The 121,896-nt window shown below is 40.2% G+C and overlaps 1 protein-coding gene across 1 annotated transcript; it reads left to right on the forward strand.

Moving 5' to 3' along the window:
• The first annotated feature begins 30,286 nt into the window (after positions 1–30,286).
• On the forward strand, positions 30,287–105,296 carry EP300 (E1A binding protein p300). The gene is made up of 31 exons (XM_001502341.7): positions 30,287–31,582; positions 50,182–50,819; positions 58,924–59,100; positions 60,213–60,474; positions 61,121–61,234; positions 63,138–63,383; positions 69,319–69,412; positions 69,983–70,120; positions 72,077–72,194; positions 72,875–73,049; positions 76,490–76,567; positions 77,047–77,156; positions 78,749–78,886; positions 79,483–79,920; positions 80,911–81,090; positions 81,321–81,465; positions 84,597–84,715; positions 85,913–86,152; positions 86,580–86,668; positions 88,620–88,700; positions 90,669–90,725; positions 91,385–91,462; positions 93,486–93,553; positions 94,317–94,467; positions 94,617–94,763; positions 95,391–95,504; positions 96,302–96,467; positions 97,420–97,584; positions 98,638–98,799; positions 101,462–101,743; positions 102,011–105,296. Exons 1-31 carry the CDS (start codon positions 31,489–31,491, stop codon positions 104,207–104,209), a joined length of 7,263 nt encoding a protein of 2,420 aa, XP_001502391.1. The 5' UTR covers positions 30,287–31,488; the 3' UTR covers positions 104,210–105,296.
• The last annotated feature ends 16,600 nt before the right edge of the window (positions 105,297–121,896 follow it).

Consider the following 121,896-nt stretch of genomic DNA (forward strand, 5'->3'; position numbering starts at 1 on the left):
ATTCCTTTGCATGTGCATATCCAGTTGTCCCAGCACCATTTCTTAAAAGATTATTCTTTCCCACATTGAATTGTCTCGGCACCCTTGCCAACATCAATTAACTATAAATGGTTCTGTTTATTTTTTTCTTTTTCTTCTTTTTTTTTTTTCTTTCGTGAGTAAGGTTGGGCTTGAGCTAACATCTGTTACTAATCTTCCTCTTTTTTTTTTCCTCCCCGAAGCCCCAGTGCATAGTTGTATATCCTAGTTGTAAGTCCTTCTAGTTCTTCTATGTGGGATGCCGTCCCAGCATGGCCTGATGAGCAGTGCTAGGGCCATGCCCAGGATCGAAACCAGTGAACCCTGGGCCATGAAGCGGAGGGTGTGAACTTAATCACTACGCCACTGGGCCAGGCCTGGTTCTGTTTATTTCTGAACCGTCACTTCTATTCCAGTGATCTATAGGCCTATCCTCATTCCAGTACCCTGCAAGTTTTGAAATCAGGAAGTTTGATTCCTCCAACTGTTCTCTTCTTTTTCAAGATTGTTTTGGCTGTTCTGGGTCCCTTGCATTTTCATTTAAATATTAAGATCAGCTTGCCAATTCCTTTTTAAAAAGTCGGCTGGATTTTGATAGAGATTGCATTGAATGTGTAGCTCATTGGGGTGTATTGCAATCTTAAAATATTAAGTCTGCCAATCCATGAACATACAATGTCTTTTCATTTATTTACATCTTATTTAATTTCTTTCAACAACGTTTTGTAGTTTCCACTGTACAAATCTTACACCTCTTTGTTAAATCTGTAACTGAGTATTTTATTCTTCTTGTTGCTAGTGTAACTTGAATTGTTTTCTTAATTTCATTTTGGGAATGTCATTAGTAACATTTGGAAATACAATTGATTTTCATATATTGATCTTGCATCCTGCAACCCTGTGGAACTCGCTTATTAGTTCTAATAGTTTCTTAGAGGGGTCCTTAGGATTTTCTATATACAAGATCACGTCATCTGTAAATAGAGATAGTTTTACTTATTCTGTTCTAATCTGGATGCCTTTGTTTCTTTTTCTTGTCTGATCACCCTAGCTAGAACCTCCAAAACAATGTTAACAAAAGTCGTGACAGTGGACGTCCTTGTCTTGTTCTTGATCTTAGAGGAGCATCATTCAGTCTTTCACCATTAAGTTTGGTGTCAGTTATGAGTTTTTCACAGCTTACTTTTATGAGGTGGTAGCTGTTCCCTTCTATTCTTAGTTTGTTGAGTATTTTTATCATGAAAGGGTGTTAGATTTTCCCAAATGCTTTTTTCTACATCTATTGAGATGACTATATGATTTTTGTCTGTTATTCTATTAAGGTGATATACTACATTAATTGATTTTTGAATGTGTGTTGGGGATTGATGGTTCACAAGGAGGACTCACAGGACTCAGCATGTGGTCATACTCACAGCTAAGTTTTATTAGAATGAAAGCATGCAGAGCAAAATCAGCAAAGGGAAACAGCACATGGGGCAAAGTCCAGAAGAAACCAGACATAAGCTTCCAGAGTGCTCTCCTAGTGGAGTCAACATAGGACACGCCTGATTCCTTCAACAACAAGTCACGACAACATATGTGAAATGCCGTCTACCAGAGAAGCTCATTTGAGACTCAGTGCCCAAGGTTTTTAATAGGGGCTGGTCATGTTGGCACCCTCTGCCTAGCAGGTACCAAAATTCCAGACTCCCAGAAGGAAAGCAGGTATTTAGTATAAACCACATTATTTGTACAAACAGTGTAAGCACACTGAACCACTCTGGCCAGTCCTGAAATCCATGTTCCCAGATGCCAGCCAAGTGCCAACCTTGAAAGCAGGCATTTCTAAGGACAGCAGTCTAAGCTTGACATGTTAACTCTTTTCTACATAAGATGTTAAACCAACCTTATATTCCTAGGATAAATCCATCTGATCATGGTGTATAATCCTTTTTGTATATTGTTGGATTCAGTTTCCTAGTATTTTGTTCATGATTTTTATATCTAAATTCATAAGGGATATTGGTCTGTAGTTTTCTTTTCTTGTGATGTCTTTGGTTTGGGTATCAGAGTAATATTGTCCTCACACAGTGATTGGGAAGTGTTCTTCCTCTTCTGTTTTTTTGGAAGCGTTTGTAGAAGATTGGTATATTAGTTTCTGATTGTTGCTGTAACAAATTACCACAAACTTAGTGGCTTAAAATAACGCAAATTTATTCTTTTATAATTCTGGAGATTGAGAATCCAAAATGAATCTGAAGGGCTAAAATCAAGGTATAACAGGGCTGGTTCCTTCTGGAGGCTCCAGGAAAGAATCTATTCCTTGCCTCTTCCAGCTTCTAGGAGCTGCTCATGGCTCTTTCCTCCATCCTCAAAGCCAGCTAAATAGCAGTTTCTCTCTTGGACTCTGCTTCCCTCTGCTTCCTTCTTCACATGGCATTCCAACTCTGACTCTTCCATCAGCCTCTTATAAGGACCTTTGTAATTACATCAGGCCCACTCAGATAATCCAGGATGATCTCCCCATGTGGAGATTCTTAACTTAATCACATCTGCAAAATCCCTTTTACCATTTAAATTAACATTCATAGGTTCTGTGAATTAGCACATGGATGTCTCTGGGAAACCATTATTCAGTCTACCAAAATTGATATATTAATTCTTTGAACGTTTGGTAGAATTCACCAGTAAAGCAATCTGGGACCACACTTTTCTTGTGGGAAGTTTTTAACTTTTAACTCAATGTCTTCATTTGTTATAGGCCTATTCATATTTTCCGTTTCTTTCTGAGTCAGTTTTGACAATTTGTGTTTTTCTAGAATTTGTCCATTTCATCAAAGTTATCTAATTTGTTGGAGTACAATTATTCATAGCATTCCCTTTTTCCCCATCTATGTTGCGGTATAATTGACAAATCAAGTTGCATATATTTAAAGTGTACAATGTGATGATTTGACGTACTTTGTGAAATGATTACCACAATCAGGTTAATTAACACATCCATCACCTCACATGGTCCCCTTTGTGTGTGTCTGTGTGGTAAGAACAGTTAAGATCAACTCTCTTAGCAAATTTCCAGTATACAACACAGTGTTACTAGCTGTCATCACCATGCTGCACGCTAGATCCCCAGAGCTTACTCATTGTACAACTGAAGGCTTGGGCCCTTTGACCAGCACCTCCCCATCATATCCTCTTATAATCTTTTTTTTCTGTAAGTTTGGTCATTATGTCCCCTCTGCCATTTCTGATTTTAATAACTTGAATCTTCTCTCTTTTTTCTTGGTCAGTCTAACTAAATGTTTATCACTTTTGTCTATCTTTTCAAAGAATCAACTTTTGGTTTGGTTGAGTTTCTCTATTTTTTTACTCTTTAGTTCATTTATTTCTTCTCCAGTCTTTATTATTTCCTTCTGTCTTCTTGCTTTGCTTTTCATTTGCTCTTTTTTTCTAGTTCCTTAAAGAGGAAGTTTAGGTTCTTCATTTGAAACCTTTCTCCTTTTTTAACAGGCACTTGCGGTTATAAATTTTGGTCTGAGTACTGCTTTAGGTGCATTCTCTACGTTTTGGCCCTTGACATTTAAGAGAAGAGTTGTGTAGGGGTTAAGGTTACTCAGACTCCTGGGTTGAAATGAAGCTCTGCTACTTGTTAGCTGCTTGGCCTTAGGGAAATGACAGTTTCTATACCTCATCTGTAAAATGATATGATAATAATAATAAATACCTCATAGAAGTGTTGTAAGTGTTCTCTGTATATCAAGATACATAAAGGATATAGAACAAGCCCCAGAAAATAGAAAACACTCAATTAGTGTAGCTAACCTTATTTATTCAACAAATATTTCGTGAATCCTCACTATGTAGCAGGCTCAGTTTTCATCAGCGGGGACAAAATGGTAAACAAGAGAAGGGTACTACTCTCTTGGAATTTATGTTCCAGTTAGGAGAGACAGATGGACAGACAGACAGAGAGGTAATAAATAAGGGAAAAGTGCTATATTGAGAAATAAAACAGAATGATATACTAGAGATTGGCTGGGGGTTCCTTTAGGGAGCGGGGTTAGAGAAGGCCACATCTAACTGAAATCTGTCAGTGATGGAACATACCAAGCTGAGGGAAGAGCTCATGCAGAGGTCCCCTGGTAGGAACAAGAGGGCAATGTTTGAGACCCCTTGGGAAGGCTGGAGACTGAGACAAAGGGAGAGTGGTATAACAGGAAGTCAGTCTGGATCTTTGAAATAGGATTCTAGAGTCTGTCTGTTCCTTAATTTTTAAATATTCTCTTATTGATGGTTGTTTTCAAATTTGTTACTATTACAAACAATGCCAGGCCACCAGGTGCATCTTTGTGCGCTCATGGGAGTCTCTCTTTAAGATAGATTCCTAGAGGTGGAATTGTTGGGTTACATTATTTTTAATTGGAAAATAGTGTATTAAAAAATACATTAAAAAATACATAAACAAGGGGGCTGGCCCCGTGGCCAAGTGGTTAAGATCACACTCTCCGCTGCAGGCGGCCCAGTGTTTCGTTGGTTCAGATCCTGGGCGCAGACACGGCACTGCTCATTAAACCATGCTGAGGCAGCATCCCACATGCCACAACTAGAAGGACCCACAACGAAGAATATACAACTGTGTACGGGGGGGCTTTGGGGAGAAAAAGGAAAAAAATAAAAAATCTTTAAAAAAAATACATAAACAAGAATCGAGAATGGGGCTGACTCGGGGCGCCACAGACACATTCTAGAAGACTCTCATGTGCTGAGAAATTACCCTTTGGGCATCAAGGACCTACTGAATAATCAAGTAGAATTATCATTTATTAAGATCTTATCATGTGCCTGGCACTCTACTTCCTTACGAGCAAATTCATGTCTCATCCTCATAAAAATACCCGGCTGTAGGCACCATTGGTATCTGTCATTCTACAGCCAAGGAAAGTGAGACTAAGTTAAAATAACTTACCAACAAAAGTCATACAGCTCATAAGTGATGTGGTCTGGATTTGAACCTGGGAATCTTGACTACACTTTTAAGGTCAATCAATATATCTGGTGGTTGAAGAGGTGGGAGTCTGGAGAGACTACAGATGGGAATGGGTCAAACGCAGACCAAGAACCCAGTGTCTACTTCTTCCTAGGTGAGAATAGCTTGGAGAGTACAGAAAGACGTGTTTGGTTACCACCCATGATGCTTTGAATTTAAGATTTTTTTTTTAATCTAGACACACACAAACACATCCTGTTAGTTGCCTTATAATTAACATCCTCTCTCCATTTTTCCCATTGTAATGTAACTTTTAGATGGGCACATGGCTACTCAGAATAAAAATAACATCTCTTACTCTCCTTGCACTAGATGTGGCCATGTGTCTAAGCTCTTGCTGGTGGGATATAAGCAGAAGTGTTATATGGCAGCTTCTGGGAACAGAAAATAAGAGACTGTTGGTGTACCCTTTGCCTACTTCTTCATCTTTCCCCAAACTTCTGTCTGGACAAAAGGATGAAAGCCACCCATTAGCAGTAAAGGGTGGACCAGGGAGCTGGAAGCAGCCTGAGCAGGGAATTTAGTGGCACGGAGCTTCTATTCCTGCCCTGCACTGCATACATCCAATATTGTCTACTCTATTCTACCTCAATTTAAAAAAAAGTTGGCTGTGACCCACTTGACTTCACAACCCACTAATAGGTCACAAGTGCCAACTGCCCTTGGAAGCCAAGTATCAAACAAGGCAGGAATACTAGAGAAGTGGTAGGGAAAATTCAGTCTTCATGTGTGTTGCGTGCTGTCTGCTGCTTTCAAGAGTCCTAGGAGAGGATGGTACAGGCCGAAGCACTCCAGTCTTCAGCAGAGATGGAAAGGAATATACTCTGCTGGTGGTCCGCAATCCAAATTGTCCATGAGTTCCACCACATGGAGAGTCTCAGGGCTGAAAGAAGCCAAGTGCTTCAGTATTTCAAACCTAAGGAATTATAAGGGGTAGCTTGGGAGCAGTAGCAAGAGATAAAACTAATATTCCCTGCAGAGGCCTGAGCCTGAAGGCAAAGATGGGATTAAGGGTGTTGCTTTCCCGCCTGTGTTTCAGGGGGACTGAAGATGGCTGCCACTGGGCTCAGCAAAGAGGCTGATTTGTAGAAGACCAAAGTGTCCAGGATTAAAAGTCATATCTAGGTGAGACCTTTGGCTGTGGTCATTTGCACGTGAAGCCAGTCATCCGGGAGCCTGCCAAGCGTTTGAAAGAATTATATTACCAAAGAAACTACCAGCTTGGCCTGCAAAAATCTGTGAGGACTCAATCCTTGAAGCCACTCCCAGCCTCCAAAACCTGCACCAGTAGGAAGCAGGCTCTGAAAATTGTGCAGCCCCGATAGGCCGTCTCCCCCTCAAGGCCCACCTCTCCTTGTCTGTGAAGGATAATGAAAAAGGAAGCACCTCCCAGAGGGCAGAGCTCGGGGCTATCAGACAGGTGCACTCGAGAACTAATTCTACTGCCAGAGAGAGAACTCTTCCCTGTGCCTGCCCAGAGGACGTTATTGATTGCACTGGACCAGCATCTGCTGTGTGTTTCATGTCCTCTAATTTTCAGAATGGTCGTCTTTATTGTAATTATACTATTTCTACTCTACTACTATATTTAAAGATAGTTTGTCTTTTAGTTTACAGCTTGTACCTACATCTGGACCTGATGGATAGTTGTAAACTTTGAGGGTATCGTCTTTGAGCTGGGCACAGTGGGGTTTGGGGGTTTCTGTATAGGTGAGCGTGGGATGGTTTATACGTGGGAAGAAGGGTATAGATATAGGGTGACTGTTTACTTTATCATCCAAACTAGGACATTTTTAAAAAATCTTTATTTTTAATACTACTTACTCGTATGTTAACGTAAGTATGCATGCGTGTTTATTTTAATAGCATTATTTAGGTATAATTGACATAGAAAAATACACATATTTGAAGTATACAAATTGAGAAGTTCTGACATATGTGTATAACCATGAAACTGTCACCACAATCAAGATAATGAACATATCTGTCACCGCTTCCAAAGCTTCCTACGTCTCTTGTCTCTCTCTCCTATCCCTCCTTGTACTCCCCTCACCAGGCAACCACTGATCTACTTCTGTCATTATACATTAGTTTGCACTTTCTAGAATGTTATACAAATTCTATATAAATTTATACATAAATTATATAATTTTAAAATATAATAAATTTATAAAATATATAAAGATAAATTTATATGTAAATACATTATATACTCTTTTGTCTGGCTTCTTTCACTCAACATAAGCATTTCGAGGTTCATCTATGTTGTTGTGTATATTAACAGGGTATTCCTTTTACTGCTGACTGGTATTTCATTGTATGGATACACCCACAGTTTGTTTATCTCTTCGTGTTGATGTTGAGTTGTTTTGAGTTTTTGGCTGTTACAAATAAAGCTGCTTTGAACCGTCAGTATTTATAGAGATATATATGCTTTCTTTTCTCGTGGGTAAAGACCTCAAACTTTTTTTTTTTCACTTTTTTTATTGTGGTAAAATATTCATAAAATTTACCACTTTAATCATTTTTAAGTGCTCAGCGGCATTAAGTTCATTCATGTTGGTGTGCTACCATCACCACCATCCCTTTCCAGAACTGTTTCATCATTCTAAATAGAAATTCTGTACCTATTAAACAATGACTCCCCCTTCCTCCTTCCCCTCAGCCCCTGGCAACCACCATTCTACTTTCTGTCTCTATGAATGTGACTCCTCTAGGTACTTCATATAAGTGGGACCATACAGTATTTGTTCTTCTGTGACTGGCTTATGTCACTTAGCATGATAGCTTTAAGGCTCATCTATGTTGTGGCACGTGTCAGTACTTCACGCCTTTTTATGGCTGAATAATATTCCATCATATGTATATTCTACATTTCGTTTACCCATTCATCTATTGATGGACACTTGGTTGTTTCCGTCTTTTGGCTTTTATGAATAATGCTGCTACAAATATGAGTGTACAAGCATCTGTTCAAGTCTCTACTTTCAATTCTCTTGGCTATGCACCAAGGAGTAGAATTGCTGGATCATATGGTAATTCTGTGTTTAACTTTTTGAGAAATTTTTTCCTTTTTTTCACTTTTGAGTAAAAAAGAATGCTGTTACTAGTTATATGGAATAATATGGTACACCAGGAGTATCCCATGCAAACTGGGATGCATGGTCATCTTTTGTATATACATAGATGTATGGATGTAATGTGGCAGAGAAAATTGTTTCCAATATATGTTCTCCACTTGGTCTGTAAAATGTAGGTGTCCACATGGCCCCTCAGAATGAAATCTATATTTCCAAGGCTGCCTTGCAGGAAAGTGTAGCCATGTAACTAAGTTCTGACCAATGAGATACGTAAAGGCAAGTGCAGCTTTGGGGGAGAGTTGTTACACGGAGGGGCATACCTCCGTCTCCCATATCTCCCTTCTCCTGGCTGGAATGGAAATGTGATGGATGTTAGATCTTGGAGCAGAGATAACTTGGGAAAGGAGGATGCACAAGGTAGCGCTAGGGGGTCGAAGGAGGCTGGGTCCCTGATACAAGGGCTGGACCACCTACCTCTGGACTTTTATTGGAGAAAGAAAGAAATACTTGTTTGTTTGTCTTGAGGTTTTCTAACCCTAATTCTTACAGGTACTCTTAGTAGCTAGTCATTGATTATTTTCATGTTCTAAACGGAGTAGTTGCATGTTAGTGATCTTGGAGTAAGTTTGTGGAAATCCAATCCAGTCTCTGGCTTTCTTTGCTTTGTTCAGCCCTAGACTATTTTGAGTTCCCTCACCCTTCACACCTCCTCCTTGCCTTCTCCCCTTGGCCTTTTGGTCCCTGTTCCGTAGCAAACAAAGCCCCTCAGCATCCACACTCAGCCCACTCCCTCCAGCAGCTCATTGTCATTGGCACCTGGCGAACTTGCCTGTGTCCCCACAACCGCAGAGGCAGAGGCTCCTGGTTCCCTCACCTATGCCTTGGGCTCTAACTCTGCAGCCTTTCCCTGATAGTCTTCACCATTATTCCTCAGTCTCCTCATGCCCTCTCCTGTCACTCTGTCACACTCATTGAGAACTCAGCATCTAGCCCTTAGGCAGTGGCAGGCAGTGGAAGGAAAAGGGGACAGCCAGCTGATGGTGCCAGTGATTGACTGTGGGTCCAGTCTAAACTCTCACCACCAGCATGAGGACCTCAGCCCCTTGGAAATCTTGGTGTCTGATATCCCCTCTAAGTTGTCCCACTCCGTCCCTCTGCTTTCAGAAGCATGCAGCTTCCCATTCCTTCTCCCTGCATCTTTCTCCTTTCTCTCTCTCGGCCTCACCTTAATCATGCTGCTTTTCCTTCTGGGCTTGGGTCCACAGTCACTCTCTTGAACTATTTATTGTCTCTCCAGCTTTACCAGCATATTGGACTCCTTCTAGGCTCCCAATCCCCTCCTCCTGTAGGGCAGGAGTCAGCAAACTTTCTGTAAAGGACAACATAGCAAATATTTTAGGGTCTGCTGGCCTTTCTTCCCCTATAGCAAGAAAGCAGCCTTTGACAACAGGTAAATGAATGGGTGGGGCTGTGTTCCAATAAAATTTTATTTACAAAAACAGGCAGCTTTGTAGTTTGCTGACCCCGCTCTGGGCATTTTCCCCCAGTCGTTTCTGACTCCCCTCTGGATTTTCAATTTCTTCTTCTATGCCAGTTTCTTCTCCATGTTCTAGAAATATGTTCAAGTCTCTGCCTCAAGGGGAAAATAGCTGAAAAGGGAGAGGATGAGAGAACACAGAACAGTTTGGGGCTGAATTTAAAGGAGAGGGCGGGAGACTGGAAGAGATTTCAGTGAACATACATCAAGAGCCAACCCTTGTAATTATCATATCTAAGGCGCTAAAATAATAAGAAATTGCCCCTTTATTAATTGGAGTATTTTCCAGGCCCACACTAAGAGAACCTGTATTAATTAGGATTAGGTTTGCCTGGCAGAAATGGAAAATCCAAAACAATAATGGCTTTAACAAGATAAGAGTTTTCCTTTCTTTAAATAAAAGCCAAGAAACACATAGACCATGGAGGGAATGGCTCTCCACATTGTCAGGGACCCTGGCTCCTTCTATCCTTTTGCTGTGCCTTTTACACCCTCTACTTCCAAGATCACCTCATGGTGCGAAATGGCTGCCTGAATTTCAGCCACCATGTCCATTCTCTAGTCAGGAGGCATAAGGAAAGGTAAAGAGGCGAGTACATTCCCCCTGTGGTGGGCGCCTCTAATGGCACCAAGTTATCCCTGCCTCTCAGTATTCACATCTTTATGTAAATCCCTCTCCCTGAGCGTGGGCCCGACTTATTTATTCACTTCTAAAGAATGGAATACAGGAGAAGTAGTACGATGTCATTTCCAAGATTAGTTCATAAAAAGATGGTGTGCTTCTCTTTTGGGTGCTTTCTTTCACTTTTTCTTGGATGGTCCACTCTGGAGGACTCCAGCTGCCATGTTGTGAGGCTGTCGTGCGCAGAGCCCCATGTGAGTGAATTTGGAAATGGCCAATAGCCACATGAGTGAGCTCAGATGCAAATCCTCCCTGGTCCCCAGAGCCTTGAGATGACTGCAACCCCAAGCGACACCTTGATTGCAGCCTCACAAGAAAGAACTACCTGGCTAAGTCAGCTAAGTTCCTCCTGGATTCCTAACCTACAGAAACTTCAAGAAACAAATGTTTGTTGTTTCCAACCACTTAGCTTTGGGGTAATTTTTTTTCTTCTCCCCAAAGCCCACCCAGTACATAGTTGTATATTCTAGTTGTGAGTGCCTCTGGTTGTGCTATGTGGGACGCCGCCTCATTGTGGTCTGATGAGTGGTGCCATGTCCGCACCCCGGATCCAAAGGGGTGAAACCCCGAGATGCTGAAGCAGAGTACAGGAACTTAACCACTAGGCCACGGGGGCCAGCCCCAGGGTAATCTTTTATGCAGTAATAGATAATGAAAACATCCTCTTTAAGAATACTTCCCAGAATTTGCCTTCACCAATTATATCTACGACTGATTGGTCAAAACTTACTCCATGACCATACCTCAATGTAAGTGGTACTGAAAAATACCTTTATGGAGAGGGTTGCAAATGCCTAGCTAAAAATAGAGAGTTCTAAGGAAGGAAGGGATATTGAGGGCCACCTACAATTTCTGCCAACCCCTAGAACAATGACAGTGACCAGAGACATGGCTTGAGATGATTAGCTTAAGCCTAAATTCTGGAACCAATCACTGGCAAGAGGAATGAGTTTGCCAAGTAGGCTCAAACTAAACAGGATCAAAAGCTGGAGCTGGGGATGGGATCAGATTTCAAAGATTCTCATGGGCTGCATGGGGAAGGGGCAAACACCTGAACAAAACCAAGGTTCTGGTAGGAAGGAAGAAGGGGGACATGAACACTAGGAAGTCAACCAACAGTAACCTCCCAGACTGAATACACGAGGGTGATGATTGATTTTCTTTCTTCTCACTTGCCACAGTCTCCATAGGAGACAGAGACAACAGACTATGATACACTCTACCCAACAACTCCAGAATCTTTTTATCCAGCCCAGAACTCACCCTTCTAGCCAACTGTCCGCTGCCATCACTGCATGGTCCTTCGACAAGTCTCTCTGTCCCAAGGGCTTTGTCATCTGTGTTAATTTGCTAGAGCCGCCATAACAAAATACCACAGGCTAGGTGGCTTAGAAACACAAATTTATTTTCTCAGTTCTGGAGTCTAGAAGTTCGAGACCAAGGTGTCAGCATGTTTGGTTTCTGCTGAGCCTGCTCTCCTTGGCTAGCAGATGGCCTCTCTGAACTGTCTACAACACCACATGTGTGAGTTTTTCCACACCAACAACCAATTCTCCAACGCTCTGGACACCAGCTGGGTGCCCAATAATTCAATTCAATTCTGACGCTAACCACCCAGAGTTAGTGGCAGTCCCTGCAAGACCGCCCCCTCCTCTATACACCAATTGCAATTCCCAGGCCTCCTGTACTTCTGACAGAGGCTATAAATTGGGGTTTCCTACAACCCCCTCCTCAGGTTCAAGAATTTGTTAGAATGGCTCACTCAGGAAGGCACTTTACTTACTATTATCTCCTTATTGTAAAGGCTAAAGCTCAGGAACAGGCAAATGGAAGAGGTGCATAGGGCAGGATGTGGAGGGAGGGGTTCAAAGCTTCCATGCCCTCTTCAGGTATGCTACCCCCCCAGCACACTGATGCTCTCCAGAAGCTCTCCAAACACCATCATTTAGGGTTTTTATGGAGGTTCCATCACCAGGCATGATTGATTAAATAATTGGCCATTGGTGATTAACTCAATCTCCAGCCCCTTTCTTCTCCCTGAGGTGAGGAGGTGGGGTTGAATGTTCCAACTCTCTAATCACATGGTTGGCTCCTCTGGCAAGGAGCCCTCATCCTGAAGCTATCTAGAGGGGCCTACCAAGAATCACCTCATTTCCATAAATTCAGGTATGCTTGAAAGGGGCTAATTAGGAATGACAAAAGATGCTCCTCTCACCCCTATGCCTCAGGAAATTACAAGGATTTTAGGAGCTCTGTGCCATCAACTGGGGATAAAGACTAAACACGTATTTTCTTATATCACAATATCACAGTCGCCTTCTCCCTGTATCATCATGTGGTCTTTCTCTGTGTGCTCAAATCCCTGGCATCGCTTCCTTTTCTTATTAGGCCACCAGTCATTTTGGATTAGTGCCCCATCCTAATGGCCTCAGTTTAACTTAATCACCTCTTTAGAGATCTTATTCCATGTATAGCTACATCCTGAGATACTGGGCATTGGGACTTTATGAATGTGAAGGGGACACAACTGAGCCTATAACATCATCTTGCTCCAGAAAGCTTCACCTTCATTTATTCACAACTCATTCAATGCACATTTACTGAACATATGTGGAGATGGCGCTGAAAGCCTGCCCAGGGATAGCATGTGGTATTAGAGGGCCAAGGACTGGGCTTGGGGGGCTCAACAGTTTAAAGGCAGAGGAGGAGGGCCCAGGAAATGAGACTGAGGAGGAGTGAAGGCCTCCCCTTTCTGGCATGTGGGTCCTCCCTTATCCCCCTGGCTCCCTTCTCCTCTGGGTCTTCTGCCAGCCTCCTCCCTAAGCCCGTCCACACTGGGAGCCCCGCCTCTGCTCTTTGAGACTCCCCATCTCTCCTGGTGTGACAGCAGGCCCAGCCCATCTCCCTTCTGGCATTACATTCCAGATAGATGTCAGTGGAGCCTTCCTCTGCTTGGATGTCTCCTGCTTTCCAAGAAGATTGGGGCTGGAAGGGAGCTCTGGACTCTTCCAGAGGTGTAAAATCTTAGGCATTTCCTCTTCAGTTTGATCTCTCCCTGTCAGTAGTAGCTGTGGCTGTTTCGCTCCTCAGTTCCTGAAGGGAAACTCACCATATCACCATAGAATTCGTTTTCTTCCAGCTCCACAGTGGAAAACACAATTTCAGATGAAAAACACAATTTCTTCCTATTGATATGATTTTGCCTTGTTCCCTGTGAAATGATAAAGATTCCCTGGCCTTTTTTCCCCAAAAATGAATTTGCTTTCCTCCTGGGGATTTTTTCACAAAAAGAATTATACGAAAATGCCCCCATCTGAGCTACCAGGGAAGGATGGCACCACTCTGAACCAGATCTCCTCTGATCTCCAGATTCTCCTCTAATCTGGGGAGGGTTGGGTTCATTCTACCACACCACTGAAACCGGGAGAAGGGACAGGCACCAGAGGCATAGGGGTGCATGGATTTGGTAGCAGGGATGTGCTGAGTTGTGTTCTGATGCCTTATCTTTGTTCTGTGAGGTAGAAAGTGAGGCCATCTACTGAGAGTGAAAGAGAAAGGTAAGAGAGTGCATAGTTCAGCAGAAAGATTAGCAATAGTCTTGTGGAGAGCAGGAGAGAGAGCTGACCAGAGCTGCGTTGAAGTCCCAGGGAGGTGGGTGACCTTGAATTTTAAGCCATAGCAGTTTGCCTCTGCAGTGAACAGCTGTCTGGATGCATCACTGCCTCCTCTCCCTGTCTCCTTTTGCTGGTTAATAGTGCTATTGTCCCCTCATTGGAAACCTCAGCCCCACAGGGAGCCAGCCAGTCAACCACCAACCTGACAGATTCAACTGCCTAAATATTCCTCAAATCCATCCCCTCTCATTTTCTTTTACTTTTTAACACTGTAATCTCTGCTCCTCTTCTCTATATCCTCCACCCAGCTTTCAGAGTAACTTTCCAAAATGCTTTCCAAATTCTCAAAAATTTGATTGTGTCACTCCCCTACTTAAAGTCCTCCAATGGTTCCCTGTTATCTGCAGCCTTCGTTCTAAGTGCAGTGGGAAGCCATTGGAGGGCTTGGAGCAGTGGAGTGACGTGATTCAATTTACATTTTTAAAAGATCACTCTGACATTTGTGTAGAGAATGGATTTGAAAGGGGGCAAGAGTAGAAGGCCAGTGAAGAAGTCTTGTAATGAAGGTGAAATGGTGGCTTAGACCACAGGCTGGGAGTGAGGATGGAGAAAAGTAGATGGATTTGAGATGTATCTTTAAAATAGAATTGGTCACATCTGTCAATGGATTGAATATAGAGTCTAGGGGAGTGGAGGGATTAAAAAAGACCCTCTACTTCTGGAGACTCCCTAATTCCTTGACTTCTGTGGCACTTCACGCTTCCCTTCTCCATGACCATGCCTCTCAGCCTTTTCATTGCTCCGTGTTCATTGCCAGCTCCTTAAATGATGTGGTTCTCCAAGGTCCATGACCCTCTTGCATTCCAACTTTATCAGCTTTCTCTGGGAAAGCTCATTTACCCCTTAGCTTTGACTCAACTCTATGCTGACATTTTCCAAGTCTGTATCTCCATTCTTGACCTATTAATCATGTTCCGCATCAGTATCTCGATGTGAAATAGGCACCTCAGATTTAACATATTCCAAGTGGAACCTATTCTTTGGCCCTCAAGTATGCCCCACTTTCTGTACTCTTGATCTCAATACTTTCATTAATATTCCTAGCTACACACTGACATGTCACCATCTTTACCTTTCTCTCCACCTTCCTCCATATACTATGAGCCAACAAATTCTATGGTCTTCAAATATATTTCTCATTCAGGGTTTCTATCCATTTCCAAAGCCACTGATTTATTTCAACCTCTCATTATCTCATTTTTTTTGTTAAGATTTTATTTTTCCTTTTTCTCCCCAAAGCCCCCCAGTACACAGTTGTGTATTTTTAGTTGCAGGTCCTTCTAGTTGTGGCATGTGGGATGTCACCTCAGCATGGCCTGACAAGCGGTGCCATGTCCACGCCCAGGATTCGAACTGGCAAAACCCTGGGCTGTCAAAGCAGAGCACATGAACTTAACCACTCGGCCATGGGGCCAGCCCTCATTATCTCTTGCTTAGTCTATTCTTACCTCAGTGAACCACTCTTTCTCTAGCTTTTTCCTCTGAGTTTCGGATGCTTAGAATTAATATTTCCCTGAGATTGCTCCACATATGGCTTGGTCAAAGTCCAGGTGATGTCACCAGGAACCAGTCTCATGGCTCCTCCCTGCTCTGCTTTCTCTGTGCTGACTCCATTCCTAGATTCCTTAGGTTCTGTTCCCCTCATGTTGCCATAGCTCTGACCTTTCTCATTCAAGTCAGAAAATTAAAGACCTAAAGTGGAGCCTTGCTGGCTCTGATTGGTCAGATATGTGTCTTGAACCAATTATTGTGGTCAAGAGTACAGAATGTTCTTACTGGCTTAGGTCACGTGCCCTACCTTGGTAAGGGTTGGAAGAAGTTTCACCCAAAGCATAATGGCTGAAAGTGGGGAAAGAATGGTTCCCTAAAAGCAAAACCAGGGTACCATTATCGCAAGAAGGCAGATCTGATGCTGGGCATCACCTACTACAAGCTTACTCTTCCTGTATGCCTTTTCTTGTTGAGTGGTACCCCGTCCAATTTAATCACCTGAGGTAATTCCAAGATTCTAATCTATTTTTCCTTTCTGTCCTTAATGACAGGTTGCTATAAACTATCTTGTATGTTCACAATCATTCATTCCCTCCAATATTTAACATGTTTCCCTGGCCTATTGACTTTGGATTTTGCCACATGATATGCTTTGGCCAATGAGATGTAAGTATATGTGACCTTTGTGACATTCAAGCAGGGCTTTATTTTATTTTATTTTATTTTGAGGAAGATTAGCCCTGAGATAACTACTGCCAATCCTCCTCTTTTTTGCTGAGGAAGCCTGGCCCTGAGCTAACATCTGTGCTCATCTTCCTCTACTTTATATGTGGGATGCCTACCACAGCATGGCTTGTCAAGTAGTGCCATGTCTGCACCCGGGATCCAAACCAACGAAACCAGGCTGCCGAGAGGCGGAACGTGCGCACTTAACCACTGCGCCACCCGGCCAGCCCCTTAAACAGGGCTTCAAACGCAATTGTGTAGCTTGGCTGTGGTACCTTCACTCCAGCCCTCTGCTAGGAGAACATGTCCCAGATAGTGGCTATTCCTTCAACCTGGGTTCCAGAATGAAAAGATATGTGCAGCTGAATCTCGTGGAGGGATAGCCAACCTGCAACCTTCATATTATATGAGCAAAAATCAGGTATATGTTTCCATATGCCATGAGATTTTAAAGCTGTTACACTTCAGTTCAGGTCCTTATCATTTGTACCAGGATCGCTGCCACCATTCTTTCCCCACTCTCACGGCAACATCCTCCTAGCTCCCCTCCTTGCTTGTCATCCAGCCTGCTCCTGCCCATTCTCCACCTTGCAGCCACAGGGATGTTTCTAAAGGGCAAATCTAACCACATTTCCTCCCTGCTTACCTCCAAAGTCTCACCACCATTCTCAGGATAAAATTCAAACTCCTTGTTTAAGCACATCCAGCTTTTCAGGAGCTTAGTCAGATCTCCAGCCTTATCTACTTCCCTTCCTCACACATGCACCCACGGCCCCAGGCTCACTGAACCCCTTGCAGTTCCTGAATGCATCATTTTAAGTTAGCAGTACCTTCACCCGCACTGCTGGCTCTGCCTGCAAGGCTCTGCCCGCAGTGCTCTGCTGCAATGCTCTGCCCGTTATTCATCTAGGTGTCACTTGTTCATCAAGGCTTACTACCAGCCACATCTTCTACCAAGGAACCCCCTGCCCAAGGTGGGTTTATTTATTTATTTGTTTGTTTGTTTATTTTTATATTTTAAAGAGCGACACCTGAGCTAACATCTGTGGCCAGTCTTCTTTTTTTTTTTTTCCTTCTTCTCCCCAAAGCCCCCCAGTACATAGTTGTATATTCTAGTAGTTAGTACCTCGGGTTGTGCTATGTGGGATGCCGCCTCAGCACAGCCTGATGAGCGGTGCCATGTCTGTGCCCGGGATCTGAACCAACAGAAGCCCGGGCCCCCAAAATGGAGCACGTGAACTTAACCACGGAGCCAGCCCCACCAAGGTGGATTTAGATCTCCTCACCTTCCTCTGCGGTCCCACAGCACCCTGTGCCCGCCTGCCCCTCTCGTAGCGCAAGGCTCACTAATCTCATTCCTTCCTGGCCCCAAAGTTCCATGAGGTCAAGGACAGGGTCTGGTTTGTTTCTGTGTTTCCTGGGCTTGGTGGTCCCTGGCACAAATAGTTTGGTGATGCTTGGAAGATGACCAAATGAAAACATGAATGCATGTGTTGGGTTTCCTTTTACCTATCTCTCCGAATCAGCCAAGCTTCCACATGGCTGCCACAGTCATTCTCCCAGAAACAAGATTTGATCACATGACTTCCCTGCTTAAAAAACTGTGCTAGCTCCTCTTTGCTCACTTAATTTGTCACAGTCTAGTTTCATCCATTCCTTGGACCTCAGGCACTATCTGTATGCTGATGAGGCCCAAATTTCCAGGCCAGAACTTTCTCTAGTTTTATATATAAAATGCCCAGCTGTTCTTACTTACTTGGGTGTCTTGCAGGGACCTTAAACTCGAGGAGTCAAATGTCCATTTGCCTTCTGAAACCTTTTTCCTGTCTTGTATTTTCTTTCAATAAATAGCGTCATCAACCACTCAGTTGCCCAAACCTGACATCTGGGAGTCACCCTTAAAGATGGGTTAAGAGCATGAACTCGGCAGCCAGACAAATGACTTCCAATGCTGGCTCTGCCACACAGTACCTATGTGATCTCAAGCAAGTTCCTTAACCTCCTTAGACTTTAAATCTGTAGACTCCTCATGGCAATACTTACCTCCCTGGATCACTGAGAGGATTGAATGATAGAATCAACCAAGTGCTGGACAGGTGCTAACACACCGTATGTCCTCACCACATATTAGCCTTTATTATTATAAGATCCTCTCTCTCCTTCGCCCCACAGTCTAACCACTAAGTCTGTAGATTCTACATTCTCAATTTCTCTTGAATCTGTCCCATCCTTTTTGTCCCCACTGCCACCCTCTCAATCCAGCCTCCTGTCCTCTATTGTCTGATGACTACAGAAGCTTCTTAACTAGACTTCTTCACTCCATTCTTTCCGCTTTACCATCTTTTCTCCTTATTTCTGGTGTGGCTTTTTCTGAAAACCAACTCAGCTCATGTCAGCTTCCGGCTGAGCTAAACTTCTTTCAGTTCCTCAAATGGACAGAACTCTGCTCTCCCTCCACAAACCCTGCTTCCTCTGCTGGGGCCCCTGGTCTCTGTAAGCCACCTCCACAGGCTGGCTCCCTCTTCTTTCTGTTCCCCACGTAAATGTCAGGAAGCATGCCCACCCCCAAGTCTCTGTTGCTGTCCCTGCTATGTGTCACTTTCCTCCAAAGTGCTTCAACGTTCCCTATTATAACACTCATCACATGTCACCACAATGATGGTTTCAGTGACTGTCTCCCGTCACTAGACTGCGAGCTCCATGAGGCAAACTGTTTTGTTCACCACCATGGCTCTGGGATTTAGCACAAGTCTGGTCCATACTAGGAGCTCAAAACATTTTTAAATTATTTAATTTATTCTAATACTGGGTATTTAGTTGTTTTCAATCTTTTGCTATTATAAACAATGTTCCCCTGAATATTGTTGAACATGTCATTTCACACGTAATTGAATATAGCCATATGATAAATTCCTACAAATGAAATGGCTGAGTCAAACTGTGCACGCATTTCATAGTGTGTAAGATATGCCAAACTGACCTCTGTAGAAGTTCACCAATTTACACACCTATCTCTAATGTTCTTCTTCACATGCTTCAACATGCTTCACATGCTTGCCAACACAGTATTATCAAACTCTTTGATCTTTGGCCAATCTGACGGTGACAAAGAATGCCATCGTAGTTTTGTCATCTCTTTTTATAATCAAGGGTGAACATCTTATCATATACTTAAGATCCATTCACAAAGTTAAAGGACAAATGACGAAGTGGGAAATTACAAATCATATCAATCAGACAAAAACAAACAAATCAATGAAAAATTGAACAAAAGCTTGAACTGGCACTTCGCAAAAGAAGAAATCCAAGTGGACATTAAGGGAGATGCAAATTCAAATCACCCCCAGACAGCAGTGCATACCCACCAGCATGGTTAAAATGAAGAAGTCTAACACCACCAAATGTTGTCAATGACGTGGAGCAATACGAACTCTCAGACACTGCTGGCAGGAGTGTAAACTGGTAAACTGCTCAGAAAAACTGAGGCTATGAGTGCGTTATATCCCAGATATTCTACTCCTAGTATCTATACTCCTTGAAAAAGCCTTGCCCATGTGCACCAGGCGTTATGTAGATGAATGTTCAGATCCGAACTGTTTCTAATAAAACAAAAATGGAAAACCTTAAATGTCTACTCCTAGTAGAGTGGAAAAATAAACTGTGGTTTATTAATACAGTGGAAAACCATACAGCAATAAAATGAACAAATCACAGCTTCACGCATCAACATGGCTGGGTTGCATAAAAATAATGTTGAGATAAATAAGTCAGTCACAAAAGAAGAGTATGATTCCATTTATATAAAGGTCAAAAACAGGTGAAACTAAACTAGTGTATAGTGTCTGAGAATGCATACCTAGGAGGAAAACCTTTATTAAGAAGGCAAGGTAATGATAATGGCTGAAGTCAGCGTACCGGTTCTGTCTTCAGAAAAGCAAAGGGTATGTGATAGGAGAGGCCACACAGCCAGAGGCAGGACTGCTAGGACATGGGCTATATTTTATATCGTGGGCTGGATGACAGTTACACAAGTGTTGGCTTTGTTTTTAAACTGCACATATATGTTTCATATACTCCTCTGCGTGTGATGTATTTCACAGTTTAAAAAAAAATTTAAAAAGTTCACAACGGCATATACAATACCATTTAAATAAAAAGAAGAAAATTTAAAGAAATATAAATTTGTTTGCTCATATATACACTGATGAGCTCTGGAAGCATATCCAAGAAACTGGCAACAAAGATTGTCACTGGGGTAGGGCATTAGGCTACTGAGAGACAAGAGTAGGAGAAAAAATATGCCTTTCAAATTGTTAAACTATCTTAATATATTACCTACTTAAAAATACATTTGCGGGGCTGGCCCCGTGGCCGAGTGGTTAGGTTCGTGTGCTCTGCTGCGGGCAGCCCAGTGTTTCGTTGGTTCGAATCCTGTGAGTAGACATGGCACTGCTCATTGGGCCACGCTGAGGCAGCGTCCCACATGCCACAACTGGAAGGACCCACAACGAAAAATATACAACTGTGTACCGGGGGGCTTTGGGGAGAAAAAGGAAAAAATAAATAAAATAAAATCTTAAAAAAAAAAAATTGCATTTTTTAAGAAGAAGTCCCAGGGCCAGTCCCATGGCGTAGTGTTTAAGTTCAATGCACTCTGCTTTGGCAGCCCAGTTTCACAGGTTCAGATCCAGGGCACAGATCTACATCACTCCTCAGCCATGCTCTGGTGGTGACCCACATACAAAATAGAGGAAGACTGGCACAGACGTTAGCTTAGGGCCAATCTCCCTCAAGTAAAAACAAAACAGAAACAAAAACAGGATTGGCAACAAATTTTAGCTCAGGGCAATTCTTCCTCAGCAAAAGAAAAAAAAGTCCAGTTTGTATTTCCTTTCCTGACCTGTTGTATTAGTTTTCTATTGCTACATAACAAGTTACCACAAATTTAATGGCTTAAAACAATACATACATTTATTATCTCATAGTTTATGTGTGTCAGGATTCCATGCATAGCTTAGCCAGGTCCTCTGCTCAGGGTCTCCCAGAGCTGCAATCAAGGTGTTGACTGGGCTTCATTTTCATCTGTAGACTCGAATGGGGAAGTATCTGCTTCCAAGCTCATTCAGATAGTTGGCAGAATTCATTTCCTTGTAGCTGCATGAATGGAGGCTCTGGCTTTTTGTTACTGTGGCTGTTAGACTCCTACAGTTGCTAGAGACCACCCACAGTTCCTTGCCATGTGGGCTTCCTCAATGTGGCTGCTTACTTCATCAAGCCACAAAGGAGACTCTCTTGATACAATCTGCTAAGATGGAGTCTTACATAGCACAATATGATCTGAGAGTGACATTGCCATCACCTTTGCCATATTCATGGTTAGAAGCAAGTCACAGATTCTGCCCACACTCAGGGAGAGGAGATTACACAGTGGCATAGACATCAGGAGGTGGGAATTTGGGGGTGGTCACCTTAGGGTGTGTCAGTCACAACTGTTTATTGTTTTGGGAGGCTTTTCACTCTTTTTTTTTTTTTCTCCAATTTTTTCCTTATCCATTTGCAAGAACTCTGTGAATTAAATAAATTAACCCTCTGTTTACCATGTGAGGTGCCAATTCAATACCTTTTTGATAAATTAATAAATGACTTTATGAATCTCCTAACAGTTGTACTATGCCCTTTTAGCTGCAGCAACAGTAGCTTCACCAGGCCTTTGTAGAGTCTGTTTCCCTTACCTGGAAAGCTGAGCTTGGTCAAGGCACAGAATTTAATTGAGGTTTAAGGATGGGTGAGAATATTGATTTGGACTTGACTTGCAATTGCGCTTTGGTTTATGCCAAGATGAGTCAAAGGAGTAGCGCAAAGGATAAACCTGCAAGGAGGCTGCAGGTGGGAGGACAAGGCAGGTATTCTGCCTGTGTCTCATGGAGACCCACCTAAAGTCCTGTGCAAGGAGATGTTGTCAGGCTGGCAGAGTGTGGAATAGGGGGTTTGCTGCCCTGTGTGCCTCTAATGACCTCAACACCCCAGAACATCTTATGTTACCAGGAGATGCCATACATTCAGCTCCCCATTAAGCCACATCACTGGTGCCCATCGTCCAGGTTCTGGGCTTTACGGTGTTGGCTGTGCCAGTTCTGGGCAGTCTCCCCTAAACCGTGCCTGGACTGCAGAGCCAAAGACTTGTTCAATTATTTCATGTAGGCCTCTCTTTTTTTGACCCAGATAATCACTCTGAATCATTCAAGATGTAGCTCCTTGGCTATCTCTTAGAGGGACATCAAAACTTCCAGGCCAAGGTAGTTGTCCCACCATCTTTGTGTGAACCTCTGTGTTAGCATTCCTACAGATTATTGTGATTCCTCTGTTGTATTTACATTGCTTTCTTTTCTTGTCTTTTCTTTTCTTTGTTTTGAGGAAGATTAGCCCTCAGCTAACATCCACCACCAATCTTTCTCTTTTTGCTGAGGTAGACTGGCCCTGAACTAGAATCTGTGCCCATCTTCCTCTATTTTATATGTGGGATCCCTGCCACAGCATGGCTTGATAAGCTGGGCATACGACCGTGCCTGGGATCCAAACCTACAAACCCTGGGCCTCTGAAGCAGAGTGCCCAAACTTAACTGCTACACCACTGGGCTGGCCCCTGTGTTTATATTTCTATCTCTTTCACTCAACAGCAAGACCCTCCAGGGCAAGGGCTGAGTCTGATTTCCCTATAGACCTATATGTCTAGCTGTGCATGGGAGATCTTCATTTGCGTGTCACACAAGCACATCGCCATGTCCTGAGCTGAACTCACCTGAAGCACCCCCTCTGAGTGTCCATATAGAACCCAAACCTCTATCATTGCATTTTCTATATTAGATTACAGTTTCCTTTTTATGATTTTCTCTCCCACTAGATAGTAAGGAACCCAGGGCAGAAACCACCTGAATTTTATTTATCTTTGTATCCCCAGAGCCAAGCACAGTGCCTCCCATATAGCAGCTAGTCAATAAATGTTCATTGAACTGAACTGGATATCTGTATCTTCAGGGCCAGGTAGAGTGGGGGTATCTAAGAAACGCTCAGGATGTGTTTGTTACATCCGATTCTAGGAAAGATGCTTCTCCCAAAGCCCTCTGCCCGCCCTCCTTCTCTGGCAGGCTTGGATGAACACTGAGAGCCAATAGTTTGTCACATAGCAACAATAGTAAAGAAGGAGCTACTGCCGAATAGAGCAGACGCTTGCCTGCCGCAGAGAGCAGAGCAGAGCTATTTTGAGATCCGTTAGGTAGAGTCACAGTCTGATAGGCCCACACATCGTGGAGATGCTTCCCATCAGCTTGGGGGTACAGGGCATTGAAAACACCTTATTTGGATATCTGTCTCTTTTGCCATCCTTTGGAGCACTCTTTTAGAATATAAAGGACCAAATTTTAGGTCGTGGTTTTTCTTATTTTTAGGTCAATCAGATTTTTCTCTAGAATACTACTAACATATTTTAATATTCCACTGAATTACTGTACAGATGTGCTAATTTATAGATCAAATGATCACAAATTCCAAACAAAAAGCGGGACCTAGGTCTCAGCCCAAACTTCCCAGCATGGCACATATGGTCCTTTGTGCCCTCACTGGGTCCCCTTTCCAGTATCTTCTGCTGCCTGGGAGCTCTCATCAGCAGATGCTCCAGCCTTGGTGAGTAGCATCCGGGTGCCAATGTGATAAGTGCTTTCACTCACGAATTATCCATCCTTGTTTGCCTTGAGGGAGCCTCTATCACTCTGTCTGGTAACCGTCCCTGTGAGTTTCTCTCCAGCTAGATGGGGTGCCCAGAGGACAGGAATAGTGTCTTTTTCATCTTGAAATCCACAGTATGCAGCAAAGTGCTGGGCACAGAGAAGATGCTCAGGAAAGCTTGGGTCAGTGTATAAAGAGTATAAGTTTCTTGGTTACCTTAGGCTCTGCCAGTCCACTTCAGTGCTGATGGTGGGAACCATGCCTAACAACATGGAAAGTTACAAGTTCTGTGACTGCTTCTGTGGCTTTGGCACTGTATGTTCTAATTTTACCCAAAAGATATTGTGAATGTGTATTTATGTATAGAACTTCCTCCTTCCTTCCTTCCTTCATTCATTCAACAAACAGTCATTGGCTATAAATTCTGTGGCAGTTCTTATACTAGGTGCCAGAGACGTGAGGAAGCATAAGACCTGCTTCCTGCCCTAAGGGTTCAGTGGTAAGAGGCCTATATGTGATATTGGAAGACCCAAGTTCAAGTCTTCCCTTTGCCTCAGTCTGGGGTCTCATGAAGAACATTTTACTTGCTTTAGAGCCCCAGTTTTCCAGGTCATTAATGAATACAACACTTATTCTCCTTGTGTTGTAATTTAAAGAAGCTGGGTCAAGATATACAAGATTCCAGGAGAGAGGGAGATCGGCTGGCACCTTGATGGACAGGTAAGATAGACCATGTCCTTTTCAGGGCCAGAACGTCCTCATTGCTGCAGCAGAGGATGTGCAGGTAGACCCATCCACCCAGAGCAGATTCACCGATCAATGGTATCCATCCATTTGTCCAAAAAGTTTGAATTGAGTTCCTGCTATGCATCATGTCCTCAGCTGGGAACTAGGGGGCAGACATGGACAACATGGCCACTCTTCCTGCTATCATAGGGAAAGACCAACAAGGACTATAACACAGTGTGTACTGTGGGCGATTCAGAAGTTCGGGATTCTTGCCATGGGAGGGAATGGGAGTCTGTAACCAGGACTCAGGTGGATCCAGGAGGGCTTTCCAGCAAAAGGGGTGTGTGAGCTGAGACCTGAAGGGTGATGGGGAATTAGGTGGGTAGAGGGGTGGGAGTGGTGAGTGTTTCAGAGGGAAGGAATCCATGTGTGAACGTTTCAAGGACAGAGAAAGCATGGCACAAGCAGAACAGAAATAATTCCACTTGGCTGCAACGAGGGAAGTTGAGAGAAATGAGATAGGTAGGCAAGGGCTATTTCTTGCACATGAAGCTTTATCCTAACAGCAAAGAGGAAGATTGAAGGTTTTTTAAAAAATGCTTTTTGGTTCTGATTTCACACACCACAAAAATTTATAATGTAGAATGAAAGCCACCCATAACACTTCTCTTACCCAACACTGTTAGTTTGGAATATATTCTCTCAGTTTCTAATCCATTATTATTATTAATTATATTTATAAAAATAGAGCCATTCTATGGGGCTGGCCTGGTTGTGCAGCGGTTAAGTTCGCATGTTCTGCTTCGGCAGCCTGGGGTTCACTGGTTCGGATCCCGGGTGCAGACATGGCACCGCTTGGCAAGCCATGCTGTGGCAGGCATCCCACATATAAAGTAGAGGAAGACGGGCACAGATGTTAGCTCAGGGCCAGTCTTCCTCAGCAAAAAGAGGAAGATTGGCGGCAGATGTTAGCTCAGGGCTAATCTTCCTCAAAAAAAAAAAAAAAATAGAGCCATTCTAAATGGCCATAATCACCAAGACAAAAAATCACAGATGCTGGAGAGGCTGCAGAGAAAAGGGAAACCTCGTCCACTGCTGGTGGAAATACAAACTGATGCAGCCACTGTGGAAAACAGTAGGGAGATTTCTAAAAAAAATTAAACATAGAAATACCATATGACCTAGCTATCTCACTACTGGGTATTTATCCAAAGGACTTGAAATCAACAATACAAAGAAACTTATGCACCCCTATGTTCGTTGCAGCATTAGTCACAATAGCCAAGACGTGGAAGCAACCCAACTACCCACCAACTGATGATTGGATAAAGAAGATGTGGTATATATATGCATATATAATGGAATACTACTCAGCCATAAAAAAGACAAAATTGTCCCATTCGCAACCACATGGATGGACCTTGAGGGCATTGTGTTAAGTGAAATAAGTCAGACAGAGAAAGACAAACACCATATGATTTCATTCATATGTGGAAGATAAACTTACAAACAAAGAGAACAATTTAGTGGTTACCAGGGGGAATGGGGGTGGTGGGTGGGCACAAGGGGTGAAGGGGCACACTTATATGGTGTATGACAAATATTAATGTACAACTAAAATTTCACAATGTTATAAACTATTACGACCACAATAAAAAAAAATAGAGAGCTGTCTATACCTCCTGCTCTACAACGTCCTTTTTGTCTTGAGCAATATATGTGTATCTTTCCAGGCAGTACACACCTTCCTACTCATTTTTGAAAGACTGTATAATAGCCCATCATTGTAAGCCCGCTTCATTGTTTTGTTTTTTATTGTGGCAAAATAGATATAACATAAAATTTACCATCGTAACCATTTTTAAGTGCACAGTTCAGTGGCACTAAGTCCATCTCCAGATGTTTTTCATCTTACCAAACTGAAACTCTGTACCAATGAAACAATAACTCCCTATTCTTCTCAGCCCCTAGCAACTACCATGCTACTTTCTGTCTCTGTGAGTTTGACTACTCTAGGGACCTTATGTTAGTGGAATCATATCCATAGTTTTTTTTTTAACCCTTCAGCTAGCGATGGGCTTTTGGTTTGTTTCCCCTTTTTTGGAGTGGGGAAGAGAATATTACAATGCCACAGGGAACATTCTCAAACACATCTCTGTGCACTTGTAGAAAATGCCCTAGACATACTGGGATTTTCAAAGTCTGCAAACATTTAGGATGAACCTAAAAGTTTGTACCAGGCTCTGTTCCCACTAACAGTGTATGAAAGCACCAATTCTCCATATCCTTGCCAATATTGGCTATTCACATTTTTTTAAAGAACAGATTTTATTAAGTGTGTGATATAAATAAAAACGTGCTCTTGAAAATGCCGACAACATTTTAGAAGTGTATATAAATCAATAATTCCTTGTAATGGATGTGCAGCCACTTTCATAAACCCATCCATGTTCACATTTGCAGGAGCAACTTAAGTTCGTGAACCCTTCTTCCCTGATGACAAGTGCTTTGGAAAAACTTTGTTGAGGCCACACCTATAAGAGCACTTTTTAATTTTTGTGAATAGGTACTACTTGCACCTGGTTCAACATCCTTTTGATTTGGAAGATTATTCAGGAAGTAGAATCCATAGGACTGGGTGATTGGGTGTGAGGAAGAAGGAACAGGGAGGCCTACGTGGATTCATGCATGGTGCCTAAGTTTCCAGCTGGACGAGTCAGCGGACATTGATCCCTCTTATTCATAGGAATAAGAGACACAAAACAAAAGGCATAGACCCTGAGGAAAGGGGGTAGGGATGAACTAAGGTTCTGGTGCCTGCGGATCATACCATAGCATCTTGATCAGTTGCAACTAATGGATTCATCCTGGGGTAATTAATATCTTTTTCCTCCTAGTCTTGTGCCCTCTATCTAGGGGTCTCTTCTTTGGCAACCAGGGCACCTGGGAAGCTGGATTAGTCATCATAAGGTTTCAAGGTGAACAGAGAATGTCTTAAAGGGAGTTGGATGACCCTGTGAGACATTTCCTTCTGACTGTGGGAAGGCAGCATGGTAGCCCAGGAGCATGTGCCAGGCTCTGGGCACTGCTAAACATCTTGCATGTGGTAATCTCATTTGCATTCTCCTAGCAACTCTTTGAGTTAGGAAAGATCCTTTCCCTTTCAGAACGAATGACTAGAAACAGGTGTACTGAGTGCTTACTATGTGCCATGCACTGTGATAAGCATTATTCATAAATTATCGTGTTTAATCTTCACAATAAAGTAGGTCTAATCAAGACATCCATTTTACAGATGAGGAGCCTGCCCAAGTCACACAGCTGCTAAGTGGCAGAGCCAGAATTTAAACCCAGTCTTGGCTGACTTCAGTGTCTCTGCTCTTACCTACCAGCCTCTGCTGTCTCCTGTGTTGCCCTCTCCCACCCTCCCCCACCCCCCAGCTGCTGGCAGACAATTCCTTCTTCATGAACACATTTAATCTACACATAGCACTCCACAACTGATTAAATTTTCATTTGATTAGGGTAGATATAATCCAGACTAATGATTCAAGTCTGCTTTTTTGAAACCATCTGAAGTCTCATCTTGATTGCATTTGTGTGATCCTTATTTCTCCAGCCACTTCCAATATGGATGACTTTAGGGTCCTGGGTAAAGACCCAGAGGAGTGAATGCCAGCAAGGAGCGCCATGCAGCGGAATTCCTCGATTACAGCAGAGCCAGAAAGGGTAGGTCCATGGCCCCTGACTCCTCTTTGCAGAATTTTCTCATGAGATGTTCCTCAGATTTTCTTCAACAGGCTTCCTGATGTAGTCCCACAGTATTTTTGGCCAGGCCCGCTGAGTATGTTTGAATACTGCTTAAACTCAAGCTGGATCTTCTGCAAAACTAGGCAAATCTTGTCCCAAAGTTCAAAAACTCTTCACACAATCAGGTGAGCAACCTTCCACACAGAAGTTACAGGCTAAGTTTCCAGGTGTTCACATTTCTTTCCTCTGTCTTCTTTTCTGTGAATATGGGTATAAACTTCAAAATAACTGAATCATTCCTGAAATCCGGTTTTGACCTTAGCCTTACATGTTGAACCCATCCTCTAACAGCTTTAAGATAAGGAGGTGCTGTCATTTTCAATTTGCCTGCCTTTCTACTGCAGTTTGGATGAATTAGGCCTGAACATCACATGACAGAATTCATCCTTATAGGCAACCTGAGTTACTTCATTAAGATTCTCACTCTTAGGTTCTTATTTATTCTCCTCATTCATTGAAAAAGCAACAACAACAACAAAAACCAAAGTAAACTCAGTAATAAGCAAACACCAACTAAGGAGCGTGAGATTTGAAATATATTAAAAAGTTTTTAACTACCTCCATAGATACTGGTTTGGGGGGTTTCCTTAGGGAACACCAACAACCTTGCCACCTCCTCAAGTACCAGTTTACCCAAGGCCAAACACAGGGAATCCTGTAATGTGTAGGAATGTGAAAGCACACCGCGAGGCCCTCCTCTGCAAAGCTGTGTTGTCACACACACTGCACTTTATTTATATTCAAGTGTTTTTCTCCATCATTATATTTTTGCTTTTTTCTATCCTTACATTACCCTTAGCACATTACGTTTTCGCTTTTTTCCAGAATTACATTATCTTTAAGGCGCTGCCTAAACGTGGTCTTTTATTAAGCTTGTCTGTTGGGGGTGGGTGAAAAGAAATACCCTAAAATATCCTCAGGTCCCAGACGTGTTCAGAAAAATAACTCAAGGTTTCTTCGGTCAGACTGCTACCTGATAGGGGCATGTGGATCCGTGGTGGGCAAGAAATGAATTTAGGTCTGGTCCTAAAACATCTTCCCACTGCTGTGATTTTCTTTTTCTGATTATCAAAATAATACAGACTTATTGTCAAAATATTGTAAAATTCAGCGAAACAACTCGTAATCAGTCTGATTTTCGGACGTGAACAGTTCCCTTTGGGAAAGCGATGGAGGAAAGAGGACGCACTGGGTCTCTGGCCCGGAACACCGGGCGGCGGGGTCCCCTCCGCCTGCTGAATTTAACCGGGGTTCACAAGAGCGGCCGACCAAGGGCCCCGGGACGCAGGGCCATCCCCATCGCGCTCCCATTCGGCCACCTGCGCGGTAATTTGGCGCCTTCCCGGGCGTAGCTCCCGAGCTCCGTCACCCCTCGGTTCCCACCGGTCCCCTACGCAGAGACCCAACCCAGGCACCTTCCCCCGTAAGTGTCCACCGACTGAAAATAGATCCCGAGTCCTCCCCCGGCACCCCCCCCCCGCCCCGCTTCCAATCCTCCCCTTTAAAGGGAGCCACCGGGTGACGCCGGGGGAGTTTGCGGAAGCGCCAACCGCGTCGGGGCCTTGGGCGGATCCCGTGATTGGAACTGGCCCCGCCCCCGGGTCCTCTTCCCCCATTGTGTGAGCGGCTCGGCCCCAGGCCCCGCCCCCTCGCCACCTCCCTCCGGAGGCCCAACCCCTCCCCTCTTTTTCACCCCCCCTTGGCTCATTTCCGGCCGCCGCTGCTACCGCTAGCCTGTAAGGAGGACTCGGCAGAGGGAAGAAACAACAGCCGCCATCTTGTTTGTGTGCTAGGCTGGGGGGGAGAGAGGGCGAGAGGGAGCGGGCCAGAGTGGGCAAGCGGGACGCCGGGCTGAGTGCGAACTGCGAGAGCGAGCGTGCGGAGGGGAGCCGGGCCGGAGAGAGGCGCCGGGGGCCGAGACAGTGGCAGGGGGCCCGGGGCGCACGGGCTGAGGCGACCCCCAGCCCCCTCCCGTCCGCACACACCCCCACCGCGGCCCGGGAGCCGGGCCGGCGTCGACGCCTAGGGGGGACCATTACATAACCCCGCGCCCCGCGGCGCCTTCGCCCGCCGCCGAGGGCGGCCCCGAGCGGAGCCCGGGGGGCGGGCGCTCCCGGCACCTGGCCGCCGGGGGTGGGGGCTGTAGCGGAGGCCGTATTTATTTATTTTCCGCGGGAGAGGAGGGCGAAGGAGGAGAGCGCGGCGCGAGGAGAGGCCGCCTGCGCCGCCCGCCAGAGCGGGCCTCCGCGGTGGGCTCGGCGTCGGCGCGGGCGGGCGGGCGGCGCTGCTCGGCCCGGCCCCCTCGGCCCTCGGCCGGCGAGCTCCGCGCCCGGCGTCCTCGCCGCGCCTCCGCCGCCTGCCGCGCGATGTGAGGCGGCGGCGCCAGCCTGGCTCTCGGCTCGGGCGAGCTCGGCGCGGCCATTAGGGGCCGGTGCGGCGGCGGCGCGGAGCGCGGCGGCAGGAGGAGGGCTCGGAGGGTGGGGGCGCAGGTCCGGGAGGGGGCACCGGGAGGAGGTGAGTGTCTCTCGTCGCCTCCTCCTTTCCCCCCTTTTCGCCCCCGCCTCCTTGTGGCGATGAGAAGGAGGAGGACAGCGCCGAGGAGGAAGAGGCTGATGGCGGCGGCGGAGCTCCGAGAGACCTCGGCTGGGCAGGGGCCGGCCGTGGCGGACCGGGGACTGCGCCTCTAGAGCCGCGAGTTCTCGGGAATTCGCCGCAGCGGCCGCGCTCGGCGGATTTGTCTTCCTGTGCCCTCCTCCGGGCCTGGGCCCAGGCCCGGCCCCTCGCACTTGCCCCTACCTTTTCTATCGAGTCCGCATCCCTCTTCGGCCACCGCGACCCGGCGAAGAGAAAAAGGAACTTCCCCCACCCCCCTCGGGGGCCGGCGGAGCCCCCCAAGCCCACCCCGGGGAGCGGGGCGGGGACCCCGGGCTGAAGAAGAGATTTCCCCAGGATTCTCGTTTTCCTCGCCTGTATCTCCGAAAGAATTAAAAATGGCCGAGAATGTGGTGGAACCGGGGCCGCCTTCAGCCAAGCGGCCTAAACTCTCATCTCCGGCCCTCTCGGCGTCGGCCAGCGATGGCACAGGTTAGTCTCGGGAGCCCTGGCCTTTCACATCCCCCTTAATCTTTGCTGCTCCCTGCACCCTTTTTCTTCCATATTTTCTTCCTTTCTCGTTCTTCCTAGTTCTCTGCTTCTTGATTAATTTTAAAGGTGTTTGAATGAGCTGCTCGAAGACCTCCAGTAGCCCAACCATTTTCTTAGCTTCCTAATACATTCGTTGCAACACTATGTCATATCGATGTGTGTTCTGGAATTAGAGCTCTTGAGTGGTGCTATAGAAATGGCCTTTATTGTTGCTCCCATGTAGTTTAATTTTGGAAATGCCAATGCATTTGTGTGTAAGGGCTTTTAATGCAGTTTGACTTTTAATTTTTTGTTGTTGATAAATGAGGAATTGCCAGTCCTTTCTCTTTGATGGCACTTATTCTATTTGCTGTACTTTCCACTCTTCTTTTTCAAGATTCTCTCTTCTTGGCACAAGATTTTCTGCTGAGAATAAGAGTGTAAAAAATCTTGGTTTTATTTATTTGTGTGTGAGAGATCCAGGATTTCTGGTTTGACATGAGGTTTAACGTCAAAACTGAAATTCGATTTGAATTATTTTGCCTACCATTCGTATCTTTTTTTTTTTTTATTTGTTTTAAGAATCAATATGGAGCGCAGTTCATTTTACATCTCCCATTTCTTTGGTGCGAGATCAAAATGTCTGAAACTCTGGGTTTTTAGGTTGGGAGCGAGCAGAGGCATTTTCTTTGCAGTTTGCTGTCACTTTCTCTTTGAGGGGGGGGAGGCAGAAAAAAGATAACTGATTTTGTGGAGTTATGTACTTGGAAATCAAGATTAGAAATTGAGAGAGTCCCAGTCATGAACTGCAAACATGAACCGATCATACAAAAGTTTAAAATACGCATTCGGTTTGCATTTGTGTGTTTTTGTGTTTTTATGCTTGAAATGTATTTGGAGATCCAGATTTCAGTTTTGAAAAACTCTGCGAATTCTTTACTTCACTCGGTTGTGGACTAGCTCTTTTGTCAAGAGAAAGTCAGGGAGACTTCCTTCCATCATCCCCTTCTTACACTTAGTTTGGTGCTATCGTGATGGCCCCCGACCTTCTCTTGCTGTCCCAGTTGTTGGAGGTGCCAGGATAATGAAGAGGAAGAATGGCTGGCCATCTGACAGTCCACAAGATGTTCCCCCTTACTACGGAGCATCTCTTTAACTCCCGAGGACAGGCTCAACGTCATCCCTCCATCTGCCAGTGAGAATGCATAATGGAGTGAAGTGTACCCTTTGAGTTTGTAGAGAACTTCTTAAGCATGTTTCTAAGTAGGCTGCACTTCAAAGGGTGAAAATGTAAGGCTATGGCAAGTGCTTTGGATTCTTTGCTTTTATAAAGAAAGATGTATGATGAGTTTAAGATAACCTGCAACAATTCAGGATTTTTGCAGAGTAGCTCTGCTTCGGGCTTGTCACATTGGCAGTGCATGAACTTCTTCCTTGAAGTTTCTGTAGTTTACAGGGGTTTTTTCCCCTCAACCTGTCTTTTTTTCTCAGAATCCATACATTTATCCGGTGTTGTATTTCTTTGCACTTCCTAAAATGTCATTCAGAAGGATTTTTAGATTACCTTTAGACACGTTTTCTCCTGTAGATTTTTGCGTTGTTTCTTTAGTTTTTGTGTAATTTTTGCTCTTTAGTTTCTGTGTAATGTGGTGATGGATTTTACATTTGAGTTAGCCAGTGACTTGGGATGTCATAGAGAAAACTTTTTTTATGTGCATTGTTTTCATGACTCCTGATTTGAGTAGCTTAGTCTTGGAGTAATGCGAGGCCTGAAATGGTCAGACACCTCTGTTCAGGTGCACTCCTGCGTCCTCCATGTTTGATCTGTGTACTTGGTAACTTTACCTAACTCATTTTGGTAGTCTCTCACCTGTCTAGTAGACAAAAACTGTTTTGCTACTTGAAATATCTCTGAATAGTTATAACAGCCCTAAATGTGTCAAGTGGGTTTTTACAATAAAAAGCCCTCAACATTGAGATTAACTCAATCTTAGTACTAAGAGTTTATCTTACTATTAGTTACCTTTTTCTCAATTTTGTTGTGAGGGTTGATTCCCCACAACCCCCATTATGATTCTCCTCCAGAAATTGTTTGGTGTCCAGTTTTTAATCCTAACCAGTCTGGATTTTTTTGTAGGGGAGGGTGGATATAAAGAAAATACTGTCCCCCTGTGAACTTATTTCAAGTTGGACACCATTACTTGTTTGTTTTTTTTTTTTTTTTTTGCATCCAACAGTATATTGTGTAAGTTTGCAGGCAACTTTTAACGGAGATACTCCACTTTTTAAAACTAAATTTCAAGCCTGTAACTTCTACATTTTGACTTTTGGATATGTGAAATGTGAAAGTAAGTTGTTCCTTGGTACTTGATTGTGAGTTTTATCTAGATCTGGTCAAAATGATCCCCAAATTCTGGACTACAGAAACTTTTTTGTTCAATAATGGAGGCTTGCAATTTTAGTAGTGTTTAAGTGTACCCACCAACAACGTTTGCATGTGCCAGCTTTATAGGAAAGAAAACTGGAATCTGATTGGGTTGACATGCCAAAGCATTACAAAACAAATTAGTGTTTAAATCCCAACTGCTGATTTCTAAGGTTACTCACTGATGGCAGAATGAAAATGACTTATGTAGTACCCAAAGATTCCTCCAAAAAAATTTCCAGGTTGACTCAAATGACTTGAATTAAGTTCAAGTTCTATGTGTTGGAATGGAGAGAAGGAGACTTATTTTTTAGCTTTTGCATCTTTATGTTCCTGTCTCACTATTTGCACTTGATCCATTGAAAATTTTATTTCACCTGTACGGTTAGGTCAAAACTATTCGATAAATCAAATGACTTTCTTTTTTACCCCCTACTCCCAAAAAAAGATCATGAAAGCCATTTGTAAAAATTTTTTGGTAAAATTATTGACCAGAAAAGTTAACAGGTAAGTCCTGGAAATAGTTCTTGAACCTATTTCTAGTAATAACCTGAGTGATGGAAATGATGAGGATGACATGTTGCTTTCGTTGCTCACTGGATGTGTTCTGTCACTGCTTTGTAAACGCAATACTGTATACACTTAAGGAGCAGACTCTGGAGAGATGGGTGACAGCTTTACAATCTGGCATATTAGATAGGGGAAAGATCCTTCTGGTCTTGGTACAGTTTTGTAGCCCTCCTCTGTATTTTTGTGTCAGAATTAGCTTGGATTTTACGCTTATTTTCATTTCAAAGGCACAGGATAGATAGTATATAAAATATAACTGCGTTTTGCCTACTAGATTAACGGACACAGTAGAAAAGTGGCAAGGAATTTTTTAAATGTCAGTTTTACTTTCTCAAAACCATTGTGTATTAGTGGCTTATCATCAGTAACCAGAATGTTTTTGGTGGAGGCCATTTCTTTTTCAGCTCTTAAACTTATGATGTTTTAATTTTCTTTTTTGGGCATGAGTGTTTGCATTATAGAGTACTGCTTCTGGAGTTTTTCAGTTATGGCTTATTGGTCCGGTGAGGTATCACAGACCTCAGTGTTAAATTGCAAAACATTTTACCAAGTGCCTTGAACTCTGGCAGTTGTTATTCTCGAGGCTTTGTAAGTTCATTTATAGGGCTTCAAGAAGGCTCTCTGTGATTGATAGTGAGATAAAGTGACTTTTGTTAAGTCATAAATTTTGTATGTGTTACAATGTGGATGCCTTTTTCTAGAAGGAGTTCATGTTCTGTTGCAGAGGTAAGAAATGTATTGGCATGTCCAGTGAATGGATGATGGGAAGGAGGAAGGGATTTCTGCCTTGGTTGCCTTTTGGCATTATTTTCTGTTTTATTCTTTGCTTTTCTACGTTCTCCTTAGTCTTTTCTATAAAAAGGATGGAAAAATTGAAAGAAGAAGTTGAAAATTAGTGTGTAGTGGTGTTCGTTAGGGACATTAAGTGGTAAATAGGAAAGGAAAAAAAAGAGTAGGAAGAGTGTTGCAGACACAAGTGGGAGTGTAAAATACTTTTTCCTGGTATATTTACAGAAACAATTCAGGAGTTATTCTGCCAATTCATACACCCAACAGTTAATGGGAAAATAAGACATGCTTCTTTTGTGTGTTTTTTGAGATTTCAGGGTTTCCTCCTCTGAGAATTTCTGAAGTTGAATTTTTTTAGTGTGGCAAATATCAGTGAAATCAATGGGCAAATTGAAACGTAAATTATGCCAAGTGTAAAATTTTAAAACATTGAATTTTGCAGATGCTTTTTTTTCATGTAGTGGATGGTAGTTTTCTTCTAAAATTTTAATGGGAAATTTTTATCCCCCAATTCTCCAAAAAAGATTTAAGAGAATAAATATTAATTGAGGTGTTAAGCCTCTTCTGAACAATTTCAGTATCATTTGTTTTTAGCTATAGATCTTTTTTTTTTTTTAAGAAATGCCCAAAAAGGTAATTGGGTAATCTAGTTGAGAGAGAAAAATTTAAACTACTGAAAAAAAGTGAGTGGTTAAGAGAATTGGTTTTGGAGTCACACTAGTAAAGTTCAGATCCCAGACTTGGCTTTATTATCTGTGAACCTTGGGCCTCTTACTTGACCTCTCTGTCTCAGCTTCCTCACCTGTAGTACTACCCACCTTATAGGATTGTGGTGAGGAATAAATGAGAATTCTCTTTATCAGATGCCTAGAGTAGTGCTTGCTGCAGTCTGTGCTCATTGTGTTAACTGTTTTTAACCTTACTGCTAAATACACAAAAGAAAACAAAAGCAGTGATAGGTTTTTCTTTATGGCTATATAGACAGACCAGATAGAGGGAAAGCCAAGTGCATGAGTTTCAGAGAGTAGTCTTAGAAGTAGGGCTTATGGTGCAGTTAGCCTGTACATCATCTACTGAAAGATTGGTTTGTTGAGAATATAAGGATATGGCAGGAGAGATTAAAAAAAGAATGAAAGTACTATGTATGCTGTCACATAGGGTGTCTTGTATATGTAAATAATTGAAATGAAAATCAACAAATAAACTTAAGGCATAATGAGAAATCAGAAAGCAGATTGTTCTTATTGGAAATGCTCAAGTTAAGAATGGCTTTTTGCTACAGAATTTTGTAGTTGAGCACTATTTTTTCTATTTTTTATTTGCTTATCTGTGTCTTAGAAGAAGACTTTCCTATGAAGGAGAAGGAAGAAAGGTAGAAGGAGCAGTGCAGTGGTTTTCGAGTTTTTTTGACCACACCCAAGTAAGAACTGCATTTTATGTGGAGAAGCAGAAACCCTGTCTCAGCCAGTGAACAAACAGTACTTACTCTTACTACTTGTAATGTTTTCTGTTGCATTTCTTTTTTTTTTTTTTTAAGTGCTGGTTGGGACCTGCTGTATTAATTTCATGACCCACTATTGGCTTGTGACCCACAATTTGAAAAATACTGGCTTTGGAAGAGCTGACAAGCTGGCAGTTGTCCTGTATTGGACCAACATTTTTTGTATACTAGGCATTTATCCTCAGTACAGGGAATACTCTGTTAATCCGGACAGACATAGACCCTTCCTTCCTGGAGTTTATAGATAAGGAGAGGAGAGCAACATTTAAGTGTGATGTGACCGGCATTGTATTTGGGAAGTACTGTGTACAGTGGGAGAAACAGGGGGACCTAACCTGTAACAACTGTTACTTTGGTGGCTGTCTTTGAGGAATTGGTGTCTGATCTTGGGATCTGAAGGATTAGTTAGGGTTAGTAAGAGTGAACTCAGGCTGGGAACAAGAGAGTAGGGCCTGTTCAGGGAACCTCTCAGTTGCATCTGGCTGTGGGAATAGCAAGACATAGGACCATAGAGGTGAGCAACGGGCCAGTCTTGCAGGGTTTATAATGCTTATTGGCGTTTAGACTTCATTTTAGCTTTTAAATGGATGGGGCAGAATTGTATCTTAGATGATTGACTAAAGTGAGGAGTGGTTTGGAAAGGAACAGGAAAAATAGAAGCCGGGAGCCCAGTGAGATTGCTGTTTTAGGATAGCAGCTGTGATGAGGGTGGCCTGGATTAGTAGATGGAAAGAAGTGAAAAGATTTGAGGGAAAGTGGGTGGTCAGCAGGACTTGGTGGGTAATTAGATATTGGGATAATGCGATAGACGAATCAGTGATAATTCCCAAGCTTCAAGTTTGGACAGCTGGATTGGTGAGGATGCCATTTATTAAGATAGCAAACATAGGAAGACAAGTATTTGTGTATAGATGTAGTGGGGAGGGTTATGATGAGTTAAATTTTGGACATTTTGAAGTGGTGTGATTCTCTCAAATTGAGTACTCACTGTTTTCATTTGGTGTGCCTTTCTCTCATTTCAGCCAACAAACATTGACTATCCACCAAGTTTTAGGCACTTGGAAGGTAAAAATGAATCAAGATGCAGTTTCTGTTCTCAAAGCCTTTAGGATCTGGTGGGATTGGTATACATGTACAGACAGTTTTCCCATAAGTTATAGTCTGATAAGTTTTTTAAAATGCTCTGCTTAAAGGCCAAGGGTAGAGATTATTTCTGACAGAGTGGGTTTGGAGTATTGGGGGAAAACTTCATAGAAAAAAATATGTATTTGAATGGAGGTAGGAGAGCTTGAAGGTAACTTAGGTTTTCTTAGAAGTAGGGAAAATTGAAAGAGTATTTGAGATATAACATGCAAGTACTTCTGGTGTAACTGAAACATGGACTGTATGTATGGTGGAATGTTTTCATGCGAGAGAGATGGAAAAGGATGTTGGGGTCCTATTATGAAAAGACAGAAAGATACTAAGGAATTTGACGTTAATCTTACCATCAGGGTAAAAATTTCATGACCAGCAGAGTGATATACGATCAGGGAAAGGGGAAAGACTAATCCTGGTGACACAGTTACAGGATCAGTAGTAGGGAGAGAACCTAATGGTGGGAAGACTGAGGGTATGTCATTTATCTCTTCAAATACACTTATCTTTTGCCTTGGAAGTTTTTGGTAAATTGTAATTACCAGTCAAAGTGGATTGTTTATCTTTTTTTTTTTAAGATTTTATTTTTCCTTTTTCTCCCCAAAGCCCCCAGGTACATAGTTATGTGTTTTTAGATTTTTTTCCTTTTTCTCCCCAAAGCCCCCCGGTACATAGTTATATATTCTTAGTTGTGGATCCTTCTAGTTGTGGCATGTGGGATGCCGCCTCAGCGAGGCTCGATGAGCGGTGCCATGTCCGTGCCCAGGATTCGAACCAATGAAACGCTGGGCCGCCTGCAACAGAGTGCGCGAACTTAACCACTTGGCCACGGGGCTGGCCCCCTTATCTACTTTTTTTTTAAGATCCAAGTTTTGTTTACCAGTTGTCATAAATGTAAAAAATACAGCAGATAACTCAAAAACATCCATTCCTTTTTCTTTACAGGTATGAAATCTTTAGGAGGTGCTGCTTTTTTAAGAGATGGTATATCTTCATCATCTGGGATCCCCTGTAGACATTCCCTTGGAGCAAACTCTAGTCCAGCAAACCAATCTTAGCCTCACTGCAAAGCTTCTCACAAGCTGATAGTACTAGTCAAAATAAGAAATGATCAGTGGTAGTTAAGATACCATGCAGTTTAGGTTTAATATAAACATGTCATTGAGTTGATTCTTAAGGTGGGATTTTAATAAATAATACTGTCTTCATCTTTTAGTTAATTTCACACCAAATGTCACTATATTAATATATTGATAAAGAGAAAGGCAAAGAGTCAGTGTAAAACATCAAAACGTTAGCCCCAGGTCACATTCTTGATAGGTTATGGCACTCTATCTCTGTTTACATTTTGAGACCTAACTTAAATGTGTTGGGGTTAAGAATCAACTCAAGTCAATCACTTCCCAAAGTGTAGATACATCTTTTTTTTTTGGTAAGGAATATTGGCCCTTACCTAACATCCATTGCCAGTCTTCCTCCTTTTGCTTGAAGAAGATTGTTACTGAGCTAACATCTGTGCCAGTATTCCTCTGTTTTGTACATGGGATGCCTGCACAGCATGACTTGATGAGCAGTGTGTAGGTCCACGCCTGGGATCCAAACCCAGGAACCCCTGGCCGCCAAAGTGGAGGGCGCGAACCCAACCACTATGCTGCCAGGCTAGCCCCAGATACATCTTTTGATGTCACGGTTGCAGGACAATGTTAAGAACACATATTTTGAAATTTGCTTGTGCCTTTGCCCCTTGATTCTATTGGATTTCAAAATTTAACAGCTGCCAACATGCGTAGTTACGGGATCCTCTATAACTTAATATTGATTATTATCTTTGATCCAAATTTGTATATAACTCACAGGTCATTTCCAGTTGTTTTGGAAAGTATTAGAAGTTTTACCTGTCTTTCCAGCATGACTATTTCATTTAATTTTCTCAAATGTTCCTTTAAATTAAGTAGTTTTAAGTGTTTATCCATCTTTCTTTCCTTGGTAGGTAAGTAGTTTATGATAAGATTAATTCAGCTTCATCTACAGAGTATTAAAATACTGTTTTTTAAATAAAGTACTGAATGAAGGTTAGGAAAGTTGTTTTAACCTGGTAAATTCATAAAGTTTGCAAAATTGCGTCATTTCAAAGTCTGCGGTGTTTCAAAATGTCATGCTTTTTAAGTACCCAAAACATCTGAGTTAATGTAAGAGCAGGAGTGCCCCAAACCAATAAGAACGAGAGATTTTTGGTTATTTTGGTGAGATAGGTTATTTCAGTTTCTAGCCAAACTGTTAGCAGAATTACTAAAGTTCATGTAGATTTGACTATCTCCTTTTTTTTTTCTTTTTCCTTTTTTTTTCTTGGTCAGGAAGATTGTTGCTGAGCTAACGTCTGTGCCAATTTTCCTCTGGTTTTTTTTTTCCTTTTTCTCCCCAAAGCCCCCCGGTACATAGTTGTATATTCTTCGTTGTAGGTCCTTCTAGTTGTGGCATGTGGGACGCTGCCTCAGCATGGTTTGATGAGCAGTGCCATGTCTGCACGCAGGATTCGAACCAACGAAACACTGGGCTGCCTGCAGCGGAGCGCATGAACTTAACCACTTGGCCATGGGGCCAGCCCCAATTTTCCTCTATTTTATGTGGGATGCCACCACAGTGTGGCTTGATGAGTCGTGTGTAGGTCCACACCCCAGATCCAAACCTGCAAACCCTGGGCCGCCAAAGCAGAGCGTGCAAACTTAACCACTATGCCACTGGGAAGCCCCTCTATCCTTATTTTTTTAAACCTCAAGTTCCTCTCCTGGGCTGGGGGCTCTTAGTGTTCGGATCTCTGCCCACCTCATCACTCACTTTGCTCCCCCTGCTTTGAATTCTTTGAGTTGCTGAACTGGCTGAGCTTTAGGTTGTTCACATGCTATTCTCTTTCTCTCCATTCTTCCACTTGTCCACCTCCTACTCATCCTCTGGCCTCACCAGTGGGTTAGATGGAAGAAAGGTTTTGAGATTGGAATGTTCATTTTATAAAAACATTTTAATGCCACAGAGAAAACTATCTGAAAGGAAGACAATAAATGGGTGGATTCTGTCTTCTAAGTGGGTACTTGGGAATTGACTCATTTTAGAATAATTAGTATGGGTATTTTGCTTAATGTCACAGTCAGGAGCAGAACTGAGTTTCTGACTTCAGTTTTACTGAAATACGAAAATAAGCCTGTTAATTCAGCAAATAATGTTTGAGTCTTCTAAGTGGGAAAAAATGTCTAACTGGAAGAGATACTGTTAAACAGTCAAATTATATTTTGAGCCAAAATTATTTCAATTTTAAGTTTTGCATCGTAGTTAGTGACTAAAAAAGAAATCTTTTATTTATGCTCACAGACAATAGAATGTTTGGGATTATATCGTTAATTATCCTAATTTTGAAGGTTATGCTTCATTTGTACATTTCCTGGTGGATAATATTTGTCTCATTTCTCATATATCATGGAATTGTCTTGATCTTTTGATTTTGAAAAGGCTAAGTGAACCAAGTATGTATTTTACAAGAGATTGTATGGTTAAATCTGCTGTGAGGACCACAGCAATACAGAAGACACCAAGGGTGACCTACAGAACCAGGATGTAATAATGAAAGGATGTTTTGACTCAACACTAGTTTCCCACATGTTCAGTCCAAATTCATTTTTGTTTAAATTGTCACATTTCTAATACACGGTCCATTGGATAAACCTCATGTATTATGCTAAACTTTTCAAATCAGATTTAAATCTGTCTGTCAGTCACATTTTGCATCGCTATATTTAGACTGAATGTACACTCAGATGAAGAAACATTTTCCTCAAAGTCGTTTTGTGTTTGAGCATCTTTAAATGCCTATGAGAACTTGTCAACAAACTATGTGGTTGAAATAGCCTGCTGATGATGTTGATTGGTTGATATTTTAGAAAGTAAGCAGGAAATGTCTTACTAGAGATAGTCAGAGTTCATTCATTTCATCAGTTGTTTGTGATACCGTTTTGTAATATTTGCCATAGGATAGTTTAAAGGTAATGGAATAAAATTCAGACTTAGAAATTTCTAATTAAGGTGGGGGGGAAGCAAATTAAATATAAGAGCTCATACTTGGTGTTTTACTTTCTTATCTCCCACTTCTAAATCCACTGCAGTCTTGCTTTTGCTCTTTACAACTCCACTGAGCTGCTCTTACCTAGATTACTAAATATCTCCTATTATCTACATTCAGTGAATTCTCTCTGGAGCATGGGACACCATTAACATTTCCTTCTTGGAACCTGGTGTCCAGGACAGTATTCCTGGTGGACAGGCTGGAGAATGTTGGGTTTTAGCATCCTTTATTGATTAAGATCATTGTCCCTTAAATACTGGCATTTCCACTGGCCCCCTTATTGTCCTATGGTGACAAGCACATTTCTCCCACGTTGCCACGTATTCCTTTGATTGCCCATCTAGATAACGGTACCGCTATACTCTTAGGTTGTCCAAGCCAGAAACTTAGGAGTCATTCTTGTCTTTTTCTTTTCTCTTAACCCTCCACCTGTAGTCAGAGAGTTCTTTTGATTGGCCTCTTTGATGCCTCTGCCCCTTTAGTACTTCTCCAGACAGAAGCTCCAGACTTCAGTGCGAGCTTTCTTTATTTCTCCAGCAGCAGCTTCCTAACCAGTCTTCCTGACCCTGGATTTGTCTGTCTGATTCATTGTTCTTCCTGTTTGCCTTAGTGGGCTCTAATAAATGCAGATTTGTTCATAGCGTATTTCTACTTGAAATTCTTCAGTAGATCAGTGTTCTCTCTAGAATAAAAATCTCACACTGTTATGTTACAGGAGCCTCTAGGTTGCTGCTTCTATTTGTTGAACATCTAAATTTTATTCGGCTGATCTGAACTGATCCCTGTGAAGGGCAAGTTGAGCCTTAGAAGATGATTTATTTGAACCTTTATTTGTTCCGTTTCCTTAAAAGAAAAGGGAGAACCTAAGGAGCTCACTAAAGAGGCATGGAATTGAGGCTGGTCAGTACTGAAACCCACTATTGAATAGGATTTGTTTAAATTATGACATATAAAATTTTCATTATTTTTCCCCTTGCATCTTCATACATAATGCTTTTCATTCGAGACTTGCTTTTTTACTAGTTTTAGACCACTAGGTTTTATTTTCTGTTTGTGACAAACTTTGGCTAAAGACGTTATCTCTTATTTTAGTAGCCTTTTTACAATATGCTGCTCATGAACTTGCTACCAGGTTTTTTTCTAGGAAAACCTTGCAGAAAGTTCTAGTGGGGAAGGATTTGAAATTTGATGGCTAAAATGAAATCCACATACCAGGTTTTTGAGCTTTAGTACTCTTAACTCTACCAGTATAGAATTGATTATTTACAGTTTGAGTAATTTTCCTTAGTCTGGAAATATTTAAATTTTGTTAAAAAATTGTTTTCTCAGTTTAAAATGTTTAGAAAAGTTATGGTTCTCATAATGTTCAATAATCTAAAAAAACTGCTAAAAATGAAGGTTGTTTGCTTACTTACATAGAGCATTGGCCTGGGACCCAGGGGACTTTAATGGGGTCTTGATTCAACAACGAAACAGTGTAATCTCGGGGAAACTTTTCAAATTTAGGCCCTCCCTGGAAGGGGCAGTGTTCTTTTTCTTTTTTCCTTTCTTTTTTTTTTTTTCTTTTGAGGAAGATTAGCCCTGAGCTAACATCTGCCACCAATTCCTCTTCTTTTTGCTGAGGAAGACTGGCCCTGAGCTAACATCCATGCCCATCTTCCTCTGCTTTATATGTGGGACACCTGCCACAGCATGGCTTGACAAGTGGTACATGGGTCTGCACCCTGGATCCAAACTGGTGAACCCCAGGGTACCAGAGTGGACCATGTGAACTTAACCGCTGTGCCACTGGGCTGGCCCCGGGGCAGTGTTCTAAGAGGCCTGAGGAGGATGGATCTTCATCATCCCAATTCCTCTTCAGCCAGCACTGTTGTGCTTTTCATTTTCTCATGTTTCCAGGTGTACACTGTACTACATGATTCCTTGCTCTGCCCCACCTGGTATATAACTTTAAAAAAGAGTGTTAATAAATTTACACATTTATATTACACATTTATATACTTTAGAATCTGTCTTTTAGAATCTTCGAGAACCACCTCATTGATTCTTAAAACAACTCCATGAGGGAGGTAAAATAACTTGATGGAAGAGGTAACTTGAGCTCACAGTTAGAAAGTGACAGCTAGATGAGGCAAGGGAACCAAAAGAATAAACACATGGGACTACATCAAAATAAAAAGCTTCTGCACAGCAAAGGAAACCATCAACAAAATGAAAAGACCACCTAACAATTGGGAGACAATGTTTGCAAACCATATACCTGATAGGGGGTTAATATCCAAAATATATAAAGAATTCATGCATCTCAACCAAAAAAAACCCCAAACAACCCAATTAAAATATGGGCAAAAGATCTGAACATTTTTCCAAAGGAGCTATAAAGGTGGTAAAGAGGCACATGAAAAGATGTTCAGCATGACTAATAATCAAGAAAATGCAAATCAAATCTACAATGAGATATCACCTCGTGCCCATCAGACTGGCTATAACTAACAAGACGAGAAGTAACAAGTATTGGAGAGGATGTGGAGAAAAGGGAACCCTCACCCACTGCTGGTGGGAGTGCAAACTGGTGTAGCCACTACAGAGAACAGTATGGAGATTCCACATAAAATTATGAATAGAACTACCATATGATCTAACTATTCCACTGCTGAGTATTATCCAAAGAACACGAAAACACAAATGTGTAAGGATATACACACCCCTATGTTCATTGCAACATTATTCACAATAGCCAAGACTTAGAAGCAATCTAGGGTGCCCATCAAGGGATGAATGGATAAAGATGTGGTATATATACACAATGAAATACTACTCAGCCATAAAAAAAGATGGGATCTTGCTATTTGCGACAGCATGGATGGACCGTGAGGGTATTAATGTTAAGCGAAATAAGTTAGGGGAAGAAAGTCACATATTCTGTGATCTCACTCATAAAGGGAAGATTAAAAACAGCAAACACACAGAAACAGATTGGATTGGTGGTTACCAGAGGGGAAGGGGGGAGGGAGGAGGGCAAAAGGGGTGATTAGGCACACGTGTATGATGATGGATGGATGATGGATGGTCTTTGGGTAGTGAACATGATGTAGCTTACACAGAAATCAAAATATGATGTACACCTGAAATTTGTATCATATTATAAATTAGTATTACCTCAATAAAAGTAAATAAAAATAAAAAAGGAAAGTGACAGCTAGATGAAGTCAGCTTGTAGAATTGGATTTAAATCCAAGTATTTAGACTCCTTATGCAGTGTCAAGTTAGATACCAGTGATGGCTGGTGACATTTAGGAATCATGAATGTCCAGAACTTTGAGGCACAATCAAAATAGCTTAGGAGTAATGATGTCAGTTAATGATACCTAGTGAAATGATAGAGTCTGTTTGATCAGAGGTCAAAGTCTATCTGACTTTTTTTTTTACAGTCTTCCAAATTTAATCAATACAGTATTTGAAAATAAAAGGCCTTAAGTGGAGGTAAGAAAACTTTTAGGAAGTTATAAATATTCAGTCAGATATGAATAATTATAATGTGCAATTGTAGAATTTCTAGAAACATTTGTTATCAGATTCATTCTGTGAGCATGTTCTAGATGGTATGAGAGATGTAAATATCTATTAAATGAGATTCTTATCCTTCGGATACTTATAATTTGGTAAAGAAGATGCATACAAATCTTTAGCTATAACAAAAGAGAGATGATATGAAGTGCATAGTTGAAGTTGTAACAAAGTGAGCCATCTTGGGAAACAGGAGTATTAGGAATAATTTTTGAGTTGAAACTAAGTGGGTCTCTTGTAGTAGTAACTACAGTTAGGTCTGTTGAAAGTACTGGATTGCCGATAAAAAAGAAAAACCCTATAACCTTTATTTTCCAGGTCTACCAATGTAAAGCCGCCTGTCTCCTTCACAGTGGAGCTTAACTTTGTGATGTGATGTTAAATGTTTTGCATAAGCATGAAACAGCAACCAAGTACAGCAGATTTGGCTGCAGTACAGGTTAAATTAAAATCCTCAAGACTCTAGAGCCTAGAATAAGACTTCTGTATTACTGAAGTTGATTTCTCCTCAGTGAACTCTGCATATGTGGCTGTTATCTACTTCTGAGATTGTTGAGAGGATTACGGAGAATATTACAGTTATTGAGGTGTGAAGACCAGTGCCTGACACATTGAAAATACCTGATAAAAGTTTGCTCTCATTATTATAAGGTAGTCTTGTCCTGTAATAGGGTAATAATTCCATTGAATAATAATAATAGATAATATTTTCATGGTGTTTAATATGTGCCAGGCACTGTCCTAAATACTTTCCATATATTAACTCATTTAATCCTTACGAATAACCTATGAAATAGGTACTTTCCTATTATGGAAAGGTGGAAACTAGGTTTTTTTGTGTATACTTTGGAATCATCTTGTCTGATTCCCTGAAAAACTGTTAGGATTTTGGTTGGCATTGCATTGAATCTATAGATTAATATTGGGGAAGAATTGATGTCTTTAATATTCAGGATTTGTACTCAGATTGTTCTTATTAGGTAGTCTTTCACAACACGTATTTTATGATAACATAATATCAGATTTTTTTCTGTTTCCCCATGTTATCCTAAATTGTATTTTAAAAATTATTTCCTTTTGTTGCTGATGTACGAAAATGCAATTTAATTTGTTTGCACTATTTCCAGTTCTTTGTTTGGATTTTCTGTGTTGATATATCATCTGCATACAGTGTTGTGCTTTGTCCTTTCCAGTCATTTTACTTGTCATTTTTCTTGTATTATTGCTTTGGCTAGATACTCCTATACTGCTGAATAGAACTGGCTTTCGTGGGTATCTGTCTTGTTCTGATGCTGAAGACACTGCTTTTAACGTTGGTCCATTAGGCATATTTGCTGTCAGTTTTTAGGTTTTAGAAGAAACCTTTTTATCAATTTAAGTTCCTGTCAGTTTCTTGAGTGCTGTTTTGTTTTGTTTATTGGATTGGGTATGGAATCCAGTGCTTTTTCTTGCAACCATTGAGATGAATCGTATATTTTCTTTCTCCTTTGTTAATATGGTGAGTGACATTTATAAATGTTCTAAGGTTCTAATACTGATCCCTTCCCCCTGGATTCCTGAGATTATCCCAATTTGATCACGATATTACATTTTTAAAACAGTGATTAATTTGGTTTGCTCATTTTTTAAGGATTCTTCTATGTTCATGATTTTCTTTTCTTGTACTGACCATGTGTGATTTTTAGAATATTCTTCCTATTTTCTAGAAGTGTTTGTGTAAGGTTGAATTGTCTTTTCCTTGAAAGTTCAGTAGGGCATGCATGTAAAAACACTTAGATCAGATGTTTTCTCTGTGGAAAGATTAAGCAATAATTCATTTTCTTTAATAGTAATAGGGTTATTCAGACTTGCCGTATCTTCTTTTAAACTTTTTTAAATGGGAAATTTCAATTTAATAGAATAGTGTAAGGAACTCCCATGTGCCTGTTACTTCAAGTTACCAGTATTTTTGCACCATTCCCTCTCCTCTTTTTTTTTTGCTGGAGTGCTTTAAAGCAAGTCCCAGACATGTCATTTCACCAGAAATACTGCAATATATGTCTCTCAGTTAAAAGGATTTATTTTAACATAGTCACTATGCTATTATCACACCCACCAAAATTAATAATTTTGTAGTATTACCCATCACTCAGTCCGTGTTTATGTTTCCTTGATTCTCTTCTTAAAATATGTTTTTACAGTTGGTTTGAATCAGGAGCCAAACAAGCTATATCTCGTTGTTGAATCTCTGATAATTTCTCCCATTCTCCTTTTTTTTTTCCTTTTATGCAGTTGATTTGTTGGAGAATCTGGGAGATTTATCCCTGATAATTTTTTTTAATTAAGGTTTGGTGAGTATTTTCTCAGGAATTTATCTTTTTTGTCTCTTCAATTTTTTTGCATCAAGTTGATTAGTGGCATTGCTTTCTCTTTTTAATTTCTTTTTCCTTAACCTTCCCACAAGTTTATCTTTCATTTCTCTTCAAAGAACCACCTCTGGTTTTTGATACCCTCTCAGTTGTATCTCTTTTTCTCTTGTGTTGATAATTGCTTTTTATCTGTCATCATCATCTTCCTATTCTTTTTATAACATAATAACCTGGATACTTATTTTTGTTTTATTTTCTAACATAAGCCTTTAAGTTTTGAAACGTCATATTTTTATTACTCAGTTTCTTTTGTGATTTCCTCTTTATCACTTATGTATATGTGTTTTTTAAATTTCTAAATGGCTAGAGATTATTTTAGTTTTTTCCTAAAAATTCAACACTAAAAATATGCTGATAGAATATTTCCTTGTATACTCTAGGGGAAAAGTAGAATGCAAAATCTCTCAAAGTATGTATAATCCCAGTTTTGTGAGTTATGTAAATAGAAATGATGAGGGAAATATATCAGTATATTAAGCAATTGTCTTTGAGTAGTGGTGTCAGATAAATTTTATTTGAAACTTTATTTATATTCCAAAACTATTCATAAGGCACAATTTATTTTTGCAATGGAGGGGCACATAGGATTCTTCAAAAGGAAAGAAAATAGTTCTGTAAAAGTCTCCTCTCTAAATCATGTCTTGAGATCCTGGGATGCAATTCAATTCAATTAAAATATGACTGGATGCTTAATTGTGTTGGGCATTAGGCAAGGAGTTGGTGTATAAGTGGTAAGACATGTCCTTCCCAAAGAACTACAGTCTGGGTGCTTGAGTGGGGTGGGGGTTGGTGAGGGAGAACAGATGGCGGGGGGAAGAGAGAGAGAGAGAGACAGACACAGATAATTTCAGTGCCATGATAGAAGGGCACATAGAGGAAGAGTTGTACTTAGAAACTGAGGTTAATTGGACCAAGTAGATCGTTATTAAAGTGGTATCTTGTCTTCAGGGGATAGACTATTTTTTAATAGGGTAATCAGTTGTAGATTCAAGTATATTTAATTATTAAATACCCAGTAATGCCTTTTTAATGTGAAAACTACTTGAAGAATTAAAAGGAAGGAAAACTCAAACATCTCGATCTCTATATAAAGGGTCAATGCTGTTAACAGGTCAAACCAGGGACAGGTTTGCCCTTCCAGGGGCATTTAGTGCTAACTGGAGACAATTTTCATTGTCACAAATCGGGTAGGGGTACTACCGGCGTTGAGAGGAGAGACAAGGGATCTGCTGAGTATCTTACAATGCACGGGACTGTCCCCCTTTCCCCCACAACAAAGAATTATCCAGCCCAAAATGTTTAATAGTGCTAAGGTTGAGAAACGCTGGGTTAATCTATAATTTGTATTCTCTTTTTGGTGGGGGTGGGGTGGAGGTGGTTTCTATGTTGTTGAAGGAGCTAGAGGCATGGTTTTGTATCCTATTCCAGCTAGGTTTTGATTAAGGAAAAGTAATCTGTAGGCTGAGCTCAAGTGAAAGCAAATTCACTCAGATCAGGGACCTACTTTGTGGCAGGCACTGTGATGAGAACCTGATATGGAGTGGTAGACAGCGCTCTCTGCATAGAGTTCACACTGAGTGTTCTGCAGATGGCAGATCTTTGGTATCAGTTGTCTGTCTTTATTATTAAATAATATTTTAAATCTTTTGTTCTGAATTTAGTTTGTGTGTAGATTATGTTAACCTCTTCTAAGGAGTTCTGGAATATTGTACAACTTAATTGTGTATCTTTTTTTCATGACTATCAATACAAACTTTCAGCAACTCATGTAATTGGTGCTGTACTAAGATTTAATCTTTTTCTCCTTGGTCTTATTTTAGGTAGTTCATAAGTGTTTAAACTTGTTGGCATAACCAAATATTATCCAATTTTTAAATACATACATAACAAAAACTTTTTTTAGTATAAAATGAAAAACTGCAATACGTATAGATAGAATTCCATGAAGTGAGGTTTAGAAATGATATTTATGCTTATCGAGAACAAAATATAGAACAATTTGTAATTTTGATTTTGTCAAACTTTAATCTTTATCTTCCTCTTTGGTTTTAGATTTTGGCTCTCTGTTTGACTTGGAGCACGACTTACCAGATGAATTGATCACCTCTACAGAATTGGGACTAACCAATGGTGGTGATATTAATCAGCTTCAGACAAGTCTTGGTATAGTACAAGATGCAGCCTCTAAACATAAACAGCTGTCAGAATTGCTCCGGTCTGGTAGTTCCCCTAACCTCAATATGGGAGTTGGTGGCCCAGGCCAAGGCATGGCCAGCCAGGCCCAACAGAACAGTCCTGGATTAGGTTTGATAAATAGCATGGTCAAAAGCCCAATGGCACAGGCAGGCCTGACTTCTCCCAACATGGGGATGGGCACTAGTGGACCAAATCAGGGTCCCACGCCGTCCGGAACGGGTATGATGAACAGTCCCGTAAATCAACCTGCGATGGGAATGAACACAGGGATGAATGCTGGCATGAATCCTGGAATGTTGACTGCAGGCAATGGACAGGGGATGATGCCTAATCAAGTCATGAATGGTTCAATTGGAGCAGGCCGGGGGCGACCTAATATGCAGTACCCAAACCCAGGCATGGGAAATGCTGGCAACTTAATGACTGAGTCACTGCAGCAAGGCTCTCCCCAGATGGGAGGACAAACAGGATTGAGAGGCCCCCAGCCTCTTAAGGTAAGAGCAGTTTGGGTTTGTATGCACTATCGGTATGTGTTTGAGTGTTCCAGTGATGGAGAGAGGGCTTGAGGTCAGTTAGTCATTTATTCTTTGCCATTCATGTTTAATCTTTCTACATTGTGTTGCCTTTCCCCACACACTGTATGCTAAGGATCTACCCTGTTGTCACAAATTGTATGAAGCTCTTATATTAAATTTAAGTAAAACATTTGTTTTACAACTGACTGGTATTGTATACCTTCAAAGTTTGCTCCAAATGATTGCCAGCTAATTGCTGTTATCTCTGGCATAAGTATTAGAGTATTTTCATCTCATCTCATTTCTTTTTTTTTTTTTTTTAAAGATTGACACCTGAGCTAACAACTCTTGCCAAAATTTTTTTTTCTTTTCTTCTTCTTCTCCTCCCCAAAGACCCCCAGTACGTAGCTGTATATTCTAGTTGTGAGTGCCTCTGGTTGTGCTAGTGGGACACCACCTCAGCGTGGCCTGATGAGCGGTACCATGTCCACGGCCAGGATCTGAACCGGCAAAACTCTGGGCCACCGAAGTGGAGCACGCAAACTTAACCACTTGGCCATGGGGCTGGCCCCTCATCTTATTTCTAAATCCACTTCAGCCATCATAGCCTCCTTATAAAAATACAGTTTTGAGATAGCTGTCATTATACTGTCTTCAGATAGACTTTTGGTCTCACTGCTTGTGATGTCCCTGGTTTTTAAGAGATATATTTATTTATTCTAAAAGATTTATTAAATATTGTTTTTCCTTATTATTTGATGGAAATTTAGGTGCATTAGTTTACTATGAAACCTCAACTAACATTCCAGGTATTCCAGTTAACCTAATTTTGTCCATTGTTTGAAAATTTCTTCTTTTTTAAAAAACCTACTTTCTTAGCTTTATTAAGTAAAGAATGCTAAATATATTTTTAAAAACATTTTAAGTGTGTACTCTGTATGTATAATTAAGACATTATAAGCATATGTTTGATGCTAAGCCTTCATATTTTTTCCGCATATTTTGTTCCTTTTCCTCAAAATGACATCACACTGTAGTTGCCAGTGCCTGGCATGTAGTTAGTAAATATTTGTTGAATGAAAGAGATAGCTTTGCTTGGAAAGTGATATTGGAGATGGGTAAGATTTTCACAAGGAACCAGAAGCAAGCTTTCTCTGTAAGACGAATAATTTGGGTAGGCGTTAGGACTTTTGTGTTCCTAAGAATCATGATGGTGGAAGAGTTCAAGGATGAAATAAGACACAGGGATGAATTGGGATTCGGGGGACTGAGGTCACGTGTAGATATATGAAAGCTCTTGAATATTTTTTTGCTACGCAATAAAGAATATTGACAACTTAGGGAAGGATTCTGTTTGGCATCCCTACCTGCTCTGTAGATTCTCCCTTTCTGGCACTTTTATGTTGCTGTGTTGATGTGGTTTACTTAGAATATTTGGAATGAGAACCAGAAACAAGAAGGTGGAATTTATTAGGTACCTCTTCTAAGTTCTAGGAACATAGCCATGAAGGAAGAGTCCCTGCCCTTCTGATGTTTATATTCCTGTGGGGAGAGGAGGGATGACAGACAGTAAACCTTCACTAAAGTGATTAAATATTTACTGAGTCCTAGCTTTGGTGCTGAAGATGGAGCAATGAATAAACTTACTTCATGGAACTTACTTTCTAGTGTGCATATTGAGATGTAAATTTATAGTATTTCAGTTAAGTGCTATGATGAAAAGTAAAGTAAGGAAAGGAGAATGCCTAGGCTGGAAGTAGGGCACTGTTTTATTTGTAATCTAAATCACAAATTGCATCAACATTGTTTCAGGGACTGGGTATATAGCAGTGAACAAAAAAGACACAAATTCCATTTCTTGTGGAGCTTATGTTTTTGTGGGAGGGGAGAATTCAGACATAAAAACTTTATTAAAATATCTCCTTGTTTTGAATGAGTCCCACCTATATTTTAGAAGTTGATACTTATAAAGCACTTATAGCGGTTTAGTAAATGAACTTTTTGGAGTTATGAAGGTTTAGGATGAGATACCCAAATAATATACAAGTAAGTACTTTCATAAAACAATTAATTTTCTCTTTATGGCAGGAAAAAAGCCTTTTCTATATTTTCCCATTTAAGATGAAAATAAATTCAAGTCAGATGTTCAAATTGTTGACTAGCAGTTGTCCTTCCATAGTACCAGGTCCTAAAATTACCTCATAGAGTTGATTATATTTATTATATTTCTTCCAAAATTCTTAACAGTCCTGATGATATTTAAGAATCAGGAATTAAGACAAGGAAATTTTCAATGAGACATGATAACTTGAACCCTGTTGGCAAATGACAGTGGCTTTTGTACACAGTTCTTTTTGTGGACAAATCTGTGGTTCAAAACGTGCAGGCAGGTTGTGTCATTACTACTATAACAATATACTGTATCAAAAGTCTGACTCTGATGTATTGAAAGAAACTTGGATCATACTCCCTTTTACCCTAATCTTTAATTTTGGAGTCACCATAAAATAATCAAACACAAAATGTTTTATGTCTTAAGGTTATTTCTGACTGAGTAATTCAGGAGCGTACAGTGAAAGGCACAGATTTTGAACCATGCTACCTGGGTTAGAATCTAGGCTGTACCACAAGCCTCTTCTTTAGCTGCATATTGTGCAGCTTTTCGGTTTAATCATTTCACTCTCCGATAACTTCACAAGACTTTATATCTGCCTCCTCAAAAATGCTGGTGACAAAAGAAATAAAAAACTTTGAAAAGTCTTTTCCCAACAACTATCCTTTATGTATGAAGAGATGAAATTAACTAATAAAAGAATCATAGTTACTGGTGTGGACTATAGAGCAGAATTGCTTGGGTTAAACATGGACTCAGCCGCTTACATAGTAGCTTTTACACTGGGCAAGTTGCTTGCTGTACCTACCCCATAGGATTGTTGGAGAACTAAATGAGTTAATATAAGCAAGTGCTTTGTGAGCGGCATATAGTAAACCCTTATTATTACAGTAGGAGTAGTAGCAAGTGCTTAGTATTATTGTAGTTCCCATTTTGTGATGTTCTTAAAACATTTTTATGGGGTAGGGGAGAAATCAAACCTACATCATGTAGTGAAGCTGGAATCTTCTAGAGGCGTAGCTCTCGGCTATAATGGGGGAGATCAAATCTACCAACCCCATGAACAGCAGTTGGCTAGAGAATATGGGGATGCTACTAGTAGAGACTTCAGTGGATTAATGCTGTATAAATTTGATGGAAGGTTTACTTTCTTTGGAACTAAGGACTTTTTATTCAAGAAGTGTTCATTAATATTCTGGAGTTGTTTGTTTTCTGCTTTCTTTTCTTAGAAAATAAAAACAAGTCTGTTCTATGAAAGAGCTTGTTATGATTCAGGAGACAAAATCCAGAAAATTATTAAGTAACAATATCAGACAGAATAATTATACCTAAATTAGTGTTAAACTCTAAATGCTAAGGAGCTCCTGAATATTAATAGATATTTAATATGTGTTAGGGCCATTCATCCTAACATCAACCATATGAATTGATAGTTTTATTCCAGGTGAGGAAACAAAGTCAGAGGAGTGTTACAGAGAGGTCATCTTTTCTTTCGGAATTAAAAGTGCACATTGTTCATCACTGCAGTGTACTGTCATTCTATTATTATGATTCACGTATTGACAAAACCTACACAACTAAAAACAAATACCAGGTTTTTGTGTTTGCTGCAGCAGCATTCACCTCCTAACTGAGTTGTAACTTTATATTTGTGTGATCGTTGCTAGACTGAGACCTGTAAGAGCAGGAGTCATGCCTGTTTTCTATAATCCTGCCTTAGTGATCCCTGGCCCTTTCACAGACACAACCTTGGAGCATCTTTATATATTACTTTCAGTTCTTTCTCTGTAGTCCTACATCTGGGGGGGGAAGAAAACAAATCCTAGAGCCCCCTTTCCTCTGACTCTGGTTACCTCACATGCTATGAAGATGTGTGTAACCTGGCATCTGGATGAATTCATATCCAAGTTTTATATGCTTTGTGACTAGTGAAATTGGTGTTAGGAAAAAAACACTGGACTTCACTGAAATGAGCATTGACCTTAGGAATAATTCTCTTTTTTCTTCTTTCCTTTTCTCTTTTTAAAGTTTTCTTGAGGAGATAGCAGCACTATGTTGTTGTCAGTTTTGGAGCTCTTCTCTTAAAATTAACATCAGTTTGTGATGTTGTGATGGTCTTTGGCATGTGATGTTAAAGAGTATTTAGCCTGTAAAGTTTTAAAGTAAGAGCAATGATTGATCTCTTTTGCATCTCTGATACAGAACTTGAGTGTCCTTGGATAGGCAAGGAGTAAAGCCAGAAGGACAAGTTAGAGGGGTATTAAGTGTAAGACGGAGGAGGAATCCATGTTGAGAGAGAGGGAAAGACAGTTCTTAAATACTGTATTCTGATGGGTTTTAAAAAGGAGGTTCTTGTGCCCAAATTTACAATCTAGATGGATGTAGTTTTAGGTGTGCAATATCAGTTTAAGAGGAGTAGTCCCTAATGGAGTGATGAGGCACCCTAAACTAAGACAATGGTGTAGGATTAATGGGAATGAATCTGAAAAATCATGTTTAGGATTTGGGGTAGGTTCTGAGAGATCCCTTTCCTTGTGTATCATCATACCCCTGGTGTTTAACATAGTGCCTGGCATGTAACCTAGATACAGATATGTAACATCTAGTAGGCAATGTCTGAATGTAGTTTAATTTTGTTCTTATTATTTGGTGAATCTTGGAGTCACACATATAGTATTAGTTTGTTGCTGTGGTGCCTGCAAGTCTTATTAAGGGATTTTTGTCCCTGTGTTAAATGTTGTTAAACTTTTATATTCTTTATATTTTGGGTACTACTTTTTATTTTTTCTATTTATTTGTCAATGATTGTCACTATCGTGTGTTTTTTGTGTCTCTGTGTTCCCTTTCTGCTTTTAATATATTGAAAACTTAGAAACAACCTGTAGAGACAGATATTTTTAAAAAGAAAGAAAATGTAAAAATGTAGTCCCCCATAGGTCCTTTTTGTTTAGCTGCCTAGTACTGTTTGTGGCTTCCTGGTCCTCTGCCTTTTCAGTTTAGGTGGGTATCTGTATCACTGTGGTCCAGGTAGGTGGTGAGTAGTTGGACATCGGGATCACATTAGCTATACAGAAGGGAACAAGATCAAATAAATAACTGCAGTATAATAGAAATTCAGTACAGTATATTCCCTTCCTGTTTGTTAGTGAGTAGTGAGGGCTGGGGAGATAGAAAGGGTAAGGATGGGGCATTGGTTGTATTTTATTTTCCAACACTGGCAGCAGAACTCTGAGGGAGACGCAAAAACAAAAACCTGAGAGTTGTTGTTGGTCAGAGTGACCAGAAGTGTCAGGAATAAATTACTGCCAGCTGACCAGTAGTCAGTGCAGCCTGTGTATTTGAGGCCATAGTCTGCTATAGAATGGACTTGGAGTTTCTAGGTAATGCGTCGTGATTGAGGGAACAAGCAGTGTCAGGAACTGGTTGAAATTCGGTTGGTGTAGGTAGGCAAGACAGTATGTATGTGAACAGATGTGAAGGACCAGAATTTGCTGGGATGTATTTGAATAAAGACATTATGCTTATTAACAAGAGACATCAAGGTAGCTTACAGATCCCAGCATTTTATATATGTAAATAATGGACTCTTAAAAGCATAATCTATTGTCTGTTGGTCTTTTGTGGTCTGTCATGCAGGTTCTGTGACAAAATGGCTTTCATTTTACGTCTACCATGAATTTCTATGCTAATAGGAAGCACAAGTGAAATATAACACCCCCAGGTGTAGACGTGCATATTATTGGAACTGTATTAGTGTAAATATTAGTACCCTAAAAGCATATATAGCAGCAGCACTTGCAGCTACATTCAAAACTACCAGAAGAAACCCAAAATTGCGTTTAAGCCTGTTTTCTGTATTTAATTGTCTCTACAATCTAACTGGCCACATTCACTTAGGAAGTTCCAGTTATTGGAGACTGAATCACTAAGTTCTTTACTCTGGTTATTTCCCTTTCGGGCTGCCCCCTTCTTTTATGCTTTCACCCAAACTGTGCCACTTCTCTCAGTCTCATTCCCTGTTGTCCTTAGAGCACCAGGCAAGTTACTTAAGTCCTACTCTCTAATCTTACCTGTAAAACATAAATGTTCTTTCTTTTTTTTCTTTATTATTTTGCCTTTCCACTATAGGCACAACTTTGAACTAATAAAGGTGTCATATTCATATGAATTTGCAGATTGTCGATAACTGCATATGATTTAGAGAACTGAATTTTATTTATAGTGGTTCATTCTCTTTATTTTATGACTTTTATAATTTCTGTTTTCCTGAGTCTGTGAGCTCTTTTGTCAATCGGTTTAGGGTGATGGGGCTACAAGGATAAACGGACAAGTAAGGTTCTTTCCCTTTTGTGCATGGTCAGGATTGAAGAGGCATGCATTTTAACAGATTATTTTATCACCTGTGTTGTATTATAAATAAAGGCATGAACATTTGTGTCAGGGTAGAAAAAGAGCTCTTTAGCTGTCTAGAGCAGTAGACAGATGCTTCACAGGGATGGTAATTTTTGAAATGTATCTTAAAGGATGAGTAGGATCTACAGCGGCTTCTTAGTTATAGTTGTACCAACTAAGCAAGCAACAAAAAATGAAAATTGGACTGCTTCTTTGTGAACTTAGTATTTTGTTTCCTTTACAGGTTAGCATTCAGGAGTCAAATAGGAAGGGAGGGTATGTCACTGCCTAGTTATAGGGAAAAAGAAAAGCTTAAGGCAAATGCTGGAGATGAAAGAAGAATGATGCTCTCGGATTTGCAAGTTGTTTGGTACGGGAGATAGGATACCATGGAGAGAGGTAGTCAGGCCTCATGAAGATCATGAAGGTTCTGGTATAGCATGGTTTTTTTCTTTTGTAAATAGAAAAAAGAACAGAAGGCAAGAAAACCTGTTGGACACAGTCCACACAAGCTGTGATGAAGGGCTTGTATTAAGGGAGTGAGAGTGGACATGGATACATGGGAAGGATTTTAAGGATGGGGGGGGGGGTGTATTTCTTTAGAGGTAGAATTGGAAGGACCCTTTGATGGAATTGGATCTGGCTGAGAAGGAGAGAAATCTAGTATGACTCCTTTTAAACTGGGCAGTAGCTATAGTGTCCTTAGTTTCTGTTTGGAGTGCTTGCTCTGTTTCTGGTGGGTGATGATTGACTTACAGTGGGATCTCACATGGAAGAATAGAATTGTAAGTTGCAGCCTTGTTATCAGTAAAGCAATGTTTATCATTTGGCTTTTGAATAATTAATACTCTATTCTTTCAATTAATCATTATACAGTATGATGGCTCCAGATGGACTTATGTAAACACAGAAAAAAACCCTACTTCTTAAGCTACATAGGGGTTGCGGAGAAACTCAAATTACTCTGAGAGCCAAGCAGACAATATAATGGATAAAGCAGCTAGATTTAAGACAGCAAGGAATGGTGTGGACTCTGCTGATTGTATGCTCTACCTAAAGGATTCAGATTCAAAAAGTTTTAAAATCACTTTGCCACCGTGACCCTAAATAAAAAAGGATCTATCCCCCAAACTACCAGTTTTCTACCTTTTATATAAACAAAATGCTGGAATAAGCATTCAAATGCTTTTATATATCAAACTCTAATATATTTAGGGATGACTTGAATTGAATTTACTAAGCCATAGTTTGTACATTCATGAAACTGCATTTAGTTTGTTAAAAATGGAGATGAACAGCAAACCTTGCTTAGCATGTATAGCTAAATGAAATGCTTGTAAGTTTTCCTAAAACATATTTATCTCAAATATTTACAGAAAATAGCTCTGTAAATTTACTGTACCTGAGACCCTTAAATCATAATCTTGAAAACGCATTTTCATGAGCATACTTCTACAGTCTGTTTATAAATGCAGAGGATTTCCTCTACAATTGTTTCTACAAGTTAGGAAGTAGAATAGTAATGTTCTATTAATGTAGAGAACAAGATTTAATTTCTCTTCTATTTCTTATTCTTAGATGGGAATGATGAACAACCCTAATCCTTACGGTTCTCCATACACTCAGAACTCTGGACAGCAGATTGGAGCCAGTGGCCTTGGTCTCCAGATTCAGACAAAGTCTGTATTACCAAATAGCTTATCTCCATTTGCAATGGACAAAAAGGCAGTTCCTGGTGGAGGAATGCCCAACATGGTGGGTAGTAATCTATCTATGAATTTGTCTCAAACTGGCATTTAAACAAAAGAATTATGTTAAACTTTCATGCTTTGCACTGTACACACTATGATGTAATGAATGGCCCCTGTGATCAGAGAGGCGTGTGCTTTCCTTCCGTTTCACATGGTATTCTTTTACTTGTATTAATTAGTAAGGATGGTAGTCCAAGTAGGAGCAAATGGGGCTGCTACAGTGTAAGTTTTTGGAGCTTGCCATGCTCTGCAGCTTCTGCTTGTGAACATTTCTATAGGATGGGAAAGGGAAATCCTTTCTTCTTGGGAAGGACTCTGACAAAGGATTCCAAGTCTCAGTGACCATATCTACTGATTGTATCTGATACCCCTACACAAAAGTAACTGCCCTCTCAAAGTTACACATTGTTTTAATCAGTGATTTTTGTTGTGAAAAAATCTCCAAAGCTTCTAACATTGCTGTTTTTCTAAAGTAAAACTATTTCTAGTTGTAAATGTGTCAAGTAGTCCACGTTCAGCTTTGGAAAAAATTGTCCTATACATATTTTATTTCTCTTTTGGATGTTTTAGTTTTTTGCTTTGTGTCATATATTCATTAAACGCCTTTATTTCAGATATTCTGCTACGTACTGGAGATATGAAGATGAATAAAACATGGCATTTCTGTCCCCAGAGATGTTTACTTTTTTATTTGAAAAACCAGATTTTACAAAAACTAATTTTCACTCACCTTAGGCCCCTGCTTGGTCTCCCAGGAAGTTCTTCATTATTCTTCAAAACCTAACTTGGACACACTCTTCACTACACACTCCTTGCTTTTCCCTCTCCCACTGGAATTTACTATGTCCTTCTCTTTCTTTTGCTCTCTGTATGTTATACGTGCTTTGATTATATCACTTAGTAACGTAGTAATTTGTTTGCTTATTAAATTGAGCTGCTTATGGTAGGAGCAGTTGTTTATTTTTCTTGGAATCCCCTGTGTCAAAAAGTGGAGTCTGGCATACAGTAGACTGTATTTAAAGGTTTTAATTGAAAATTTCCAAGTCTGTATTTATTAAAGAGATAGCACACGATGGCACCTAATATTAAATGTATACTTATGGTTTTATCCCTTAGGGCCAACAGCAGGCCCCGCAGGTCCAGCAGCCAGGCCTTGTGACTCCAGTAGCCCAAGCGATGGGTTCTGGAGCACACACAGCTGATCCAGAGAAGCGTAAGCTCATCCAGCAGCAGCTTGTTCTCCTTTTGCATGCTCACAAGTGCCAGCGCCGGGAGCAGGCTAATGGGGAAGTGAGGCAGTGCAACCTTCCCCATTGTCGCACAATGAAGAACGTCTTAAACCACATGACACACTGCCAGTCAGGCAAGTCCTGCCAAGGTGAGTGGGCTCAAAGGGTCTGTGTGCTCAGCGATTAAGATTTACAGTCAGAAGAGAAAAAAATGTGATCAACTCTATTTTGAGACTCCTTTACTGATAATGTCTTACTCTATATTAGGATATGATAAAATTCACTTATCATTTTGTGAGTATCTAGGGATGTGGTGGGAGAAGTTTTAAAGGACTTCCATTTTGTGATGATCCCTGCTGGCTTTGATTAGCCCCAGCATAGCCTATTTTAAATATTATTGAGCCTTTGCTAACTATCTTGTAGGCAAATGCTAAAACAGTGTTACCCACCATAATACAATTTGTGTATTTATAGAGTGATTAGAAATCTGTTTTTATAGATTTTTAATAGAATAAAGTAGATTGCATAGCTTGGTGGTGAAAAGATGGGCTGTGGAGCCAGATTGCTTGAGTTTGAATCCCACTTTCGGTACTCTGTGACTTTGTGCAGATCACTTAACTAGTTTTACCTGTTTTCTCAACTATAAGATGTGAGTACTAATAGCTATCTTTAAGTGTGGTACGAAGATGAAACGAGTTGATAACATTTTAACATTTGTTATGTGATCAATAAGTTAGCTGATACTAATGTAAAAATATAGCCTGCATTTGAAAAAATAATTTTTCTTCTTTTTAGTGGCACACTGTGCATCTTCTCGACAAATCATTTCACACTGGAAGAATTGTACAAGGCATGATTGTCCTGTGTGTCTTCCCCTTAAAAATGCTGGGGATAAGAGAAATCAACAGTGTAAGTGATTAAATCCTTTGCCACTTTTATACTAAAAGTATTCTTAGACTCTCACTAGTGCAGTTTGGTGGGATTTAGAGTACTTTGTGGTTTAGTGGTTAAGATTCGGCACTCTCACCACCATGGCCTGGGTTCGTTTCCCAGTCAGGGAACCACACCACCCATCTGTTGGTTGTCCTACTGTGGCAGCTGCCTGTTGCTGTGGTGCTGAAAGCTATGCCACCAGTATCTCAAATACTAGCAGAGTCATCCATGGTAGACAGGTTTCAGCAGAGCTTCCAGACCACACAAACTAGGAAGAAGGGCCTGGCTACCCACTGCCAAAAACAGTTGGCCTTGAAAACCCTATGAATAGCAGCAGAGCACTGCAAAAAGACTGGACAGGGTTCTGTTCTGCTGTACCCTGTGTCGCTAGGAGTTGGAATCTACTCAATGGCACTAATAACAACAAAGAGTACTTTTGATTATGTGAAGTTCCTGTGACTGCCTAGTGCTATTATACTAGGTTGTTTCCACTTCCCATTAACTTCATATTAATGAGGTTAGAATTAAACTGCTTATTACTTAAAATAAGATCCAAAACCTTTTTTTTTTTTTTTTTTGTTAAGGAAGATGAGCCCTGAGCTAACATCTGCTGCCAATCCTCCTCTTTTTGCTGAGAAAGACTGGCCCTGAACTAAGATCTGTGCCCATCTTGCTCCACTTTATATGTGGGACGCCTACCACAGCATGGCTTGCCTAGCGGTCCCATGTCCACACCCAGGATCCAAACTGGCAAAGCCCGTGCTCCTGAAGTGGAATGTGCACACTTAACCTCTGCACCAACGGGCCAGGCCCTAAAAACTTTTAATAGTCATTCTTTATAAGAACAATAGGTGAATTTATGCTCCATTTTTAAATTCATGAAAACTTAAAAGATGATTGCTTTGACATGGGGCGAGTCACTCTTTTATATCTGTGATCTAAATATGTAGATAATTTGAGATTATTTAAGAGAAAGAAAAAATTTTTGAGAGTATTTTTTAAAACCTGGCATGTGATGAGCACCTTTTCTTTAGAGAAAAAAGAAGTCAAAAGTAGAAAGCTGTAAGTGCAGCTACCATACCTCTTCTCTAGAAACAAAACTTAAGGATTTAGGATTGAAAGACAAATTTGGAAATACACGTGCAGCATATGAAAAGGGAATTAAATTCCATAAATTAATTTAAAAAAATCATAAATGGCCCAGTAGAAAATTGGGACTAGGAAATAGACAATTCATTAGAGGGAGGAAATACCAAAAAGTTCACTGTTGGGGCCTGCCCATGGCAGAGTGGTTAAGTTTTCATGTTCCGCTTTGGCAGCCCAGGGTTCGCTGGTTCAGATCCTGGGCGCAGACCTATGCACCATTTACCAAGCCATGCTGTGGCAGGCATCCCACATATAAAATAGAGGAAGATGGGCACAGATAGCAGCTCAGGGCCACCCTTCCTCAGCAGAAAGAGGACAATTGGCGGCAGATGTTAGCCCAGAGCTAATCTTGCTCCAAAAAAAAATTCACTGTTAAATGAAATGAGGTACTATTTCTCTTCCATCACATTGGCAAAAATGATGCTACCTCGTGTTGGCATTTGCATGGCTCTAAGACATTCATACATTGGTGGTGGGAACATTGAAACAGCCTGTGGGAGGGCTTTTGGTTATTTTGGATCAAAAGCTGTTCATGCCAACGATCCACTTTGACCAATCAGTTGTACATCTAGAAAATTTTTCAAGGAAATAATGGGAAACAAGATGCATGTACTGAGATGTTTTACAATCACATAACAGTAATTTTGGTTTTTTTTAATTCACTTAAACATGTTGGGTTTTTTTCCGTACCGTCTTTAATGTTTTGTAACACCATTTCTTTTGTCTTCTCTAGCAATTCTGACTGGAGCACCAGTTGGACTTGGAAATACTGGCTCTCTAGGTGTGGGTCAACAGTCTACCCCCAGCCTAAGCACTGTTAGTCAGATTGATCCCAGCTCTATAGAAAGAGCCTATGCAGCTCTTGGACTACCCTATCAAGTAAATCAGATGCCGACGCAGCCCCAGGTGCAGGCAAAGAACCAGCAAAATCAGCAGTCCGGGCAGTCTCCCCAAGGCATGCGGCCCATGAGCAACATGAGTAAGTTTGTGTCCTCCTAGAGACAGATGTGATGTTGATTATGTGTGTATATGCATGTAACATGCAGGGTTAACTCCTTAGCTTATTTTAGTCTCTATGTATGTGTGTCTGTCTCTATATTTGTTTCTCTCTCCCCCTCCTTAGTTTTTTTGTTAAGTGATTAATTTTTTGAAGTAATTTTTTAAAGATTGCAATGTGAAAGTCCCCGTGTAATCCATATACCAGAGACAGCTGCTACTGATTTATATCCTTCTTAATCCTTTTATTTAAAACACATATGAGCTTAATATTTCTAGAAGTGGGATCCCATATGCTATTCTATAACAGTTTCTTTAATAATGTTGTCGTCTTTCACTTTCCATACCCAATGTATCCTTTTTAATGGTTGTATAGTATTTTTTTGTACAGAACAATCTCTTACAGGTGGACATTTAGGTTCCCAGTTTTTGGGGGGTTTTTTTGCTAATTTAAACTGCACTAAGAAATTGTTGTGTTTTGGTTTGAAATGTATAGAAATAGGTGTGGTTATTATTAATGCAGATTTCCATGTATCTCACAGCAGGAGTAGTGTGCCTTTGAAATAGTTGATTAAATGTACTTGTTTGCCTAACCTATGTGACTATGATGTGACTGAGAGAGAAGGGGAAGAATGAGCAGTGTTCTGATACCCTAATTTGGGGTATATTTTTTTTCTCTAATTATATGGTAAAATAAAGGAGATTTGCTGTGTGATTATCCCTTCGCTGTCAGGCAGGTGAACATCTAAGCCATTTCGTTTAAATAGTTAGATATCCAGCACTAGTAAGTCTGTGAGTTTTAATACTTTGCCTCTTACTGTCAAATTGTTCTTGCTGATGAAGTTTTCTATAACTAGAAAACAGTCTGATTCTGAATAATCCACCATGCTTTTTCCTCTGAAATCCATTTTCATCCTTTATTGATATTTGCAGTGGTCTTTACTTTCTGCCCATTATCGTTTGATTCTAAATGAGGAAACAAAATTGGACACACTACCCTTGTAAAAATGTAATCTTGTTAATTTTTGTTAAGGAAATGTACACTATTTTACAACAAACGGTGCTAAGTTGTTAAATAATTATTGAGTGAGGAGTTTAAAAAACTGGACCAGAAACTAAGATGAAGAGTGAGCATACCTTTTCAGGCTTGTTTTCAAGCTCTTGTATATTAGAAGTACATGAAAAGGGGTTAGAAATGGAAAGAGATATGAGGACTTCTTCCCCGCCCCCCCCCCCCCCCCGCAACCCCACCCTTCTCTTTTCTTTTAAATTTTTTTATTTTTCCACTTACGATTGCTTTTTTCCTCTCTTTTCGATGTTATGCAGAGTGTATCTTTGTATTTTAGGATCTTGACCCAATGCTGTTGTCTACCCCTGGCCTGGATTTTCATTTTTATAATTGGTTATTTTCCATTAATTTTTCAAATTTCTGTGTATAATTCCTAGTTTAGCTCTTTTCATCTTCTCTTGTATCTTCTGTGTCTGTACATTTGTGTATAGCTACAAAATTATTTAAATGTTAGCTTCTTGTGATTTCTTTTTTCCTCTTTCTCAGTGTCTTTTTCTTTATTTTAGGATTACATTTAAGATTAATCAAGTTTCCATCTATTTCTTGTTATTCAGTCAATGGTACCTTTTTAGTAATAATCATTATTATGAGCCAAAACTTCTAGAATACCTCACTTATTTCTTTTGTTGTGTTAGATCCCATCTTGAAAACTGCTATGAAAACAGTACTCTTGCTTTTCTGCCTATAACATCCTTGTGGTTTCTGTTCATCAGGCACAGGCCCAAACTGGCAAAGGCCCACTTAAAAAGTGTTTTTCCTTTTACACCAAAGCCTTTTTAAAAAATAATTAGTCCTATATGTTTATGTTGAAGAGTGTCCCTGGTATTTTCATTTTCTTTTTATGTGTTCCCTAAAGCCCAGATAATAAATAAAGGAAATGAATATCAAAATGGAATCACCATGACTGAGTCATGTAATTTTCTCAGAAGTTTTTAAGGAGGTTTTAAGAAAGTATTTATTGCATGTTATGAACATGTGACTGCTTTTTCACTTCACACCAAAATCTTAAGCAATTTATTAGTTTTAACCAAAACTTTATATTTTTGGGTGATGTTTGGATGAGGGGTTTTTGCTAAAAATGGTTTTTTTCGGGTGCTTAAAGTGATCCTTTAAGGCTTCTATCGTTATGAGAGTTTTATAATGGATTTTACCAGGAATATAATAATTTTGATGATGATCAGAAATATGGCTCTGGAGTCATAACTTGGCCTTAGTCTAGCGCCTTATTATCAGAAAGAGTAAAGAAATACACAGTTGTTAAATACTCAAATTAGAATGATAACTATATTTTCTTACTCTTTTGATGTCTTTTATGATTTTGAACTACTAAACCAAGCTCTTCTCACTTCTCTTTTCTTTCACCAATGGACTTTATTTTAGGATATTTCAAATTTGGACCTATCTGGTAGGCTACATCCACAAACAGAACTATGTTGTGCCCCCCAACAGTACAAAATTTTTATCCCACTTCTAAACAAAAGCAACTTGCTTAAGTATATTTCATTAACTCAGCAACCTAAAATGTTTATCTTTTATGTTTTTCCAAGAGTAGACTCCAAATAGTTGGTGCTGTCAGGTCTCACTCATTTTAACCCTAAAAGATTCTTGGGGGCCCTGCCAAGAGGGACAGATTGGATATGTAATTAGAAATCTAGGGGAAAACTTCATCAGGAAATTTGGGCCATTAAAACATCTGTGTATCCTCCCTGACAGCGACTTAAAATAGTCTATGTTCTTCCTTCATACTCGTTGCAAGTTTAGGGTACAGGTGGTATTTTGGTGCCTTCTTACTCCCTCTATGAATTCATTTTTTTCTCCTAAATTTTAATTTGGAGTTTTCAAACCTACCTAAAAATTGTAATTCACTAAAGACTGTATACATAACTTTTATCTAGATTTACTAATTTTCACCATTTTTTCCACATTTGCTTTGTTTCTGTGTGGATTTGAGCTATCCTAACACTTGCTTCTAACTATTTCAGCAGATGTTTCCTAGTGATGACATTCTTCTCCACAACTACAATATTGTATCATGTCTGCAAAATTGAACGGTTGTTCAATAATGTCATCTAACATGCAATCTATATTTTAATTTCTCCAGTTGCCCTCCAAAGTCAGTCAAGGCTTTTTACATTCATTTCATTTTGTATCTTTTGTCTGTTTTAATCTAGAAGTGCTCTTACCTTTCTTTGTTCATCACTCATTGACTTTTGATGAACCCTCTATATTGTCCCATAATTTGGATTTGTATAATTGTTTCCATATAATTAGATCCAGGTTAAACATGTTTGGTATGCATAATATGTCATGGGTGGTGGTGTGTATACAATCAGGTTTTAGTTTCAGCATAAAAATTTCTTGGGACTCTCTATTTGCCTTTAACTATGCTTTTCAGTATCCCTAATCTCTGTGTTTATTGTTGACCTTCAAATTATTCGTTAGCTATTTTTCAGCTATATTATGGAAACTGAAGCTATTACTATCAAGAACTTCTGAATTTTGCTTTGTACCCTCTTCTAAAGGTTTTATATCTCACTTATTTGGTAGATAAGATCTCTAGTTTATTTTCCCAATCATCAGATTTTTAGAACAAGTGGTATTTATGTTTATTGGTCTACGTCACACCATCTTTAGCTGAGGTGTAGTGCTGGTTAGGCTAAAGCACCTGAGCAAACGTTTATACCAATGCTTCCATGGGAAAATGTGTGCACAGTAACGACTTGGGATTCTAGATGTGTCTCCTGCTCTGGCAGGACGGGCTGTAATGCTGGAACACTCTGAGTTATAAATTTTAGGTACTTGTGAATGACAAGGGTATTTGAATAAATGATTAGCAGCATTCATTCACATGTGCTCTGTGCTGAAAAAAACATACTAAAGGCGCATGGTCTCTACTTTCAAACATCGCTAGTCTGGACGGGCAGGGAAGTGATTAAGTAGACAAAACTAGGATCTCTGTTACATATAGCAGGTTAGAGAGACTATAGCAGAGAAGGGAAGAGGGAATCCCCTCCGGAGCCCAAAATTAGAGCTTTTTACTGTAAGCCCTCCCTGACATATTTGACCACGTTCTTAATCTTGTAGTTCCTATTGATTTTACTTATTCTATGAAGATTTTTATTAGTATGAGATTCTTCTTAGGGCTTAGCAAACAAGAATATATTCTTGCTGATTTTTAAGTACCATGAATTATGTTTTTGTTCATTTTTTTCTTTCTGACTTGTTCTAATGTCTGGCTTCCTACATTTTTGTGTTCTGAGGTGAAGGCTAACCCTTAGGGTTTAAATATTAGCCTCTGTAAGGGTATTCCTTCTCAAGCTATGATTGAGCCATTACTTGCAATCAGTGCTGAATATTAAATGGACCTGGAGCCTTTGGAGAGAATATTTTACTGTTTTCATGTGTCATCAGAAGGCAGTAGGATAAGTAAATTGATATATGATGTAATCACTTTTTCTTTTACCTCATCATACTATTGCCACCAATAAAACAAGTCTATAGTAAGGGTACATAATTCTTCTAAAAATGAGTATTTACACATGGAGTGTTTTCAGTGTTAAATACAGAATTGTGGACAACATAACTCTTTTTAAAAAGACCACTTCCAGCACTTTCAGAGCTGGCCTGATGCTGTCAGAAGCAAAGTTCTGCCTAAGCATTTAGGAAGTGTGATGAAAGAAGGCAACCGTACTTTTCTTCATAAAACGTTGTTTACAGATGTAGCCAATTACTTGCATTTTAATGGAAAGTTTTGTTTTCTTGTTTTTAACTAAAATACCATGAGGGATATATTAATAGAATTAGACATCCAAAAGAAATTTTTTTTAACCACATGAAAATCTGGTTTGGTGTGAATATTGCTGTTGGTTGTTTTTAAAGAAATAGAATATTTATTAAAATTGTTAGTGAAGAAATAATATATGCACATAGAACTACTGAAGCCAGTTTGAAGGAGTATTCGATAAAAATTGTTTATCTTAAATCCAACCCTGCCTTTCATGCCCTTTTTTTGGGATCATTGTACATACTTTCTTTCTGTCTCCTTAGGTAAATTGTCTGTGTTTATGAAAACGTATTCATGTATAGTTCAGTTCCCTAAACAATTTTGGTTCTAGTTTTTTTGCTCCTTTTAACATGATTGTACTTACGTTCATCATACGTATATGAGTATAACCGTGAGACAGGATATCAGAAGTGGAGATCCTAAGTGAAAGAACATGTGCGTGAAATTCCTCATTTGTTAGCAGTTGCCACGTAGCCCTCCGAGGGTGTGTCAGTCTACACATCTGTAAATTTTCAAGGAAAGTTCTTCTTTCCCCACATTCTTCTCAACACTTCCTATTCTCAAACTTTAAAAAGTTTTCACAATTTCATACATGAAAAATGTATTGCTTTAGGTTTTACTTTAAGTGCAATCCAGCATATTTGCATTTTTTAAGCTATTGTATTTCTTTTTATATAAATTGCCTGTTCCTTTTGTATTGGATTGTTCGTCTTTTTCTTACTGGTTTGTAAGGTATTTCGTGAATTAGCCTTTATATATGTGTTGCTAATTATATTGCTAACAATCATTATATGTGCTGCTAGTACTTTTTTTTTTTTTTTTTTTTTTTTTTTTTTACTGATTTGTCATTTGTCTCTTGACTTCATTTATGGTGATTATTTTATTTATTACTAAGATTTCTAAGTGTTGTCCTTATGGCTTCAGAGTTTTGAAAGGATAAAAATTTCTTTTGATATTTTCTTCTAGCACTTTCGTAGCTTTTTTCCCCCTAATTTTCTCCCCCCTCACCTCTTTTCTTCTTATTAGTATTTCACATAATCGCTCTTGTTTTTTCTTTTGACCTAGGTGCTAGTCCTATGGGAGTAAATGGAGGTGTAGGGGTTCAAACGTCAAATCTTCTTTCTGACTCGATGTTGCATTCAGCCATAAATTCTCAAAAGTAAGTTTTATCTTGGTTTGTACCGTGTGTCATGTTTTAAACACTTGTTAAAATTCCTTAATTGAGTTTTTTAGTTTCTTTCATTTGAAGGTAGCCTGGATGAATGGAAACAAATAGTATATTTGAGTACACACTTTAGGCTTTCTGTAATCTTATTTGAAATTATATTACTTATCTGGGGGTAACCTGCACCTTCCCGTATGTACATTGCAAGTATGCAGCTGCTTAAAAAACAAGTTTACTTTATCCCAGTGTTAAGAATTAGTCCATTACCCAGTGAATTCTCTGGGGTAAGCTGTGTCAAAATGACAGCTTGGTCTTATAACACAAAATGTAGTCTTCTAAACCCAAGACTTCATCCTCCCTTCCACTCAATGAAATGTTGTGGGTTAGCTCGTTCCCTCACGCAAGTACAAACATATACAAACTGTTTTCCCCAGACTTCTTAATGTAAATAGACTTGTTATAGTGTATCAGACCCATTGCAGTCATCACTGTCAGCTCTACTTAAATGAGATCTTCTTTCTCTACCTTTCTTCACTAAAACTATTTCACGACTCCTTTTTAAAGCCCAATGATGAGTGAAAATGCCAGTGTGACCTCTCTGGGTCCTATGCCAACAGCAGCTCAACCATCCAGTACTGGAATTCGGAAACAATGGCATGAAGACATTACTCAGGACCTTCGAAATCATCTTGTTCACAAACTGTAAGATTGTAGGCATGTCTTATTGATAAAGAGTTAGCATGTCAACATACTTCCAATCTGGCAGGCACCTAACCACAAGAGGAATATTACTGATTTTCTATAACCTGGCTGTTGCTAATACTTATGCTTCTGTGGCTTTCTTCTATTCTCTGCTTCTCGACTTCTCACCATCATTTGTAGGAGTCTTTCAGCTTTAACATTGTGTGAACTATTCTGCCTAGTGACAGTAATCAATATATTAGTTAAAAATTATTTTAGTGTCACTGCCTTTACAAAACTCATATTTTAAAAGAAAAACTAGATCTCAGCTCATTAGATTATGGCAGTGACAACACTGTCTTCTGTTATCCCTAGCAAAGCTTTTATTATGTTGACATGTTAAACTTGGCAGAGTGATCTTCCGGTCCTCCAAATGTGCACATATCAATGGTTTATGAAATACCGCTGCACTATTTGTTGTGAAGTTGATATATGCCAGACACTCTGCCTTACAAACGCTGTCTTTAAAGAGTTTTTGTCAGATGGAGGAGAGGGAAGGCGTATGGGGTGGTAAAATGTAATTCACCCAGTATCATTAGGCTAGAGCTTGGACCTCACTGATTACAGAGCTTACACTTCAAACAACATGCAGCGTTGTTGTTCTTGGAGAAAGCGGTCTTTTTTTCATTTCTACTCCACTTAGGGGTCTCCTTAATTCCATCCATATTTTTTATTGGCTTAGAACCATGTAGCTTATCTTTTATCATCTGTATTTTTATGTTATATTGGCCTTCCAGTTATACTTGAGTTTCATTTAGGAATTCTAAAATGATAGCACTAGAAATAGAATTTGATGAGGAGAAAATTTTGAGATTTTAATAAAATTAATAAAGAATAACCAAAACAAACTTATTTTGTGGTAATCAAGTTGTTTAGGAACTTTTACTGAATTGATAGAGGCAATGGATTATTTGGGATTGATCATCTGACTTGATGTTTGAAAGTTTATTATATGCTTGTGAATTTTTTGCCAACTCAGATATTCTTCTAAACTTCCATTTATTCCTTCCCCATCTGGTTCCTTCAAGTACTATACAACTGAATGTGAGGTGTCCAAATGATAAAATTAGTGCCTGGAAATCACATTTGTCACTCTTTAGGAACACTAGTGCCAAGCATTTTGTAGGCAATTGCTAGAGAGTAAAAGATATTGAATTGAGCAGAATCGTTATGCATTTCTGTCCCCTTCACTTCAAGTTTTTTTTTTTTTTAAAGATTTTTTTTTTTAAAGATTGGCACCTCAGCTAACAATTGTTGCCGTTCTTTTTCTTTTCTCCCCAAATCCCCCCAGTACATAGTTGTATATTTTAGTTGTGGGTCCTTCTAGTTGTGGCATGTGGGACGTGGCCTCAGCCTGGCCTGACAAGCAGTGCCATGTCTGCGCCCAGGATCTGAACTGGCAAAAGCATGGGCCACCGAAGCAGAGCGCGCAAACGTAACCGCTCGGCCACAGGGCTGGCCCCCATTTCAAGTTTTTGATCTTTGAAGATTTTGTGGTGATGAATAGGTTTTATTTTACTAAACATGATAAATTGAGGAGAGTAGAAGGATCTGAAGGCTGTTGCTACTTGATACTATGACAAAGGTCAGGTTTCCTTACTTTGTGCTTTATGCAAATAGCACAGTATTAGTTTTTGCTCTACATTAGAGTGACACGGACCAGAGAGTATTTTTATGGAGTCATTTCTTACATTCTGATCCGGAAAATCCTGTGTGTACCATAAAGAGACAATTTCATTTCAGTCAGTATTTTATATTTGAGCACATCCCACCCCTAATTTTTAAATTTTACTTAATGTGTTCACTGTATAAAAATGAGAAAATACCAATCAAGAAGTAGTATAAAGTACTGTACATTTCTATGATGAGAATGAAAAGCTGACATAATATAATAGTGGTAGGATTTTCTCTTCCTAGCGTTCAAGCCATATTTCCTACTCCCGATCCTGCTGCTTTAAAAGACAGACGGATGGAAAACCTAGTGGCATATGCCCGGAAAGTGGAAGGGGACATGTATGAATCTGCAAATAATCGAGTGAGCATCTATTTTTTCTATATAAAGTCAGAAATGGGCTTGTTCTAGTTGTTTAGTTTACTCCTCTTTGTAACATCAACAAGTAATACTATACTTTAGGGGATACCCTTTAGCTCTCCTGTCTTATTCTCACTGTGCACAGTCGAGATAACAAAGCAGTTTTCTTAAAGTGTATGTCATCAAGAATCTTACACTTTTTCCTCTTAATAACACAGTGCACTCATGTGGCACTTTATCTGGGTTGTCCTTCTGTCAACTTAAAAAGTGGTTGAGCTGTAACCAGCTCTGTGCTATTTTCACTGGAATATGGTGAATCAGCTGCTTAGTGTTTTCAGCTTAAGTAGTAGTCTAGTTTCTTTACATCAGTTGAACTTTCCTCTCTAAATTGGCATCTCTTCAAAATGTGGCATATTCTTTCCATGTGCTTAAATTGCCCACACATATTTTGTAAACCTACTCTGAGAAGTCATGCTTTTTATTGAATAGGTTCATAAGATAGCTGCTTTTCAGGAGATCATTACAAACATGAGCTTATATTTGGAATGATCTAAGAAAGTAGATTAGATTTTTTCCCCCATTTAGTAAAAGAAGCTAATATCTATTTATAGTTCATTTTTTCTGTTACCTGATGCTAGCCCTCTCTTTTCCTCATCTTTATTTTATTTCCAAAATTCAAAAAGGCGGAATATTACCATCTGCTAGCTGAGAAGATTTACAAGATCCAGAAAGAATTAGAAGAAAAACGAAGGACTAGACTACAGAAACAGAATATGCTACCGAACGCTGCAGGCATGGTGCCAGTTTCTATGAATCCAGGGCCTAACATGGGGCAGCCACAACCAGGAATGACTTCTAGTAAGTGCTTTTTGTTATTATTTTAGGGAGAAATTGGTAATAAAATGGTTTCTAATCAGAGTCGTTAATTTGTACTGGCTTGTGTAATTCTAGAGCTTTTGAATGACCCTTTTTTGCCTTTGCAAAAAAATAATTCATCCTTTAGTAAAAAAACAGTAGCTGAACACTATATTTAAGATTTCTGGGCATGGTACTAAGCATATCTTGATAATCTGGCTTCATTTTTAGACCCAAGATATTCTTCTCTCATAGTGACACCTAGATAATAATAGTCCACAGATTTTCACTGACTTGCATATGGTAGGCAGCCAATAGATGTAGGCTGAGCAGGTTCAAAGCCCCACCGGTTTTCATACATTCTAAACACACGATATCATGTTACTTACATTGTCACACTTACTTATTGACACGCTATGTTTGAAGGGTAAGAACTATTTATTTTTTTTAGAAGCATCATTTAAAATTCATCAGTTTCAGTGTTCTGATTACAGCAGCCTTCTCGACCTGATACTGATTTAATAGCCAGATAACCAACATTATTACGCATTCCCTTATTCATTCATTGACTCATTACTAGGTTCCAAGCAGTGAAATACAGAGCTAGGTACAGAATAGTGAGTAAGAATACAGGCTATTTAAATGACGTGAGAAAGGCTATGATAGGGAAAAATCTATATTTCTTGAGTCAAGGAAGGTTGACTGCCTATAGGTAGTGCCCACTGAGCCAGCAGGTACCAACTCTTACGCCATTAGTGGATTATAGGCGGGCTGAGAAATTCATCCCCCTCAGGCCTTGAAGTTGCTAAGAGAGTAGATCTTAAAAGTTCTCATCACAAGAAAAAAAATTTTCTAAGTCTGTATACTGATGGATGTCAACTAATGTCAATTATATCTCAGTTGAAAAAAAGACAAACACAATGGGAAAAGTGGACAACACAGTTTTCACACTCACCTAATGTGATGTATTAAGTTCATTGTGAATTTATCTAATTCTTATATTTGCATAGAAAATGATTATATGAGTAAGAGGAAGGATTATGGAAGACTTGAACTTTCATTTTTGTATTTCTGTAAAGTTGTCTTTTTGGCAAAGAGCATGCATTTATTATATAATCAAAGGGTGGCTATGGTAGGTCTGTGTATTGGCCTGGAAAGATGTTCATAATAAGTGAATATAAATAACATGTATGTGCAGTCTGAAAAAGATCAACCTAGTTCTTAATGGGGTTGAATAAGAAGCTGACAACTCGATTTTTCACAAATAGGAAAACTTTAAGAGAAAGTTGATGACAGGCAAGTATGTGTTTTATAGTCTCATTTTTTCTGGAATGTGGCATATGCCCAGAAAGAAGTGGGAATAAATAAATACTAATCTGTTAACATTAATTTCTTGTGGGAGTGGTAGGATTCCTGAATACTTAGATTGTATGTTACAAAGTTTTTGATTGTGTATCTGTGTGTGTCTTTTGCATTGAGAGTATGTATTTAAATGTGAATGGTAGACATTTTAATTAATGGTTTTATATGGGTATATATATATTCTTTATCTCTAAATATTTGTCTTAAAATTTATCATCAAGGGGGCTGGCCCCATGGCATAGTAGTTAAGTCCACTGCACTCTGCTTTGACTGCCTGGGTTAGGGGGTTTGGATCTTGGGCGCAGACCTACACCACTCACGCATCAAGCCATGCTGTGATGGTGACCCACATACAAAGTAGAGAAAGATTGGCCACAGATGTTAGCTCGGGGCTAATCTTCCTCAAGCAAAAAAAGGGGAAGGCTAGCAGCAGATGTTAGCTTAGAGTGAATCTTCCTCACCAAAAAAAAAAAAAAAGAATCACCAAAATGTTCCTTCAAGTGTTCACCAGATGTTCCTTATGATCATGAAAAATTAAGAGCTGCCTAATGTGCCAACAGTAGATTTTTATGGTGCATTTAGACCATGCAGTCAGTACAAACCATCAGGTATTTCATAGTTGTAAGCAAAAGTGCTTGGGCCAGATGTGGGCAGTAGGATTACATTTTTATTTTTTCATTTGATTAGTCTCACATATTTAAAAATCAGAAGATTTTGCATTACAATCTGGATTTCTGGCTTCCTTTAAAAATGGAAGGATCTAGCAGGTTGGCCCTCTTTCCCGGAGGGGTACCACTCTCTAGAGCTAGATTAGTGGTTACATATTTAGAAGGGTTGTGCTTTCTCCACTTCACCATAGTCCTCCCTATCCCTATTGTTTCAGGGGCCTCGTCTTTTTCACTCACTGATAATCAACTGCCTGGCCCCTGCTGCCATTTACCTTGTAATGCCTATCTATATTATTGACAGGAAAAAACTTCTTCATAGATTAGGAGAAAACCTTATTTTGTATAAAGTGTATGTGCAAGATTAGAACTATTAGCAGAGGTCTATCTCTTTTTGTTTATGTTCTCGAATCTTTGTATAGTGAACATAGGGTACACTTGTTATTTTGTAAATCTTGCACGGTTGTAGATAAATAAATGTTCAGCATTCTCTCCAGTTTTCAATTTGACTATATTATAATTTTGTTAGGAGCGATATTAGTAGTAAATCCTTATGGACTTAGTAACTTGAATTACAGTGAACCACATAGTTGGGCAGTCATTTTTGTTGCTGTTTAGTATAGCAAACTTTATAGTAAATGAGCAAAAATGGCAGGAAAATTTGAGAGTTGTCTGAAGTGGTGGGCTTCTCTTCAGAGCACAGTCTGCCACAAGTATGCCTAAGGCTTGAGCATACAGCACTTTGGGTGAGGGGGTGTCCAAGATAGAGCTGGGTCACTACATGCATCTTGTCCCCTGGGTGCTGAAGAAATATTTGTTCTGTGCACCGTGATGTGAAAAGGTTGGGAAGCACTGTGCTAGAGGGTATGCAGATAACCCAAGAAAACATTTAGAACTTATATATTGATATTTTAGTCTCATTTTTAATTATTTCTATCTTTGTATTTGTTTTAAGAGGTACATGAACTGTAGTGTAGTATAATATGTATATTGTTGAAAGTCATTCACAGTGGGCTTGTGTGCACAAAACACATATTATTGGTGTACACAATCAAATTTGGTCACTGGACAAAGCTCTTGTCTGTTGAGGTATTCTGCTTACCAAAGAATTGGGCTTACTTAAACAGTAGCATATTAAATGCTATAGTAGTTTGTTTTTTTGTTTTTTTTTTTAAACTGAAAGCATTCTGGTTCATAAAGGAATGTACTGAAACAAACCATTTGGAGGCATTTTCTCATATTCAAGAACTAACGTTTTTTAAGGTTTCTGTCTAGTTCATGGCTTTATTCTTTTGAGATTCAGACTGAATTCTTCAAGATATTACTGAAGATATTTTGTGGGGCTTTTTTCTTTGTTTTTAAGAGAAAGGCAGCTGGCTGAAAGATTCTTTTTTAATCATCTCTATTCTACTCTAGATGGCCCTCTACCTGATCCGTCTATGATCCGTGGCAGTGTGCCAAACCAGATGATGCCTCGGATAACTCCACAACCTGGTAAGTTATGAAAGAAATCCGTGTCCTTAACGATGGCCTTTTTTTAACAAAGTCCCTGATGTACCACAAGATTATACTTGCCACCTTGGTTCCTGCCTCAGGCCAGCAGCGAGTATCATAATTACCTGCTTGAGAAATCAGGAAACCTTTTGGAGTTGAAGCCCAGGGAGGAAGGCAGGTTGAAGAGCAGTTGGCTGACAGGCTAAGGGGCAAAAGACATTAAATGATCAAGCATCCATTTAAAAAACAATTGGCCAAGATGGAATTTATTCCAGATTGTAAAATTTGGTTCAGAGACCATATGTTAATTAACAATGCCATTCTGTGGTTACTATCAATGAAACAGATTCATTCACGGTTGAAAGCAGGTTCCTTTATTTATCCTTATAAAATGATACATAATCAGAAATAAGAACTCTGTCTTTTATTCTCTAGTTCCATGAAGGTGTTCAGATCTAATGTTTTACGCTTATTCACAGGTTTGAATCAATTTGGCCAGATGAGTATGCCCCAGCCCCCTATTGGACCCCGGCAAACCTCTCCTCTTCAGCACCATGGACAGTTAGCTCAACCTGGAACTCTGAACCCAGTAAGTTTAACCTCTTTGGGTAATCTTTTTGGCCTTTACTGACATTTTAAAAATCCTTTTTCATTGTTTCTACTTTGTAAACAAAAATTCTCACACTTGCTTAAACTGCTAACTGTAAGTGATAAATCCTTAACCTTGATTCTTTCTGTAATTCTGTTGTATTTGACCCTTAATATGGACGGGATTAAATGATTATATGTGTTTGAGAGGTGACACTAAATATTTTCTAAAAGTGGATTGAAGAAAACTAAACCATATACCACAATTAGGCAGTGAATACTAAAATCCTTAATTTTCACTTATCTCTTTTACCTGTAAATTGTTTTTAGAAATTTATCCTACAGAAATTATCAGTGAGATACTAAAGGATATAATTTGAAGAAAATTCGTATTAAGGGTGTTATATTATGTACTCTATTTTGAATAAAGGCCATGTCCTGAATGTACGTTCTGGGATTCATTATGATTAAATTCTGTTACATATGTAAATTGAAATGCTCTGTAAGCAATAATTCCAGAAAGCTGTTGACAGCTTTAAATGAGAAAAAAAGGTTTCTAAAGTATATTATTATAGGACCCAATATAGTTATGAATTCTTGTTTATAATCTATATAAAATAAACACTAAAAGAAAGATGCTTCCAAGTACTGTTCAGTCGTACTACTAGAACACTTAGAAGAGCAACCAGTCACCTTTCCCTGGACTGTCAGTGTTGAGTAGCCTGCACACTTTGACATAGTCACCTCTCTTCCATAATGCCTATCTTCCCCCAACACAAAACCTACCCAGGCAGGAAACTATTTTGCAAGGGTGACGGAGGAGCAGTTGCCTGGGTTTTGAGATGAGAAGACGGACTCATCATCTCACTGCTCCTTATGCAACTTGTAAATCTGTCATCCACTGTTCCATGTTGGCCCCAATCCTCACCCTGTCTTTCACAGTTAGCTTGTTCTTCCAGTCCTTGAGCCTTTTTGAAGTTGTCTAGCCTAATGTCTTGGCAGCAGTCTGTCTTGTTTAATGAGGAGTCTTAGTCTTCATTTTTATCTATAAGACAGATAGATACTTTTCTTATGTTAGGAAGTTTCTGGCCTTTGGTACACCATAATTCCTTCCTTTATTAAAGGCCTGGCTTTGTTTTGGGCTATTTTAAAAGTGAAATTTAGCAATCTTACTATATTTGTGGACCATGAATGCTACCAGGTTCAGCCACAACTTGTAAGATTTTACTTGTTTGTACCCATTATGGGGTCTTGCAGTCTGTGCTATTACAGTACTAGTGACATGAGCAAAGAAAGACCTCATGAAATTATGGTTCACTTTCCTCACTTAACAAACAGTATGCAAAGAAACAGTAACCTGTGTACCTTGCCAAGGTTCTGGGTGCATTTGTGTATCAAGAGAATATGTTTGTCTTGTAATTTCTTAGAGGAGGCTTAGTTCTCCATTACCATGGCGTGAGAGTCAGCTGTTGCACCACTTTCTTCCTTTCCTCCCCTGCCCTCCCCACAGCAGAGCCAGAGCAGTTGGTGATTCCAGCTGCAGTAGAATCACTGTAATGAAGCAATTTGGTGCTCTGTGTTCTTTCTGTGCAGCCTATGGGCTACGGACCTCGCATGCAGCAGCCTTCCAGCCAGAGCCAATTCCTTCCCCAGCCTCAGTTCTCAACACAGGGAATGAATGTAGCAAATATGCCTTTGGCTCCATCTGGCGGTCAAGCACCAGTGTCTCAAGTATGTCTCACAAATAGACTTTTTTACTTGTTTTCATGATTCTTGAAATGTCTCTATGTAGGTTTTATAGGAAAGGGTAGCAGCAAATAGTGAAAATAGATGATTTTTAAGTTCTTAATAAGAACAATTATGGACATAAACGGTATTCTGAACATGAAGAGATTACTCTGTGACATAGCAATGGTGTTGTTACAAACTAGGAAATAGAGTTAAATTGATAGTTTTAATCATTTTTTTTTTTAGTAGTGAATACTTTTTTAAATGAAATCTTAGAGCTGTAATGCAAAAGGAAGAACTCTGGCTGAAGAGAACATGGGAATGCCACAAAACGTTCTCCTCTCCTGTCCGTGTCCCTGCAGTGGCTGAGGCCATTCTGCTACATTTTTTGAAATCTACTTAATTACGTACTATTTTGGTTGAATTATCCAAAGCTATCCCCCCAATAACAGGATTTTTGACACATTTTGAAATGGAGACATTCATTGCCAATTTCTGCTTAATCAGTTTGTGTCCTTAAATGCGTGTATCCTCCCTATGTAAATATTTCTTTAATTCTGTTCTGAATTGCCATCTTGTTATGTTTTTCATTTTAACAGGCACAAATGTCCAGTTCTTCCTGCCCTGTGAACTCTCCTATAATGCCTCCAGGGTCTCAAGGGAGCCACATTCACTGTCCCCCTCTCCCTCAACCAGCTCTGCATCAGAATTCACCTTCTCCCGTACCCAGTCGAACCCCCACCCCTCACCACACTCCCCCAAGCATAGGGGCTCAGCAGCCACCAGCAACAGCAATTCCTGCCCCTGTTCCTACACCTCCAGCCATGCCACTTGGGCCTCAGTCCCAGGCTCTACATCCGCCTCCAAGGCAGACACCTACACCGCCACCGACGCAACTTCCTCCCCAAGTGCAGCCTTCACTTCCTGCTGCTTCTTCAGCTGACCAGCCGCAGCAGCAGCCTCTCTCACAGCAGAGTACAGCAGCCTCTGTTCCCACCCCAACGGCGCCACTGCTGCCTCCGCAGCCTGCAACTCCAGTAAGCAGAGACCTGGGTTTAGGCAGTCATGTTAGTGTTACTTCTGTGCAGTTTCTATGCTATAGTGTCATCTCTTATTGTCTTATTGTAGTCTCCCTGGTTAGACTAGAATCGCTTTTAGTTAGGAACTTTCTTTTCCTTTCTGTTTTCCCTTCCTGTTGTGGTACCTAGCATAGAAGGAGCTCAAAGATTTTGTTTAGATCTGATATTGAATCTTTTGCAAACAGTCTAAGCTGTAGTATTCAAGAGCAAATGAACAAAATCATGGATTTATGAGTGTTTTCACTCTTAGCCAACGTTAGAAAACCATGATCTAAGATGAGAAAGGTATGGGCAACAGCTACTTCATAAAACACTTCATCAGCACCTGTTTCATCCTGGCCTCTGATAGGCAAGGAAGGGCCAAGTACAGAAAGGAAACTCGTGATTTTATTCTGTGTAGGATAGTTCTTGAAAATGCTGTCTTCTGATTATGAGGTTTCTCACTAGACAACGTAGGAAGAAGAGAGATTCCTAGTTATCCAAAAGAATGTGAGGGCCTCAAAATACCCACTCAGTATGAGAGTTCATTATATTCTTTCTCCTTTTCTGTACATTTGAAACTTTTCCTAATGAGAAGTTAAAAGCAAAGCAAGATAGCCAGTCATGCTTATTTTCTTTCCATTTCTCTGTAAATGTGAGCTCCTCTTAGGCCGTCATCTCTGAAACTCCCACCCCTCACACACTGCCTCAGAGTGATAGTTACTGAAGAAAGAGGTGCTGGCTCTTCTTGGTACAACCAGCCAGCCAGTGTTTGCCAGTCCTCAATCTCCTGTCTTAAGTAGAATTTACTTCCGGGAGGTGAAACAGGCAGAGTGAGTGGAAGTATCATAAATGGATCTAATGATGCCAGCCTAGAAATAGCTGGTTAATCATGTCATTCTGTGGTGTAGCTTAAATTCTGGTTGTATAATTGGCAAACTTTTTGTATTTTCCCTTCTTTCTGCCCAGCTTTCCCAGCCAGCTGTAAGCATCGAAGGGCAGGTATCAAACCCTCCATCTACTAGTAGCACAGAAGTGAATTCTCAGACCATTCCTGAGAAGCAGCCTTCACAGGAAGTGAAAATGGAGGCTAAGATGGAAGTGGATCAACCAGAACCAGCAGATACTCAACCAGAGGATATTCCAGAGGTGAGAGTAGGGTAATTATTCCTGTCATTTGGTGAGGGCCTCAGTCTAGGAACCCAGTTAAAAATGTTAAGGAAAGTATTCTGATAATTAGGTCTTATTTCATTGATTTCCATGTGAGAAAGGGTCTTGAGATACATGGACAGGAGAGGGTAAGGTACATAAAATAATGATCTTACTGCTTCCCACTTGCATGTCTTTGGAATGCTAAAAATTCCTACCTTGCCTTTTAGACTAAAGCAGAAGACTGTAAAGTGGAACCTACAGAAACAGAAGAGAGAGGCACTGAATTAAAAACTGAAACAAAAGAGGAGGAAGCCCAGCCAAGTACTTCAGCTACCCAGTCATCTCCAGCCCCAGGACAGTCGAAGAAGAAGAGTAAGTCCTTTGGCTCTGGATTGCTGGAGGTGGGGGGAGAGTGAAAGATCTTGAGTAGAATGGGATAGAGCTTCTTGGGCCTGAGAGGTTGACTTTCATGTGATTTCATTAAGCTTGGAGCCCTTGGCCTGGTCTCTTCATTATTACTATTATTTGAAAAGAATTTTTCTTTCCTTTAGGTATATTTGCTTCCTGCAGTCACACCCATCATTTCCCTAGGGTTGGGTGGTTAACAGTCTCTCAAAATATCTTTTTCAGAGAAGAATAATTGTTAAATAACATCCTTGACCAAAATGCAGGAAATAATAGCTATAATATTAGTAACATTTATTGTTAACCTACTGTACACCTGGCACCTGTGCCACACACCTTTAGTGTCTCATCTAATAACTTCACAGCAACTGTGAGATCGTTGATCCCTGTTTTATAGGAGAGAAAACTAAGGCTCAGCAAGGTTAAGTAACTTGCCCCAGCTTACTCAGCTGGTATGTGAAGCCAGGCAGGCCGATTCAGAGTCTCTGCTCTGAACCACCCTGCTGAATATTAATGAGTCAAGCCAAGCAAGCAGCACTGCTTAGCACACAGAGTTAAACAGTGCCCACAGAAATTAGCTTACTAACTTGTTTAGGACTAGAACTTATTGTGGCTCTAGTGGCCCCTTCACAGATAGGTATTACTCAAGAGGGAGTCTGCTGGCTCCTGGAGGTGATGTGTATCAAAGTGTTCCATTAGTACAATGTACTTTACAATGTTGGAGGTAAAAAATTTAATTTCCTTTAAAAATCAAGTTTGTGTATGTTGAAGTGTTATTTTAATGTAGGCTGCAGCAAACCCAATCTTACTATTAGGAATCTCTTTAAAACAGCTAATCTCACAAATTTGCTCAAATTCTGTTTATTTTGAGCATAACCAAATATGAGAGACAAAGAAACCTCTCCCATCTGTTTGATTTTTTTTTTTTTCATGACAACCCCCACCATTAGGTGAAAAATATCTAATGTACTAACAAATACACCCCCCTCAAGATAAAATTAATTTGTGAAGAGCCAGCCCTGATGGCCTAGTGGTTAAAGTTCGGTGCACTCTGCTTCACCAGCCTGGGTTCAGTTCCCGGGCCCGGAATCACAGCACTCGTCTGTTAGTAACCGTACTGTTCTGGCAGCTCACATAAATGAACTAGAAGGACTTAACAGCTGGAATTTTTACAATTATGTACTGGGGCTCTGGGGAGGGGTAAAAAAGGGAGATTGGCAACAGATGGTAGCTCAGAGCAAATCTTTTTTTTTTTTTTTTTTTTAAGATTTTATTTTTTCCTTTTTCTCCCCAAAGCCCCCTGGTACATAGCTGTATATTCTTCGTTGTGGGTCCCCCTAGTTGTGGCATGTGGGACGCTGCCTCAGCGTGGCTTGATGAGTAGTGCCATGTCCGCGCCCAGGATTCGAACCAACGAAACACTGGGCCGCCTGCAGCGGAGCACGCGAACCCAACCGCTCGGCCACAGGGCCAGCCCCTCAGAGCAAATCTTTTAAAAATAAATAAATAAAAGGCATAAAAATTAATTTGTGAATAGAAGAAGGAATAAGGCCTCTCCTCAGAGTGTGTTTTAAAGCTCGAAACTGGACCCTTAATGACTGCCTTCTTGAATGATAGCATAAATTAATTCTATTTGGGAGACATCAGCAAATCTTTCCTGACTTTCAGGACACACACTGAGAACACATTTGAATGTAATTTGATTGAGAACATTGTTCTAGTAATAATGATTTAGTTCTCTCTTTCTTTAGATTTAAACATAACGTTTACTATTAAAACAGTAAGTTTACCATTAAAATAGTGAAAAAATGGGGGCCGGCCCCATGGCTGAGTGGTAAGTTCACCCGCTCCACTTCAGCGGCCCAGGGTTTCACCGGTTTGGATCCTGGGAGCAGACATGGCATCACTCATCAAGCCATGCTGAGGTGGCGTCCCACATGCCACAACTAGAAGGACCCACAACTAAAATATACAACTATGTACTGGGGGGATTCGGGGAGAAAAAAGCAGAAGAAAAAAAAAAAAAAAAAAAAAGATTGGCAACGGTTGTTAGCTCAGCTCTTAAAAAACAAAGTAAAGGGGCTGGCCCCGTGGCCAAGTGGTTAAGTTCGCGTGCTCCGCTGCAGGCGGCCCAGTGCTTCGTTGGTTCGAATCCTGGGCGCGGACATGGCACTGCTCATCAGACCACGCTGAGGCAGCGTCCCACATGCCGCAGCTAGAAGAACCCACAACGAAGAATACACAACTATGTGCCGGGGGGGCTTTGGGGAGAAAAAGGAAAAAATAAAATCTTTAAAAAAAAAAAAAAAAAAAAACAAAGTAAAAACCCCTAAGCTTGGAAACCTCAAGTGTTTAATGAGGGGCCCTTCCCTGCAGTGATTCCGATCTCTTTAGCCATGAGGCAATACCAGGTCTAATTTCTGACTGTCAAATACTGATACCACACACGAGGACTTCTTTCTTTTCTTGCTTGACAGCATTTCGCTTCTATCGCCAGCATCTTTTGAAATGTTATTTTGACAAATGTCTTCATAAGTTTTTGGAAGGCTTAGGATTCTGTTTCTACTTGGTCGAGACTATCATAACTGAATTTGTGGCTGAAAAATTAGCTGAGCCATGAAGGATGTTTAAAGATGACCAGAGGGGCCAGCCTGGTGACACAGCGGTTAAGTTTGCAGTTCCACTTCGGCGGCCCAGGGTTCGCCGGTTCAGCTCCTGGGTGCAGACATGGCACCACTTGGCAAGCCATGCTGTGGTAGGCGTCCCACATATAAAGAGAGGAAGATAGGCACAGATGTGAGCTCAGGGCCAGTCTTCCTCAGCAAAAAGAGGAGGATTGGCAGCAGATGTTAGCTCAGGGCTAATCTTCCTCAAAAAAAAAAAACAAAAAGGTGACTAGATATGGTGTTTTCAAGGTGCTACCTGAAGCAGACCAGGAATTAGAAACAGGAAGTGCACCCTTAGTGATACTGCCATGGGGACAATGTAGGCAATTTTATGTTTGTGATTCTTGAGATAGTTTTCTGGCTTTGACTTTAACATTTTTTTTTTCTTGTTTTGCGTAATTGATAACTAATTTCAAATGTACTCTTCTTAAGTTTTCAAACCAGAAGAGTTACGACAGGCACTGATGCCAACATTGGAGGCACTTTACCGACAGGATCCAGAATCCCTTCCCTTTCGTCAACCTGTGGACCCTCAGCTTCTGGGAATCCCTGTAAGTATAGTACTTCAAATTTTTTTTTTCATTTGTTAACAGCTTTATTCAGATATAATTCACATGTTGTACAAGTCACCCATTTAAAATGTCCAATTCACTGGTTTTTGTGTATTCATAAAATTGTGCAACCATCACCATAGTCGGTTTTGGATCATTTTCATCACCCAAGAAAAGAAATCCCATATCCATAAGTAGACAACTCCCCGTTTCTTCCCACAGTCCCCCAACCCCCAGCCAACCACCAGGCTCCTTTTTGTCTCTATAGATTTGTCTGTTTTGAATGTTTGATTAAATGGAATCATACAGTGTATGGTTCTTTGTGACTGGTTTCTTTCACTTAGCCTGATGTTTTCAAGGTTCATCCATATTGTAGCACAAATCAGTACTTCATTTCTTTTTATCGCCCAGCAATATTCCATTATATGGATATACCATGTTTTCTTTACTCATTCATTAGTTGATAGCCATTTGGGTTGTTTGCGCTTTTTGGTTGTTGAAGATAGCACTGCTATGAATATTTACATATAGGTTTGTGTAGGGGTGTATGTTTTTATTTCTCTTGGGTATATATCTAGGAGTGGGGTTGCTGGTCATATGGTTTATCATTTTTATCTCTTGAGTAACAGTAGTTCATGATAGAAGAGATGGACTCAAATAAGCTTCATCTGCTTATAAGGTTGCCCTTATACACCAGGCTACTGGCAGGTTTCATTTGAGGATTTTAAGTGGTTATTGGATAAAGCAATGGAGTACTTTGAGGGGCAAAAATCCGTTAGGAACTTTTCCCCCCTATATTTTTCTGTGGCCTTAGATGGATCATTGATAGTCCCTAGGCTTAGTTGCTTTATCTGTAGGCTCCTAGTACTAAAACATTAAGGGTCTTTAACTTCTCCGTCTTTAAACTGATCACACATGTGCCATGGTAAAGCATCTGCAGTCTCTTTAGTAGCCCATCAGCCTGCTATCTGGGAAGGCTGTAGTAGCTCTGTTGTCCTCTCTGCCCTCTGAGCTGCTTTGTGTCTCTGTAGACTGATGATTAAAGAAGTTATGGGCATCAATCAACTCTTTGGAAATAGAGACAGGTCAGAGACCTAACATTATATGGAAAATAATAATGATGATAGGAAGACACGCCATCTACCTTAAATATACTGAGTATTGAGTAATGTTGTTTGGTGTCACTTGTCCTTCTAGGATTACTTTGATATTGTGAAGAGCCCCATGGATCTTTCTACCATCAAGAGGAAGTTAGACACTGGACAGTATCAGGAGCCCTGGCAGTACGTGGACGACATTTGGCTTATGTTCAACAACGCCTGGTTATATAATCGGAAAACATCACGGGTGTACAAATACTGCTCCAAGCTGTCTGAGGTCTTCGAACAAGAGATTGACCCAGTCATGCAAAGCCTTGGATATTGTTGTGGCAGAAAGGTAAGAAATTTTTGCACAGATAAGAATTGTATTGAAAACTTGGCCAATTAGAATCCTGAATCATCAGATTGTAAGCTCATCTGGAGTAGGGATTTGATCATGTTCACTGTGCACAGTGCACAGTGCCTGGCATGTACTGTTTTTTTTGTGCATACTAATTCATATCGAGCTCCTCTTGTCCTACTGAGTTCTTTGGTAAGTGGTGGAAAGATATGACCACTAAGCCTACCTCAGAGTGGCAAAGTAATCCAGTAGTAAACTATAATGTTTTTAGTTCTGTGAAGTGTCTTGGAAACTGAAACAGCCCATTATGATTAATATAAATGAGAATAAGACGTCGTTCACTTTTGTTTCTGATTTGCCAGTGTAAATATCCTAGCTTGTCATTGAGGCCTATGTGCTATTTAACAAATGGTTTCTTTTGCAGTTGGAATTCTCTCCACAGACACTCTGTTGCTATGGCAAACAGTTATGTACAATCCCTCGTGATGCCACTTACTACAGTTACCAGAACAGGTAAGCCCGACCACGTGTGGACCATGGTCCGTGTGTCCGCGTGTCTAGGGAGTGCATGCGGATGGACCAGCACACATACAGTCATGCTTCGTGTGTAATTTGCTTGAAAACAACTGTACAGCACAAGTTCTGGTCTTGACATTCTGCCTTTGTGTGCAGGATTCAACAATTTTCTAGCAGAAAGTAGCCTGGGCCTTTATTTTTATAAGGCAGGATTGGGAAGTTAAGCAACTTGATGAGTTGGTGGCATAGATGGGATTATATCCCAGACCCCAATTCTCTTTCCACTGTCCTTTCATAGCTCACCACAGCCCCAAGCAAAACTGAGATTTTCAAACTAGTCGTTCTACTTGTCCATGAAATTGTGTTGACTATATCTCCTTTCCCAAAACCTATGCAGAAAACTTTTAGCCAGATGTCTATTAGCCAGCTGTATCTTTTTGGAAATGTTTTCCTTTTGTGTGCAGCCTGTCCTTAAGTTGTTCTTGGAGTATACTAAAACAGAGGATCCCAGAGTATTTGCTTTGCCTCTATTAAGCAAAGAAAAAGGAGCAGCTCCCAAAATAGCTCTGTACCAGACAGTTACTTAGAAAGACTTGCATATGACAGTGGATGGTAGGGTTCTAATAAATTGGGCACTTCTGTCTATTTTCTCCTGCCCAAACAATGGCTGTAATCAGACAAATTGCATTCACTCATCTGTCTTAACCATGATTTGTCTCCTTCTTTCAGTGACTAGCCTAGAGTATAGCTTGCATGGGGTGTTTACCTGAGGCTCTGAGATAGGAAGAGCAAGGCCGGGCAGTTAATACCCTTTACTTCTTTAGTAACACTAAGCCCACAGTGGTGTTTTTGCTGAACTTGTGTGCTACAGATGGATTTCTAGCTTTGAAAAAGTGACTTAAACTTTTTGTTTTATTTACAAAAAGTTAGGTGCACTCCCCTAATGCTTTGTAGTCATTAGAATCCACAGTTTTTTACTCATTAAAACCTAGGAAAAGTGAGTCTCAAGTTGTTGTAAACACCTTAGGTTCAAAAAGCAAGTAACAACTGGTGTATAGCTTTTCTCATGCTACCATCTTGACATTTATACCATTTTTGAATTTTTATCCGTCTACAGTGTTTGTAATCTTTGTACCAAGGAACGGATAATCATGTGCCTGCACGTGCCACTGCCTTTCTTTTGCCGTTTAAACAATGTCAGTTGATGGCCATGATCAGTATTTAGCTGCATATGCACAGTTTTCATTGAAAAACAATTTTTTTTTTTTTTAACTTATGTGGCTTCCTTGGGATCAAAATGAAATTTTGTTATTTTCAACCTATAGTAGTTTTTAGGTGATTTGTTTTCTGGTACTGTATCCATACTGGTTTTTTTTTTTTTAAGTAGGGAGAAGTGTGATCACTGTGTTTAGGTAATAGAGTAGCAATTCTTCTCTCACCAGTATATTTATCCTCCTCCCTTTTTTTGATTATTTGCATCAAATAACATTAATTGCTAAATTGAAAGAATGTAGGTCTGTGTAAGTGAAACTTTTTTGTTTTATTTGCTGTAATCATTTGCTACTTGTGATCCCATTTGAGATATTTAATGCTAATCTGTGCTTTGCCTTGGCTTTCTGCTTTGTGTTGTCTTGTCTTGCTTTTATGTTTTTTGTTGTCCTGCAATCCCTCATTTCTTCGTTTGTTTTGTGTTTTTTTTTTTCTCCCTCATGCTTGTCGTTGTCTGCACTTGGCTTTGATTGCAAAAACAAAAAACAAAAAAAACAAAACAAAACCCAAACTGTGGGGCCCATAAATCTGCATCATTGAATGTCCTTGTCGCCGTTGATGACCTGCTCTCTGCTCCCGTCCCCCTCCTTGGCCTGCTGTGATTGGTGGCTTCGTTGCTTGGCTTGGCTGTGTTGTGTGAACGGAACAGTTCACCCCAGTATGGCCTTCTTGCCGACAGGTATCATTTCTGTGAGAAGTGTTTCAATGAAATCCAAGGGGAGAGCGTTTCTTTGGGGGATGACCCTTCCCAGCCTCAAACGTAAGTAACTGCATTATTTTGGAAAACGCTGTCTTCTTTTTCAGTTGTCAGGTGACTATGCTTAGGCTCTTAAGAGGTTTGGGGATGCACTGTCCAGTATGGTAGCCATTTTTTAGCCACAGATGGCTATTTAAATACAAATTAAAGTAAATAAAATTTAAAAATTATTTCTCAGTTCCACTAGGCACATTTCAAATACTCACTAGATGTCTGTAGCTAGTGACTGCCATGTTGGTCAGCACAGAGAGAGAACATTTCCATCATAGCAGAAAGTTCCGTCAATGCTGTTCTAGGCAGTACATCAGCTTTGGCTGGTCATTTTAGATCTGTTTCTTCTGTAAGGAAACAATCAGCTTCTCTCCTAAAAATGAAAAGGTTATATAGCGCAAGGGAACTTCATCATTAAGTGTCTTGAGTTTGAGGGAGAATTGAACAAATAACCACCTTGCATCCTTCTCATGTAGGTGTCAACAATACCAAAGTCATTCTAGTGATGAACATCATTTAATGACATTAGGGGTTTAGGAGTTTGTTAGAGTAACTTATTAGACTTGGTTGGACCTTTGCGATCTCACAGGCTTTTGTTGTTTGGTAAATGCCAAGAAAAATTTTCAAACAGCATAAACTGCCTAATAGTACTTCTAACCTCTAAGATTTAATGAGACAAACCAATTTCAAATTCGGACTGTTTTAGGAAGAAAGAACTGTTTGGTGTGCTTTAAATATTCTTGAGCTTCTTCCCTGTTTTAACCTATAATAAAGAGAAGCAGTTTAGAACATTCCAAAAAGTATGGAGTTATGTTACTAGTAAAAAGAGGGCTTCTGAGAAAAACTGGTTAATTTTTCCAAATTGGGTTTTGAAGTTGCACTTTTCCTTCAGTCTCCATTGAAATATAATGTAGTAGGGTCTAGTGCTGATCTGGAGAGTAGGTGCTGGGTCCCCTTGGTCCCCAAGGAGATTTTCTGACCCTCGGCTAAACCAGAGAAGTCAGCTCCAGCTAGGTTTCCCTCCTGCAAGAAAGGCAGGCAGCTTTCCCATTGGTACTGTTGAGTGGCTACCACATGTCCTGAACCTTAGGCAGCACATCTGTGGCTTTGAAGGGTACAGAAACCCCTTCTGGCTCTGCAGGTCTGTAGTGGGCCTGAGGGTCTGTTTCACCAGCAAGCTCCCAGGTCCTCCTGCGCTGCTGCTCTCCGAGCGCACTCTGAGTAACGAGGACTTAGGCCATTTTGAGACGAATCTCTAAGCTAGTTAGAGTGGGAAGCAGTTTAAATGCAGAGCTGTTCTCATTTTTGTGAGGAGGAAGCACAGTAGTCAAAGTTGGGCCCCCTGATAAGACTGTTAGCTTCTGTATTTGGGAGGCTATGAGCAGTGTGGTATGTTACACCAGGTTGGGAGGCCATGTGAAAATTTTAAAATGAATGCTAAAAAATAAATGTTTCACCCTTTAAAATTACCTTTTTGGGTTACTGTAAGCAACCTAAAATATGTATTCTTAATAGTGAAATTTTCTCTTAATATAAAAAGTTGTTTGACTACACGGTCCTGAAAAATTAATATTATTTTTAAATAGCAGTTTAGCTCCCTGTATACACACCATCCTTCATAGCTCGGTCTAGGAACATGAAACTCTTAAGAGTTAGTAAATGCCTAATACTGAGTAGTAGGCACAATTGAAAAAGGAAAAGAAGAACAAACTCATGTTTCTGATTCTTACTGGGGTCTCCATTTCCTGTAAGGGGAGATAGATTTACTATAAAGTCCTTTCCAAAAACAGGCATTCCTTTATGTAAACATGCATTTTGTGGGAACCAAGAAAGTACGTGTTTAATGTATCCTCAGTATATTCTTAGAAGATTTAAATAACCCACTTACAGTATGAGATTTGTTCCTGTGGTTAGAACAGTAGTCACATTGCTCATCTTTCTGTATCACTTTTTCTCATTGTGTGCCTCTTTTCTCCTTAGTACAATAAATAAAGAACAATTTTCCAAGAGAAAAAATGACACACTGGATCCTGAACTGTAAGTAGTTCCCCTTGAATAGTCAGGACACTTTGATTTTCCTTCTTCCTTTTGTTCTCTTGGTTTGCCCACACAGTGAGACGATTCTGTATTCTTGGGCTAAATCTTTATAACATACATCTAACATCAATGGTAGAAATGTGGAAGTCTCCAGTACAGTTAGGATTCATTTACAGTTCACTAAATCAACCCAATAGCTTGGTGTGGTATAGGCCCAGGTGAAGCACCAAGCTACCTCTGCTCAGTGCCATGTGTTCCATCCCTGTTGTCCTCTGCATTGCCAGACAAGTTCATAGTCGCTGCTTTGTATTGAGGTCTTTCACAGCACTGAAATGTACAGTTTAGGCCTTCCTGGAATGGATAGGATGGTGTTGGACTCATTTGGAAGCTTAAGCAGCAGTGATCTTTCACTTTTTACTGCCTTTCCACAGTCACATTTAACCGTCACATTTAGTGACTGAACTTAATTGCTTTTGAAATTTGCTCTACTTGTAACACTAAAGAGCTTTTAAAAACTGAAAACTTTTTTCAACTATTATTTCAATACTTTAGACAATTCTTGACTATCTTTTGAATTGTCAGAAGTCGGGAAACATTGAAGGTTTTGATTTGGTTAAAGTTTTGGATTTAATCTGAAAATTTTGGCTTTCCATTTCCAGGTTTGTTGAATGTACAGAATGTGGAAGAAAGATGCATCAGATCTGTGTGCTTCATCATGAGATCATCTGGCCATCTGGGTGAGACACCAGTATTTTCTCTAGACTTTTTCATCATAAATTTTAGCAAATTTTTGTTTTCTTTGTAATGAGTATATCATATCTTCAGAGTTACTGTGTCTCTAAACATTGTTCTTTGGATTGGGAAAGGATAATTAAAATCCAGTTTCGAAACATTAAATAACCTAAAAAAATCGAAAAATATAGATCTTTCTCTTATTTGCACACATTGTTTTAATCCATATACAAACATTTTATTCTGCTGGTTTGTTTTTTTAATTCTTTTCTGATCATTATACATCAAGTAAATACTTTTTCTTTTTCTTTTTTTTTTTAAGTAAATACTTTTTAAAGACTTACTAATAGAGATAACAAGAAATCTCTAGCACCTGGAAACTAGCAAGGATTTGCCAGATTTTGAATGTCACTATCTATGGAGGGTGCCAAGGGCACACCTTTATTCCTATCTCTGATAAAACATCACTCTGTGATTGGTATTCTAAATGATAACCCTGGTTAGGATTTGATTTAAACATCTTTTAGGGGCTTGGGCAATAAGTTAGATGGCTGTTGTCCAGTGAAAGGCAGAGTTGCGTAAAATGACTAGATATGGACTTTAATGAACTAGCTATTCTCGGGACCCATGTTCTGTTTCTAAATATTGTCTACATATTTACCCAAGCTGTACATCATCAGTGGCTTTGATAGCAATGAGTGGATTTTTGTCTGTTGTGACACTTAGCTGTCTACTGCTATGGGCCACCTCACTCTCCAGGAATCGGGCTGATCCCAGCTCTGTTGCAAGGGAAGGGGGAGCGGGGGTGTCTGTGCACCAGATGACTCATTAGGATGGGATCTCTGCATGGCCTCTACTCTTTTCTTAGACTGACTGTTGATGCTGGTTTGGAGGTCACAGGAAAGAGGCGGCTAATTAATAAATTTCCAGGAAATAATATGAAGGAAAATCACAGTAGTTGATGTTATGTAATTGCAGGAACAAAAAGAATCTACATTTCAAATCTATTGGTGCTGCTCTCAGAGTGTGCTTCTTTACATTCCCACCAGTAGCAGTATAGACTTGCCATTGTGATTGGCCAAAAAGCGAAATTCGTATTTTAATCTGTAATCTTTCATCATCTTTTCCTATCTAAGCCAATTTACATGCCCTTCTCCGGGATCTAGTGGTTAAGATTCGGCGCTCTTTTTTTTTTTTTAGATTGGCACCTGAGCTAACATCTGTTACCAGTCTTCTTCTCTTCTTCTCCTTCTCCTCCCCAAAGCCCCCCCAGTACATAGTTGTATATTTTAGTTGTGAGTGCCTCTGGTTGTGCCATGTGGGACGCCTCCTCAGCATGGCTTGACGAGCAGTGAATCCTCAGGCCACCAAAGCAGAGTGCACAAAGATAACCACTCGGCCATGGGGCCAGCCCCAGATTCGGCGCTCTTAATGCCATGGCCCAGGTTCATCTCCCAGTCAGGGAGCTACACCACCCGTCTCAGTTGTCATACTGTGACAGCTGCATGTTGCTGTGATGCTGGAAGCTAAGCCATCGGTATTTCAGATACCAACAGGGTCACTCAGGGTGGACAGGTTTCAGCAGAGCTTCCAGACCTAAGACTAGGAAGAAGGACCTGGCCACTCACTTTGAAAAAATTGGCCATGAAAACCCTAGGAATAGCAGCAGAGCATTGTCTAATATAGGGCCAGAAGGCGAGAGGATGGCACAGAAAGACTGGGCAGGGTTCTACTCTGCTGTCCACAGTGTTATTAAGAGTCAGAATTGACTCGATGGCCTTAACAACAACACATTTTTTCGTGTCTTTTGCCTGTTTTTCAATTAGATCTTTTGTCCTTTTTTTATTAATGATTTCTAAAAGCTCTTTGTATATAGTTGTATTAACTCTTTATTATATATTTAGAACTATTTCTCCCAGGTTGTCCTTTGAATTTTAACTTTATGCTTACATATGGTAGATTTTGTAGTATACGTTACTTTAGATGTTTCTTTAAGTTGTGTAAGCAAAATCTTGGTTTACATTTTAGATTTGTCTGTGATGGCTGTTTAAAGAAAACTGCACGAACTAGGAAAGAAAATAAGTTTTCTGCTAAAAGTAAGTTTCATTTTTACAGGTAAATTTTGACAAAACGCCACTGAAACAAAGTTAAGAATAAACCATCCAGAAATGAATTACTTTGTTTCAACCTTATTTAAAATATTTAACCAAAGTACAAATCTAATAATTTTTCTGTCATCTACTTAAAGTTAAACTGTAATGTACTTTTTGGTGTGAAATTCATTAGACCTAAGAAGAAAATTTTCAAGGATCAGGATTTGTAAAATAGAGGATATGTGTTTTTCTTGTTCCTACATTTCTCCATGTTTGGGGCATTTCCTAACGGGGGCCAGATGTGGAAATATTTGTCCAGAACCGCCATTCCATGAGTGACTCCCTCAGTTTTGTCCACACCATTAGTAAGGACTGCTTTAGGCCTATGTGATCTTTTTAGTTGGGGAGGCGAGTTGGTGGTAGTAAAAACTTTTCTCATATAATTAATTTACACTAATTTATCTTATTATAGTGTTTGACTTAGTTTTGTTCGATGCCTTTGCAATTTTTTTCTGCCTACAGGTTGCTTTTATTCCTGTATGGTTTCTCATGATATCTAACCATTGTTATTTTAAAACAGTATTACAGTCAAGGCAAAGTGCTTATGGATGTTTGTTCTATTTTTTTAACTTTTCTGAAACTGGAAAATTTTCAAAGTAAAAAGTTGGGGAAAAGAATGTTTAAAGAGATTTGATATTGAACCTTAAGACTGACGGTAATAAATTTGACCTTTATTACTACAAACTTTTAACTTTTATATTCCTAGGGTTGCCATCCACAAGGCTTGGCACCTTTCTGGAGAATCGTGTGAATGACTTTCTGAGGCGACAAAATCACCCTGAGTCAGGAGAGGTCACTGTTCGGGTAGTTCACGCTTCTGACAAAACTGTGGAAGTCAAACCAGGCATGAAAGCAAGGTATCTAGTGATTTTCCCTCTTCTTTTCTTGTGGGTCCACAATTGCTCACACATGGTTATGAGCACAGTTGTTGCTCATACACGGCTGTTACTGTTGATTCTAATCTGAATGAATGTTATGATTTTTCCCTCCAATCTGAATTGTGTAGGTTTGTAGATAGTGGAGAGATGGCAGAATCCTTCCCATATCGAACCAAAGCCCTCTTTGCCTTTGAAGAGATCGATGGTGTTGACTTGTGCTTCTTTGGCATGCATGTTCAAGAGTATGGCTCTGACTGCCCTCCACCCAACCAGAGGTAGGACTTCTTATGGCTACCTTCTAATTTGCACGGGAGTTTGAAGCTATAAGTGAAAAAGCATAAAGGGCAAGAAATGTTTGATGTGCTTTGTTTGGAAATGCAAATTCTCAAGTGTAGTATTAAAGTGAAACAAAACAAAAACAAAATATTGCTCTTCTATGGTCATAGTAAAAAGGAAAGGGATACGAGTAGCAGCCTGAAATTGGAAATGGGAAACAGGCTCACTAGTTTTCAGAAAATGGGCTCAAATCGAGATTGTGGGATCATGTTAAGACCTTACTGAGAGGTATGTGAAAGAATATCATACAAATAGGGTAGGATGTGGTTTAGAATTTCTTGTTTCCAAAATAGTATACAGGCCAAAACAAGAAAGCTGCCAGGATACATTTGGATCCATAAATCTTGACTGATATACTGTGTTTCAGGTACTGTTAGATGCTGAGACTAGAAGAGAGCCATAGGCTCACTGAATGCCCCCAGGAGTTCACATTTATATAACACTGTGTGATGAGCATTACAAATGACAAGATGAGCAGAGAGCACAGAAGAGAGACTGTTATTAGCTGTATCAGTAAGATTTCATTATGTGACTTGACTTGGTTTCTTTCTCCCTGTTTGATATAGGAGAGTATATATATCATACCTCGATAGTGTTCATTTCTTCCGTCCTAAATGCTTGAGGACTGCAGTCTATCATGAAATTTTAATTGGATATTTAGAATACGTCAAGAAATTAGGGTAAGCATATTGATAACAAATGCTATTTTTAACAATAATTAAACTAGTTACTACTGTGATATTATGGTGAGACATACGTTAAAACATGCAAATATTTGACTTTTTGCCTTCTTTTCTCAACTTTGGTTTTCATCTAGTAGAAGTGTAATGTCAACTCTGTTGGAGATTCTTTCATGTTAATGTTGCCAGTAGGAAAGAAAGGGATATCTTGACCCTAAGTGCACCCATCCCAAATTGGTTGTATGTTGTTCAATTCAGTTGTCAGATACAGTTTAATTTGAAAGTTGATGGTTACTCGTTTAGGGCCAGAACCTTAGACTGCATTTGATCCTTTTACACCTAGATATGAAAAATAAAAACAAACTAAGTTCTGGAGATATAAAACTTCATCAAGACTGCTTCCTTACCTTCAAGATCTATATGGGCTTGAGAATATTCACCACCTCTCTTTGCAGGTTATTCCTCTTAAGTGCATTTCATTTAGCTCTCTTATTGAAATAAATCCATTTTCCTTTGCATTGTAACTTTCATTTGGTCTTTAAATGCACATTTGGGGTTTTTGGATCAAGGGTTAGCTTCCAAGAAGAACTAGGCAATGTGCGATTCATTGTTAATGCTGTGGGTTATGCTTAGTTCTGGCCTAAGAATTTTGATCTGATGGTAAATTGTATACTTTGTGTTACCTTGGGGAAAATCCTTGGTTTCTGTACTCACTTCACCTTGTGATTTAAAGTGTAGCATTCTTTCCAGAATGGATGATCTTTTCTCTTGAATGTTCCTTCTCTTTGTGTTGTTAGATATACGACAGGGCATATTTGGGCATGTCCCCCAAGTGAGGGAGACGACTATATCTTCCATTGCCATCCTCCTGACCAGAAGATACCCAAGCCCAAGCGACTGCAGGAGTGGTACAAAAAGATGCTTGACAAGGCCATGACTGATCGAATTGTCCATGATTACAAGGTCAGGAGGAGTGGGAGAAAATGATAACATTGAAAATTTGCTAATCCTGCAGCTGTGTATTCTGCCATTTAACTGTCTTTAAAAAATGTTCTGTTTGTTCTCCCTCTTCCATGTAATTTATAAAATTATGCTAATTTGATAAAGTGTTCTTATTTTGCCTGAATTGTTATTAAGATGAAGTGTATCTGGTAAAATGTTTAAAAATTGCTAAGTCTAATCAGGTTATATCAGTGTTCAGTATTCTCTTCTCTTTACTTCTCTGTACAAACTTTCAAAGTAAGAAAAACTAGGCTTTCAAAAAGTCTTAGATCAAGAAATACCTGTTTTAAAGACGTGACTAATTAAAAATATATTCTTAATAGCCATTCATGATTCTAGGGTATCTCATGATAAAAACTTGTACTACCAAATTTCTTACCTGTTTTTTCTCATGAGGAGGAAAACATTAACTGGATATTTTCCCAGGCAGCACAGCCAATCATTCTGTAGCTATATAGTTTCCAGTATTTGTAGTTTGGGTTGTTTAGAACATATTTTTCAAGTGAAAGCTGCTGAAATTCCAAGGATGGGTGGGTGCAAGGCAGGCACTGCCTCACATCACGCCGCGTCCTGTTATCAGGAGTGGTAAAGGCCTCAGGGTGAGTGATTCTGCCTCTGCCACTAGTGCCAGCAAGATAATCTGCCACTTGGTTATGTAAAGGCAAATAATCTCCCTGCGCTGATGGGTAGAGGAAAGAGAAAACCAGAAATACTGACTTCAAATAAGACCTTTTCACTGTTTAGGAAACTGTCTCCCCAGACATGGGGCTTAGGTATGAAATCTCTACCACCTTCCAGAAGACATTTTAATCCCTCATGTTTCTTACATCCATTAGCTATGACTGCCTCTGTATGAATAAATGCTTTTTTAAAAAACAGAAATTCCTATATTTGTACCTGGGTATTTTCACAGGATATTTTTAAACAAGCTACTGAAGATCGATTAACAAGTGCAAAGGAATTGCCTTACTTTGAGGGTGATTTCTGGCCCAATGTTCTGGAAGAGAGCATTAAGGAACTGGAACAGGAAGAGGAAGAGAGAAAGCGAGAGGAAAACACCAGCAATGAAAGCACAGATGTAAGTGCTTTGCATTTTCCTTTCCAACTTCTGCCTTGATTCTCATGGATAATCCAGAAGTGAGCTGAAACTTTGATCTTGGTCTTAAAGCTCTTAGGTGTGAGAAAGCTCTTTAAATTGAGTGAGAAATATTAGCTTAAGTAAGTTACTATGGTTCTATTTCAGTGGTTTTAAACCCTTTTAGCATCAGATCCTTGTTTTAGATGGAATCTTGGATTTCCAGTAGTAGAAACAGAAGGAAGGAAACCCTGAAAAATTGATGGAAAATTACCTATTTAGAGCAAGGAGTTGGCAAGCTTTACTTTCTGTGAAGGTCCAAATTATGAATATTTTGGGCCATATATGGTCTCCAGCCCTAAACACTTTATAAATGTAAAAACTATTCTTAGCCATACAAAAATGGCCCTGGACCAGAGTTTGCTAGTCCCCCATACAGAACCTGCTTTGTAGGAGGATCCCGAGGAGCTCTTCCTGGTTAGTTAATTCCCCGTGGCATATCTAGAAGTGCCCTCAGTGAGTCTAACCTGTTAAACTCACCCTTAAATAGTCTGTTAAAGATATAGAACTTACTACAGCCTTGTAGTTTCAATTAATCATTGATTGCTTTTCAAGGTGGTGGCGGTGGTTTTTATAGTAGACTCAGAAAATTCTAGAATGCAAGTGGAAGGAAATGAAGCCATGGTCTTTGGCTCCCCACTTCCACGCACTTTTCACTACCCCACATTGCCACTTACAGTTTCCTGTAAGTCTGGGATCGGATAGATCAACCTAAGCTCTTCTAGTCAAAAAGCTAAGGCTGCCATTGTCTTAATGAAGGGTCTTAGTGCAGGGATTCTTCACTGGGAGAAAATTAGTGCAAAGACGTTAGTGACATTAGTTTACTGTAAAAAAACAAACAAACAAAAAAAACAGCCTTAAAAACAGTGGGAGTGAAGAGAGCAGCTGGAAGATTATGATCTCTGGTTTCAAAGAAAGGAGAGTCTTCTTACCATTAGTATCATTCACATCACTGCTTAACAAAAACTGTCTTGTCCCCTATGTGCTAACCTGTAGGTGACAAAGGGAGACAGCAAAAATGCTAAAAAGAAGAATAATAAGAAAACCAGCAAAAACAAGAGCAGCCTTAGTAGGGGCAACAAGAAGAAGCCAGGCATGCCTAATGTGTCCAATGACCTCTCGCAGAAGCTGTACGCCACCATGGAGAAACATAAAGAGGTAAGATGCAGCCACCAAGAACAGAAGAACCAGAGCAAGATTTCCAAGGAACTGCCCGCTATGGTTGGCATTTATGACATGAGCACCAGACCACTTGAAATGCAGAAGGAAGAACAGGGGCTGGCTGCATGGCGCTGAAAGCGAGCGATGATAAGCTTGCTTTAATTTGCAGCTGTGTTGTAAATCTAGATGGTACTGGATTGTGTCTCACAGTTTAAAAGGACAAGCATAGTTAGTCTAGCCCTGTTGTTTATACCCTCTTATGTGCGTGCCTCTGTGGCTCAGGAGAAAGGCTTGTTGGATATTTTTGTTCTTTTGTTTTAAACCAAGCTCCTTAGAGCTCCATTGGTCATTCCAGTTTGTCCGTAATGGAACTTTGGCAAAACAAATGAATAAAAACGTGGACTGCTTTCCTGAAAGTGATTTGGGAAGTGGAGAAAGCTGAAGAAAAGTTCATCTTTCGTACACTATGCACTTGTAACCCCTTCTCAGAGGAGTTAAAACTTCGCGTTACTTTGTCCTTCAGATTGCTTGTTTGTGGTAGGTAGATTGGGAATGTAACTGGGTGTGTTGGGGTTTTTCCCTTCAGCAGCATCAGTGGTAAGCTGAGGAGTCTTGAAGGGTAGTTATGTCAGTCGTTTGTTTTGTTTTGTTTTTTTAGTTGTTTGTTTTTTTAATATCTCAGTTCATTTCTGTGTTCAGGCATCTTATCGGGTTCTTACAGGAAGTGGCTATTACATGGAGAGAGAAGTGACGGCTTGCTTTTATGTATAGACTTAGAACCAAATTGATTAAGCAGTCTTTGGGAGAGAAATCGTTACTCAGAACCCTTTAGAGAGGTAGTTATTATAACGGTTCTTGACCTATAAGCTGTTCAGAGTGCCCTTCCCCCACATCACGACTCCACCCCCACTCCTTTTTTATTTAAGCCTAAAGAACTATAGCCTGAGCCTTGCTAGTGCAACAGAAAGATTCCTTAGCTCTAGTGAGCGCCTCACTTAGATAATTATCAACAATTAATCATTATTAGCTATGTCAAGCAATGTTTAGTGTCATAAAATTCTAGCATAACAGCAATTGGGAAAGACCCTCAGGGTATATTGTAGTAGATTTCACTTAAATTGTGAACACATTCTGTGATTTCACTTAAGATGTAGGTAGTAGTCACCTGTTAGGAATTAGAGTCTAAAGTTGTCAGTTTAGGTTAAACTCAAGTATTGTCTTAGCTGTACAGCATGACGTCCAGTGGACTCAGTCACCATGGTTGTTATTGGAGGATCGGCCATAGTGAGGATTTCCTAGGGAGTCTACCAGATGGTTTTGTTTGCCTTTATTTTGAATGGGTTGTACAGGCACTCCCTACTTGTTAGATTCTGTGCGTCACATTTTCAGAATGCTCTTCCTTGCTTCGTGAGCGCTGCTTTGAGCCACAGTCTTAAGCCCAATTGTTACAAGGTCAGATACGCATCTCGGTTCTCCCTTGATGCTTTGAACTGTAGGCATCTCTTTGCTATGTGTCTTGTCTCAGTGTGTGCTTTCTTGTCCTATTGTTCTTTTTCTAGAAATGTAGCTTATTAAAAGACTCTTGTTTCATGCAAACGTTGCTGCCCAAGTATATCACAAGTGTTACTGCCAGTTTGCACAGATTTTCAGTCTTTAAAAAACTGGTAGAATATAGTGATTAATATAGGAGTTGCTCACAAGTTCTGGATCTCTTGAAGGTACCATTTTACATTTTATTAGTTTAATAAGAGTTTATAGTTACATACTAATTAATTTCAAATACATATATAATACCAGCTTCTTGCAGCCTTTACACTAATGGTTATGGGAATTAATGGTTGTGTGTTTTCAAACTTTAATGAACAAAAATTTTGCTGCTTCCACAGCAGAGCCTAAGGTTTGGGGGTTTTATCTTTCCCACCCCCACCAACTTTTTTTTTTCCTCTCTCCTCAAATTTACAGGAAAGTTACACAGAGGATTCCCTCCCATACCCTTCACTTAGATTCATCAGATGTTAACGTTTTGCTACATTTTCTTTACCTATTTCAGCAAGTACCTTCTAAGAAAGAAGACGTCTGCATAACTATGCTATGGTTTCACACTCGGGAAGCTTAACCCAGTGCCACCATCTACTGTCTGGTCCTTAGGCTCCAATCAAGGGTTGTGTTGAGTTGCCATGTCTCATTTCCCAGCTTTATTTGCTTTCACGATGTGGGCATTTTGTTGAAGAGTCCAGGCCAATTGTTTCGTAGAATGACCCTCAGTTTGGGTTTGTCTAATTGGTTTCGTTGTGATTAGATTCAGGTTAAATGATGGATTTCATTTTAAAGGAGAGCACTTGGAGGCAGAATGCCCACTGTGTATGTGTGTACCTGACCTGGACCATTCTTATTTTGAAGGAATTATTGAATGAGGTAGAAACGATAACAAGATGTAGATTTTAGACCCATTGTAGTAGTCCCAGAGAAGAGAGCAGAAATACATAGCACAGGAGGAAGAGAGGGCTGTACCGTCCAGCCCTGTGGCGTGCGCGTAAAATGCACTAAAGCGGTCAGCAGCCTCACAGGCATGCAGCCTGACTCACCTGTCTGCTGCGGCTGCTCCGGCGCCGCGTGGTGCTCTGGCTCCAGAGTCAGAATGAGATTGTCTGTCTTGCAGGTCTTCTTTGTGATCCGTCTCATCGCTGGCCCTGCTGCCAACTCCCTGCCTCCCATTGTGGATCCTGACCCCCTCATCCCCTGTGATCTGATGGATGGGCGGGATGCCTTTCTCACCCTCGCAAGGGACAAGCACCTGGAGTTCTCTTCACTCCGAAGAGCCCAGTGGTCAACTATGTGCATGCTGGTGGAGCTCCACACCCAGAGCCAGGACCGCTTCGTCTATACCTGCAATGAGTGCAAGCACCACGTGGAGACCCGCTGGCACTGCACCGTGTGTGAGGTAGGCCCCCACGTGCGGGGAGGAGAGAGCGCTGGAGGGTCCAACTGCTTGAGAGGCAGTGCAGACCAGACGCTCTGGAGGCCTTTCTGGGCTCCAGTGCCAGTGCTGAGTCACAGAATGAGGTGCGAGGGGCCTGGCCTCGTGTTTCAGTGGGAGAGGTAAAGAGGCTTTCTCTAAGAAAGGGCTTTTTAGCTCATGTAGAATTTGTGAAATGCTTTTGAATGACTTAAATCTTGGAGAGTTAACCTGTGTCTGTTTTCCCCCCAGGATTACGATTTGTGTATCACCTGCTATAACACTAAAAACCATGACCACAAAATGGAGAAACTAGGTCTCGGCTTAGATGATGAGAGCAACAACCAGCAGGCTGCGGCCACCCAGAGCCCAGGAGACTCACGCCGCCTCAGCATCCAGCGCTGCATCCAGTCTCTGGTCCATGCCTGCCAGTGCCGAAATGCCAATTGCTCCCTGCCCTCCTGCCAGAAGATGAAGCGAGTTGTGCAGCATACCAAGGGTTGCAAACGGAAAACCAATGGAGGGTGCCCCATCTGCAAGCAGCTCATTGCCCTCTGTTGCTACCATGCCAAGCACTGCCAGGAGAACAAGTGCCCTGTGCCGTTCTGCCTAAACATCAAGCAAAAGCTCCGGCAGCAGCAGCTGCAGCACCGGCTACAGCAGGCCCAGATGCTCCGCAGGAGGATGGCCAGCATGCAGCGGACTGGTGTGGTGGGGCAGCAACAGGGCCTGCCCTCCCCAACTCCTGCCACTCCAACCACGCCAACTGGCCAACAGCCCACCACCCCACAGACACCCCAGCCCCAGCCCCCCTCTCAGCCCCAGCCCACCCCTCCCAACAGCATGCCACCCTACTTGCCCAGGACTCAAGCTGCTGGCCCTGTCCCCCAGGGTAAGGCGGCAGGCCAGGTGACCCCTCCAACTCCTCCTCAGACTGCTCAGCCACCCCTTCCAGGGCCCCCACCTGCAGCAGTGGAAATGGCAATGCAGATTCAGAGGGCAGCAGAGACTCAGCGCCAGATGGCCCATGTGCAAATATTTCAAAGGCCAATCCAGCACCAGATGCCACAGATGACTCCAATGGCCCCCATGGGTATGAACCCACCCCCCATGGCCAGAGGTCCCAGTGGGCATTTGGAGCCAGGGATGGGGCCCACAGGGATGCAGCAACAGCCACCGTGGGCCCAAGGAGGATTGCCTCAGCCCCAGCAACTACAGTCCGGGATGCCAAGGCCAGCCATGATGTCAGTGGCCCAGCATGGTCAGCCCTTGAACATGGCTCCCCAACCAGGATTGGGCCAGGTAGGTGTGAGCCCTCTCAAACCAGGCACTGTGTCTCAACAAGCCTTACAAAACCTTTTGCGGACTCTCAGGTCTCCCAGCTCTCCCCTACAGCAGCAACAGGTGCTTAGTATCCTTCACGCCAACCCCCAGCTGTTGGCTGCATTCATCAAGCAGCGGGCTGCCAAGTATGCCAACTCTAATCCGCAAGCCCTCCCTGGGCAACCTGGCATGCCCCAGGGCCAGCCAGGGCTGCAGCCACCTACCATGCCAGGTCAGCAGGGGGTCCACTCCAATCCAGCCATGCAGAACATGAATCCCATGCAGGCAGGCATTCAGCGGGCTAGCCTGCCCCAGCAGCAACCACAGCAGCAGCTCCAGCCACCCATGGGAGGGATGAGCCCCCAAGCTCAGCAGATGAACATGAATCACAACACCATGCCTTCACAGTTCCGAGACATCTTGAGACGACAGCAGATGGTGGTGCCGCAGCAGCAGCAGCAGGGAGCAGGGCCAGGAATCGGCCCTGGAATGGCCAACCATAACCAGTTCCAGCAACCCCAAGGAGTTGGCTACCCCCCACAGCAACAGCAGCAGCAGCAGCGGATGCAGCATCACATGCAACAGATGCAACAAGGGAACATGGGACAAATGGGCCAGCTCCCCCAGGCCTTGGGAGCAGAGGCAGGAGCCAGTCTGCAGGCCTATCAGCAGCGCCTCCTTCAGCAACAGATGGGGTCCCCTGCTCAGCCCAACCCCATGAGCCCCCAACAGCATATGCTCCCAAACCAGGCCCAGTCCCCACACCTACAAGGCCAGCAGATCCCGTCTCTCTCCAATCAAGTGCGTTCTCCCCAGCCTGTCCCTTCTCCACGGCCACAGTCCCAGCCCCCTCACTCCAGCCCTTCCCCAAGGATGCAGCCTCAGCCTTCTCCACACCACGTTTCCCCACAGACCAGTTCTCCACATCCTGGACTGGTAGCTGCCCAGGCCAACCCCATGGAACAAGGGCATTTTGCCAGCCCGGACCAGAATTCGATGCTTTCTCAGCTCGCTAGCAATCCAGGCATGGCAAACCTCCATGGTGCAAGCGCCACGGACCTGGGACTCAGCACCGATAACTCAGACTTGAATCCGAACCTCTCACAGAGTACACTAGACATACACTAGAGACACCTTGTAGTATTTTGGGAGCAAAAAAATTATTTTCTCTTAACAAGACTTTTTGTACTGAAAACAATTTTTTTGAATCTTTCTTAGCCTAAAAGACTTTTCCTTGGAACATATAAGAACTGTGCAGTAGCTGTTTGTGGTTTAAAGCAAACATGCAAGATGAACCTGAGGGATGATAGAATACAAAGAATATATTTTTGTTATGGCTGGTCGCCTCCAGCCTTTTTTTCCCTTGTGTGTGTGGTTCAAGTGTGCACTGGGAGGAGGCTGAGGTCTGTGAAGCCAACCACATGCTCCTGCCTTGCACCTCCAATAGGTTTTATTATTTTTTTTAAATTAATGAAAATATGTAATATTAATAGTTATTATTTACTGGTGCAGATGGTTGACATTTTTCCCTATTTTCCTCACTTTATGGAAGAGTTAAAAAAGAACATTTCTAAAACCAGAGGACAAAAGGGGTTAATGTTACTTTAAAATTACATTCTATATATATATAAATATATATAAATATATATTAAAATACCAATTTTTTTTCTCTGGGTGCAAAGATGTTCATTCTTTTAAAAATGTAAAAAAAAAAAAAAAAAATTCCCCTTCCTACCCTCAAGTCAACTTTTGTGCTCCAGAAAATTTTCTATTCTGTAAGTCTGAGCGTAAAACTTCAAGTATTAAAATAATTTGTACATGTAGAGAGAAAAATGACTTTTTCAAACTATACAGGGGCAGCTGCCAAATTGATGTATTATATATTGTGGTTCTGTTTCTTGAAAGAATTTTTTTTCGTTATTTTTACATCTAACAAAGGAAAAAATTAAAAAGAGGGTAAGAAACGATTCCAATGGGATGATTTTAACATGCAAAGTCCCTGGGGTTTCTTCTTTGCTTGCTTTCTTCCTCCTTACCCTGCTCCCCCCCACACACACACTTTCTGTAAAACTTGAAAATAGAAAGCAAAAACCCTCAACCGTTGTAAATCATGCAATTAAAGTTGATTACTTATAAATATGAACTTTGGATCACTGTATAGACTGTTAAATTTGATTTCTTATTACCTATTGTTAAATAAACTGTGTGAGACAGACCCCTGACTTTGTTTCGTTTCTTGCCATCATATCGTTGTCTTGGAATGCAGCAGTTTAAGTGCCTGATGCGTAGGATTCAAGAAAAACCGAAAGCCCTAGCTCACAGCCTCCCTAACTGTTACATAAGATCAAGCCACAAGTAGATTTTGGTAAATTTGTCGAAAGTTAGGGAAAAACACTACAAACACCAGCGAAGTGTCTTTTGTCTTTTTTTTTTTTAAGTTAGGAAGATTGTTGCTGAGCTAACATCTGCCAGTCTTGCTCTACTTTATATGTGGCTCACCACCACAGTGTGGCTGACAAGTGGCATAGGTCTGCACCTGGGATCTGAACCCACAACCCCTGGGCCCCTGAAGCAAAGCATGCAAACCACTACGCCACTGGGCCGGCCCCCTAAGTGTCCATTTTATCAACTTGAATTGATTAATTCACTTTTAACAGCTTGATATAGGACCTTCTTCCATGTTCCCTATGGACGACCTCATGGTCTTCCAATCACCCTCATCTTACAGGGGTGAGAATAAGTACCTAAGGGAGATCCTGTCTGCCTGTCACAACTTGAAAAAGCACCTGAAGCCAGGGCAGCAGTCCAGCCCTACCCTCTGTTAAACACCCTTTGTTCTTGCCAACTGCCCATCAAGAAGTCAGCAGGGTGAATGAGGTGGTGGGAAAAGAAAATGGTGTGGGAATAAAACCTGGAAGGCTAAGAGAGAACCACAATGAGTCCAGCACTGCTGGGTGTTAAAAGAGTGAAAAGGTTATGATCCTTCCAATTGAATATTACATTGGCTGTGAACAAATGTGAAAAATTAGAATACTATGAGCTGCCTTGGCATCATTTGGCAGGTCTTCCTTATTTTTGTCACAGAGCTTTTCACTATATGTGATAGTCTGCTAAGGGCCAAAGAAAGAAGATCCTCTTGAATTAGCTAATTCAAACTCCTGTTTGTTGTTCTTACTGTTTTACATTGTCTTAACAAAAATAACCGGTATCTTAATGTGAGGTGAACCTGAACACTCAGCGCTAATCAGAGCCCACCTCAGAAAATGGATCAAGCATCCACCTGCCTCAGGTCAGTGTCCAGCAGATGTACATGGTGAGCCCACCTTCCGTGCTAGGCCGCACAGCACACATGACAGCCCTGTCCTTAAGTAAGTTAGCTTGAGAGCTAGAAAAGGTAGAGTTATGCTTTTTAAATAGGCTAAAAAGAAAGTATTAAGTGGCGTGAGCAGAGAACAGTTAGAGGGGGAAGGGGGAAAACCTGGCTGATGGGAATTCGGAACATTTCTGGAAAGGATATTTAAACTGGATTTTGGAGGGGAGATGAATGGGAAAAGGGAGGCACTCTGCTCAGAAGAGTAAAGTATCCTCTTGGGAAAACAGCTTCGGATCCACTTGGGTGAGACCAGGTTGTAGAAGATGGTGAATGCCTGTTAGAAAAAGACCTTCGTTTTGCTCCCTGGTACTAGGAGCCCAGGATTGACCTGAGCTCCCAAAAGGGAAATATTTAGAATTCTAACCCATTTCCAAGCAGTGAATTCCCAGCTTTCATAGCTCTAGTTTCTTTGGCTCAAGACAGCTGGGTTGAAGTGGTAGACCACATTTTCACTGCAGTGTTGCAAGGAGGAAGTGGGGGCAGAAATAAATGGGGAGGGGCAAAAGCGCCATCCTTGCCCGGGCCAGAGTTCCTGCTAGGGAGGTTGAGAAGATACAGATTAATCCAAAGTCAGGAATACAGGAAGGTGATTTCAGTGTTTCTGTGTATTTGAAAATTATCACAATGAAAAGGGGGCGAGCTAAAAGGCGCTACAAGTCTCCAACTGGGCTGTTTCTACCACATCAATCTAGGGAATGGGCCAGTGGGGGTGAGCAGAATTCCAGGGGCTTTCATTTCCTTAGCTTACTGAATCCTCAAAAATAGCCCCAACTGAAAAATGAGAAAACTGCAGCTCAGGTGAAATAACTTTCTCAAGATCGCACAGCCAGGAAAAGGCTTACCAGAAAGTCAAAGGTTATCGGACTCCTTTCTTCTCTATCTCCTTTATCTCCCTTACTGTTAAGAAGCCCTAGTGATGGCTGCAATTAACTAATACATACGACACAGGGGCCCTGTTCCAAGCAAATTCAAAACACATACTAAAAACTGAAAGAGGAAAAAAAAAATAAGGAATCAAAGATAAGCTCCCAGGACTTCTCCTTTTACAACCAAGAAAAGTGATCTGCAGACAGATGGGTTCCTGGAACGTTAATGTTCATGATGAGGCCACCCTATTTAAAGAGTACACAGGCCTTGGGACCCCCCGGTGGCGCAGCAGTTAAGCTCGCACGTTCCACTTCAGCGACCCGGGGTTTGCCGGTTCGGATCCCAGGTGCGGACATGGCACCACTTGGCAAGCCATGCTGTGGTAGGCATCCCACATATAGAGTGGAGGAAGATGGGCACGGATGTTAGCTCAGGGCCAGTCTTCCTCAGCAAAAAGAGGAGGATTGGCGGCAGATGTTAGCTCAGGGTTAGTCTTCCTCAAGAAGAAAAAAACAAGCCAGCATGAAAATGAATGAAATGTTTACAAATAAATTTAAGAAAAGAAGTGTACGACTGGTACACTGAAAACTACAAAACATCATTGAAAGAAATGAAAGACCCAAATAAATGACAAGACATTCTTGTTCATGGATCAGAAGACACAGCACTGTTAAGAAAGTGTCCCAAACTGACTGAGAGATTCCCTGTGATCCCCGTCAAAATCTCTGCCAACGTTTTTAAGCAGAAGTTGACATGCTGATCCTAAAATACATTATGGAAATGCAAAGGAGCCAAAATAATCTTGAAGTATAAATCTGGGGTATTCATACTTCCCAATTTGAAAACTTGAATAATCAGACAAAGCCACAGTAGTCAAGACTATGGTAGGGACATAAGGACAGACATTAGACAATGGAATAGAGAGTCCAGAAATAAACCCACACACTTATGGTCAACTGATGTTCGATAAGGCAGCCAAAACAACTCAATGGAGAAAGAAGAGCTTTGGACCAGATAGTGCTGGGACGGTTACCCAGAAATCCACATTCAAAAGAATGAAGTTGGACCTCTAACTCACACCAACTATAAAATTTAACTCAAAATAGATCGTAGACCTAACTGTAAGAGCTAAAACTACAAAATCCCAGGAGAAAACACAGGTATAAATCCTCACGACCTTGGATTAGGCAATGGTTACTTCAATATGACACCTAAAGAACAAGCAGCCAAAAGAAAAAGTTGGACTTCATCAAAATTGAAAACTTTTATGCATCAAAGAATGCTATCAGGAACGTGAAAAGACAACCCACAGAATGGGATAATATATTTGCAAATCATATCTGATATGGGTGTGTCCAGACTACATAAAAACTCTGACACTCAACAAGAAAAAAGACAACCCAATGAAAAAGTAGGCAAAAGATTTGAATAGATACTTCTTCAAAGATGATATACAAATGGCCAGAAAGCACCTGAAAAGATGCTCCACATCATTAGCCGTCAGGGAAATGCAAATCAAACCACAGGGAGATACCACGTCACACCCCCCAGGATGGCTGTAATCAAACACACAGACAATAACTAGGCAAGGGTGTGAAGGAATTGGAACCCTCATCCACTGCGGGGAGTTACATCAAACGGTGCAGCCACTTTGGAAAGTTGCAGCAGTTCTAAAAAGTTAAATATTCGTATTTTTAAGAATGATTTGCACACCGCAGAAAGTTTATCGCAATAAATATTTGTCCACAACGACAACAACAGAAGTTATAGTTACAATACTAGCCAGCAATTCCACTCCTTGGTACATACACAACAGAGCTGAAAACATATGTTCACACAAAAACTTATGCACGAATGTTCATAGCAGCATTATTCATAATAGTTGAAATAACAAGCAACTCAAATGTCCATCCACTGATGAATGGATACGCATACAATGGAATATTTTTCAGCCATAAAAAGGAATGAAGTACTGATTTAAGCAACAACATGGATGAACTTTGAAAACATTATGCTAAGTGAAAGAAATCAGACACAAAGGTCATGTTGTATGAGTCTATTTATAGGAAATATTCAGAATAGGCAAATCCACAGAGACAGAAAGTAGATTAGTGGTTGCCAGGGGCTAGGTGAAGGGGAGAAGGGGGGTGACTGCTAACCGGGTTTCTTTTTGGGGTGATGAAAATATTCAGGAACTAGATAATGGTGACAGTTGCACAAGTCTGTGAATATGCTAAAAACCAATGAATCGTAGACTTTAAAAGGGCAAATTTCATGATATGTGAATTACATCACAATTCAAAAGGAGGCCACAGAGCAGCTGGAGGGCCAGCCAGGACAGTGCCGTGTTGGGGCCACCTCCCAAGAGCCCCACCTGAAGCTTTAGAGATGTGTATCCTGCAGATGGGAAGCCTGAAAAGTCAAAAAGGATGAGTCTGAAGGACGAGTAAGAAGACTTGTTCTCAGGTGGAGGCTCCAGGAAAATTTGTGCCAGGATAAGGAGCGCTGCCTCGGGCGGTAGCGAGCTTCTACTGAGAGTGGAAGAAACTGAGAGACCTTTAAAGATCACCTTCAATCTTTTGATAAAGATATAGATAGAAAAAAAAGTGAGTAATTCACTTTATAAACGAATGCTCAATAGTAATACAATCATCTCATCTAAGCCTGAGGTTTTCTGAGGGGGAAGTTTATCATCCTTCTTGCTCACTATAACGAAATTAACCCAAAAGTGAGACCAAGCAGCAGATACTATCTCCCAACTCATAACCCTAACTTGACATCAGTCATTTCCCATTTATGAAGCATCGAAGGCCTACTGTGTATGATAAGCTCTGGTGACAGAAGAAGGGAGAACTAAGAAAGACAAAATCAAGTGGTGGTCAGAGTAAACTATAAAGTTAGAAGGTGTGTGAAACAACCTAAGTGTCTGCCAACAGATGAACACATAAAGAAGATGTGATGTATAGATATAGATATAGACACATAAACATGTTGGAATATTATTCAGCCATGTAAAAGAAGGAAATCCTGCCATATGCAACAACATGGATGGACCTTGAAGGCATTATGCTAAGTGAGATAAGTAGACAAAGAAAGACAAATACTGTATGATTTCACTTATATGTGGAACCTAAAAGAGCCAAACTTGTAAAAACAGAGAGTGGGATGATCGTTCCCAGAAGCTTGGGGTGGGCGAACTGGGGAGATGTGGTTTAAGGGTACCAACTTGGAACTAGTAGATAAATAAGTCCTGGAGATCGACTGCACAGCATCGTGATTACAGTCAACAATACCGTATTATCAACTTCAAAGGCACTAAGAGACTCACTCTTAATTGTTGCCATCACAAAACAGAAATGACAATTATGTGACACGATGGAGGAACAAGCTAATGCCACAGAGGTGGTAACCATATTGCGATATATAAACGTATCAGACCAACACACTGTCACCTCAAACTTACACAATGCTGTACGTCGGTTATATTTCAATTTAAAAAATCAAAGGGTTTGGACTAATGACTACGGAGAACGCAATAGTTCTATGGCCTTAGGCAAGTAATTTGACTTCAGTTGTCTCATCCGCGAGATCCTCCTACCTCACTGAGCGGTTGTAAAGATAAATGAGTAATGGCAAGGATGCGAAGAAATCAGAACTCTTGTAGGTTGCTGGTGAGAATATAAAATGGAACAGCCACTGGGGAAACAGTATAGGCGTTCCTCAAAAATTAAACATAGATCTATACAATCCAGCAATTCCACTTCTGGGTAAATACACTAGAGAATTGAAAGCAGGGACTTGAACAGATACTTGTGCACCCACGTTCCTGGCAGCAGTATTCACAATAGCCAAAAGGTGGAAACAGCCCAAATGCCCATTGACGGATGAATGAATAAACAAAATGTGGTACACACCTACAATGGAATATTATTCCTTCAAAAGGAAGGAAATTCCAACACATGCTACAACACAGATGAACCTTGAAGACATTATGCTAAGCGAAATAAGCCAGACACAAAAGGACCAACATTGTATGATTCACTTACGTGAGGTGCCAAGAGCAGTTTCATAGAGACAGAAAGTAGAATGGTGGTTTCCAGGGGCTGAGGAGGGAGGGGACTGAGAGGTTATTGTTTAATGGGTGCAGAGTTGAGTTTGAGTTTCAAAACAATGTGAATATATTTAATGCCACTGAATTGTACACTTAAAAATGGTTAAAATGTTAAATGTTATATGCATTTTACCATAATAAAAAGATTACATAAAACTGTGTTAATGAAAGTATGTTGTAAACTGTGAAGTACTGATCCATATGTTAATTTTTTCTCTCCTGGATGCTGTCATATATTATGACAGCCAACTATATATTATTCCCTATAAGGATGATGGAAAGATTTCTGGCCACGACTTCTAGTCTTTCCTCCTGGTTCACACACAGAACAGGGCCTAAGAGAAGAGCACTGGAAAAAGGACGGGGAGAGAGCGCTGTCTGCGTCCTACAGCAAGAGACAGGATGACCACTATTTTCCATACATGGCTCGTGATGAGAACAACATGAAATGAAGCGGTAGCTGGGGTCGGTCTGGTATAAGTTACACAGAACAGCGGCCTCACCACCTCAGGGCTACCAGGTGGTCACAGGCAGAAAACGACAGGAGAGAAGAAAGAAAACAGCACATCTAGAGGGTATGCGATTGGGCATTCCCACTCGTGTAGCAAGTATGGAGCTGAATGGCAAGGACAGGCCCATGCTGGATGCTGTCGTGAGGGTGGGGTTAGTGGGGAGACACTCACGACCAACAAATGGAGCTTCTAGCGATGAAAAGTACAAGGTCTGAAATGAAAAATTCACTGGATGAGATTAACAGAAGCTTACCTGCCACAGAGAATGACAATGGGTGAACTTAAAGAAATGACAATAGAAACTACCTAAAATGAAACAGCGAGAAAAAAGACTGAAAAAAATGACCAGAGCCTCTGTGGGACAATATCAACCAATCTAATATATGTGTAATTAAAGCTCTAGAAAAAGGGGTTGAAAAAATATTTTTTGAAAAAATAATAGAAAATTTTCCAAATTTGATAAAAACCATAAGCTCACAGATCCAGAAAGCTCAATGAACCCGAAGGAAAATAAACACATAGAAAATCATACCAAAACACATTATAATAAAATTGATGAAAATCAGTAACAAAGACAAAATCTTAAAAACAGCCATAAGATAAAAGGACACATTATGGAACAAAGATGACTATAAATATCTCATCAGAAACTATGCAAGCCAGAAGACAAAGAAAAAAACTGTCAACCCAGAAATCTATAACCAAAGAAAATAACCTTCAGAAATGAAGGCAAATAGACTTTTTCTAATGGAATTTTAAAAATTACTAAGTTAATGCAAAAGATAGGCAAAGGGAAAAAAAAAGTAACACAGAACAGATAGAAACACAAATAGCAAGATAGAACATTTAAACTCAACCAAAATGGTAATTATAGGAAATATAAATGTTCCAAATACTCCAATTCAGAGGTAGACATTATCAGATGGCAATTTTTAAAGACAAGACCCAACTAAATGCTCTCCATGAGAAATCCACCTTAAATGTAAAGACAAAGGTAGGTTAAAAGTAAAAGGATGGAAAAAGATATACATGCAGATGTTGAACAAAAGAAAACTGGTGTGGCAACATTAATATCAGAAAAAGTAGACTTCAGAACAGGAATGTCATCAGGAATAGAGAGAGATGTTTCCTCATGATAAGGGTGTCAAGTCACCAGGAAGATGTAATAATCTTAACGTATATGCCAATATATCTGACAATTTATATGAAATGGAAACTTTCCTTGAAACACAAAAATTACAAAAATTCATACCAGAAACATAAAAAACCTGAATACCTCTAAATCTATCTAAGAAACTTAATTCATTATTAAAAGCTTACCAAAGACAAAACTCCAGACCAAGACTATTTCACTGATAAATTCTATCAAACATATAACGAAGAAATAACATGAACCTTACACAAATTATTTCAAACAATAGCAAGAATACTTGCCATTTTATGACATCAATATTACCTTAATACCAAAATTTTTAAAAATTATAAGAAAACTGAAGATCAATAGCCTTCACGAACATAGATGTAAAAATTCTAAGCAAAATATTAGCAAATAAAGTCCAGCAAGGTATAAAAAGGATACTCTACCATGATCAAGTGGGGTTTATCCCAAGAATTCAAGGTAGGCTTAATATTCCAAAATCAGTCTAATTCACCAGATTAACAGAATAAAGGAGATAAACAATATGATCAGCTCAATAGATGCACCCATTCATAATGAAAAGTCCTCAGCAAATTAGGAATACAAGTGAACCTCGCAGCCTAAAATGAGACCAAAAAAACCACAGTTAACATCCTATGTAATACAATGAAAGAGCAAACGCGTTCTCCTAAGCTCAGGAGTAAAGCAGGAATCTCCATTCTCACCAATTCTTTTCAACATTACACTGGATGTTCTAGCCAGGAATATCAAGTAAGAAAAAGAAATCACAGACAAAACGGTTGGAAAGAAAGAGGTAAAACTGTTTTTATTCTGTCATGATCATGTAAATAAAAAGCCCTAAGGAGCCACAAAAAAGCTACTTGAAATAATGAATTTAGCAAGGTAGCAGGAGACAAGAAAAGTTTACAGAGACTATTTGCGTTTCTATATACGAGCAATTAACAGAAAGTGAAATCTATATATTCTGCTTACAAGTCTTTTGTCAGATATTTGGTTTGCAAATATTTTCTGCCAGTTTATATCTTGTCTTTTCATCCTCTAAACAGGGCTTTTACAGGGCAAATGTTTTAAATTTGATGAAGTCCAATAACATCAATTTTTTTCTTACGGATCATGCTTTTGGCGTTAGGTCCAAGAATGCTTCAACCAAACCCTGGGTCCTGGAGACTTCCTCCTACGTTATCAGATAAAAGTTTTAGAGTTCTGGGGCTGGCCCCGTGGCTGAGTGGTTAAGGTCGCGCGCTCCGCTGCAGGCGGCCCAGTGTTTCGTTGGTTCGAATCCTGGGCGCGGACATGGCACTGCTCATCAAACTACGCTGAGGCAGCGTCCCACATGCCACAACTAGAAGGACCCACAACGAAGAATACACAACTATGTACCGGGGGGGCTTTGGGGAGAAAAAGGAAAAAAATAAAATCTTTAAAAAAAAAAGTTTTAGAATTCTATGATTTACATTTAAATTTATGATCCATTTTTAGTTCATTTTTGTACGGAAGTTTAGTTTGAGGTTCTTTTTCTTTTCCTTTCTTTAAAAATTTTTTGCTTATGGATATCTAGTTACTCCAGCACCCTTGGTTAAAAAGACTCACCTTCCTCCATTGAATTGTTTGTGCACCTTTGTCAAAAATCAGTTGGCCATACTTGTGTGGGGCTATTTCTGGTTTCTCCATTTTGTTCCACTGATGTATATGTTTATCCCTCTGCCAATACCACCACAGTCTTGATTAATGTAGATACGTCTACATGTAGAGAGACTCTTCCCACTTCATTATTCTTTTCCAGAATTGTTTTAGCTATTCTAGTTCCTTTGCCTTTCCATATAAATTTAGAATCTTGTCTATATTTAGAAAAAAAATCTTGCCGAGCTTTTGGTAGGAATTGTGCTAAACCTGTACGTCAAATGGGGGAGAAGTGACCTCTTTACTATGTTGCATCTTCCAGTCCATGAACAGAGACTGCCTGTTTATTTGGATCTTCTGTGATTTCCTTCATCAGTGTGTTGCAGTTTTCAGCATACAAGTCTTGTACATGTTTTATTACATTGACAACTAAGTATTTCTTTACTTTTTAGTGATTGTATTATACTTTTAATTTTGATTTCCATTTTTTAGGTTTTTTATTTGTCTCACTGAAAGTACACAGAAATACAATTGACGTTTTGGTGTTGATCTTGCATCCTGTCACCTCAGTGACCTCACTATTAGTTCTAGCGGGTTTTTGTTGGTGTTGATTCCATGGGACCTTCCACATAGACCATCACGTCATCTGCAAAAAGAATGTTTCATTTATTCCTTTCTGATCTATGTCTCTTTTATTTCCTTCTCTTGTCTTGTTGCACTGGTAAGAATGGCCAGCACCATGTTGACTAGCAGAGGTGAGAGTGGACATCCTTGCCTTGTTTCTGATCTTAGAGGAAAAGTATTCAGTGTTTCACCATTAAGGATGGTGTTAGTTGTAGGGTTTCTGTAGATGTTCTTTATCAAGTTGAAGCAGTCCCTTTCCTAGTTTCCTGGGTTTTTATCATGAATGGGTATTGAACTTTGTCCAGTGCTGCTTCTCTATCAATTGATATGATCATATAATTTTTCTTCTTTCACCTATTAACATGATAGATCACATTGATTTATTTTCAAATACTGGATCAGCCTTGCAACTCTGGAATAAACTCCATTTGGTCGTGCTGTATAACTCTTAAATATTGCTGAATTCTATTTGCTAATATTTTGTTAATTTTTAAATCTATATTCATGGGTGATATTGGTCTGTACTTTTTTTTCCTTCTTTTTTCTTTTGTAGTGTCTTTGGTTTTGGTACCAGGTTAATACTGGCTTCAGGGGCCAACCTAGTGGGCATAGTGGTTAAGTTCCTGCACTCTGCCTTGGTGCCCGAGGTTTGCAGGTTCGGATCCCTGGCGCAGACATACCACCGCTTATCAAGCCACACTGTGGTGGCATCCCACATAAATAGAGGAAGATTGGCACAGATGTTAGCTCAGTGACAATCTTCCTCAGGCAAAAAGAGGAAGATTGGCAACAGGGCCAATCTTCTCACACACAAAAAAAAATACTGGCTTCATATAATGAGTTGGGAAATGTTTCTCCTCTTCTATTTTCCAAAAAAAAAAACTGTGTAGAATTGGTGTTACTTCTTTAAACATTTATTAGAACTCTCCAATGAAACCATCTGGGCCTGGAGATTTCTTTTTCAAGAGATTTTGAATGCAATTTCCTTAAGAGTTAAAGAGCTATTTAAATTATCTATTTAATATTTGATGATGTGAGGTAGTTTGTACTTTTTGAGGAATTGGTCCATTTCCCCTAAGTTGTCAAATGTGTGTGTAGAGAGTTGTTTGTAGTATTCTCTTATCATCCTTTTAATGTCTGCAGGGTCTGCAGCGATACTCCCTATTTCATTCCTGACAGTAGTGATTAGGTTTAGCAATTTTGTTAATCTTTTAAAAGAACCAGCTTTTTGTTTCATTGATTTTTTTATGTTTTTTTTGTTTTCAATTTCATTGATTTCTGTTATCTTTTTTTTTCAGGTAACATTGGTTTATAACATGATATAAATTTTAGGTGTACATCATATTTCGATTTCTGTGTAGACTACATCATGTTCACCAACCAAAGACTAATGACCATCCATCATCATACACGTGTGCCTTATCACTCCTTTTGCTCTCCTCCCTCCCCCATTCCCCTCTGGTAACCACCAATCCAATCTTTTTCTATGTGTTTGTTTGTTTGTTGCTGTTAATTGTTTTTATCTTCTATTTATGAGTGAGATCATACAGTATTTGACTGCCTCAATCTGACTTATTTCACTTAGCATAACACCCTCAAGGTCCATCCATGTTGTCGCAAATGGCAAGATTTCATCTTTTTTTTATAGCTGAGTAGTATTCCATCGTGAATATATACCACATCTTCTTTATCCATTCATCCCTTGATGGGCACTTAGATTGTTTCCAAGCCTTGGCTATTGTGAATAATGCCTTAATGGATGTAGGAATGCATATATCTTGACACATTCATGTTTTCATGTTTTTTAGATAAATACCCAGTAATGGAATAGCTAGATATACGGTAGTTCTATTCTTAATTTTTTGAGGAATCTCTATAATGTTTTCCATAGTGGCTGCACCAGTTTGCATTCCCACCAGCAGTGCATGAGGGTTCCCTTCTCCCCACAACCTCTCCAATATTTGTTATGTCTTGTCTTGTTAATTACAGCCATTCTGACAGGTGTGAGGTGATATCTCATTGGAGCTTTGATTTGCATTTCCCTAATGATTAGTGATATTGAACATCTTTTAATGTGCCTGTTGGCCATCTTTATAGCTTCTTTGGAAAAATGTCTGTTCAGATCTTTTGCCCATTTTCTAATTGTGCTGGTTTTTTGTTGTTGAGATGTATGAGTTCTTGATATATTTTGGATATTAGCCCCTTATCAGATATATGGTTTGCAAATATCTTCTCCCAGTTGTTAGGTCACCTTTTCATTTTGTTGACGGTTTCCTTCTGCTGTGCAGAAGCTTTTTAGTTTGATGTAGTCCCATTCGTTTATTTTTCTTTTATTTCTCTTGCCTGGTCAGACATGGTATTTGAAAATACACTGCTAAGACTGTTTTGAAGAGCATACTGTCCATGTTTTCTTCTAGAAGTTTTATGGTTCAGGTCTTACATTCAAGTCTTTAATCCATTTTGAGTTAATTTTTGTGTATGGTGTAAGATAATCATCTACTTTCATGCTTTTGTAAGTGGCTGTCCAGTTTTCCCAGCACCATTTATTGCAGAGACTTTCCTTTCTCCATTGTGTGTTCTTGGCTCTTTGGTTGAAAATTAGCTGTCCATAGATTGTAGATTTACTTAGATTTTATCTTTATTATTTCTTTCCTTCTGTTTGATTTGGGTTTATTTTTTATCTTTTTCTAGTTTCTTGAGGTGGGAGTATAGATTACCGATTTGAAACTCTTCCTCTTTTCCAATGTAAACAGTTAGTGCTATAAATTTCCCTCTCCGTTCTGCTTTTAGCTGCATCCTACAAATTTTGATACGTTGTATGTCATTTACATTCAGTTCAATTCTTTTTAATTTCTCTTGAACTATGGATCTTTAACCTATGGATTAGTTAAAACTATGTTGTTTAATTTCCAAGTGCTTGGAGATTTTCCTGGTATTCTTTGGTTACTGATGTCTGGTTTGATTCCAGTGGTCAAAGAACATATTCTGTGTGAGTTCAATCATTTTAAATTTGTTGAGATTTGCTTTATAGCCCAAGATATAATCTACCTTGGTATATGTTCCATGGACGCTTGAAAAAGAATGCGCATTCTGCTGTTGTTGGTCTATAATGTGATTGGTCTATAATGTCTCTAATGTCCATTAGATCCTGTTGGTTGACGGTGTTATTAAGTTCTATAGCCCTGCTGATTTACGTCCAGTTGTTCATCAGCTGTGGAGAGAGGGGTGTAAGTCTCCAGCTGTAACTGTGGAGATGTCTATTTCTACTTTCAGGTCTATCAGTGTTTGCTTCAGGTATTTTGCAGCTCTGTTGTTTGGCGCATACACATTTAGGATTCTATGTCTCCTCGGTAGATTGATCCTTTTATCATTATATAATAGCACTCTCTGTCCCTGGTAATTTCCTTTGTTCTAAAGCCTACTTTATCTAATGCTAATATAGCCACTCTTGCTTTCTTTTTATTAACGTTTGCATGTATATCTTTTTCTAGCATTTTACTTTCAATCTACAGTTATATTTAATATCATTAAAGTATATTTGAAGTGAATTTCTTATAAACAGTATATAATTGGGTCATGTTTTTAAATCCATTCTGACAGTCTCTGTCTTTTAATTGGTATATTTAGACAATTTCCACTTAATGTAACTATTGGTATGTTAAGGTCTAAGTCTGCCATTTTATTTTTTGTTTTCTGTTTGTTCTCTCTGCTTTTCAATTTTGTTTTATTTTTCCTGCCTTCTGTGGGTTGCCTGAACATTTTTATTATTCCATTTTGATTTATCTACAGTGTTTGTTTTTGATCTTGGGGTTTTTTTGGTGAGGAGGATTGGCCCTGAGCTAACATCTGTTGCTAATCTTCCTCTTTTTGCTTGAGGAAGATTGTTGCTAACACCTGTGCCAGTCTTCCTCTATTTTATGTGGGATGCCACCACAGCATGGCTTGACAAGCAGTGCTATGTCCGTGCCCAGGATCCAAAACTGTGAACCCCAGGCCACTGAAGTAGAGCACACAAACTTAACCACTACACAACTGGGCTAGCCCCTATCTATAGTGTTTTTTAGTGCATTTCTCTGTATAGCTTTTTAGCGTTAACCCTAACTATTACGTTATATACACATAATCTATCAAAATCTACTGGTGTTCACATTTTACCAGTTTGAATGAAGTACTGAAAACTTACCTCCATTTACACCCCTTTATTCTGCCTCATTCTAGTATCTTCCTCTACATACATTGAGAACCACACTAGGTAATACTACAGTTTTTGCTTCAACTGTCAAATTTAATTTAGAAAACTCAAAAAGAGTAGGGGGGCCAGCCCGGTGGTGCAGCGGTTAAGTGCGCACATTCCACTTTGGCAGCCCGGGGTTCGCCACTTCGGATCCCGGGTGCAGACATGGTATCGCTTGGCACGCCATGCTGTGGTAGGCATCCCACATATAAAGTAGAGGAAGATGGGCACGGATGTTAGCTCAGGGCCAGTCTTCCTCAGCAAAAAGAGGAGGATTGACAGCAGTTAGCTCAGGGCTAATATTCCTAAAAAAAAAAAAAAAAAAAGTAGGAAAGTCTATTTTTCACCTATATTTTTGCTCTTGCAGTGTTCTTCTTTCCCGCCTGATGTTCTAGGACTCCATTTTCTCTATCATTGCCTTTCTGTTTAGACAACTTTCTTTAGCCATTATTTTGGGGTAGGTCTGCTGGTGACAAATTCCCTTAGTCTTCCTTCATCTGAGAACGTCTTCATTTCCTCTTCATTCCTGTCTTGCTAGGCTGCTCTGTTCCTGGGCCTTTGGTTTAAGGATCTTTTTTTTTGTCTGTGCCTGTTGATGTCTCCAAGTTCCAGGTTTCTGGTTTCTGGCTTCTCCAGATCCAGTCTGCGAAATGTGAAGCAAAAAGAAAACTCGGGAACTGACCACCATATTATTTCTTGGGTCTGAATGTCCCTATGTGATCTGCTCTTCTCTCCACTTTTCATAGTCTTCTTAAGTTTGTTCCATATACAGTCCCTGTGTATACGGTGTCCAGGGTTTTTAACTGTATTTAGCAAGGGAAATAGGGAAAGCTGCATCTACTCCATTTTCCTGGAAGAAGCCCAGAAAATGATTTTTTTAATAATAATATTTATAACAGCATTTAAAAATGAAATACTTCAGATAAACCTAAAAAATAAGTAAAAGCCCTGTACACAGAAAACAACTAAACATTAGTGAGAGAAATTTTAAAGGCCTAAGGAAATGGAGAGGCATGCCACGTTCATGGATTGGAAGACTCAATATCGTTAAGATGTCATTTTCCCAATGTTGACCTCTAGAGTCAACGCGATCACAATAAAACTAAAGGGTTATCTTCTAATTGACAAGTGATTATAAAACTTATATAGAAATTCAAAGGATATAATAGTCAAAACAATTTTGAAAGGGAAAAAAAATTATACACCCACTTTTTGAAAAGTTCAAGGACTTACTCTACCTGATTATCAATACTTACTATAAGGTATAATAATCAAAATAGTAAGATAGTATTGTAAGCATGAACCGGCAGATGAATGGAACAGAACAGAAAATACCCACATATTCATGGACAACTAGTTTGCAGCAAAGGCACCAAGGAAATTCAACAGTGAAAGAATAATCATTCTAATAAATGGTAGTGGAACAAGCAGACAGTTATAAGCAAGAAAATAAACAATAACTTTGATTTATACATCAAACTATATTCAAAAATTAATTCAGACCGGGGGCCAGCCTGGTGGCATAGTGGTTAACTTCACGTCCTCCACTTCAGCAGCCCAGGGTTCATGGGTTCAGATCCTGGGCCTGGACCTACATGCTGCTCATCCAGCCATGCTGTGGCAGTGTTCCACATACCAAAATAGAGGAAGATTGGGATGGATGTTAGCTCAGGGCCAATCTTCCTCAACAAAAAATAGAAATTTAATTCAGACATAAAAGTAAAAGCTACCACTATTGAAAATTCTAGAAGGAGACATAGTAGAAAATCTTTGCAAACCTGGGGAGGCAGAGATTTCTTGGATAGGACACAAAAATGAATCATAAAAGAAAATTGTGACTAATTTGACTAAAATACAATTTAACACTTCCCTTGAAAAAACACAATTAAGAAAATGAAAAGGCAACCCACAGACTGGGAGGAAATATTCACAACACATTTACTTAATATACTTCATAAAAGACTGGCATCTAGAATAGATAAAGAATTCCTACAACTTAATAAAAAGACAAATAACCCGGGGCCAGCCCGGTGGCACAGCGGTTAAGTTTGCACGTTCCGCTTCTCGGTGGCCCCAGGTTCGCCAGTTTGGATCCCGGGTGAGGACATGGCACCACTTGGCAAGCCATGCTGTGGTAGGCGTCCCACATATAAAGTAGAGGAAGATGGGCACAGATGTTAGCTCAGGGCCAGACTTCCTCAGCAAAAAGAGGAGGATTGGCAGCAGTTAGCTCAGGGCTAATCTTCCTCAAAAAAAAAAAAGACAAATAACCCAATTAGAAAATGGGCAAAAGATTTAAACAGACACTTCACATA

The sequence above is a fragment of the Equus caballus genome, chromosome 28 (genome assembly GCF_041296265.1).
Source record: "Equus caballus isolate H_3958 breed thoroughbred chromosome 28, TB-T2T, whole genome shotgun sequence".
NCBI classification, from domain to species: domain Eukaryota; kingdom Metazoa; phylum Chordata; class Mammalia; order Perissodactyla; family Equidae; genus Equus; species Equus caballus.

Coding starts and splice junctions, on each gene's coding strand:
- EP300 (XM_001502341.7), top strand. CDS start 31,489: ATGGCCGAGAATGTGGTGGAACCGGGGCCGCCTTCAGCCAAGCGGCCT. Junction 79,921..80,910: donor CTCCGCAGCCTGCAACTCCA/GTAAGCAGAGAC, acceptor CTTTCTGCCCAG/CTTTCCCAGCCAGCTGTAAG. Junction 97,585..98,637: donor CCAGCAATGAAAGCACAGAT/GTAAGTGCTTTG, acceptor GCTAACCTGTAG/GTGACAAAGGGAGACAGCAA.